This window comes from Miniopterus schreibersii (assembly GCF_964146895.1).
Source record: "Miniopterus schreibersii genome assembly, chromosome: 2".
Taxonomy (NCBI): Eukaryota; Metazoa; Chordata; class Mammalia; order Chiroptera; family Miniopteridae; genus Miniopterus; species Miniopterus schreibersii.
The window spans coordinates 184,164,578-184,299,544 of record NC_138102.1 but is presented as its reverse complement, the minus strand read 5'-3'; the positions used below and the strand labels follow the sequence as shown (position 1 = coordinate 184,299,544).

General features: G+C 55.8%; 1 protein-coding gene across 7 annotated transcripts; it reads left to right on the top strand.

The window, feature by feature from the left end:
• Nucleotides 1-34,581: 34,581 nt before the first annotated feature.
• Nucleotides 34,582-133,637, top strand: SCUBE1 (signal peptide, CUB domain and EGF like domain containing 1). Of its 7 annotated transcripts, XM_081130210.1 has the most exons (24): nucleotides 34,586-34,768; nucleotides 38,199-38,330; nucleotides 55,363-55,491; nucleotides 77,155-77,289; nucleotides 91,514-91,639; nucleotides 95,828-95,944; nucleotides 98,444-98,533; nucleotides 107,903-108,019; nucleotides 113,166-113,288; nucleotides 115,578-115,694; nucleotides 117,158-117,280; nucleotides 120,600-120,719; nucleotides 121,068-121,172; nucleotides 122,140-122,256; nucleotides 122,980-123,117; nucleotides 124,363-124,566; nucleotides 125,658-125,819; nucleotides 127,109-127,276; nucleotides 128,383-128,544; nucleotides 130,066-130,263; nucleotides 131,633-131,785; nucleotides 132,140-132,219; nucleotides 132,809-132,964; nucleotides 133,236-133,619. In XM_081130210.1, exons 1-23 carry the CDS (start codon nucleotides 34,681-34,683, stop codon nucleotides 132,959-132,961), a joined length of 3,057 nt encoding a protein of 1,018 aa, XP_080986336.1. In that variant the 5' UTR covers nucleotides 34,586-34,680; the 3' UTR covers nucleotides 132,962-132,964; nucleotides 133,236-133,619. The 7 variants fall into 7 exon arrangements, with proteins under 7 accessions (XP_080986342.1, XP_080986336.1, XP_080986337.1 ...); XM_081130216.1 differs by having other exon boundaries at nucleotides 34,582-34,768; nucleotides 132,809-133,637; XM_081130211.1 differs by having other exon boundaries at nucleotides 91,514-91,576; nucleotides 132,809-133,637.
• Nucleotides 133,638-134,967: the final 1,330 nt, after the last annotated feature.

Below are 134,967 nucleotides of genomic sequence, written 5' to 3'. Positions count from 1 at the left end.
GGCTCCCTGGAGGAGGTGGCTTGGGCTGGGGCTGGAAGGATGAAACCTGGCTTTGCATTCTTACCTCTGCTCCATCACAGCCTTCCAGGTCCCTGTTTCCCACCCCAGGTCCGGACCCCGACACAGCCCGAGGCAGGTCAGTTCCAATCCAGCTGTCTGGCATGGGCCTCTTCCCCGGCCTTTCCCGAAGCCCAGAGCCCAGGGGGAAAAGCCACACCAGGTCCTGCCCACCCCAGTCAGGCTCCGGTACCACCTACAGCAACAGCCTCAACGTTTGAATCATGTCCTGACCACTGGTTCCCATCTTGCCTCTGCCACTTAACAGCTTGTGACTCTGAACCTCCGTCTCTTCTTTATTATTGTCAAGCCGGTATCGTAATCTCCAGTGAGGGCGGTGCACACACAGGGCCCGCGCACAGTTGGCCCTCGGGAAGCAGTGGCTGTTAACACTGTCGCGGTCCTAGATACTGAGTCTGGGGAGCTGGATTCTACCAGTTCTGCCTCTAGCTTGCTTGGCATCTTGGGACAGTCTCTTGTTTCTCTGAGCCTCGGTTTTTCATCTTGAGGAGAAAAGTGATGTCACAGCTCCCTCCTGGCCATGCTCAAAGATGAAATGACAAGATGTGCGAAGATGCCAAGAGCTCCCCACTCCTGCCCCCAGCTGGGGTTCTGGCCAGGCTGTGTCCACATGAGCCCCCCACCCTGTTCCAGGGCACTAACCACACAGGACCCTCTGGCCGTCACCCAAAATGCCAGAGGCAGAGAAGGACCTTGTATAAAATGAGCTGATCATTCACAGGGCTCTGTCCGCCCCAGGCAGATCAGCCTGGAGGGTGAGGCATTTGTCACTGGACAGCTGGCTCAGGATAGTCCTCAGGAATGGTGTCCCCTGCCCCAGGTAATGCTGCTCCAGGGTTGGAGTCTGCAGGAGCTGGACAGAGGCTAAGCCCAGGCAGGGCCAGCCTCCCCCTGCAGCCCAGCTCTCCTGAGGGAGGGGCCACCAACAATGTGGTTGGCCTGGCCGCTTACATGCTGCCTGTGAGCCTTTATGGTTTTCTAAGAATTTTTCCAGATTCTGAGTAGCTGGTTTATTTCTCACAGCAGCCTGGGTGGGACCTCGGTGAGGGGCAACCTTCTCTGTGAAGCGGAACTGGAAGCCCAATTGACAAATGAAGAAACTGAAGCCCCAGGAGGTTCCAAGACCCTGTGCAGCCAGTAGGTGGCAAATATGCCAAGCTGGAACTCTGAGGCCAATCAGCACAGCTTCTCTCACCTCCACCCACCCTGCCCCCTGCCCAGGTCCCAGACCAGCTCCTTCCAGCCCAGCTAAAGGCCCCCGGTACATCTCGGTACCATCCCAGCACCACCAGAGTCTGAGGAGCTCTGCTGAGCTGTCCAGGGTCCTGGCCAGGCCCAGCCCTGCCCCACAGCCTTCTCCTCTCCTGCCACCTCCTCCAACCTCCTGGATATCAAAGAGGTGGGAACAGGTGGGGCGGACTCTCCCAGGCCCCATCTGGCTCTGCCTGCACTCCGTGTGGGCCCTTGGATAACACGCTTCAACTCTCAAAGCCTTGGTTTTCTTTTCTGAAAAATGGGTGCTACATGGGCAGGCCAGGAGGTGATTCATATTCCATAAATTTCCATAGATGTCACGGCCACCTCCACTGGGCCAGAGACTTAGAGGGACTAGGACCCAACTCTGCCCTTTAGCAACGGGTCCAGAGCATGTGGGGCCTGGAAACTGACAATGGCCAGAGAAAGGGAGGTGCTAGGCAAGTGCCTGGTGACAAGGCAAGGGGGGGGGGCATATTGGGGGGAGGGGAGCCATATAAGCAAAGGCCTGGAGGCAGGAGCCAAAGGGAAGCCTGGGGTGGAGGAGGGAGGGGCTCGGAGAGAGGCCAAGGGGACACCCACTGCCAGCCCCTCCAGTGGGCCTAGAGCAGAATACCCGGGAAGGGCAGGTGGGGCTGGTCAGACCCCTTGGGCAGTGGATGGTGTGAGTCAGGGACAGAGGGATGGAAAGAGGGAATCCTGGAGGTTGGATGCCCAGGGCTCTGTGACCTACAGGCAATAGTCACAACAATAGCTGGTCCTGGGCACTGTACATGAGTGAGTCTCCTCAATCCTTCCGACCCTCACACCCACTCAGCGTGGAGCGGTGAGCAGTGGTGGCAGGGACTGGATACAGTGGGGTCCGTGGCCCATGGCCCCATCCAGCCCAGCTCCTGATTCCCTTAATGTCCCTGAGCTCTGAACCCCAACCGGAAAATAGATGAAACTTCCACCTGCTTCCTAGGGCCCGGGTGAGGGCCAGGCGAAGCATCTACCTGGGACCACGGCCTCGAGCAAGAGCCCAGAGGGCAGCTACACAGGCCTGGGCTCCAGCAGCAGGGGAGGCTAGGGCCTCCTGCCTCCCAGATGCCTCCCCAGAGCCTCCGCCCGTCTCTCTCCTGCTGGAAGTCCCTCCTCTGAGCACCCCTCACCCGGGAGAGACAGTGCTGGAGGAGGGAGCGTGGTCTGGGCCCGCCGCCGGGTCCTGGGCAGGGTGCTGGACCTCGAACCTCACCTCCACAACCAGGGTCAAGACCTGTGCCTCGCCGGGTTGTGCCCATCATGTGGGCTATGAAATGCCTAGTGCTGGCTGTCACTTTCTGCAAGTACAAAGAGTGACAGTGCCCAGGGACCCAGCAGCCTCTGCCCCAGCCCCTCCTTGACCCCTGGTGTCCCCATACTCATCACTGCTGGACCCCAGCTCCGTTCCTACCGCCCAGCAGGGGCTCCACAGACAATGCACCACGTGTACTAGACACATGAACCTCAGGAAGCACCCCCATTCCTGCTGATGCTTGGAATCCCCCCACTGGGGAGCTGTTATCCTCGGTGAAAGGCAAAATCCCAGGAGGCTTTACAGTGGGGGGCTGTGCCAGCCTCTACATGCAGAGGCCCCCTCCTCTGGAAATGGAGCCCTTCCCCACATTCCTGCAAGGGCCCTCCTGCCTCTACTTGCCTGTCTCCCATGCCCATCACACCCGCTTCCCCAGGGGCCTGTTCTATCTTACCTGTCAGAGGTTCTTCCTTCTGCTAAGCTTAGAGCTTCTCCCTCCCGCCTCCCCCCTTGCTCTCCATGCCACCTCCAGGGCTGCATAGCACCCTTGGCTACCTCCCTGGGGCCATCAGCAGAACTCTGGGAGTCTGCTCCTCCCTAGATTCACCTCAGCTAACCCGGCCACACACCCTGCCCATCTCGGTCAGTCTTCTCCAGATGAGCCCCAAGTTCTCTCTCACCTCAAGGGGTGGCATTCAGACCAGTGCTGAGACCAAATGCAGCTCTTAGGAAGGCAAAAGGTGAGGGAAACCAGTGTTGTGCTGCTGCTGTGGCAATCATTCACACCCTAGTCTGAATGTCCGTAGCCCTTTCCCAGCAGCAAATTTGAGTCCGAATCACAAATGTTAGGTAGAGAGAGGTCTCAGTGCCCTTATTCCAAACTCACTTTATCCCACACAGTAAAAATAGGAAACTGACCCCCACTCCCGAAACCCACAGCAGCAGCCCTTCCAGAAGGCCCCTCAAAGGCTGCCCTCCAGCCTCTGCCTCAGGGGCCCCTGTAGCCAGTACCCCTCTTCTCCACGTCTTCAGGAACCCCCAGAAGAACAGCTCCTCTCCACCTGCATTTCTACCTGCTCATGTCTTCTGACCTAAGAAATAAGACTCTGCCCCTTATCACCCTCCAGCTCCTGCCCATCTCTCCCCCTTCCCAACCCACTTTCCTGAAAAAAGCCTCCACAGATTTGGTCTCCACCGCCCTGTGTCCCCAACCATCTCCTAAGGCCAGGACAGGGTCACCACAGCCTCTCGGTGCCCATGATGGTCATCTCCAGCCACTTGAGCCCCTCCCCCTGCAGTCAGGACGAGTCCAGCCTCCTGGCCGTGGCTTCCAATCTGCAAATCCTGGTCCCACCTCAGTTCATCCCACGCCCCACCCCACCCTATTCTCCTGACACACCTACCGGTTTCCTTCTCATTGGCCCTGAGACTCCGTGTTGGCTCAGTCCCCAGCGGTGAACAACAGCAGCAGTAGCAAAGTTACCACTTGTTTAGAATCGCCATGTGCCAGGCATCCTGCTAAGAAGCATTAGCCAGTCCCGTCCTCCGTCAACCCTATTTATTCATTGACTCTAAAAACATTTATTGAGCACCCACTATGTGCCACACCCATTTGTAAGCACCCACTATGTGCCACACCTGTTTGTAAGCTCCTACTATGTGCCACACCTGTTTGTAAGCACTAGGGTGCAGCAGTGAACTGTGATGTAGGTCTCATTGTTCCAATTGTACAGGTGTGGAAACCGAGGCTCAGAGAGGCTAAGTGACCCACCTGGACTCTCACAGCCATGAGGTGGACTCCACATCCTACACCCACACACACCTCCCCTCATGCCCTGGCCTCCCGGTGGGCCACCCACTCCAAATCAGCCCCCAGCCACCTTGGTCGCCCCCGGAGCCCGGCACCCTCAGCGCTTTGTTCTCTCCGGGAGCCCCCCCCACAATCCCCGCCTGCTGCCAGCCTGGCTGCTGCCTCCCTGGGAGGCCCTGCCAAGCCGTCAGCTCCTTTCATCGCCCGGAGGCAGCCAGAGGGAGCGCCAGCAGCTTCCCTGGCACACGTCCGCCTCGGCCGGCCACTCCCCGCGTGGTCTCAGGCATAGATGGGGGCCCGCAGAGCCGCAGAGCAGGCCCCCAGCCCTAGGCCCCAGGCTGTGGGAGTGGGGAAGGTCAGCACTGGAGGAACCCTGCCCTCCTGGTTACAAGTCAGGAAACTGAGGCTGGGGATCAGCCAGCCTCCTTTGGAATTGTCTAAATTAGTCAAGTCAACCCATCAGGGTGACAATCAGACATCTGTGGAAGGCAGTTCCCTCTGCGGGGCTGTTCCCCGCTCAACCCACCCTGGCCGCTCAGAGCTCAGCGAGGGTGGGCACCTTTCCAGTGCTCATAATACCCACCCCAGAAGCCTGGCTAGCCCTTCAGGACAGCTAGGCTTGGCTCCTGGAGGCCGGACCTCTGTCCCCACTCTGATTCTGTGTCCCCAGAGGCAGCTGAGGGCTAGGCAGGGGGACACCTGACTCCATAAAGACACCAGTGGCCACAGGAAGCCCTGTCCCCCGCCTTTGGCAGTGAGGTGAGGATAAGAGGGCCCAGGCCTGGCTCCAGGGCCGCTCTGACCAGCCCCTCCTGGCGCTCTGAGCCCCAGCTTCCTCCGCAGGCTTCCTGGCCAGGCTGGTGAGAAGTGGAAGAAGGTGATAGACGCAGGCCCCTGCCCTTCCCCCTGCTCCTGCTGCTCTTCTCTCAGAGTGAGAAAGCTGTGACCCTGCGGTCCCCTGGGAAGAGGCGCAGGCAGCTGGCCCACCCTGGGGGGCCTCTGTCGCTGGGGCGGTGCCAGGGCCCGCACGCCACAGGCTACCTGCTGGAGGCGGGGTCCAGGGGGCCACACTGGCCTGGCACAGGGGGAAGAGTCTGTAACAGGAACCACGTCTGAGGGGTGTGAGGAAGGATTTGGGCTGTTATCCGGGAGGGCAGAGAGTTCAAGGGAAGGTCGAGAAGCCCACGGGGCTCTGAGCACCCGGCACCTGCCGCCCTCGGCACCCAGCTGGCCGGCCCACTCCCGGGACCGGGCCTCCCATTCCCGACTCAGATTCTCAGGAGAGAGTCCCGCTGGGCCACGCTGGAGTCAGGGGTCAAGTCTGGACCAGCCAGCCACAGCGAGGACTGTCACCCAGCGCGGCACAAGCTGGCCAGTCCCGGGGAATCGGCGCCGGCAGCCGCTGCCAGGTGGCCTCTCGCTTCACAGGTGTGAGGTCCAAGGGCCCTGTGCACAAAATGTCCCTCGGTAGCGTGTCCAGCACCCGTGGGCCAACCCGAAGGCCCCGCGGTGGGAAGGAGCCAGCTGTGCTGCCCGTGAAGGGGAGGGAGGAGAGGGAGGGCGGGGCAAGGCCCCCCGGAGAGGACCCCGCGCGAAAGCGGGCGGACTTCAGGGCACGGAGCAGGACCGGAACCACGAGGTCCCTGTCAGAGCCACGGCTGCCCGGGAACAGCTCTGGTTAGCCTTCCTCTCCCTGGGCCGCACCCCGCCAGCGAGGGGCCTGAGCTGGCCTGCGCTGGTGGTGGCCACTCTCCAGCCCCACCTGGTGAGGCCGGGAAGGACCCCACCCTGCAGGGGCCCGGCTCGCGCGGAGAGGCCCCGGCTGAGAGCCAGCCCTCTGAGGCCGGGGGCGCCCGTTCTGCCGCCTTCAAAGCTCATGTTCAAAACCACAAGCCATCCCTGGGTCCAGGAAGCCTGAGGCAGCCCGGGGGACCCCCCTCCGCTCTCTCCTGGCACCGAGAGAGAGCGGGCAGGACCAGGCAGCCACGTGCAGGAAGCCGGGTATTTACATGGCAAACAGAGGCTGAGGGGAGATCCCGCCTGGGATTCGGCATCGGGGAGCTGCAGCCGCCCAGGTGCCCGGCCGCGTGTTTGCGCAGGTCCCCGGGGGTTCTCGCTGCCTCCCGCGGCCCAGGGCCTGATTAGCTCCATTTGTCTTCCCGCTGCAGCACGTGCTGTGTGTGGGTGGCGAGATGTGCTTTGTCTCCACATCACTGGGGACCAGCCTGTGCCTGTGGTCCCTCAGTGAGCCGGCACCCTCCGGCTGAGGGCCTGGTGGGCAGGTGGGCAGGTGGGCAGGTGGGCAGGTGGGCAGGTGGGCAGGATGCAGGCCGGCTCCCTGCTCCCAGCCCCTACTCCCTGCCTGCAGCCTCAGCCCCCTAATCCACTGTCCACACTCCAACCCCGAAAACTCCACTCCATCCCTCACCCCCTTAACAAGTGGCCCTGTGCTCCAGTTGGTGGGTGAAGGTAAAGGAGCTGGGCTCCTGCCCAGGGGGAGAAACAGACTGTGAGAAAATGCCAGGAGCCCATCAGTCCAGGGGCCAGACTCCCAGCCCCACCACTTGCCAGCTGGGTGACCTTGGGCAGGTCCTTCACCTGTAAAATGGGGTGATGCCAGTCCTAACCTCCACCTGGAAGGGCCGCCCTGAGGATCAAATAAGTTGGGCAGGTGAAATGTTTAGAAAGCAGCGTGCGAGTTCAGCGCCTGTCACTGTTGGTACCATTGCCGTCGTCACCGGTGCTGGGGACTGGATCAGAAGAAGGGGCAATGGTGCTTTACACCTGTTGCCTCCATCCCACGAAAGCTCGGCTGGATGGTCGTCTTCAGGCCCGTAGGATAGAAGAGGAAACGGAGGTCACGCCAAAGACCCCAGCTGGCCATGCGTGTGGAGCCCACCTGGCCTGGTGAAGCGCCTGGGCAGGAGGAGGGGAGAAAAAGGCCTCTCCACGAGAGAGGGGGCTCCCAGGGGCTCCCCAGGAACTGATCCCAGTGACCATGTGCCCCAGGAGGCCTGGCAGCCCTGTGGCCACATCTCAGTCGGGGTCTGAGCAGCCATCCCTCCCGTTGCTCCATGTGTATTGGCCAACTGTCCCCTCCTCCTTGGAGAGGCCACTGAGCTTCCCAAGGCTCCAACCTCAACGGACCTGCGCCCTCCCAGGCCTTCCTTCCAGGCGGTGAAATGCTGTCTGAGCCCAGTCGCCTCCCTCGTTCACACAGCACAGGTGAGTGGGGAGTGGCCAGGAGGAACCTGTGTCCTCTCTCAGAGCCCCTCCCAGGGTCTCCTGCCCAGGATTCCCTTAGGCCCATCTCACGTCCCCGTGGGTGTCTTGAGCCCCTGACCCTGCCAGAAGATGTACCCTCGAATGAGCGACACAGGGAGGCGGCCCTGGTAGGAGAAACATGCACCTGCGGCCAAGGCTGCCCCTCGGCCCAGGAGCAGCTGGGTCCCAGCCTTGTTTCTGGTCTGGTCTGGACACTGAGAGCCGCAGCACCCAGGGGAGGGCCAGGGTCTTGACAGAACCGCCAGAGCCTCAGTGTCCTCATCTGTACAAGGGGGCCCCTTCGCAGGACAGTGGGCCCGAGATTGGGACTGCGAAGTAGCAGGTCCACGGCAGGTGCTCAGCACAAATAAGCTGCTCTTATGGTCACAGCTCCCCTGAGCCTCCTGTGAAAGGCTTTGTGGGTTCTACAGTCATGTGACAGTAAATACAGGGCAACAGAGAAGGGTGGATGTGGGGGGACAGAGGCCTGGCAAAGCGGCCCCGGTGAGGGGCCAGGCAGACATGGGCTAGGGTGCTGACTCCACCATGGTAGAGCTGGGTGTCCTTGCTCATGTCATTTAACCTTCCCGAGCCTCTTTGCAGGAATTAAAAGGTACATGAAGAGGTCTAGGAGGTGCCTGCACACAGTAGGAGCCTCGTGAGTGTCCGTCTCACTAACAGGTCACTCCTTGAATGTGTGAATGGCTGGGGAAAGCTGAGCAGTCACCCGCCCATGGTCTTCGTCCGGCTGTCCTGTGCGTTTGTGGCTCCTGTCCGGCTGTCCTGTGTGTTTGTGGTTCCTGTCCGGCTGTCCTGTGCGTTTGTGGCTCCTGTCCGGCTGTCCTGTGCGTTTGTGGCTCCTGTCCGGCTGTCCTGTGTGTTTGTGGTTCCTGTCCGGCTGTCCTGTGCGTTTGTGGCTCCTGTCCGGCTGTCCTGTGTGTTTGTGGCTCCTGTCCGGCTGTCCTGTGTGTTTGTGGTTCCTGTCCGTCTCACCTGTAGCCTCGCTCCGTCAGAGCCGCCTCGCCTAGCCCAGTGCCTGGCACATAGTAGGTGCACAGGAATATCAGCAGCGTGAGTGAACAGCGAATGTCGGGAGCTACCTGCCTGGCCCTCCAGGCCCAGCTGGCCCATGCCCCCCCCCTCCCTCGAGGCAGACTCATTGCCGAGGCCCCCTTGCGGGCGGAGCCCCATTGTGGAACCTGTAACTGCAGCCTCCCGCCTCTCCCCCCACCCCACCCCGCCCGGATCTCCCTCTCAGGGAGAAAGGCAGACCCGGCCTATTGTGCTAACACAGGGATGAATGACCTCACGGGCCTCCAAAGATGGGGCCCAGGAAGGGGGAAGGGGTGGGGAACCGGGGGCGGGGGATGGCCAGGCCCAGGGTGGGAAACGCCTGCCTGGAGGCTGTGGCCTGGGACAAAGGGCCAGAGGGGAGCGCAGCCCTTCCAGAGAGAGGGTTTCCCGGGCAAGACAAGGGTGCTTTTCATGGAGGGGGTAGTGGGGGAGGGGGTTAATCCATAAGAAAGGATCCGACGGAAAGACGTGGCTAGGAGGCCATGTGCCGAGGCGGAACCTAGAGGCACAGAGAGCCAGGCAGACCGACTGGCCTGAAACCTGCCCGTTGTGCGGCCTTGGACCAGCAACTTCCTCTCGGACAAAGCAACAGTGCCTTCCACGTGGAGTTATTACGGGTCACAGCAGATAGCAGATGTCAGGTGCCATGCATACAGCAGGTGCCCAGTGAACAGTCACGTCTCCCACCCTCTTTCCTAGGCTCTCCTCACCCTCACCCTCCCGCCCCCCACGCTCAGCTGCCCACCCATGCCGACCCCAGGAGCCCAGCGTGTGGCAGGGCCCCCTCCTTCAGTGTCCCCGGAGCCCAGGACCATGTAGGCCCAGGACGACAGGAAGGGCTCAGGCTCCTGATTACCGCTGCGGTGGGCAGCTTCTCCCAAGGGCACCTGTGACTGGATCCTAACCCATGCACCATGCAAAGGTGACCCTTCTCTGATGAGGTTACCCAAGGTTATGGCTTTGTCTTGCTAGCAGACTCCCTCAATTGCTGGCTTTGATGAAGCCACTGCCACCTTGGAGAGGCCCACGTGGCACACAGCAGCCTCCAGACAACAGCCAGCAAGGCCCTGATGCCACCACCATCCACGTGTGCGTGGGTGTCAGTCCTTCCCCCGTTGAGCTTTCAGGTGAGATGGCAGACGCTGGACTGACACCTTGCTGGAGAGCCCCTGAGGCTGGGAGGACCCAGAAGCCATGAAATAATAAACGTGTGTTGTTTTAAGCCACTAAATACTGTGGTAACTTATTATGCAGAATTAGACAACTAATACACCAGGCAAACATCATAATGGTGGGAGAAGTAGTAGTAGTAGTGAGATACATTTATATTATTGAGCACCTACTGTGTGCCAGGCATTATTTCAAGCGCTTCACATGCACTGTCTCATTTACCCTCACACTCCCCATAACCATTTCAAGGTTACCCTTTACAGGTGAGAAACAGGCTTGGGAAGGTTAACAGGACAGAGCAAGGTCCAAATCCCAGAGCCCAACTGTGTGCCGAGCACCGGCTGGAGAAAGGGGGACAGCCGCCCTTCCGCCCCACATCCCTCCCCCTTCCTTCTTGGGTACACCCCCCCCCCCCCGTTTCTTGTCACAAGAGCAATCGTATGGACCCAATGTACCTGCAATATCATTCTGCAGACAGATTTCCCAGAAACATAATACCCCTTTTACCTGCACTTTTAATAAGCATTTAATTCCTTCAATTGTCTGGTGGTCCATTTGCAGGGGAAGCTGAACTACCTGATCACTTCTCACTTCACCTGCCGTACGGGAAATGGATTCAATTAGGAAAATCTATTGCTAATTTGAAAGCTCTGATTCTATAATTTCCTACAGGGAAGACATGTAAATTGCGTGTTATTTAACACCCTTTCAGAGCAGGTGAGATCCGCGGGGGGCCATTATCATCCGCTCTCTGCTCGTCTTACAGATCCTGATGGGGGGAAGTGGCAGGGCAGGAGGAGGGAGAACAGGGAAATATTTTGAAGGCTGGTCTCTCAGCGGCTTTAGCAACCACTGCATTGGAAGGGCCTGGGCATGGCCGGCTGACTCGGCGCCCACCTGCCCACCCATCACCGGGCAGCTGACTGTCACACAGCCAGAGCCCCCGCTCAGGACACCCAGCTCTACACCCCAGCTGCTCTGTCACCTGCCCTGTGGCATGGAGCTGTCCCTTTGCCTCTCTGGCCCTGGCCCCCATCTGCACATTAGGGAAACCAAAAGACTCTCCAACCCGAGCTGCTGGGAGCCTCACACCCAGTGCTGAGCGTAAAACAAAAACCGGGGCTTTGCATGCTGCAAAGCGCTGTCCCCTGCGAAAGGTGCCAACCCTGGGGGTCAGACCCTGAAAGCACCCACTCAGGTCTGGTTTCCACTCGCCTCCCCACCTCCACAAACAGCCGGGTAGGTCTTTCTCTAGCCAGGCCCAAATCTTTCTGGCTAAGGGGCTTTTCAAAATAAGACTCTGTCTTCCCAAGCAATTGTGGCAAAGAGTCTGTGCATCACACACACACACACAGTGTCTCTGGACGAATGTTCAGGAAGCCAGGACCACAGGGGGGCTCTAGGTTGGAGACCTGGGGGGGCAGCATAGAGACCTAGATCTCACTTGACGCCCTTCCACGCGGCTTGGATTTTGTCCCCCCTTTTCTTTCCCTTCCTTCCTCCCGTGTCATTACCTACTCAGAACGTGATTTTATATATTTATACACCTATTCATCGTTAACAAGTGACACAGGTGACCAAGGGCTCCCCGCTCCCAACCCAGGGCCCTCCTCTCTGGCCTCCCCACTTCATTCCATCATTCAGGGCACAACATTTGAGCCCACTGTCCCCAGACAGACCCCGGGCTGGGCACCGAGGAAGGGTCCCTTCCACCTGGAGCTGGCCCTGAGCTGGGCCTTGAGAGAGAAACAAGAGCCCGCTGCTCTCCGCAGGGAGCTGGGAGCTGACGCTGGACGGACGCGCCCGGACCCTGCGGCCGCCCGAGGGCAGGGCGGGCGCCACCTGCTGGCCGCAGGCGAGAAGTGCGCCTACCTCTTACTGCTCCCCTGGGGCCTCCCGGGGAGGCTGTGCTCGCGCCCTGGCAGCGGGGGCCAGGGGGCCGCAGCCATCTCCACCCCACGAGTTTCTTCACGCGCTTTTCAGACATGACGTTTTTACACGTCAGAGGTGTGTCAGACACTATAAATCATTAGCTCTCCAAACATATGCCGAGGGCCAGCCCTGTGCTGGGCTCTGGTGACAAGATGATCAGCGAGATAGTGGTTATCCCAGCGGGCTGCGAGGGCAGGTGGCCGGGACTAAACCACTCGTTCCAGGGGAACCATGTAGTTACAAACACAACCGTGCTTAAAGAGGAAGGAGAATGCAGCAGCGCTTCGACTATGCTCCCCACCTGCTCCGCAAGGGGGGAAGGATGTGATTGTTATTATTACAGGTGAGGATCAGAGAGGTGGAGTGGCTCCCCCAACGTCACACAGCAGGAGGGGATGGAGCTCAGATAGGAACCCAGGTGTGCTGGTTCCCCAGAGGCGGGAGGGTGCAGGGTCCCGGCCGACCCACAACCAGAGACAACCCCCAACTCCCTCCCTAACAGGACCCCAGGGTGCAGCTGTTTCTCCAAAAGCTGGTTTTGGTGAGTTTCCGCCATTGCTAAGAATTAGACCAGGTCCCTGCAAGAGCTGTGAATTTATCCCAACTAAAGGGACAAGTAGACAGAATGCCAGGTGATTGTCAGTGACCACCTTCCCCACCCTACCTCGCCCCCTTTTCATTAAATGAGCCCACCATCCTTCAGAAGAGAAGAGGGTCCTGCAGTCAATTGTGGAGGCCCCTGGGGCCACCTGGGGAATCTCTGCTCCCCAGCCTCAGTTTCCCTTCTGCCTAGTGGGAGATCAGACTGGACTCTGAAGACGTAGGTTGCCCTGAGGTGTTATAATCCTCTTTGCCAGCCTCCCTTCATCAGTGAATGCAGAGATGTGCTCAGGGGTGCTGGGTGTCCTTGGTTTCCCCAAGGTGACCTGTCCTTGGGAGATCAAAGCCAAAATGGCTTGGAGACTGAAGGAAAGCAGGACTCCCTGGCCCTCGGCAGCTCAGGGAGGCACCTGCCTCCCTTTGGGACAGTGACTCAACCCACTGGCCTCGGGAGGGCTCAGTGAGCCAGACCCCAGGCCAGTGCCTCCCTTTCAGAGTTTCAGGCTCTCATTATATCCGCAGTGCTCCTTGAATGGGTATCCGAAGCCCCCTTGTTGGCAGGTCACACACCCCGCTCTCACCGTGAAGAAAGAGGGAAGTTCGAGTTCAGCTTCCAACCCCAGTGCCGCTGTTTTAGACATTTGCAGAGCCAGGTCCTTGTAAAGGTTACCTACTTTGTCCATTGCTGTCCCATCTCATCGTGGGTCCAGACAGAGGAGGGTCGGATGAGATGGTCCCCTGCAGCCTGCAGAGCAGGGACATTGTTAGGGTCACCAGGAGTCAGCCCCGATGGTGAGTGGCACCCAGGATGGCCGGCGTCAGCCTTCCCAGGCATGCAGTGGAAAACGCTGACTGTGCGCACACCAGTCACCTTACTCAGCACGTGGCACTTTCATGCCCATTATCTCACCGCCCCTCACAAAACCTCCACTTCCATCCCTACCTTTTCAGTTGGGGAAACTGAGGCCCAGAGCAGGAGAGTGATGTTCCAGTGTCACACTGTGCTGGGGAAGCCCTGGGTTCAAACTGGTAGCTCTAGGATCAAACTCTGGTCCCTGGGAAATGTCAGCGGCAACTCATGAAGGGAGCAGCCTGGCCCTGGGCTGGGCCCGGGTCCTGGTGGAAACAGAGCCCCTGAGCCAAGTCACAGCCCGCATCGCCCCACTGCAGCCACGAGGGGGCAGCAGCGCCCCAGCCATGGCCCGCCTGGCTGTGGGGCCTCCGGCCTGCGCCCTGCCTGGGACCTGGTGGAGAGCCCACAGGGAGCCAGGCCCGGTGGCAGGGCCCCAACAGAGGGAGAAGTATACGGTCTTGTTCAGTCCACACACAGTTTTTCAAAAATAATAATTGGGTGCGGCTAGGCTTTCTTGAAAACAACAACAACAACAAAAACAGAAAAATCTGGCAACACTGGGTGCCCACCCGTCCCTTCTGGGCTGGACAGCTTCATGCCCGTCCGCAGCACTGTCCCCTCCCCACACACACTTACCCATGTGACCGTTGGGCTTCAGGAAGCATTTGCACTTGAGACCACGGGGACTCCCCAGCCGGGATGTTCTGGACGGCAGGGTCTCTAACCGCAGCACTGTTGACACTGAGCATCAGATAATTCTGTTGTCTGGGCCTGACCTCCACATTGGAGAGGGCCAGCAGCACCACTGAGTCACGATAACCAAAAATGTCCGCAGATATTGCCAAAGGTCCCCTGGGCCGCTGCTACCAGGCTTCAAATGCAGTAGAAGGCCTGGGTTGCTCCCCAACACACACACACATACATACACACACAACAAACACTCCCAGTGCCCCTCCGGGCAGGGCCCTGAGCTAGCAGGGCCATCCCGGGGACTGAGCTAGACCAGAGCCCTCACATCCCCCTCAATCTGGGGTCTGGAGGACTTGCAGCAGAGCATGGGATGGGGCACCCAGCAGACCCTTGACCTGGGCAACAGGACAGAGCCACAGGTGTTCCATGACCCAGCAGAGGGCCCAGCCTAGAGCACAGGACCGCAACAGCCAAGGAAGTGCCCATAGCTCAGTGTACCTCGGGGTGCCCATGGGCTAGAGTCACCCTAGTAGTCTTGTGGGCACCCTCTCCGACCAGAACACTCTCCTGCCAGTCACTCCCTCCCATCAACACTGCAGGTCCTCCCCTGGCTCTGGCTCACTGCAGGTCTGACACCTGCCCCCAGCCTCTCATGTACCCTGAGCTCCAGGCCTGCCAGGGTCCTGTCCCCCCACGAAGGGCACTAGAAGTCTAGTGGAGCAACTGGCCTCTTACGGCCCTAGCCCTTCCCTTGAGTCCTAGCTCCCACGGGAACTCTGTAAAGGTGAGGGATCTTGTAGCAACTGCCACCAACAAACCCCAAGTCCTACCCCTGGGGCCTAAGGCTGGCCTTCAGGAATTCAGCCGGGTCTTTCAGGCCACCAGGCACTACACACTCTAGGGAAAGGGAGAGAAAGGGCAAGGAGTCCTGGGAGGTCCCTTCACAAGTCCAGGACTGGGGAAACTCGAGATCAGTGACCTGGTGATCATGGCCAAGGCCAGCCAAGAGGTCTGAGACCTGGCCCTGATCAAGTGGATGGATGGATGGTCTGTTCACATGCTGCCCCTCAGCCCAGGCCTAGGAAGGGAGGTCCACTTAGCACCAAAGCAGTGAGACGCAGGCTATGGATGAGAACACCGAGGCTCAGAGAAGCCAAGCAATGCACACAAAGACACACAGCAGAGAGTATGTTGGTGCCCGACCAGCCTTCAAATGGGCCTGGCTTCCAGCCCAGCGATGAGCCCACCCTCCACCATGAGCCCGTTTTTCTATTGGGTTGTTTGCTTTCCCTTATTGGTTCTCGGGAATTCTTGGCATAGTATGGATAATAACCCTTTTTTAAATTGATTTTTACAGAGAGAGGAAAAGAGAGGGAGGGAGAGAGAAACAGTGATGTGAGAGTGAAACATCAGTTGGTTGCTTCCTGCACACCCCCTACCAGGGATCAAACGGGCAACCTTTTACTGCACCAGACGGTGCCCAACCAGCTGAGCCACACCAGCCAGGGCTGGATAACAACCCTCTGTTCGTTATGTGCGTTGCAAGCATATTTTACTCTGTGGCTTGTCTTTTCCATCTATTTAGGGTCTTATGATTTTCTAAGAATCTTAATTTTAATGTAGTCAAATTTATCAACTTTTCCTTAACCTTTCTATTCAAAACCCTAAAGATATTCTCATCTAATGAAATGGGCTTTTTTTTTTCCAGGTTAATTGGATGAATTATGTTAATTTCCTAACAATAAGCTAACCTTGCCTTCCTGAGAGAAACACAACTTAATCATGATGTACTATATTTCCCATTATTATTGATGACTGCATCTCACTGGTATTTTTAGAGCATTTGTGGATATTTTTAAAGCTTTTTTGGGTCTATGTTCATGAGTGAAATTTACTTGACATGTTTCTCTAGTGTTCTGTGCCCCAGTTGTCAAGCGCCTGCTAACCTAATAAAGCAAGTTGAAGACTTTCCCAGGTGAATTGAACTGTCACCCATCATTATCTGGTGACCATCTTATCTGCAATAACACTGTCCTCCCATAAAGTCTATTTATATTTTTTATGAATATAGCCATGGCAGCTTTCCTTCCGTTGGTATTTGCCTAGTCCATTTTTTTTCTATACTTGGACTTCTCACAGTTCTGGGTCCTTATGTGTGAGGTATGTGTCTTGTAAACAGAACATAATCTAGATATTTTAGAAATTCAGCCAGACAATCTTTTTTTAACTGGAGAGTTTTGTCCTTTTACATGTATTACCAATAGCTTATATATCTAGATTAATTTCTATAATCTTATAATGTATATTCTATTCATTCTAACTTTTCCTGCCCCCCTTAGCCCCCTTCTTGCCTGCCTTCCATTTAAGATTTTTTTCTTCTTTTTATTACCCTAATTTTTCTTTGTAATTGTTTAGAAATTATACCAGTTTTTCATGCTTGACCTAGCTATTTTAACACTGAGCACTTACCTAACAAAATCTAAACTTTGTCAATATATTTGCCCTCCTCCCAAGTAATGGAAGGAACTTGACCATCCCCTTCAAAATTATACAGTGTTGCCCAGTATTTTAGTACTAGCCTGGGTTTTTTAAAAAAATTTTCCTACCATAAATTAGATGTTATTATTGTGGAGTCATACAGTCCAGGTTTTTGTCATTTCCCTCCAAATATTTGCCAATATCTTTGCCCATTTTTCCTTATGTGTCTGGCCTTTTCTCTGGAATAATTTTCATTTAGCATTTTCTTCAGTGGGGATATTTTACTGGTAAAATCTAACAGTGTGATTCACATATGGCTTTATTTCACCCTCATTATTCTTCAAGGATACTATTGACCTCTAATGGACAGTGATTTGTTCTTGGCACATTGAAGCTATAATCCCACAGTCTTCTGGCTCCCATTGATGATAGTGAGAAGTCCGCTGTAAATCTAACCACCGATCCTTTAGAGGTTCATCTTTTTTTCTCTAATGCTTTTCCCATCTTCTCTTTGTCTTTGATGTTCCTCAACTTCACTACTGTGTGTCTACATATGAATTTTTTTTATTCACCTAGCTTGGGGTTCACTCCACTTCCTGAATCTGAGGTTTGGTACCTATCACAATTCTATAAAATTGCCTGCCATTATCTTTTCCTACAGTGCCTGTTTCCCATTCTACTATCTCCTTCTAGAACTCTGAATAGATGCACATCAGACCCTCTCTATTCTGGATAATTCCCTTGGCTCAACTGGTTTACAGATTCTCTCTTTGGTTGCATCTAATCTGCTAGTCTATCTGTCCATCGTGTTTCATATTTCAAATATTGTAGTTATCATTTCTGTAAGTTTTACTTGGGTCTTTTCCCAAACCTGGCTGTTCTTTACAGACTCGTATTCCCTGCCCGTAATTTCAATCTTCTCTTTTATTTCTTTAAGAATACACACCAAAAACACTTCTTTTCAATTTGTTTTGTAGTCTGCACGTGATCATTTCAAACCTGAAGGCATTAAGGATCTGTTTCTCCTGCCTCTTGTTTCACTGCTTCTCTTTCTCTCCTTGTGAAGTTTATTATTTTTCACTGTGAGTGCTCATTTTCTTTGGAACTTTATTTGTGGAACTTTCTTTGGCCAACGTGTAGTTGAATTCCTCTGGAGAGGTTCAGGGCTCACTTCTGCCAGTTGACTGGGGGTTCTACCAAGTAGGGGCCACTTTAAATGAAATTCTCCACTTGAGTTTCTTGGAACCACACAAGTAGCATGAATTCAAGCCAAATATCACGTGAGGACCAGCTTGTGATTACAGGTTCTCAAGGGAGATCATTTTTCTCTCAACTCAACCCAACGTCAAGGTCAGAACAGGCAGGTTTGTTTTCTGGCCTCTTCTGCAGGTTGAGGTTTCCTTTCCATTCCTTCCTACACTTAGGACATGGCCCTTTGGACTCCAGCTTTGCAGGGTCTCCCGGTATATGCTCACACCTCGAGCAGTGCCCAGTGTTTACCTCCGGTTCCTTGCATCTCACGCAGCCATGGAAGCAGAAGGACAAAGGCTCCTACCTCCATTTCATTTCGGAGACTTGTCATTTCCCTGTTTCCACACCCATGCAGCTGTGTGCAAAAATCAAATTTTAAAAAAATATTTTCTCTAGCATGTTCTTTATAACCAGGGGAGTTCTTCAAGGTGTCCAAGCTGGCAGCATGCTAGGAAGAGAAGCTCCCTCGCTCTCTCTCTGAGAACTTTCCAGAACTTGCTTTGGCCTTTGGCCTGTTCTGTTTTGACACACACTACAGCCTGCGATACGTATCTGTGGGGTCATTGTTGTGTTCATTCAAGGCCATGGGTAACTCCAGGGCAGAAGGAAGGGAAGGTCGGTGTCCTTGATCCCGATTTGGACATGGAACAGTGGCCACCTGAGAATCTGTGGAGAAGCTGAATAAATGACTGAATGAAAGAATGAATGAATCCTCGGTGTTGAACCTGAAGCATCTAACCTGCATCATCTGCACCACCTATGAATTTCAGGTGCAGCCGGTGCCCTGGACCTGTCCAATCAGGTACAGCCAGTGCCCTGGACCTGTCCAATCAGGTGCAGCCGGTGCCCTGAACCTGTCCAATCAGGTACAGCCGGTGCCCTGGACCTGTCCAATCAGGTGCAGCCGGTGCCCTGGGCCTGTCCAATCAGGTGCAGCCGGTGCCCTGAACCTGTCCAATCAGGTGCAGCCGGTTTCCTGGGCCTGTCCAATCAGGTGCAGCCGGTGCCCTGGGCCTGTCCAATCAGGTGCAGCCGGTGCCCTGGGCCTGTCCAATCAGGTGCAGCCGGTGCCCTGGGCCTGTCCAATCAGGTGCAGCCGGTGCCCTGGGCCTGTCCAATCAGGTGCAGCCGGTGCCCTGGGCCTGTCCGCCGGCCCCTCCTGGTGGGCTGGGGAGGAAGGGCCGTCTTCGTGCTGGACGTTTGCATGTCCCTCCCTGGCCGTCGCAGCGTCGCCTTGGGCCCGAGGACCACACTGGCCAGGATACGGCCGCGCGACGCTTCAAGAGTGGCCGGCAGAAAGCGCGTCCCGCCGCCACAGATGAGACCCCGTGGCCCCTGGCATCCCCCGCCGCGGGCGTGGGTCAGCCGCGCGCGCCAGGGGCCCGCCCGGGGCACCAAGGGACGGCTCAGGCCTCGTCCTTCCCAAAGGGACCCGGTCCTGGCGCAGCGCAGACGCGGCCTCCAGACCCGGCTCCTCGCACCCACGGCCACGCTCCTGGCGGGGGCTCGCCCTCCGGCGACTCATCTTCAAGGGCCGCCGGCGAGCGTGTGTTTTTTCACAGCGGAGTTATTTCTGATCTCGGTCCCGGCAGAAAAGAGCCCGGAGCAGCAGTGGCTGGGAGACCTCGGGACGCGGTGCCAAGCCAAACAGTGTCTCCGCGGCGCCCCTCGGCCCGCCCGCCAAGTGGGCGTTAACTTCACCTTGAAACGCCCGCGGTGTGAAACCAGTGCAGGGGGGGCTCAGAAAGGAGACCCTCACCGGTTACAATGCGAGGCCGTCACTCGGACCCTGAACAGGCGGCCTCGGGGGGCGTGGAGAATTGCAGGATGTTAGCGCTAGGCAGGCCCCGGGGGCCCCTGGTGACAGCGAAAATCGGGGGGTAAAACGGCCACCTTGGGAACGGGACAGAACTGGGTCTCAACCCTGTGACCCTGGGGAGGTCCCTTTGCCCCAGTCCCCATTTTTCTGAACATAAAACAGAGGCAATGCTGATGAACCTACCGCGTAAGGTTGTCCTAACAATCCAGTAAAATTATTTATGTGATTATGTCCAGTCACAGTGATGAGCGAGGCCCGAGCGCATGCTGGGTCCTCCTGCCGTGGCGGGCGCCCCATTAGTACTGTTGTGGGAACACACAGGACACGGTGAGGATGCTGGAGAGGAAACTGGACCTGGGAGGGAGACAGGTAAAAGCCATTTTAAAAAGCAATGGCTGGCTCAGCGGTTGAGCATCGACCTAGGATCCAGGCGATCGGAGTTCAATTCTCAGTCAGGGCACAGGCCCGGGTTGCGGGCTAAGCAGCCGATCAATTACTCTTTCATCATTGATGTTTCTCTCTCTCTCTCTCCCGCTCCTTTCCTCTCTCTGAAATCAATAAAGATATATTTTTTTTAAAGAAAAGCAATGGCAGAGCCCGGGCCAGTGTGTCTCAGTGGTCAGAGTATCGCCCAGGCACCAGAGGGTCTAGAGTTCGATTCCCAGTCAAGGGCATGTACCTGGATTGTAGGTTCCATCCCCGGCCCCAGTCAGGGCTCGTTCGGGAGGCAACCAATGGATGTGTCTCACATCGATGCTTCTCTCTCTCTCCCCCCCTCCTGCCCTCCCTTCCACGCTCTCTAAAAATCAATGGGAAAAATATCCTCGGGTAAGAATTAGCAAAAAAAAGGGTTACGGCCCAGCTCTCCTAACTCCCAATCCCGCATTCTCTCATCACTGCCCGTTTCTAATACATCACCATTTTTTCACTCTTGCTGTTAACTAAATCTCTAAACTGCTTTAAAGCCCACTCGGTGCTCCTACACAGAGCTTCTTGCTTCTGTTTTGTATCAACTGTGTAGGGTAACTCAGGTAGACCCATTCTGCAGATGAAGAAACTGAGGCACAGAGAAATAAAATGACTTGTCCAATTCCAGCAAATCAACAGCAGGACTCAGACTTAGATCTCCCGGTCCGAGCCATTCCCAGCAGGAAACCGCTGCTTTTCTTAACAAACCTTGTAGGACTACTTGTTGTTCTATGTTTGATCAAAATAAAAGCCAAAAATAAAGAGAAGAAATAAACAATGTCCCCCTCATCCTAAACAGAGTCAGCAAGCCTGGGCCACCAGGGCGGGGCCTAGGGCAGGGGGATCGTCCCTTTATTCCTTGTGTCCCCTGTGACTCTGCCTTTTACCTGGTAGGGGCCCGTCAGGCCCTCCAGCGTCATCAGGGCCCGGGGTTGAGTGTGAGATTCGGCCCGTGGTTGAAGATCCCCAGGGAACGGCCTGCAGAGACCCCATCTGCACCCCCTTCAGCTCATTCAGCAGCTGCTGCTATTGACTGTACATGTCAATTTGCAAATGAGGGACCCTCCCAGGAACGCTGGGCCTGGCCCTTCATCTCAGAACCACACTCCCTGAGAGCAGGGCTGTCACCACACCCCCTAATGACATGGCTCAGGCTGACATGTGGGGCCCTGAAGAGACACTTCCAGCACCTGAGGTCACAGAGACGAAGCGGAATCCATCCAGAGGGGCTGCCCCAGGCCACCCCATCCCATCACGTCCCCCCCCAGCCTAGATGGGCCCGCGCCCCTTTCTCCCGATGCCCCACACTGAGCCACGGTTGCCGGGGCAGCTTTGACTGAAGGTTCCCAGGTGGCGGCCCCTGATCATCAGGGGCTGAATAGTGGACGCTTGCTGTATACACTGTGTACACATCCCCCCTCCCTTCCTCTCCGAGTCAAACTCAACAACCAGAGCTGCTGCTGACCGGACAACTCCCTTCCCAAGGGGATTTTCAGACCTAAAGGAAGCTTATGTCCTCGGGGCATGACCACTGTATGTCATCTTGTTTGTCCCTTAGCCCCTCGGCCCCCAGCAGACACGCGGTGAGTGGAATGGGTGCTTCTTGCCCATCGCACGGGGAATCTCGTGAGGGCCAAGTGCCTCGCGCAGAATGGGTATTTTAGGAAGTAGGAGGGTGAGAAATCCAAAGAGTATTTTGAGAAACACAAGCCATCAGCCTTCTGGGATGTTAAAATAGATGGTTGAGCCCCGGATGAAACAGCAGCGAGGGCATGGATGGAGCAATGGAAGGAGCAGCTCATAAAAGATCAGTTTAGAGGCAGTCTTCACATCTTTCACACACACCCAAAATAGAAATGGTTTATAAAGCAAAGCAAATCCTAAGAAGACTGGCCAAAAATACAAGTGAATGTTGACCAGATCTCTGGAGGAATGAGAAATTTCCAAGCTTTCAAATCACTGAGATTTTTTTTTTTTTAAGGAAAAGGAGCACAGATTTGACTACATAAAAAACAAAAACAAAAACCTCTGTACCACAGAAAATAGAGCAAGGGAAGAAAACACTGACAACCAAGTGAATGGCAAAGGGTTAATACCGACAATCAATGAGGAAAAAAAAAACACCTTTAAACCGACAAGTTTTTATTTTCTTTTATTTTTTTGGAACTTGACAAAATGATACCAAATTTCATCTGGAAAAATAAACACGTGAGGCTAGCCAGGGAAATTCTCAGGAAAAACAAAAGTAAGAAAGGAAGACTAGCTTTACCAGATGTGAAAACGTACTATGAAAATACTATAATTTTTAAAGTTTAGTCCTGGAAAGGAACTCGACGCTCAGCCCAGTCCAGAGTCCAGAGATCTATAGAAACATATGTGGTAATTCAACTTGGGGGGGGGGGGGGTTCTTCTCAGAGCAAAGAGACGTGTTAGTCAGAGCGTGGCTCTGAGATACCTGGGCACTCAGCCACCTGGAAAAGATAAAGTGCATCCCTACCTCACCCCTTACACCCAAATAAATTCCAGATGGACCCGAGATTCAAACAAAAAATGGAACCATAAAAATTCTAAAAGAAAACATAGGTGAAGTTATTTATAGTCTTGGAAAGGAAAGATCGTTCTAAGCGGGAGACCCAGAAGCCATAATAAAATTCATTTGAGGAAATGAATGAGAGTAAAATCCAAAATTTTTTTTTTAAATGAGGAATAAGCCCTCCCCTATATTAAAATACATGATTAAGAGCAGAGAAACAGTCTTTTCCATGTAAAATAACTAAAACGATGAAAACAGTGTCTTCTCCAGCTAATGAACAGCGGGAGGAATGTTGAATAGATGAAGTTGGGAGGTCATGCTTGGAAAAATATAAGTTTAAAATCCACTTTCACAGGTACTAAAGAATAAATTATTGATAAAGCACATCAAATCCTAGAAAGACTGGCCAAAAATATAAGTGAATATTGACCAGTTCTCTGGAGGGATGAGGGCCTCCCAGGCTTTAAAATGATCGAGGAAATTTTAAAAAGGGTAGGGGGACTGATCCGACTATTTTAAAAAATATCTTCTGCACCAAAATATCAAAGTGAAAAAATATGTATGACTACATACAACTTTTCAATTTCTAGGTAGGAAAAAAAAAGCATAAACAAAGTCATGACGAAAGTTAAAGAGGGACTGGCATTTCATAAGATCGATCGCTTTGATTTAGAAAATGTCCATACACTGGGGAAGACTTAAAACCTAACCAAGAAATGGGCAAAAGCTGGATATGAAAAGGAAATTCCCAGAAAAAGAATAGAAAATGAACAATGACTGTATGAAAAAGTTCAACCTTACTCATAAAGAAATACAAGTAAAGCCAGTAAGATGCTCTTTTATTTTTACCAATCAAATTGACTAAGACTTTAAAAGTTTGAAAATACCCAAGTTTACGGAGAAATAGCATTCTCAAATACTGTTGGTGGGAGTGTAAATTGATCTACTCCATTCCTTTTAGTGGCTGTATAATACTCCACGAGTAGATATAGCAAAATGTATTTAACCAGTCCCCACCGATAGACATTTAGAGTCTCTGGTTCTTTTTTTTCCCTTCCAGTTTTAGGTATAAAAAGCAGTAGTCCTGAGATAAACATCCTTGTACATACACCTTTGCACATATATGTGAATATATTTGTAGGAACAATTCTTGGCAATCGATCTGCTTGGTAAACGGACCTTTGCATTAAAAGTTTTTGTCATTATTGCCACACTGCCTTCCCACAGGTTACAGCAATTTATCCTCTGACCAACTGTGTGTGAGCACACCTGTGTCCCTGTACCAAGAATTATAACATGGCTATTGTTTTGTTAAGTATGTTTTTTAAAAAACACAAGGAGCAGGGCAGGGATAGACAGGAATTACAAAATGTGGTACAGATGTAAGAAATCTGTCTTAGTTCTGCCTTTGCCGTTTACTTGCCATGAGATCATTTATTGGAGAACCTTGTTCATCTGCCAGGAGGCAGGCTGGACCCCAGGTGTCTTAGGTGTAGGCCATCTAGCATTGATCTGGTCACAGCCCTTGCTCAAAAACCATCAATGGCTCTCTACTGCCTGCAGGAGTAAGGCTACATCCCTTGATCGATTCTGGCCTTGAAAATCCAGGTTCCAGCCCCATCTCCCTCTGTGGTCTGGCCAGTCTTCACGTCCCACCAACTGAGCCTTGAGCATACACCTTCTCTGGGCGCTTTCCCTCCCCCTGTGCATGGTCCACCTGCAAAGCCCCCCCCACCACCACCACCATCTCTAACGACTTCCTTTGCACAGCTATCTGAGCCTTTGCACATAACCTGCCGTGTGTGATCTGGTGTGAAAATCAGAGGGCATAGGGCAACAGGGAACATCGACAAGCCACCATCAAGGCTTTCTGGCTTGGTGACTCTGAAAGAAAAGATAAAAGCATGCATATTCAGAATAGGGCATAGTGTATTGCAATCAAGGTTGGAAATATATGCCCCACCCGCGTGGCTCAGGGGTTGAGAGTTGACCTATAAACCAAGAGGTCGCGGATTCGATTCCCTATCAGGGCTCATGCCGGGGTTTTGGGCTCGATCCCCAGTAGGGGTCGTCAGGAGGCAGCCGACCAATGACTCTCATCATTGATGTTTCTATCTCTCCCTCTCCCTTCTGAAATCAATACAAACATTTAAAAGATTTTTTTTTTAAAGTCGGGTATATAGATATATGTGTGTGGGGAAAAGCCTGGAAGGAAACACGGTACACCAGAATGCCCTTACCTCTGAGTGCCGTCATAATGGAGACGTGGAGGATGGTGGGGATGGCGATAGTTGACATTTACAATTTACCTGCATGACTTTCCTAACAGAGAAACAACTGGTCTTTTTAGTGCATTAAGAGTTAATCGGTGATAGATGGAGAATGATTTTCATGCAGGTTCTGGGCACTGGGGGTTGAGGTCAGACCCCCTACCCCCCCACCTTCGGGTAGGTCTCTTCCTCTCCTGCCCATTACTCTCCCCAGCCCTGCAGCCTCCCCTGGAAACTGGGCCCAGCAGCTGCCTCTAAGTGCCCATGGTCAGAGGTATCAAGCCAGACGCCCACATCCCAGGAGTCCCTTTCCCCGGCCTGTCAAAGCTCCCACTGCCACCTGGCAGAGGGTGATGGGGAAGAGCCTGGACGCTGGAAATCAGACCAGCCCTGACCCTGTTGTGTGCTCCTGTGTGACCTTGGCCGAGTGACTCCTTCCTCTGTACCTCAGTTTCCCCATTTATAAAGTGACCCTCATAGTAGTTCCCACCTCCTTTGCGGACACGTGTGAGAATGAAACAAGACCAGTGAAGAAACGGGTTGAACCCGAGGTCTGGCACGTAGTAGGTGCTCAATAAATAGATGCAGCGGTCATAACAATAATTATTATTTGTCAGGGGATGTTCAAAGGAAGCAGACAGGCAGTCCCTCAAATAAGTACTTATTTAGAAGTCCTCTGGACGGAGGCCCAGAAACCCAGAATGTTAAATGGATAAATAAAGAGTCTCCAAGAGCTGGACAGAGTCTGGGCCGGGGGGAGGGGACTCCGCGCGGGGAAGGGCTTAAGCCTCGGACAATGGGCGCCGTCTGAACGAACTAGGGCCGCTTCTTTGAGTCGTGAGAAGAGCTCTTTTCTTGTTTAAAGCCTTAAAGAGCTATTAAGTCGGGCAAATCACTGGTAAAACAGCTGGAAACCTAAGTAGCAATTTAAACAGCCCACGGCCCTTGCGCGGCGGGGCGGAATGCGAGCCGCCGGCCGGCGCGTCTCGGCCGCATTGTCTGGGTAAGAGGATTGCGCCCCAGCTCTCCGCGCGCCCCGATGCAGCCCCGGCTTTACTGAGCAAACCCACCGTTTCTCCCCACCCCCTCCTCTTTTTTTTTTTTTAAGTGAGCCGACGGAACTCTAATTTTCCCCCTTTTCTTTCCGAGCCCCCTTGAATCGGCCCATTCTTCCATTCCCGGGCACTAATGAAGGCCTCGGCGGAGCGCCTGCCCGGGAAGGGGCCGTAAATAAAACGTGTTTCATTGATCAACTTCAAAAAGGCCTGGGCGGGGTGGGGGTGGGGGTGGGGGTGGGGTGCGGTGGGGGAGGGGAGGGTCCCCGGCCGCCTGCGGGGGGCGCGCGCAGCCCCCGCGCCCGGGCGCAGCGCAGGGGGAGGGCGCTGCGCACAAAGTCTGATTCTGTCCGCGCCGTCGGTCTGTTTGTTTTGTGGCCGGCGGTGGCCCGCGATTCTGCAGGCGCCGGGGCCGGCCTGCCCGAAGCCCCACCATTCACCCGCAGTGCGCGGAAAGGGAGAGCTGGGCTGCTCTCAATGTTTTATTTTATTTTTTTTCTTAATCGGCCCACAAATAAAAATTTGAGCCAACCAAGCAGAGCTCTCTGGCTTTCGAGCAGCCCCTCCAGGGAAATGTGGCCGCCAGCTCCCAGCGTCCATTAACATCCATCCCCAGCAACATCCGAGGCCGTGAGAGCCCCCCCCCCCCCCCCCCCGCCCCGGGAGGCATCGGAGGCACGGGGACCCACGCAGGGTCACGCGTGGCCAGCTCGTGGCCAGCTCACCTGGTGGGAATGCAAAGTCTGAGGGAGGAAGCACCGCAGCCCAAGGACAGTTGAGCCCCCTGCCTCCCACAGATATTTAGTGAGCACCTACTATGTGCCAGGAGCCGTTACTGATTAATTTTATTTTCAAGGATTTTTTTTTTAATTGCAAAAGCAGTGCCTGTCAGTTGCAAGAACAGTTCCGTGGCACACCGTGGGTACACAGAAAAAAACTCAAAGTTCCCACTGGGAGCCTCCAAATCCCACTCCCTGGAGGAAACCCCTGTTGACAGTGGGCTGTGCCACCTTTTGAGACTTTCTTTATACAAACAGGCACAGGAGCATAAGGCAGGCCTGCAGTCACTGCTCAGTACATTTCTCTCTAAATGGATTGAATACTCCTCCTCTCTGCTGAGCATCAGCACAACTGAATGGGTCTTTTTCTTTCTCTAACAGTTTTAACGGGACCAGCACAGCCTAGGGCTGGGGCTCCTGAACCTTCCCAGGACTCAGTTTTCCCATCTGAAAAACAGAGGATATGAGACACCTGATCTCAGCCTTGGACTCTGCGGTGTGAATGAGTCTGTAAACTGTAATGTTCTGCACAGACGCCCATTGTCACTATCATAGTGACCTGACCCATGAGAGTAGTTATCAAAGAGCATGGCTGACCTTGGGGGCAGAGCCCAGGGCCCAAGCGTGCCGGTCAAGCTCTTTTTCGGGCCAGTCTCCTTCACGCCCCCGACATTCCTGGCAGATACGGATGTCGGGCGAGAAGCTATAAGGGCTCATTGTGCCTGGGGAGCCGCGTCCTCGGCAGCCTGGCTCCAGCGGCTGTGGGGAGACCTTTATCACGGCCACGCAGCTCCTCCTCCTTTGTGTTGGGGACATTCTTGAAGTTGAACTACGCTAGGGCTGGGAACAGAGAAGGGCTGGCATCTTTCATGCCATTGGTCAACCAGGGCAAGGCCCCAGAGGATGGGAAAGCTGTGATCTCTGGGCCGAGAGCCCTTGATTTCCTTCTGGACCCTGAGACCCACCCTGGGATGTCGCTGACCAGCATCATCACCACCTGATTGCATATCATCGCTGCCACCAAAGAGCCGGGGAGAGAGTGTTTGAGGGGATTCCAGGCAAATGTCTCCACGGCCGTACCTATTCCCAGTGCCTACTCTGCTAGACCTCTTGCTGGGTACTGTGGCAGAAGGGAGGGAATAGGACTAGTGACCCCCTAATTCATTCGTGGGGACCCTGTTCTATACCTAGTGTCCAGGTTGTGCCCCGCCTGCAACCATGAAGCCCTCACCAGGCTTCCTGATGGTTCTGTGTTGGTCTTGGGTTTTGAGAGTTGTTTGCAGCTCAGGCAGGTGGCAGTGGGAAGAGTGGCAGGTAGTGACTCCAAAGGGCACAGAGACCGGAGAGACAGAGAGGGAGGGGTCCACAGGTTCAAGAGATACTTAAGAGGTGAAACTGGCCGGATGTGGTAACACCTCCCTGAGAAGCAATTTGGCACCAGGTATAAGGAGATGAAAAACTGCTGCTCCCTTCCCATGGTTATTCCACCTCCACAGATTTCTTTCTTTTTTTTAAATTGACTTCAGAAAGAGGAAGAGAGAGGGAGAGAGAGAGACAGAAACATCAATGATGAGAGAGAATCGTCAATTGGCCACCTCCTGCACAACCCCTGCTGGGGATCGAACCCACAACCAGAGCATGTGCCCTGACCGGGGATCGAACCGTGACCTCCTGGTTCATAGGTCGACGCTTAACCACTGAGCCACTCTGGCTGGGCCACAGATTTATTTCAAAGCAATGATCAGAGATGTGGGCAAAGATTTGGATACAAAAATGTTCCTCTCAGTGTTTTTTATAACAGCGAAAAATTAGAATCAGCTTAGACCGGCCAAATAAATTACGGTGAAATCTTGCGATGGAATACCACATAGCTAATTTTAAAACCACTTTTTTTTTTTAAGATTTTATGCTTATTAATTTGAATAAAATGGGAGAAAAAAGGTTATAAAGCTGTATGTGTTGAAGGAAACTTGAAAAGCATGCTGAGCACAAGAAGGTAGATGAAAGAGCCCATCGTTGCACATGATTACGTTTGTAGAGAGTTCTAGAACAGGCAGAACTAACCCGTGGTCAGAGACGTGAGACCAGCGATTGCCTGAGCTGGCAGGCTTGGGGCAGGTGCACATTTTGGGAGTGCCATAAATGCTCTTTGCCTTGATTGTCGTGGAAATTACACAGGTGAGTGCATGTGTGAGAACTCACTGACTAATGCAGCAACAGTGGGAAACAGTGTGGCCGTTTCTCAAAAATGAAACACAGAATTCCCACATGGCCCAGCAAGTCCACTTCTAGGTGTATAGCCAAAAGAATTAAAATCAGGGGCTCGAACCAATGTGGGTACGTCCCTGTGCACGCAACATTACTCACAGTAGTCAAAAGGAGGAAACAATCCAAATGTCCATCCACAGGTGAGTAGATAAACAAAATACTTTCTATACATGAAATGGAATATCAGTTAACCTGAAAAGGGAATGCAATTCTGATACATGTTACAGCTTTGCTGAGCCTGGTGAAATGAGCAGACACAAGGGATCAATGTTGTATGATCCCACTTATGGGAGATACTAAATTCATAGAGACAGAAAGTAGAACGGTGGTTGCCGGGGGCTGGGAGGAGGGAGAATGGGCAGTTATTGTTTAATGGACCATGGTGGTAGTGGCACAACAATGTGAATGTTAACGCCACTGAACTGTACACTTTAGATGGTTAAAATGGTAAATTTTTATGTTATGCATATTTTACCACAACTTTTTAAGAAACTCATTGAACTATGCACTTAAAATGGTGTATTTGATGGCATATAAATTATACCTCTAGAAAGATAATTTAAATAAAGTTGAAAAACAAACGCAGAGGTCAGAAAAAATATGCTATTGTGTGTAACACGATCTTAATTTTCATTTTAAAAAATGTATATGCTCACAGAAAAAAAGACTGGAAGGAAATATAACAGAAAGTTAGGCCTTTTCTATGTTGAACAGATATGACTTTTTATTGGGGGACAAGGTTAATTTTTGTGTACAAGGTGCTCTCGCGTTGGCAGGGCATGTGGTGAGAGCGCACTGGTGTCTGCATTCAAAGCACCCCCCACAGTGCTACGATGCCGCGTAAGTGTTGTGGGCAACGCAGGTCATCCTGGTGCAGGGGCCTTGGAACAGGCTCCATCGTAGCTTAAAAAGAGAAAAGATTCCAAGAGAATTCAAAGATCAAGTCCACTTTGATGTGCTCTGAGACAGACTTCCAACCACTCTCCCGTCCCACCCCATCTTGGCACAGTGGCTCCTTTTGACATTCAGGTCCTAACACAAGTATCGGCTCCTAGGAGGGACCTTGGCCAACCGTCCTCCACGTACAGTGCCCCCACCTACCGTCAGCTGTACCCTACCTCCCTTCTCCAGTTTTCTGCAGAGCCCTTACCACCCAGGGCTGGTAAAAGGATTATCCTTGATGGTCTAAAGAAGCGTGCGACACAGGTATTATTACAAAAGTTTATTTTTAATAAGAAAGGGTGACAAAAGTCTATAGAGTCATCGGATCAAGGCTTAACATCATGCTAATGACATTTTATGCTTGCAGAGAACTGTGTTTTCTCAAAGACCTTGCACAGCTGTCGTTAACCGAGAGAATCCTTCCCGGGGGAGAATTTTTTAAGTCACGTGTTCTTACGCTGAGCGCCGGGGTCAGCGGGCCGAGTCCCGCAGCAGAGGCTGCATGTGCTTGGAAGAGAGGACCTCACCTCTCCCTCTCCCTCTCCCCTGCGCTCCTCCTCAGACCTCTTCCAAGTGTCAGCAGGGGGAGCCAAAGGGGCCCAGAGGACAGCAGAGGACTGCGGTCCTGCCTCTGGCCTACCGGCCCAGCTTCCCCACGGGGCACAGAGTACGGTGGGGGCCAGAGAGAGTGGGCAGCTGGATTCCCTTCCCAGGGCCCCATCACATAGCCAAAGAATCTTTATCTACTCCCTGGAGCAATATGAATTCTCAGCTAAGTGATACCTGTCTTGTTTCTTTGTCTATTCATTCATTCATTCATTCAGTCATTCATTCACTCATTCGTTCATTTAACAATCATTTCTTAGGCCTCCTTTGGGAGCTGTGGCACCAGATGTGAATCAGCTGTGAGCCCCGCCTGCAGAAACCCCTAGTCTGGAAAGAGATAGATGTGAAACTCCGGGTGAGCTGGACTCTGATGGGGATGCCCCAGGGTCTGCGGGAACCCCAAGGAGGTCCTACCTACATCCTGCTTGGGGGTAGGAGTTGGGATGTGGGCAGAAGAGGAGCAGTGAGCCTTGTGCAAAAGAGAGGGAAGGGTGTTCCTGGCAGAGGGAGGCACTTGGGCAGAGGCTCAGCAGTGTGAAAGCGGATGTCTGTGGGATCCCCTTTGCCAGTGGTATGGTGAGGATGGGACAGACCACTGGGGAGGATGTTTGGAAGGTAATGGGGAGCCATGGAGTGTTGCCTCCCAAAGAGCATGTCCAGTTCACCCCTGGGCCTCCACTCTCCGAGCTCAGTCTCCAAAGGCTGCATGACGCCTGTTGCTGGAGTCCAGGCATGGGGTACCCCGCCAGCCCAGCCCACCAGCACCAACACCAGTCTCTGAGAGCAGCCCCCCATCGCGTCACCGTTACATGCGTGTGGTGCGTTCCAGTCTACGAGGTGCTTCACCTTCTCTCGTGGACCTTGGCACATTCTCATCCATCAGAAAAATCACCGCCTCCTACTTTGGGCCCAGCTCGAGGGGGGTCGTGTGCCCTGGGAGGCCTCCCTGACTGCCCCCAGGGCAGACGTGACCATCTCTTTCTCTGCCACCTCTTTTAGTGCATCTGCGGGGGGCTTACAAGTATGTCTCCTGTCCGCCTCCCTCCTCCCCTGCTCCCCAGCTCCTCTACGCTGACCTCACCTCCTTGAGGCAGGAACCACCTTTTCTCTGCCTACACACCTCAGAGGGGCGGTGGGGGCTGGAATCTGGTATGAGTGAGAGCTAGCCGCCCAGCTTCGGGGTTCACCTTCTCACAGGCCATCGCCCTGCCTCCTTCCCCTCCTTCGCTTGCAGGGACAGAGCCTGGAAGAATGTTTCCCTGCTGCCATCAAGCTTGGGGGGCGGGCACCTGGCTGGGGTGGAGGGGGGTCCCTGATGGACGGGCACATTAGAGGGCATTGCCCTCTGAAAGGGGCCCCCAAATTCACACTTCTTGCCCTGTTACCTAATGCACAAGACAACATGTGGTTCTAGGGGAGCTTTCTCCCCCAGAAACCCAAAGCCACGCAACCGGGGAAAGAACAAAATAAAGCCTGATAACAGGGTCCCCAAATTTAGCCACCAGCCGGGAGCAACTGCACAGAAAGAAAGGCCCAGAGTGAAGGGGGAGGGGGAGGCTCACTGGAGGCAAAAAGCAGCACTTCCTCCCCCTAATTCCTCCTCCAGCCAAGTGACCCGAGTCTCCCAAGCGGAACTGGTGGCCCTTTCTGATTGCCCCCCTATGTGGGGGGACCCCTTGCTTTAGCCACCAGGCCAGTGCCAGAGACTATTTGTGATGTGAAGTCAGATTGGGGAGCAGAGGTGGCTGGACACAGATTTAACTTTCCTGGGCTGTGGAGCTCGTCTATAGACGGTTTTGTAGGGGTGTGTGGGGGGGAATGTGTGTGTATTCGAGGGTGTGTGTGGGGGGGGCCTGTGAGAGGTTGCATGCTTGAGGCTCTATGAAGCACATGAATGCGTGTGAGTGTGTGTGAGCATAGGTCTGCATGTCTAAGGGGATGTGTGTGTGTGTGTGTGCCCCCGTGAGAGGTTGCACGCTTGAGGCTCTATGAAGTGCGTGATGTGTGTGTGTGAGAGCATAGGTCTGCGTGTCTGAGGGTGTGTGTGTGAGTGTGTGTGCATGTGAGTGTGTGAGAGCACAGGTCTGCGTGTCTGAGGGTGTGTGTGTGAGTGTGTGTGCATGTGAGTGTGTGAGAGCACAGGTCTGCGGGTGTCTGAGGGTGTGTGTGTGTGAGTGTGAGAGCACAGGTCTGCGTGGCTGGGTGTGTGTGTGTGTGTGTGTGAGAGCACAGGTTTGAGTGGGTGTGTGTGAGAGTGTGTGTGTGTGTGAGTGTGTGAGAGCCCAGGTCCGTGTGTCTGGGTGTGTGTGTGAGTGTGTGAGAGCCCAGGTCTGCGTGTCTGAGTGTGTGTGTGAGTGTGTGAGAGTGTGAGAGCCCAGGTCTGCGTGTCTGAGTGTGTGTGTGAGTGTGTGAGAGTGTGAGAGCCCAGGTCTGCGTGTCTGTGTGTGTGTGAGTGTGTGTGTGAGAGCTCAGGTCTGCGTGTCTGGGTGTGTGTGAGTGTGTGAGAGCCCAGGTCTGCGTGTCTGGGTGAGTGTGAGTGTGAGTGTGTGAGTGTGAGAGCCCAGGTCCGCGTGTCTGGGTGTGTGAGTGTGAGTGTGAGTGTGAGAGTGTGAGAGCCCAGGTCCACGTGTCTGGGTGTGTGAGTGTGAGTGTGAGTGTGAGAGCCCAGGTCCGCGTGTCTGGGTGTGTGAGTGTGAGTGTGAGTGTGAGAGCCCAGGTCCGCGTGTCTGGGTGTGTAAGTGTGAGTGTGAGTGTGAGAGCCCAGGTCCGCGTGTCTGGGTGTGTGAGTGTGAGTGTGAGAGCCCAGGTCCGCGTGTCTGGGTGTGTGAGTGTGAATGTGAGTGTGAGAGCCCAGGTCCGCGTGCCTGGGTGGGTGTGAGTGTGAGTGGGAGCGCCCAGGCCCGCGTGCCTGGGTGGGTGTGAGTGTGAGTGTGAGAGCCCAGGCCCGCGTGTCTGGGTGTGTGAGCGTGAGTGTGAGAGTGTGAGAGCCCAGGCCCGCGTGTCTGGGTGTGTGAGTGTGAATGTGAGTGTGAGAGCCCAGGCCCGCGTGTCTGGGTGTGTGAGCGTGAGTGTGAGTGTGCGAGCCCAGGCCCGCGTGCCTGGGTGGGTGTGAGTGGGAGCGCCCAGGCCCGCGCGTGTCGGGCGTTGGGGGCGGGGAAGGACGCTGCCCTGCAGCGGGAGCCGGGCCGGGACGCGGGCGGAGCGGACAAAAAGGAAAGTGGCGCTTTGAGCGGCGGGCGCGGAGGAAAAAGGCGCCCTTATTGGTGGTTGTCAAGGAGATGGGCCTCGGGTTTGCTGAACTTTCTTCCCTCGCAGCGGCCAGGCCCGGCCTGAGAGGGGCCATTTACTTCCAGCCGCCTGGGGGGGTCCTCGGCTCCGGCACCGAAGGCCAGCGGGCGTCAGGTGTGGACCCCAGGCCGCCCGCCCGCCGGCCGGGGCCTCGCGCTCCCGGGCATCACGCCGCGCCCGGGGGTCCGCCCGCCGCTGGCGGCGAGGCCGGGGCTCGCCGCGGGGAGCTGACCACGCGGGGCCTCCCCGGCCCCTTCCCGCGACGGGCGTGCCGCGGGCCGCTGCCCTTCGGGGTGTTTGGTAAGGGCCCGCCGGCCCCTCGCCGCGCGGGGCGCAGTGGGTGTCCCGTGGACTGACGGGTGAGCGCGGGGCTCTGTGTAGCCGTCGGCGTCTCTCCCCGCCAGCGGGTGCCGCCCGGCCGTCCTCGGCCCCCAGGACCGGCCGGCAGGCCCCCTCGTCACCCCGAGGGTGTGGGTGCCGGGGGTGGGGGTGCTGCCCCCTCCGGGGGGGCGGCCACCCTCTCTGACCCGGGTTTGGGGGGAGAAGCGGGCAGGGGGGAGGGAACAGTTTCCGTGGAAGCCGCAGCCCGGCCGCGACCACGCACCCCGCGAGCCGCCCGGGGCCCCTACCCCCCACCTGCCGCCCGCCGGGAGGGGCCGGGTGGTCCCGACCCCGCGCCCGCCCCTCCCCCCGCCGCCCGGCCGCCCGAGCCCATTGGCCGGCCGCTCGCGGCGCCCCGCCCCCCACGGCGCGGGCCAATGAGCGCGCGCTGTCAGCTCGTCAGCCGCGCCGGCCCGGCGGCCGCGAGCCCGAGCGGCGGGGAGCAGCCAGCGGCGGGCAGCGCCAGCCGAGCGCCCGGTCGGGGGAGTCCCCGCGCCCAGCTCGCCCGCACGCCCGGCGCGGCCCGGCCCGGCCCGCAGCGAGCATGGGCGCGGCGGCCGTGCGCTGGCACTTGTGCGTGCTGCTCGCCCTGGGCGCGCGCGGGAGGCTGGCGGGGGGCAGCGGGCTCCCAGGTAAGCCCGCACCCGGGTGGGGGGTGGGGGGCGGCGGGGTCCCGCGCGGTTCCCCCGCCCCGCGCAGTCGGGGGGGGGCCGCAGCCCACGCGGTGCCGAGCCCCGCCCTCACTCTTCTTTGCAAAGTAACTTCTGGGACCCGCGCGGGGCGCCCCCTCCCCGCAGCCAGGGCGGCCCGAGGCTCCCGCAGCCGGGCGGGCCCGCGGGGGGCGGGGGGGCTGGGGCCCCGGGGGAGGGGGCGCGCGAGGGCGGGAGCGAGAAAGAAAGCGGGGACCCCGGCGCCGGACGGGAGAGAGGAGCCTGGGGGGGGGTGACAAGGGTAAAAGGACGGGCGGGGAGAGAGAGGAGGGGTGGTAGGCGGAGGGACAGACGGACAGGAGGAGACACCGAGGGATCACACAAAAGGACGCAGGAGGAACCCAGAGAAAGACGGGCGTGGAAGGGCAGAGAAGATCCCCGAAGGCCCAGGACCGCGGGGAGGGAGAAGCCAGGGAGGGAGGAAAAAGATCAGAAGAGGGAGAGTGGGGGGCAGGACGGACCGAGGGACGGGACGGCAGAGGAAGGAGAGGTGGAGGCAGATGCCAGAGAGATGAGAGAGGGCCGGAGGTGCCGAGAGGGAGGGAGACGCTGGAAATCGATGAGCAGATGGACTGACAGTCAGGAGGGGCAGGACAGACAGACACCGAGGGAAGGAGGTGGGTGGAAACCAGAGGGAGAGGATACCAGACATGGGACATGCAGTAGAGGGAAGGAAGCAGGAGCCCCCTGGCAGGCGGTTACCGTTACGGGCACCCAGCCTGGGTCGGGGCAGGCAGCGGAGGCGAGGCGGGGGCTCCCCAGGATTTCACAGGGACCCTGGCGCTCCTGCCCCTTCCCCTCCTGCTCCCCTGGTTGTCTGGAAGGGGCTTTCCCACAAAGCTGAAGTCAGGGGCTCCCCTCCCACGAGCTTCTTCCCTTTCTCTCCCTGGTGTGGGGGAGCTTCTCTCTTTCTCTTCTCTCAGGGGAGGGTCCTGCCTGCCCCTGGGGCTCTCTTCAGCTTTCTTGGGGTACCCGCCCGCCCCCCCGGCTGCCACGCTGGGCTCCCTGAGGTCTGTGTTCGGCCATGGGAGTCGCGGGAGTCACGCCCTGAGTGAGGATGCCATGCCATTTCAACTCTTCCGCAGCTGGAGCTGAGCGGTTTTCACGAGACTCCCCCCCCCCCCACCCTGGGGAGCTCTGTCCTGCTCCCCACACCCCCACTTGTCCGTGGGTGTCTCTCGTGGGCGTCTCTCGTGGGCTTTGCGGTCCTAAAACCCCGTTTGACTGTTCCTGTGTGCGCCTCTCCCCACCTCCCCGTCTCTCCTCTGTGTCTGCGTCTGTCTCCACCCCCATCTCCACCCATGGAAGCCTGTGAAACAAACCAAAGTCAAAGCCTGCGATGGGAAGGCTGGACAGCCCTGTGGGGGGAGCCCCAGGCCAGGGAGCGTGGCCCGAGGACCAGTGGGAACAAATGGCCCCTGGCTCCTCTTCCTCTCTCCTGGAACTCACCTACCCTCTCCCCAGCCCCCACCTAAAGCTGTATGTAAAAGGTGTCTAGAGAGGTGGCTCCACCGCCCTTTAGCTAACAGTCATTCATTTCCATTCTCATAAGGACACCTACCTAGGTGGGAGATTGGGGGGGGTCGAGGTGCAAGGGGCTCCAGAAGCCGAGACGGCTTCCCTGCCCTCATCCCTGTGCACCGACCCTTAGGAAGTGGGAAGATCCGTGGCCCATTTCCCTGCAGGGCCGTTTCAGAGTGGCCCCAGCCCTCCCCCCTGGAAGGATACAGAGTGGCCCTCTCTGGCCTCTGGCTTCCTGCCTTTGAGGCTGGGCCACCCCTACACGGGGGTCCCTCTGTCATCACTTCCCTAGAAGGGGGTGTTCTGCTGGCCCAGTGTTCCTGCGGGCCCCTGGGCCCGATGGCTGGGTCGGGCCTCCGGGCCTCTGTTCCACCTTCCTTCGGGCAGCTGTAGAGAATAGGCCGTTGACCTGAGCAGATACAACCACCCTGAAAAGTGATGCCACCTGCTGTGTGTGCACGCTCACATGGGTGTGCGTGCGTGCGTGGGTGTGGGGGGAGGGTGCGGGGAAGCGATTCTGTTTCTTTTTGATGCTCCTTCCTTGGAGGGAGGGCAGGCTGGAGCCTTAGGACTAGGGCAAGGGAGGAGCCTGGTAGGGGCAGCAGTGATTTTCTTAGAGAGCCCCCCTATGAACCCTGGTGCCAGCCAGGGGGCAATTCTGCAGGACCAGACAATATCAGGGGAGGCCAGAGGCATGAAGAGAGGAGGACATCTCAGGACTTCCCCCGGCTTGCCCTGGGTGACTGACTGCAGAGAGTTCCTTGTGCTGTCCTTTTGGGTCCCTCTGTCTGTCTGTCTGTCTCACCCATCTGAATGTCGTTCGTAGCTAGCTGGAGGTAGCATGGCAGGTAAATGAGCTCTGGACCTGAGCTTCAGTCTCTGCCCCTGAGGAGCCACCGACCTCCAACAGACCTCTCTGGGCCTCAGTTTCCTCATTCGTAACCTACATTATAGCAGAGGTTCTGGCCCTGCTATCCTGGGCCCCAAAGGTCCTCTTCCTGTCTGAGGGGTGTGTGGGGGGGGGGGGGGGTAGATGCACAGATACACAGATCTATTTTGCATTATTTTGCCAGATAGCATGTGTGTGTTGAGGGTGGGAGATGGGGAGTGCGAGGAGCCCTCAAAAGCTAGATCAAACTTGACTTTGGAAGTTGGAATATGACAGCCAGGTTTGAATCTAGTTTCTGAGGCAGAGAGGAGAGGATGGGGAGACTGAAGTCATGGATGAGCCGGTGAGCTCACCTGAGGGCCCGGTTCACTGCCGGGCACTCCAGGCTGGGGATACGGAAGCCACATGAAGAGTCCTGTGTTTCCACAGCCAAAGTGCTGCGTGGGTCCCATGTTCAGATCACCTGCATGGGCTCCTAGCTTGGCTCTGCTCACGGCTCCATGCTAGCCCCAGTTTCCCCATGTGTAACCCAAAGGGAATGGACTTAAGTTCCCTCAAGGATTCTTCTGGCTCTGAATCCTATAATAGAGTGGGGTGCGGTTGGAAAGATGCTTGCAGAGAGAACAAGACCCAGAGAGGGGCTTTTCCTTGCTGTGCTCCTAAGCCTTAGTTTTCTCATCTTTTTAGTGGGAATAACAGATTGACTTAATGGGTTGTTGTGAAAATAAGTGAGAACCAGCATTTTGGTGGCCTGGCAGACATTAGCTGCTCCAAAGATGCTACCAGTGGCCACATGTCACACCAGATTATCATGCGACGGCTGTTACTGTTAATTACCCCAGTGATCAGTAAAGGGCTGGAGGCAGAAGGAGCTCCCTCTGGGCTCCAGCATCTCTGCCTGCTCCCGGGCCACAGCTCACCAGTGCTTCCCTCCTCTAACAGGGGCCGTCGACGTGGATGAGTGCTCAGAGGGCACGGATGACTGCCACATTGATGCTATCTGCCAGAACACGCCCAAGTCCTACAAATGCCTCTGCAAACCAGGCTACAAGGGGGAAGGCAGGCAGTGTGAAGGTGAGCCCAGCCCAGCCCTCCTGGCCAGAGCCTGCAGCCGCCAGCAGGGGCTGAGCCTCTACCTTCCCCACCGAAGTGCCTCAGCACAGGCCTGTCTCAGCCTTGGGAGGGAGGCTTTGGGCTTCCTGGGAACCTGGGGGGCTTCCCTGGGGGTGGAATTAGGAGTCATTGGGTGCCTAACTCTCCCTGGGTTTGAAACTTTTGGGGTTTTGTTTTCTTTTTAAGAAGTTGAGATGAAGCATTGAATGTATTTGTCCATCTGTCTCTGACTGGATGTGTGTGGGGTGAAGGCTTGGGGTGGTACCCCCAAGGTCCCTAACTTCAAATCCGAAGTCACCCTATGTGGCCTGTAGCTTCCAAGGGACCTGCCAGTAGCTGGCCACACTGTTTGTGGGGCTGGTTCAGAGATGAGAACCAGGACAGGGACTGGTAGATTTGTGCTGTCTGTCCGTCCAGCCTTACCTCCCTGTTCCCGGGGCACTGGTTTGACCATCTGGCACTAGAAACTGCCCCCAGGCAGGCTGAACATCAGAGAGAAAAGAGCAGCCTCAGCTGCCTTTGGAGCTAGGTCGCTCCAAGCTGGATGGAACTTGAGGGAATACTTATCTAGGATGGTCTGTGTGTCCTTCTGACTCCTCAGGTCTGGGGCAGGGCCAGCATTGGGGACCTGAAACAGCATGTGACTGATGTGCACCCCTGGATGAGAAGCCTTGATCTAAATCTTCCCCATTTGTCCCCACTTTATAGATGAGGAAAATCGAGGCTCAGGGAGGAGAAGCGTCTTCTGCAGGTCCCATGTTCTCAGTGGCATGGCCAGTACTCAAACCCGGGTCTCTTAATTCCCATTCCACGGCGCTCTAACGCCTCACTTTGTCCTCACTGAACCCTGCCCCCTACTTTTTTCCAAGTGTGAGATTTGTGTTAGGAAAGCGACACATGAGAATGAGATGGGGTCCTCTTCCCTCTGTGTACAGCTTCACAGGCGCTGGAGTTTTGCAGGAGAAGCAGCTATGCTTCCTAGGGACACTGACACTATTCTTTTCATTTGTTGGGCATCTGCTTAAGGCTGAGTGCCGGGCAGATGACATCGGCCTGGATCCTGCCTGGTTTGGCCACATCCTGGCCTTGCTTGGGGCCCCGGAGCCTGAGGGGGGGAGCTGGCGCCTGCCCGTAGACCTCTGGCAGGAGGCCAGGCTCGAGGCAGATAGAGCAGGATGTCAGCAAGGAGCCTGGTGGCACGTGCCAGCCTGGCTGTTGGCAAGACCTGGAGGTTAGTTACTCAGTGGTTCCAAGTGGCACATGTGTGGCTCTGTGTCACCGTTTTCTAACCCTCTGCTCCGCACTTCAGGCCCAGCACTCTGACAAGGGAAAGCCAAGGGTGACCCCCATCACTGCTGGTTTTAGCCACTGATCTAGATTGTCCTCCTCCAGCCTGGGTCCTTAGGTCCCCTCCTGCTGGCCCCTGCCCAGGAGGCCCACACTTTGTCGCCTACCTGTTTCCCTGACGTCCTTTCAGCTGTCCACTCTGCATGAACCCAGCTGGGAGTTACACTCGCTGGCTCAATGGGCCGACGTCACCTGCGTGAAGATGAGAAAGGAGGAGGCTGTGACTGCTTCACGAATTGACAGCCCCCCCCCCGCCATCTCCCTGGCCTGGCTCCAGCCTCTGGCCCTCACTTCCTCAAACACTGAATGATACTATGCCCTGGCCATACATACACACGCCAGGCCCTTCCATGTTTCCCAGCCCCAGCTCAGGTTTTCCCTCACCAGGAGCTCCTTTTCCACCTTTTCTGGTCTTGATAATTTCTAGTCATGCTTTCAATTTGCCTCCTCCAGGAGGCCTTCACTGATGCCTCCACTTACACACACACACACACACCCCTGCTATAAGTACCTACTCTGTTCCCAGAAGCCCCTGGGCTACCCTCCATCATAGCACTTCCGACTCTGGATTGTAATTACATGTCTTGCTCCCCCACTGAACTGTAAGCTCATTTTTTGAGGGTCTGCCATGGGCTCGGTGCTGGGGCCACCACACTGAAGTCAAACTTGGGCTCACAATGAACTCCTCAAATGCAGAGAGCCTTTTCTGTTTGTCCCTGTGTCCCTAGCTCCAGGGGCAGGCCTGGCACTGATGCGGGTGTGCAGAAAATGTTTAGTCTGGGTTGCTCTCTCTTGCACAGACTGGAGTTCACGTTGGATGAGCCGCCTATAAGATGCCCAGAGAGGTGCGAGGGCCTATGGGAAGTGTGGGTGCTGGAACCATGAGGGCTCATTCTTGCTATGGCATCATTTCAACTGTGTCTAATGAGAGAGAGCAGCAGGGATGGGCCTGGCCCTGGGCTGCCATCCACCTCTAATGTGAAAGTTTAAATAGTCATTTCCCTCCTGAGCCTCAGTTTCTCCTTTAGTTAGATGCGCCCAAAATACCCATACCTCTCACAGTGGTTTCAGGCTCAAATGCAATGAATGGTGAAGACCTTTGAAAACCACTTAGTGCTGCGGACCTCAGAGGGGGTAGTTAGGGTGCAGCCTTGCCCCTCACTCAAGGAGCATATGGTCCGGTTTGGGCTGCAGGAGCTGAAATTGTATCAGCGGAAATTCTTCCTGGACAAATGAGGATCGCATGGGTGGTAAAACAGCACCTGTAAGGTGCCATGTTAACAGTGTGGAAAATAACTGTCAGGAACTGGGAGGAGGATGCTCTTTGGCCGCTTGCTCCCAAAACCCTCTGTGAGTGAGTGTTGGCCTGGGTTCTGGGGACCTGAATGGACACTGTCCCACTTGCACTGAGGTTTTTCTCATCCCTGGGACCCTATAGTCCTCAGTCAGAATCCGTGGAGCCTGCTGGAGTGTTCATCCAAGGGCCATCAGACCCCCCACTGGCTCCCCCAGGAGGGCCACACAGAGCCTTTTGGAGGCTTTGAAAGCTGGAGCAGAGGCCTGAGGGAGCTTGGGCCTCATCACATGTTCACTTGGTTTGCAGAGGGGGAAGCGAGGCCTGAGAAGGCAGGGGTCCTCCGCGTGGGGACTGGAGCCCAGCTGGTAGGTCCGTTCCCCCCACTGCTCTTCTGCAGGTGGCTGTTGCTGTCCTGGCTCTGTTCTGAGAAGAGCGGAGGAACAGTGCGTGTTCAGTTGAGCATCATGATTGAGGCAGGGGCCTGGGAGCCAGGCCACCAGGGTTTAAACCCCGCCTGGGGGCTTGGACAGGCCACTTGTTTGTAAAACAGAGACGATGAAAGTGCCTGCTTCCTGGAGGCAGCGCGGGAATTGAGTGAGTTAGTGTGTATGACGCATTTGAGCAGAGCCTGGTACTTGGGACACACTGTACAGACATGGGCGGCTGTTACCCAGGGGTGATGGCGGTGCCCATGGCACAGATGGTGACGTCAGTAATGATGACACTGATGGTGATGGTGACGGTGACGGCGAGGATGCAGATATTGATGATGTAAGTGGGGAGGAGGAGGAAGAGGAGGAGAAGGGTGAAGCTGATGGTGATGAGGAAGATGATGAAGAGGAGGAAGAGGGTGAAGATGAGGAGGATGAAGATGATGGTGAGGAAGAGGATGAAGATGAAGAGGAGGATGAAGATGATGAAGAAGATGATGACAGTGATGAGGATGAAGATGAGGATGTTGATGAGGAGGAAGACGATGGCAGTGATGAGGATGAAGATGAGGAGGAGGAGGATGTTGATGACAGCGATGAGGATGAAGATGAAGAGGATGATGAGGAGGAGAAGGATGAAGATGAGGATGAAGAGGAGGAGGATGACTATGATGAGGATGTTGAGGAGGAGGATGAAGATGAAGAGGATGATGACTGATGAGGATGAAGAGGATGATGAGGAGGAGGAGGATGACTGGTGAGGATGAAGATGAGGAGGAGGATGACTCATGAGGATGAAGATGAGGATGTTGATGACGAAGACGATGGCAGTGATGAGGATGAAGATGAGGAGGAGGATGAAGATGATGAAGAGGATGAAGATGAGAAGGATGAAGAGGATGAGGAGGAGGATGTTGATGACTGATGAGGATGAGGATGAAGATGAAGAGGATGGTGATAATGGTGAGGAGGAGGAGGAAGATGAGGAGGATGATGACTATGATGAGGATGGAGATGAGGATGTTGATGACAATGGTGATGATGACGATGATGAAGATGAGGTGGATGTTGATGACTCTGATGAGGATGTTGATGACTCTGATGAGGATGAAGATGAGGATGTTGATGACTCTGATGAGGATGAAGATGAGGATGCTGAGGAGGAGGACGGTGCTGACCTTGGTCGTGAGAGCGATGCTGACTGTGGAGACGAGCACCCGTGATGGTGCCGGGGTGGTGCCGGGAGGATGTTGATGATGCCATGGCCATGCTGATGATCATAATGTTCAGAATATGAAAGTGGGTGTGGCTTTGTCTTTTTCCAGCGTCTCCCAGGATCTAAAATGGCTGGGAAATGCGGCGCTCTGGTTCCTTGACAATGCAGAAAAACCATGCGCATCTGTTCATATCCCCACAGAGACACACAGACGTATGCCGTTCACAGATGACTGTCTACCAAGAACGTAGGGTAAAAATCACAGGTGACAGAAGGCTTTCCTTTGTTCCACTAATCCTGCTGCAGGGGCGGCAAATATGCTGCCCTCTCCTCCAGCCGACATAGCTAACCCATCCCCGCACCCTCCGGACAGCCCCTTTCACTTTAGGTGAAACCTGCTTTCTCTCCCTGGGCTCTTTGTCTGCAGGTCCTGAGCTGGGGGGGGGGGGTTGTGCAGAGGCTGAGGTTGGAGTTTTGGGGAAAATGAGGACCTGTCCTCAGATCTGATAGACTTTGCTATTTATTGTGATAAGCACAGAGGATGAATTTTCAGCCAACATCCCCGGAGCACATGGCTCCCATGGTCTCCCCAGTTCACAGGAAATGGACCCAGCTGTGGGAAGCCCTGTGTGGGGCTGACTGAGCCTCTTAAACCCTTGACTGTGTCACCTTGAAATTCCTGCTGGTTGTGAACACCCCTTTAGCAGACCTGCCCCCCATTCCGGGGATGGGTTCTGAGCACCTTCAAGGCCATGTTGTGCGGGTGCGCGTGCAGTGATGACTGGGCCTCTACACTTGCAGCCACTTGCGTTCAGGGAGCAGCCTGGGGCCCGTGAGGCCAGCTTAACAGGAGGCTTGCTGTGTCCAGACCGAGGTGCCTCCGACTGTTGGGAGAGGCTGTGAGCAAAGCTGAGGATAAATCAGTGTCTTCCTGATGATTCCCATCTTGACAGAATTTGAAGTAACTCGAGGTAAACTTGTGGATATGCAGAGTTGGAGGGAACATTAAAGGGTGTCTTACGGATGACCACACCAGACCCATGCACACCTCCCCAGACCCGTATACACACCTCCATTTTGGCCCGTGTTCCCCTACATTTATGTTTCCCTGTGTGTCTTCCTGGAACATAGGCCCCTCAAGGGCAGGATCTGTGACCTATTCACCTTCAGTCACTACAACCTAGCACCAGGCTGGCACAGGGCTTGGAAGGCATCTGTTAAGTGAAAGGGTGGATGGCTGGGTCTCAATGGTTACCTCCTCCAGGAAGTCTTTCCTGCTGCCCCAGACAGGTGAGCTGTTTGTCACCTGTGAGCATCCCTCCTTCAGAGCTCCTGTCCCAATGGGCTGCAATGGCATATGTGACTCAACTTGGGCCTGGGCCCAGAGCTGGTGACAATGGGCAGTGATTGACTGTTATCAATCCTAGGGATATCAGGAACGACCTCCCACAGCCTCCCAACTCTGAAGGTTTCACAGATGAGGAAACTGAGGCCTGAGAGAAGAAAGGACTAGTCTAAGGATATCTCGTGTGGACCAGTGGCAGAGCCAGTTTGGGGAAATTGGACGCAAGGAGGCCAGTCTCTAGCCAGGTCACCCAGCTAAGAAGCAGCAGGACCTAGATCCGATCCCTGGTCAGCCATGGGATCCCAGCAGAGGACCAGGCCCCAGCAGCCTATCTGAATAAAGTAGGAGGAGTTCTTAGCTATGGCATCCTAGAGAGGGCTAGGGAAGGAAACCATTTCCTATGTTCACCAACCCCCCTGCTGCCACCAGCTCATGTGAGCCGGGCCTTGTGCATGCGATGGTCTCAAAGCGCATCACCCATCATGTAACTAGGGGGTGGCATCCCTCGGGCTTGCCCGGCACTCAGCTAACCACTTTGAGCTGCTGTCATTTCTTTCCTTCTCCCTAACCACACTCCAGCATCACTATCATTTTTTTTTTTAGTTCTTTAAACTTGCTGGCTTCTTCCTACCCCAGGGCCTTTGCATATCCTGTTTCCCCTGTCCCCTTCGTTTAGCTAAGCCTATGCATCCCCAGCTCACCAAACCCCTTAAACATGGGCCTTGAAAGACCTGCCAGGGCCAGCCCCTTACTGGTCTGAATTAGTTGGGCCTGTTTGTGCTCACTCTCCTGAGGGGGCAGCCTGGGGGTGAGAAGGGGCAGGCCAGGACGGAGGAGGGGGCATTTCATCCCCTTTAAATGCTCAACTCATTTAACCTTAATTGCTTTGTTTTCATAGACATTGGCTCAGGGAAAGAACCAAATTATAGCCTGAATTGAGTCTTACTAATCTTAATTAAAAGCTCTCGTTGATAATCAGGACCAGGCCCCAAAAGAGGAGCGAATGCCCTCCAACGGCTTGTTTAACTAACCGAGACCCTCTGGATAGCCGCGTTCCGCGCACAGCACCCCTTCCACGCAGCACCCCTTCTATGCGCACTTAATTTTTTGGACCATCTGCTCAAGTGGTGTATTCCCCTTGCAAGTCCCAACTGGGGGCTTTTCCAAAAGGCTGTAATTAAAACTCTTGGGGGAAATAAATTTTTGTCTTGGCCACAGTATATCAAATGTATTGTTATTTTCCCTTTTTGTGTGTGTGAGAAGGAAAAAAAAATGATAACCTTATGGGCATTGGAGATCACAAAATTAACATGTGTGTAATGAATATAAATAGTGACTTCCTGAATTTTATATCCCCGGGGCCTACTTGTCAGTCACTGGAGTTGGGTAGATTACAGGCCTTGCTATTAAGTGTTTCAACAAAACTCCTAATAACAAACCCAGTGATCCACTTAGTCTAACATCAGAAAAATAAATCTTAAAACCAATTGGCCTTCTTAGGGAGTAACGTCTGACCTTATTAAGTCGTTTTCGTCTCCTCATTACTGTGCACTTTGTTGAGACCCCAGATAAAATTCTGCTTTTTGGGAGGCCAGGAGAGGCCGTAGGAGGTAGGCTGGGGAGGGGGGATTCTCCTTCAAGTCTTAAAACGTGCAATTATGGGTGCTGCCATGTGCCTCCTGGATGGAGATGAAAGGGCTCGAGTCCTGCAGACCAGCGGGCAGGAAGAAATTGGATGTGACTTAAAATTCCAAGTTGCTGTCAGCTAGCAATTAGGTAGCGGTGATTGCAGCAGTCCCAGCTCTGCACAGTTTAGGTTTCTTGGAGCCTGCATCTGTTTTTAGAAGAAAAAAAAATGAGTAGCTCATACTATGGGCGTTTAAGCAGTGGAGGCTAGTTCACCTTCCTGAGCCTCAGTATGCCTATCTGTAAAATGTGTCCGCTGGCCCGGATTCGGTTTAGTGTCGAGACTATTCACCGATCACCTGCTCTGTGCCAAGCGTGGTGCCGGGGCCAAGACGTGTTTTCCTGACCTCACTAGTTGGTGGGAAAGACGTGATCATAACAGGGTGTGGAAAGTGCAGCAGTGTAGCCAGGCGTGGCTCAGCGGTTGACCATCGACCTAGGATCCAGGAGATCGAGGTTTGATTCCCGGTCAGGGCACATGCCCAGGTTGCGGGCTCGATCCCCAGTCGGGGGCGTGCAGGAGGCTGCCGATCAATGACTTTCTCATCATTGATGCTTCTCTCTCTCTCCCTCTCCCTCCCTTTCTGAAATCAATAAAGAGATATTTTTAAAAAAAGAAAGTGCAGCAGTGGGAATGCAGAGCAGACTCGGTGGGGGTGAAGAAGACAGTATCGGCGCTGGAGGAAGGAGGACATTAGGAGGACTCCCTGGAGAGGTGGCATCAGGCTAAGTTAATAAAGCAGAGCGGCAGCTGGTGTCGGAGGTTCCCTCCAGCTCCGATGGCCCAGGGGGGCGTCTGTAGCAAGGCTGCAGAGGCCTGTTTCGGTCCTTGCGGTCTCAGTATATAGAGCAGGCGACTTCGGCTTCCTGAGGCCTGGGTCCTGGCCCACCCGGTGGCTGCAGAGGCACCTGCCCCACTGAACACGTTGGAGCGGAGGGTGGAGGAGGGCAGGCCGCCTCGCTGGATGTGAGTGTGTTGAAGGCAGTGCCTGCATGTTAAGCTTTCTTTTTTTCTCTAAATCCCCATTTCTCTGAGGGTTGGAGGGTCTCTGCCCCCACCCCCACCCCCATATCGTCCATCTCCCCAGGCCGCAGGCCCCTTGCAGCCCCTTCCTCTGGGCCCTCCTGCCTCCTCTTGGCGGCTTCTTATTACAGTGGCTGTATTTGTTTTTTCATCTGAGGAATGCTAACCAGAAAAAAACCATTATTTCTAAGAAAATAAACTGTGGCTGCTGGCCTTTGAATGCTACTGAAATGGATGGCGGCCTTCCCCACAGGCCTTGAGACAGAGCGAGCTGGAGGGTTTGTGTGTGCGGGCAAGGTCAGGGGGTCTCGGAGGGTGCGCTGAGGGGCCCCTCCAGATGGGCCGGGGCTGCAGCCCTGGGAGGAGACGGTTAAAAACCCCAGCCGAGCAGCCTGGGCTTTTGGCCTGGTTAACAATGGCTGCTGGGCTCGATCACGCCCTGCTCTCCTCGAGGTCTCCAAGATGCTCTGCTCTGTCCAGGAGCCTCCAAGCCTTGCCTATGCCTCCCAGGCTCTTATGTCTGGGCGCAGAGAACTGATGTAGTTTGGTGGAGACCTGGGTGCCAGCCCTGTGAGACCTTGAGGAAGTCTGTGGACCTCTTGGGCCTTTGTGTGCTGACTGCAAAGTTCAGGGCTAGGGCCAGGAGATCCCAGGCCTCTTTGGCCCCTTGCGGTGGGCAACTCCTTCAGGGTGCTTCTTGCCACGGTGGCACCCAAGGCTGGCTCGGTCTCTGGAGATGGCAGTTGGGCTCCAGCTGGACTGTTAGCCACCTGTCCCTGCCACAGGCAGCCCCACAGGCAGACCTAGGTCTGGCCCATGCAATGGTAGGTGAGGCTGTCCTCACATGAGATGTACGTGTCTGTGTCGGGGTCATTCTCCCCCTCCAGGCTGGCAGCGCCTAGGGCAGGGTCTGGGCTAAGGGTGAGCAGCCAGCCTGGGGAAGGTGTTGGTACAGGAGGAAAGAAAGCAGGGAGGCAACGTGGTCCTCAGGGAGAACCACGGGCCTTGGCTCCCTGGATCCGTGAGATGTGGGAAACTCTCCCGGCAGCTGTGTCAGGGTTAGGAGGGTGGAATCTGGAACCAGGTGGCCCAAGTTCCACTTGCTGGCTGGGTGATCTGGGGCAAGTCACCTGAGCTCTCTGAGCCTCAGTTTCTTTTTGTGAGATGAGGGAAGCTAGGCCCTGCTGCCTGGCCTATAGTGAGGGGTAATCCCCCTGCCACTAGACGACGCCCTGTGGGGACTTGCAGTTGCTGCTGCTGTTAATACTGTTGGCGAGAAACTCCTGGGGACTTGGAGAAAGGATGAAGTCCAACCGCACCAGGACTCTGAGGTCAGGGGAAGCAGCCTGAGCTGGGGGTGGGGGACAAGTTGCTGTCAGCCCCTGACCTGTTGGTCATACTAGCTCCTCAGTTCCCAATTTGAGTTCCATTGCCCCTTTATAAAACCCAGAGCTGCATCGGGGGAGCTCTGGGATCCTGGCTCATCCATTCCACGTGGTGGCAACTACAAATTTCTGATTGTTCTGTTGAGTCCAGAGCTTGGGCCTGTGGAGCATCCCCTTAGAGTCTGCAGTTTGGGGGCCTGGGGCTTCTCCCCTGCCTTTCACCAAGGTGATGGGAGAATGACCATGCCTGTTATTGAAGAGGGGGCATGGGGGCCTTGACTCTGGATGGATAGGCCCCTGGGGCCCCTCCTTGCTTCCATCTCAAACATTCTAGCGGGTCAGCTCTCCCCTGACCAGGCTGCTTCGGTATCCAGTGGGGCTGATGCCGGAGCCTGGGAACAGCCCCCAGAGAAGGGTTAGGATGTTTCTGAGGGAGAAAGGGAGTCATTAACTGATCCTTCGTGGCTCCCGCCTGGTGCTTGGGAGCCACAAAGCCCACTGTGAGCTCACGCTGGGCAGGTGGCATCTGAGGTCAGTTCAGAGTGAGCACCTTGTCATTTCCCTGCACCCAGGCAGAGCCCCCAGAGCCCCAGCCAGCACAGTGGACAAGAAAGCTGACAGCATTAACTTTTTAAAAATTTAAACAACTTTACTGAGACAATCTACATGTCATACACTTCACCCATTTAAAGTGTACAATTCAGTGCCTTTTAGTAATTTAGAGAGTTGTGCATTCATCAATTTTGGAAACTTTTCATGACCCCCACAAAAGAAACCTGCACCCTAAGCCGTTACTCTCTAGCCCCCAAACCCCCAGCCCCAGAAAACCGCTAAGCTACTTTTTACCCGATAGATTTGCCTTTTTTGGAGATGTCACATAAACAGAATCCTACCATAGGTGGCCCTTGGTGACTGAAATGGCAGTCACTTTGAAGTCAGGTGGCCCAGCTCACTTCCGGGCTGCATTTGCATTAGCTATGTGATGTTGGGCGGGGCAGATAACATCTCTGAGCCTTGGTTTTCCCTGCTGTAAAATAGAGACGTTGGGCCTCTTCTCGGGGTGGTCAGACATGAAGGCCGCACGCTGCCTCCATGCTGTGGGGTCAGTCAGCAGAGGCCACCAACCAGATGACCGCTCATGCCGTCAGTGCTGAGCAGTCTGTTGCTGAGCTCGCTCTGCCGCTTCCGAGGCTCAGACTGAACAGGACAGGGTTTCTGCTTGTGGAACTCATAGCCTCTAGGACCCATACACAGCAAGGGAGAGTAATAACAGGGTCTTTTCAGGGGGCGGTGGGGCGCAGGGAGTGGGGCAAGGTCATGTCTGCCAGGGGATCAGCAAAAGCTGCAGGGAGGAGGTGATACTGGGGCTCTGTCTGCAAAAGTATGTAGGTATCTGTGAAGGGAAAGGAGCTCCGGGCAGAGGGAACAGCGTGAGCAAAAGTATGCCAGTGGCCTGAGCCCAGCAGGCCACTGGGAGAGGTCAGCAAACAGCTCTAGCCTCATGGTTATCTTGGATCATGGGTTGGATGGCGGGAAGGACCTTCCCACCCCCTGGCTGAACCATGGTCGCTGTGTGCAGTTAGGAATGAAAAAAAAGTATATAGGTTTGTGTTGGTTTTGCGTGACCTTTGACCTTTCCCATAATTAACTGCTGGGCCCACTTCTGGTATTGTCTCCGCAGAAGGGGGGCCTGATCGATGGATGCCAGGGGGCCACAGAGAGCAGGTCTCATTACTCAGTCATTACAAACCCGGAGCTTAACCCTGTGCCACCGGAGACGAAAGGGGGAGGCCCGGGGGCGGCTTAATCCTTCCTGCTCGGCGGCCCTGCCAAACTACCTTCCCTCGAGCATAATTAGCCAACAAACCGGATTAAGATTTATTCACCAATAAGGACTCAACTTCCTAAGCCATACATCTCTCCCAGAATGGGTGCCGGATCCAAGGAGCGCAGGGTTTTCCTAAAGCCCCAGACAAAGGAGAAGACCAACTACCTCCCAGCCAGCCTAGGGGTCTTTGTTAAAGCGGTCGGTCTCCACTGTCTGCAAGGAACATCGAGAAAAATGCTAATTTCAAGGGGAAGTGAGAGGACATTTGCGGTATGATCTAAGAGGGGGTGGTGGGGAGCTTTAAAAATCCTCATTTTACATTAGAAAGTATGTAAAGGTCAAATCACTGTACTGTACACCTGAAACTAATATAATATTGTATACCAACTAGACTTCTATTTTTAAAAAATTTCTATTTTGAGAATCTTACCAGTCAGGGAATTTTAGGAGAATGCCCTGAAATAGTATTAAAATAAAATGAGACGGAGCCCTGACTCATTCCAGCAGACTCTTTTAGAACCTAGGCACCACAGGATAAATATTTTTTTTTTATGGGGGCACCAAGAACCAATTTTGAATTAAATGAAAACAACCAAACTTGCCCCACTTGCGTTCCAAACCAGCGTTGCTGGCACGTGATCACAGCTGTGGGATCGTGCACGCTGCACTGTAATACAGGGAAAGCGCACTGTGTGACCTAAAAATCCCATAATGAGCCGCTCCCTGTACTCTCTTCCTCTGCTCCGTTGGATGTCAGGTGCTGTTTTCTGTTGGGAATTGAGTTTTCATTTTTTTAAAAATCCAAGCTGGAGAGAGGGCAGGGATGTCTGGGCGAGCTGTCGGACTCCTCGCCCTGGGCGCACAGTTTATTCTCCCTGCTTTCTCCACTTGTAGGGCCATCCCTGTCACCACCCCTCAACTTTGACGGTGGGCACAGATCTTGGAAATGGAAGTAATGACGCGTGACATCGCCCCTGAACCTTTCTCCTTAATAACTTTCTGGAGTCTGAAGCATTTTTAAGAAGTATTCATCCCGCCCGGCCGGGGTGGCTCAGTTGGTTGAGTGTCGACCCATGAACCAGGAGTTCACCGGTTCCATTCCCGGTCAGGGCACATGCCCCAGTTGCGGGCTCCATCCCCAGTGGGGGGGGTGGTGCAGGAGGCAGCTAATCAATGACTCATCACTGATGTTTCTCTCTCTCCCTTCCTCTCTCTGAAATCAATAAAGATATATTTAAAAAAACAAAACAAAAAAAAGGTCATCGAGCCTGAGGGGCATCTTGAAGGCCTGCAGGGCCTCCTCCAGGGCTGGTGGGTCTTGCAGATGTTTATTACCTTAATAAACCCACTCGCTTTGGCAGAGATTTTGTTAAGTTGATTTGTTTGTGTGTTTATCTCTCATGTATTAAAGGAGGAGACTCACATGATCTAAAAAAAAAAAAAAAAAAACACACAAAAATTCAAGGCACAGACACAGAAAACAAAAGGAAGGGCTCCTTTGTGAGCAAATGTTCTGTGTCCAGGATGCTGGGGTAAAGCAGTCTGGCCTCAGAAGCCAGCAGAAGCACTCAAGCCGGGAAATGGAAAGGAACTGATCATTCTAAGAGAGACTCGGATGTGGTGGGAACTCCTTGGGGATAGATTATGGGAAGAGATGTGAGCATCAAGCATTCCTGCACTCTTCAGCCCATCCATGTCTACCGTGGCCTATGCTATGGGGAGTCAAAGGAAGGAACAGACCAGAGTTGTTTTACTGACTTTCCAGCGATCTCTTTGTAGTGCCTTATGGGGATCGTGAGCAGAGTGGGGTGTATGATTATTGTAATCAGGGGAAGAAACATTTTTCTCAGACTTTACCACCATTAAAGTAGTTGGTCTTATTGTGCTCTATGGATGTGGTGACTCTGTAACTGATTGTGTTTCCCTCTTTGCTTTGGCCTCTAGGAAGCTCAGAGCTATATCTGTGGCCCACCTTTTGAAATGGTGCTAGAATTACTGAATGTATTTCTGCATACTTTCACCAGCTTTTTAAGCCATTCTTCAGCCCTCATTTCTTTTTTTTCATCCTAATATCTTACTCTTTTTGAAAACCTTATTGTATATATTTTACAAGCAGTTTAGATGGATGATGTTTGAAGGAACTGATGGGTACATGGATAGATGTTTGGATGGATGAGTGAATGTTTGACTGGATAGATGAGTGGCTAGGTGTGTGTGTGTGTGTGTGTGTGTGTGGATAGATGGGTAGGTGTTTGGATCAATGAGTATATGGATAGGTGGTTAGCTGTGTGGATGGATAGATGGGTGAATGAATGGGGGTTTGGATGGATGACTGTTTAGATGTTTAGATGAATAGGATAGGTGTGTGGCTGAATGTTTAGATGGTGGATGCATGTTTAGATATATGGGTGGATATTTGGCTGGGTAAATGAATGGGTGACTAATAGGTGATTGGATGAATAGAAGGATGGTCAGCTGACTGGATATTTAGATGGATAAATTTTGCATGAATGGAAGGATGGCTAGGTGGATATTCGAATGGATAGCTAATGCAGTGACTAGATGGATGGGTAATGGGTGGGGGTGGCTGGCTATTGGGGTAGATGGATAGATGCGTGTGTGTGTGTGTATCTAGAGCAAGTATAAGGATGAATGGATAAATGGGTATTTGGATGTTTGGGTAATACTTTCTTGGTACACAGTGTAAATGTGCCAAGGGTGAAATAACGTGTATAAAGTACTTTGCCAATGTCTGGCATGTCGTGGGCATTCTGACTTACTACAAAGGACATGGGCTTGTTGACTGAAATACCTTTGTTCTGATCCTTGCCCTACCACTGACTGCATGACCTTAAGCAATTACCTAACCTCTCTGCACTGTAGTTTGCTCAACCGTAAAATGAAGTTAAGGTGCTTACTCCAGAGGGTTGCTAAATGGGCTGGTGTATATTTCAGGGGTAGTAGATACTTGCATACTTCTTTCTGAGGTACAACGAGAGAGAGAGAAAGAGAGAGAAACCATTTTTCCTAAGCATGAAATAAAAATCCTTTCCCTCAGTCTGACTTATCCAACCTAAATCATGTACCCACCCAGGGACCACCAGCAGTTGCTAATGCCATGTACTGTTTGGGTCCACTCTCAAGAATTGAGACCAGGCCACCTTCTATAGAGAGTCACCTTCTTGAATGAAGGAAAGGAGAGAAGGAACAGTTTGAGGGCTGCTGGTTCAGATCAGATAGTAGTGGAAATGAGTGACCAGTGGGCAGACTGTAACCATATTAACAGCGTAGGAAAACCGTGCTTTGGTAGTTGATTAGATGTCAGTGGAGAGGTGGAAGGATAATGATATTCACCAGGTGGGGCATCCCAGAACAGTGCGGGTTGATGGGTTAAAGTTGGACCAGGCCGCCTTTGGAATGTATGTGGACGATCCACGGGGAGAAGTGGTTGGTGTACCCGGGGCTCTGGTGAAAGGTCAGGGTGGCAGAGATTGGGAGGTAATCAGTCTCCGTCTTTATAAACCCCTGTGCCTTCTCAAACATAAAATCTCATATTCTCCTTTGATGTTATTTAAAATGTCTAAGTGTGTTAAATATACGATTAAAAACAATTGAAATGACTTGCAGGATCGAGTCAGCGTCCCAGCTGATGCTGATGGCCACGGCAGGCAGGTTAGGAAGAAGTCTCTGTCTCTTGCACCTTTGGAGATCCAGGCTGGTTTGTGCTTCCCTCATCGTGGCTGTGCGGGCAGGCGCCAGGAGGAGGGTGCAGAGCCTAGACCCTGTACTCGGGAGCTTTCCTGCTGCTGTTTGCGCTGAAGTTATACCCTCTGCTGGCAGTGTTCCCGGCAGGCAGGTGTCCAGGCCGTGCTTGGTCACCTCCAGTGTCAGGGAGCTCACTACCTCCTGAGACAGCCTCTGTCCTCCAGATGAACGTGCCTACCGGCCAACGTTCACTGTCCCCCACGGCTTTTCCCCACTCTGTGCAGCTCTGCCCCCCAGGCCAGCGTGGTGAGCATGGAGCTGGGTGTCTCCCTGTGCCAGGTCCTCGGGCATCTGAAGGGGCAGCCAGACTTGCATTTAGTCCCCCCTCTTCCTCAGGCTGCCCCACCCCAGGTGGCACAGCTGGCACCCACCAGTAGGATTTTGAAGTCCTACTTGGACTGCGTAAGAGAGACGGACTGACTCTTCCCGGGTTTTACTGTCTTCGGAGGCACTTCCGGTTCTGCTTAGCTGAGGCACTTCCGGTTCCGCTGTGGCATTTCCGCTTCCGCTGTTAGGAGCCCTTCGCCTCCCGGTCGTGTGCTTCTCCGCGTTGCCTGTGGATGCTGGGGAGTGTGGGTTCAGACCCGTGAGCCCACAAAGCGTTCGCCTGACCGAGCAGGAGCCGGCGAGCGCCCCGGCGGTGCGGCGGGTCGTCCAGGCCTCCGGCTGCCGGCTGCCGGCTCCCGGCCCCCAGAGACGCGCGGGGCTCCGGCCCTCTCGCGCGCCCAGGCCAGGCCGCACTGGGTCAGGTCCCGCTTGGCTGCCTCGTAGGCGTGTGAGCTTTGGCAAGGTGTCGGCCTCCCTGTGCCTCGTTTCTCCAGCGCCCGTGCGGAAATTGGAGTAATGATGGCAGTGCTCACGTCACCGAGTTTGTGTGGGATGGAAAGAGATAATGACGTAGGGTATTGTCAGCGGGGCGTTAACTGGGCATGTTCCAGTTGTTCTCCGTGTGTCTGTCTGTCTGTCTCTCTCTCTCTTTCTCTCTCGTCTCTCTGGAACGCCAGAACTGATAGCCCTCTGGCCCGTGATGGGAAATGTTAAAAAAGACTTAAAACAGCAAAAAGGGTGACCTTTAGGAAGGCCATTGGCCATTGTTTATGAGACAGAGGACTTTGTTATAACAAGGAAACTAGCACAGTCGAAACTCAGACTTCAGATGCTGATGTGGAAGGAAACTATTTGGGGGGGGTGTATGGACTTTCAGTCCAGAGTTTACACTTTTTGGTGGTACGCAAAGTTCATTTTACGTGATATCCCGTGTTTCACGAGTAATGAGTTCTCCATTTCTGGGAGGCTTTCACATGAGCCTAAAAGATCTAGTTGGGGCGGGGGGGGGGGTTACACAGGGTCCCCACATGCTGTAATTGTTGAGAGGCTTTCAAGGGAGGCAGAGCTGGGTGTGACTCTTGCCTGCTTCGCTGTGGTGGGAGCTGGAAGGCACCCCGCACATGTCTGGCACATGGCCCAGCTCTGCAAGGTGGTGGCCAGTCTTGACGCAGAGCCAGGATCTTCATCTTTGTAATCTTTGGGTCCCCAGCCCCCAGCAAGGATGCTAGTGAATGCCTGTTGAGTCATCCCCTAGCTACTCACGTCTGAGTGGCTTCACCAGTGGGGGGAGAGGGGACCCCAGGCTCTTCCTCTGACACCTCTAATGCTCCTTGTTTTGCAGACATTGACGAATGTGAGAATGACTACTACAACGGGGGCTGTGTTCACGAGTGCATCAATATCCCGGGGAACTACAGGTGCACCTGCTTTGACGGCTTCATGCTGGCACACGATGGACACAACTGCCTGGGTGAGTGCTGCAGCCATGTCCTGCCTGCTGGGCATGCCTTGCCTGTTCCTCAGCTCCAGCTTGCAGTGTTGGGGGCAGTGGGAAGGCTTGCTCTCCTTTGGTTCTTTGTATTAGTTTGCTGGGGCTGCCATAATAAAACAGTACAGACTTGGGGGGGGAGCAAGAGGTTAAACAACAGGAATTTATTTTCTCACAGTTCTGGAGGCTAGAAGTCTGAGGTCAAGGTGTTGACTGTTTGGGGGTTTTCTGAGGCCTCTCAGCTTGGCTTGCAAATGGTCACCTTACTGCGTGTTCACAGGGTCATCTCTCTGTGCCTGCATGTATTTGGTGTCTTTCTCCATGTGTTCTAATCTCCTCTTATGAGGACTTCAGTCATTTTGGAGCAGGGCCCATCCTAACCAACCTTTAACTTAATTATCTCTGAAAAGGTCCTGTCTCAAATGCAGTCAGTCACATGCTGATATACTGGGGTTTAGGGCATCAACAAGAATTTTGGGGGAGCACAATTCGGCCCATAACAAGGATTCTTCTATACCTCCAGAGCCTCATGGTTCAATTATATATTTTAAGCCAGTTGTATAAAACTTACAAGAGTAATGCAAGCCTGCTGGATAAAATTGGAAAAATGTAGAATAGGAACAAAAAATTGGGAAGCATCTTAGAGTAATACTAATGTCTGTGTGTTGACTGTTAGTTTCCTTTCAGTCTTCTCTATGCTCCCAGGTGTGGTTTCACTCTACTAGTGATCAGGTGGTCAGCATGATTTTGTCCCTTGATTTTCCCTTTAACATCATGTGAACCTCAGGTATGTTTACCTGGCCCCTGTTATTGCCATTTTTCTAGTTGCCTCATAGTCTGACGAAGGACTAATAACATGAGGCTGCTGTAACAAAGTAATAAACTGAATGCCTTAAACAGAAGAAATTTATTCTCTCCCAGTCTGGGGGCTAGAAGTCTGAAGTCAGGGTGGCGGCAGGGTTGGTTCCTTCACAGGGCTTTGAGGGAGAATCTGTTCCAGGCCTCTCTCCTAGCTCCTAGTAGCCTCTTTTGCTCCTTTGCTTGTAGATCACGTTGTCCCTGTGTTTTCACATCGTCTTTGCTTGTGTGTTTCTGTCTCTGTGTCCAAATGTCCCCTTTTTATAAGGACACAGTTATTAGATTAGGGCTTAACCTAATGACCTCATTTTAAGTTGATCATCTGTAAATAACAATCTCCAGAAAAGGTTGCACTCATAGATGCTGGTGATTAGGATTTCAGCATCTTTTAGGGGACATGGTTCAGCCTATCACAAAGCTGGTTTGCAGTCTGTAGCAGGAGAAACATCTCTCGGCAGAAAGCACGTGGGTCTCAGAGCATGAGTGCTTGTCCCCTAAGCACTTGGCTGTTACTGGCGGCTGAGTGACCCAGGGCAGGAGGGCTTGAGCCCAGAGGGTAAGACCATGGACTTGGCAGGAGTATGGCTATGAATACGTTATTAATATCTCTGGGCCTCGGTCACTTGCTGGTAAAGGGAGGGTGTGGAGAGCAGCTGTGAGCAGTCGCTGAGATCATGTCCGGGCAGCTGAGAAGCGTGCCGGACACAGGCCTCTCCACACTAGCGGCTCTTACTGTCAGTATAGCCTGTGAGCTCAGGCTTCCCTGCTGTAAAACAGGGATGATCATGCTGCCTCCTTCACCAGGCTGAGTGTTAGGTGAAGCGAAGGGACTGGCACTTAGTAGGTGCAGATAGTTAACAAACAGGCATTAGCGTTACTCGAGGAGAGCTGGCCAACCTTTGGTGGTTGGACATTCAGGTTGTTTGCTTATTTTGTTTGTTGGTTTGTTTTTACCATCAGAATCTAGAGGTAATTCTGGCCTTAACCTTTTTTATCTCGTTTTCCCAGTTGCTTTAGCAGTTCTTCCCAGAAATGGAGCTACTGGGTCAAAGGATCATTTGGATTCTCTATGGCTTTCACTGCGGTGCTTCCTGAAAGCACTCAGCACCCCTCCTCTGTGCCAGCTGGTGTGCTGGTGGGTGGCATAGGGAGCGGGACGTCCCACGTGCTCTGGACTTTTCCTCTCCGTGGTGTATTAGCCGTAGCTTCCCTGCCTGTTTTTGTTTAATGCCTATTGCATCTCAGATGGGCTTGTTATGGGAAACAGATCTGTGAACATGTAATTACACCCACAGTAAGCTCTGAAACGGAGGTCTGGACAGCAGGCTGTGGAAGTCCAGAGGGGCCTGTGAGGAGCTACCCCTGTGTGGGTGACGGTGGGGGTGGAAGTAGGGCTGACTCCTTCTTGGGGGGAGGCTTTAGAGAGGAGATTGCATTGAGAGGTTGAGGAGCATCTTGCTAGGGCCAGGGCACAGCCTGTGTAGAGAGCTGTGGGTGGCTCCTGGAGGCCGGGCTCAGGGTGGGTGGCAGGAATGGTGGGAGGTGGGGCTGCGGAAACAGGCAGAGCCTTTGATTAGATTGTAAAGAACGGGCTGTACAATATTTATTGTGCCAGATGCAGAGTTAATTACCGCCCAAGTGTTATCTATTGAGTCCTCCCCAAAGCATAAGCACTTAGCTTTACTAGTTTGCCCCTTTTCAGATGATAGAAAGAGTACATTTCAGTCATTGATCAGTCCCTGTGAACAACAGGCAGTATCACCCAGCAGTCAAGGGGACAAGTCTCGGAAGCTGCCAGTTCTGGGCTCCAATCTGGCCCTGCCAGGTTCTTAGCTATGTGACCTTTGGCCAGTCACTTTCCCCTGTGCTTCAGTTTCCTCCCCTGTGAAAAGGAATTTGGAGTCCCTGTCTGTCAGGGTTCTGGGGAGGACTGAATGCAGTCATGGGGGTAGAGCATCCAGCAGAATGCATGGGCATCTGATCACCAACACGCAGGGAGGTGACTGAGGTGGACTATTTGATGCCTCCATGACCTGGCGGGGGCCAGAGCCTGCCGTCTGCAGCCCTGGGCTGTGTCTCAACTCGGATGCCCTTCTAGCCACAGCACTCTTACCTGTGTAGGAGCACGTGGCTGAGCACTTTCCTTCTTGGCCGTGGCAGGTACACCCAGAGCCTCCAGACTAATGGTGGAATCTGTGTGGGTCTTTGTTTCAACAACACTATTTTTACAACAGATTCTTTTTAGACTGATTAATTTAATTTAGAGAACCGGGTAAAACTCCCCCCGCCCCACCTCCAAACACAGATTGTGACTGCATACGGCTCTAACTTGCACATATGGCTGCTGAGAAAAGGCTCCCTCTGCTGCTCTGCTCTTAGCTGAGGGCATACCCTGCCCAACAGACTCTGTTTGGACTTTTTCCTTCTCAAGACACAACTCTGGCTCTGGAGAAGTCAGATCTTGGTACCAACCAACCTGAACCACACTGGCCACGTGACCTCTCAGAGCCTCAGCTCCCTCCTCCGTAAAATGCTGTAGGAGTTAAGTGCTGATGCCAGTGTCGGGATCACAGAGGCTCGATAAATAGTGGGCTCGATAAATAGCTAAAAACAAATAGCACTTTGAGAGGAAGCCAGGCTTGCAGTGTGAGGAGAGAGCCTCTCATTCCAGTACCGCCACTTGAGTTTATGGTTTGGGGCCAGTTACTCAAACCCTCCAAGCTTCAGTCCCCTGATTCTGAAATGGATCTAATAGCTGTGTCCAACGGTCACTGTGACAGTTAAATGTGGAGGTGGGTGTGGTCATCCGTGTGTGCAGATGGAGGGTCCCGCACATGTGCTGGACAGTGTCCTGTTGGTGCAGAGGGTGCAGGCTGGTAGCCCTCAGTCCTTAGCCAGCCCACATAGTTGCTCTATCCCCAGTGTTCGTCATCATCATCACCACAGAATGATTTGTCAACATTTAAAAAATCAAGGCCTGTCATGTAAAAATTGGTATTTCCAGCATTGCTCCTGCTTGGCCATGTCACCCAGCCCCTGATGTTTATGGGGCTTTGGCAGGAGTACAAATGGAGGCTCGTATCCCACATGGCTAATGTGTAAAAGTCCTTACAAAGCTTCAGAAATAGAATACCTTCTATCTATTTGACAAGTGTTCCTATCTCATGACCAGGGAGGCTAGACTGGGATTTAGAATTGTAGGACTCCTCAGAGTTTGTGCCAGAAAGTGGAGGTGTGCCCGTGCCTGCTCCTGCCCCCTTCTTTTCACCCTGGCTCCATCCCACACCCTGGGAGCCTGGGACATACCATCCGAACACTCAAGCTCTGGCTCTTTACCCCCAAACCACCTTCCCCTTTTGCTACTGCTTGGTCCTAAGTGTCATCTGTCCCTCAGAGAACAAATAGGCATGGGGCCATTTGGACAAGGAATTGTAGGGTCTCAGGTACCCAGAACGTGGTCTAGAAGGGTGGGTATGGGTTCCAGGTTCACATGACCCTCTGTGGACTTCTGACTCTGCAGGGAGGGCTGCAGCCACAGGAGGGGCAGGGGGGACCCCCAGAGCACGGGCCCCAGGACAGGGGCACACTCAGTCTCAGTGCGGTGCTGGTGGCTACAGGCAGGAACTGTGTCCATTTGGGTGGGGGTGTCCTCTCCTGTTTGCTACAATCCCCACCACTCCCTGTCGCTCACAGCCAGTCCGCATTGGTTTCTTAACTGCCTGCCTGATCTTGGTAGTCACTTTGTTCGTGCTGCCTGAGGAAGCTTCCAGGACAAAACCTGCCCCCGAGGGGTGTTGGGGGCTGCGAGAGGCTAAGAGTTGTTGGAAGGTCCTGGCTGCCTATGCAGTCCTGACCGTCTCTGGTGAATAGCCCCACCCACAACCCCTCACCTATCGGGGACAGTTGGGCCACTCTGCACCTTCTGTTGTTCTGTCTCCAGAAGGCTGGGTCAAGGGTCTTGTCCTTGTCCGGGCGTAACGTTCCTCCTTCCACCACCCCTGGATTCCTGAGGGATGAGAGCTGGATGATCACGAGGTCGAGGAGCACCCGTGTCAAGTAGGAGAAATGAGGCAGGCGGCTTAAGGGTTATTTTCTTGCCGGAATTTTCACAGTTGAACCTTTTCTTTTCTTTTGAGCAAAAGAGGTTATTTTCTCTTGGAGATGGCTTGCCCAGGACTGTGTCCTGGAGGGTGGCCAAATCTGTCCTCCGGGGAATAAAACCCTCTCTCTGTTTGACATCTTTATTGAGGAATTTCTCAAATATAACAGAAAATGACACCAGTGGGAATTCAATCCACGCTGAGATCCTTGCTCCACCCCAAATGGCTGCTTTTAGCATTGTAATTACTGAAATAGCAGTAGTTCTGTTTGAAAAATAGTATTTCAAACTCCGTGCAGTTGGACATAAGAGCAATATTGAGGCTAATAGACTTGGATTTTTTCATCCTAAATTAAAACCAGCAGTGGGTAATTTCTTCCCGCCCCATGAAGCAAGGCTCCCTCTTCTCTGCAGCCATCAGTTCACGTAGCCAGATGTTTTCTTCGGCTCCAGGCTTTACCTTGACTCACTGAAGAACATGTTCCTCAGGCTGCTCACAGTCTGAATTTGGAACTTGGCTTCTCAGCACTTTTTCCCTGATGAAGAGAAGCCAGGTTCAGCAGAAAACTTGTTTTATTAACCAGATCTACTTTCCCGTTAACACTGCCTGGCCCTGTATGGGGTAGGCCATTTCATGTGAGATGAGGAACTTTGGTTGAATCTCTGCTGTGTGCCCGGAGTGACACAGGGTGTTGTGCCCCTGTTCTCACAGGACTCACAGCATCCACAGGCAGGAGCCATTAGTATTCTTCCTTAGAGATGAGGAGAGCAAAGCTCAGAGAGGGGAAGGAAACTAGGTAAAGTCACACAGCCAGCAGTGGTGGAGCTGGGATCAGAGCCCAGGTCTGTGCATTTGCCAGGCCAAGGCTGTAAGCTACTGCCCATCCCCTGCCCCATGGTGCCTGGAGCAGCACCAGCTCTGGGAGCTGGCCAGGCTCAGGGAGGGACTTCCTTCTGTGGGGTGTTAGCTGTGTGTCCCCTGTGAGTTTGGGGGTCACTGAGGGCTTCCAGAAATCCCAGTATCTGTCAAGCCAGGCTGGTGAGAGGCATGCTAAGGGACAAGAGGGCACCCCTCATCCAGAGAGTTCACCCCAGGATGGGCACCTCCTCCCCAAAGCTATACTGCTCCCCCAGGCCAAAGCAGGAGCTTTCTGCCTGTGTAGGAGTCTTGTTCCATCCCTAAGCTTCCTTCAGGACATTGTCGTAACCCCAGTGGCCATGCAGAGAGCTTTGTTCTTCCAACCCTCTCTCATGGCTCCCATTACTTTCACAGTAGCACCCAGTTCATCTGAGCAAGGGTGTGCCCTCTGGCTCAGCCTTCCAGAAATCCGTAGAGCCCTTCTGCTCATCCCTGCTGTTTACAGCTGCTCTGCTGTGGCCCCTCCCCCAGCGGGGACCTGGTGCGCTCCTATTTACCTGTCCTTTGAGACACAGCCCACAGGGCCCTTTGCTCCAGCCTATGACTGTGTTGAGTGCACCTCTGCTGTGGCTCTGTGCTGGGGTCCTCTCTTCCCCTGGAAGCAGAAGTTGTCTTATTTATTTCTTCTTCCTCCTTGGGACCTGGCATGTTGTAGGCTTCTAGTAAATATTTGTGTAATGACTGAAGGAATAAATGGATTTGTAAAAGTGCCTTGTAACCTGGGTCTTAGACTCAGCAGACTTCCATGCTGGGCCCATGGCAAAGATGAAGGTGATTAGAGGGGTGTCTGTTGCAGGACGCCCAGGTTTGTGAAAAAGACGGAAATGTTCATGGCTCCAGTGACAGGCAGAGGGGGCTGTATTAGCAGTGACACCAAAGCCTCCACCTAGGATTCATCCATTCCTTTATCGCAGAAAACCACTCTGAGCACCTGCCATGTGCCTGACGCAGTTTCTCCTGCTGGATTCAGCAAGTGGTATACAAAGGCAGCCCCTCCCCATACAGGAGCTTCTGTAGTGGGGTGGGGAGACAGTAAAGTCAGCAGAACTCAGTGAAGTGAGTTCAAGTTCAGTCAGGTCAACTCCAGTGGAAAGTAAGAGAGCAGAACACTGTGATAGAAAGTGGTGGGAGAAGGGTGGTTGGACAGGGCAGTATCTAATACTATTGCTACATAAAACACCCACCCTGGGTGCCACAATCCATCTGCTGTGGATTCCATGGCTCAGCAGGGCCGGCTTGTCTCTGTCCCATGGTATCTGGGCCTCCGCCAAGAGGATGTGAACGCTGGAGGACCTGACGCGGGGCTGAAGTCATCTGAGGCTTCTCTGCTGATGTCTGGTGGCTGATGTTGGCTGTTGGCTGGAGCACTTGTGGCAGCCTCTCCTGTGGTCTTTCCACATGGTTTGGTGTGGGCTTCCTTGAGCATGGCAGCTGGGTTCCAAGAGAACAAGACAGTGCACAGAAGTTCTGCAGTCCAGCCTCAGAAGTCACTTCCCCACACTGCAATCTGGGCAGTTACAGAGGTCTGCCCCGTTCAAGGGAAGGGACCATGGTAAGGGGGCCTCTGTGAGGAGGGAGAAGCCACCATTTGAAAATCTAGGGAAGATCCTCGCTCCAGATGGAAGGGGGAGGACAGGTGCAGGATGGGGGCAAGCTAGATGAGCTTGGGAACAGGTCAGCATGCCTGGAGGGACGGGTGAGGGAGAGGGACTGGCAACGAGATGAGGAGTAGGCACTGTAGGGTTCTGCAGGTCCTTATATGCCCAGAAAGGTTGTTGGGCTTTATTCTGAATTAGCTGGGAAGCCATGGGACATTTTAACCAGGGACTGTCACAGGTTTGTTGACATTTTAATTAAAAGGGATTTGCTTTTTGATTGCTGGGTAGAGAATGTGTTACAGGGAGTGAGAGAGACTGTTGTGGTGGCCTGGTCAGAGATGTCAGTGGCTCAGGCGAGGGTGAGGGTGGAGACGAGAAGTGGTTGAGTTCAGAGTGATTTGAAAACAGCACTAGCAGGCACTCGTGAATTAGATGAGTAAGAGGTCAGGGAAGAGGACTCTTTTTGCCTGCAGTGCCTGCATGGCTGTGCTGTTGGGGCCGAGACAGGGATACTGGGTGAGGGCAGTTTAGAGTGAGAAGAGGGGTAGACTCAGGAGTCTGTTAGGCCAAGGCCAGTGTGAGATGATCTGTAGCCCTCCAGGTGGAAATGGTGCTCCAGGTCAGAAGTCTGTGGGGCAGTCAGGTCTGGTGAGGGTGGGGGTGGAATGTGAGAGTCTAGGGCTTCTAGGTGGCAATGAAAGCCAGAGATCCTGACACTCATTCATTTCAAAAGGATTGTATGAGCACCTGCCCCAGGCCAAGTCCTGGGCTGGGAGCCCGAGATTAGGAGATGGATGACATGTTCCCAGTCCTGAAGAAGTGCAGGAATTGGTGTGCCCAGTTTGCATCCTGAATCCATCACTTACTTACCGTGTGGCCTGGAGTAAGCAAATCCCCTTCTCTTGGCCCCAGGATCCTCATCTGGGCCTCAGGATCCTCGTGTCGTGTGGGGTAAATAGTAATGACAGGGATGAGGCAGAGACCAAATAAGGTAAGCTTCGTAAAGCACAGACCGCATTGCCTGGTGTGTCACCAGAGCTCAAGAGATGTGAATTACCTAATTATCACTTATTGCTAGTATGCAGAGTCGGAACACTTTTTAAAGAAAACGGATGAATTTCGTGAGCTGGCAAAGATGCAGGGGACAAGCCTGGGCCCTGGCTGTGTGTGAGGCACCTCGGGAGGCTCAGGTTCCACACGGAGCTCCTGCCACCAGTTACTGCTCACCCCCTCCCAGGTCAGAAAGCTCCCCATTCTATTGGTTTTCGTGCTCTTTCATTGACACTGGGGTCACCTTCCAATCCCAGGTCAACCACACACCCATTTGTGACCTTGGACGCACATTGCCTCTTTCTCAGTCTTTGTGTTCTGTAAAATGAGTGTGATTCCCATCATCTGTTAGGACCAGAGGAGGAAGCAGATGAGCAGGTGGCCCAGAGGCTGACTGGGAGGGAGAAGAAGAGGGGAGGATTGGGAGACTCCACCCGGCCCCAGGAGCCCAGCTGCACGTGTGGGAGGCAGTCACCACGAACGCTCCTGCTCACACGTTCCCTGGCATAGCAATCACAGCCCTCCCTGGGCCTGCGGGGCCGGGCCTGGCAGGATGAAAGGGCCCCGCCGTCCCGGCCCTTTTGAAGGCGTCCTCTCATCCTGGAGGACAGCTGGAGACAATGTGCTGCTCCTGAACCCGTGATGAAGGCTCAAGTTGCCTGTTTATTTGTCTTTATACTTCAACAGCTCAAATGCGTTTCTTGCTAGGAAAAAAAATACTGACCATTTTAATGTCAAACTAAACAACTTCGGACAGTCATATAGTTACTGCATAAACACCAATGTTTTTAAGGTAAACTAGAGCGGTTTCTTCCTGTCCTCTTTATTCCCGCCCCCTCCCTTTTCCTCCATCTTGGCGCACGTTCAGGTGATCTAAACACGGTTGATTTGCTGTCAGAGGACAAGTCGGATTCAGGCCGCTCGCCTCCGGCTTTTAACAGCTGTGATCTGATGGAAATTCTTTGGCCTGAGAAAAAGAAACACTGGGTGCTGTGTTCATCTTCATAAACATGCTTCCTTCTCTCCAAGGCACTGCAAAACTAGGGAGCGCATGGAGCAGGGTGTAAGGAGGCGGGTTGACAGAGGCTCGGGTGTGTCTCAGAGGTGGCAGGGTCTTCCACAGCCTCCTGCTTGCGGCCAGCTCAGGGTTGGGGGTGGGTAGGGCAGAGCAGCAGGGGACATCTTATGCAGGGGCCAGGTGGGTGCTTCGTGAAAGGGCAGTGGGCCAGGCGTTTAGACTTGCTCGGGACCTTGGAAAATTCCCTGCCTCTCTGTGCCTCAGTTTCCCTGTCATATGTGAAATAAAGGGATGGGGTTGGACCAGTGGTTTTGCGATTGCATGGAGTTTTGTTTACAACAGCAGAATCCTTTATTTCAAGGAGAATCATGGGAGGTTGTGCTGCTCTGGCTAAAATGGGAGGCAAGTCTGGCAGGGATAAGAGCCCTGCTCTCCATGGAACTGGCTCCCACCCCGTGAGGTCCCTGGGGTGCCAAGACCACTGTTTGGAATCCCCTTCCCCTCTAGCGTCTTGTGATTCGATGACTTGGCAGCAGGTCACATCCTCAGCGCCAGTGGCCCAGCTCTTGGTCATGTCCTCCTAGTCCCTGCCAGGTGCAGTCCCTTTCTGCCTCTCTTTGTCTCTCAGAACTGTAATCTCCAACGTGTTTCCCTAAACATACCACCCTTTCTTGCTCTGGAGTGTCCTTGCACCTGCTGTTCCTTCTGCCCGAATTGCCCTTCCCCATGCTCTTCAACAGCACTTTGTTTGGCTGGCCCTACTTGTCCCTCAGGACTGAGCTCAGGCCTCAGCCCCTTCAGAAAGCCTCCCTGAAGTACACACCTTTCCTCTGGGCACCCACAGCCCCTGGGCTGCCATCTAACTCAGCACTGAGCTCCCCTCCTTGTCACTGGCCATGTGGGGGTGGGTGTCCCCCAATACCTGGGGAACTCCTGGAGGGCCGAGCCCCAGAGTGACTTAGCTCTCTGTCTCCAGGCCCAGCATAGGCTCATTTGTGTGGTGGAGGGATGGATAATAGGCCAGGAAGGGGGCAGAATGATTCTGACCATCCAGAGGAGCGTGACTTGCTGGTGGTGAGTGCACAAGTCCTCCACGGGGGCCGGGGGCCAGGCGTCAACTCTGGGGAAGTGTCCTAGCTGCCTGCGTGACTGTCGCCCCTGTGGTGCAGTGAGGCTGGGGGCTCCCTGTCTTCATCTCCGTCCAGTCTCTTCTAGATGAAAGGAGAGTGAGGACTTAGGAGGCAGACACACGGAGCCTGGCTCCCAACTTCCTTCCTGGCAGTGGTTTGGGGCCAGCTCTCTGCTCTTACTTTTCTTCCCCAGAAGGGAGGCTCAGTGGTGTCCCTGGGAGGGGGCAGTTGAGAGTACAGTGAGGTGGTCTGTGTGACAGCACAGTCACCCACGGGCTTGGGTGTCAGGAGCACTCGCAGCTGGGGCCCTTCAGGCTCTCACCCTGGGCCACCCCCGGTGAGGCCTGCCTTCCCATTGGTAGGGCCAGGCTGAAATGTGTTGTCACTCCCCCTGGTGCCAACCCACCTTTGAATAGAGCAGGTCTTGATTTGGTGGTTGGGGAAGAGGGCCTCCTCTGTCCCAGGGCAGAGAATGCCATGTCCATAAACAGCAGAGACACACACTGGGTGCAGAGACCAGGCCAGGCCAGGCCAGCAGACACTCCTTCTTCTTTCTTGTTTGTAGTCCGTGTGCCAAGAGCTTGGTCAGAACGCTGAGAAGTAAACAAAAAATAAGTGTCTTGTGAAGGCTCTTTAAAAATATTCTACCACCAGAACATCTCCCTCAACCAGCACCAAGCTGTGTGCCTAAAAGGGGCCTTATGAACAAATAAGGGTGACCAGAGTCTCCAGTGCGGCACGCCCTCTGCCAACAAGCCGCTTATTTTGGAGTAGCCCAGGCCCTGGATGGCATTTGGGGTCACCCTGGACACTGGCTGGGCCTGGTTGTATCCGGACAAGTGCTGCAGTGACCCTTCTCCCAGCACCAGCAAGCCCAGCCCCAGCTGTTTATAGTGGCCATTAGCCAGCCCCATGCATTGCCTGCCCCCGGCACCCCTCCCTGTCACCCACTTCGTCCCCACCACATGCTGCTGGAAATAAACCAGCAGGCAGAGATGCTTGTGCCCAGCTGGCATGCCTTGTTTGTGGGAAGTGGGTAGCCATGACAGCTGCCCAGCTGCTTGGTCTGGGGACTTTAGCAACCTCCTAGGTGCCACCTTAATGGTGAGAGAGGACCCCACAGGCCAACTTGCCCTCCTCTGGCTCATCCCCTGGCTGCCTAGGAGTCAGATGCCAGTGGAGTCATTGGGATGAGCCTTGGCAGAGACCCCTCTGGGTGGGATCCTCCTGGGGCTCCTCAGCCTGGCAGCTGACCCCTGTGACCTGAGCTCTGCCTGTCACTCCAGCCTTGCCGCCTCTCTGTCTGAATATCAAGCCTGTCCTCTGGCACCATATACCTCTGTGCTTCCCCCTTGCCTGGGGAACCATCTGTCCCCCCTTGTCTGTCCCCAGGGCTCTAGTTTGTCCTTCTGCACCTTTTCCCTGGCCCTCCTGGGCAGGATAACTTGCTGCCCACCTAGCACTTGGACCAACCAGAGCCAGTGCTCATCACGCAGAGTTGAAAAGGTCTGTTTACTTACCTATCTTCCACATGTGATAATTACACAGAAACACTCAGGAAAATCAATAGAAAAGACAAAAATAGTTCCCTCTCAGCTCGCCAGCCCAGCAGCCAGAGTCTTGTGCCCAGCGTCTTCTGTGTGCAGACCCGACTTGACAGTGGTGACCAAGCGTTGGTGTTTGTGGGCTGCTGTCAGAGCCTTTCTCACTGCTGATGCATAACCGGGCAGCGGAGATGTGGGACCTGATCAAAGGCCAGGAAGCAGGAGCCAGGCAGTCTGTGGGTGCCGAGTGAGACCTGCTGCTGTGGCTGGCTGTCTGGAATAGCAGAGATGCCTCAGAGAAAGAATTTGAAACCTCTGGGTCAGCAAATGCCCCCTGGTGCCCAACGTCTGCCGAGTTCAAGGGGTCCTGAGATTATTTCGACATGACTCCCACCCTTAAGAAGCTCTAGGATTTGTGCAGAAATACTCCTCTCAACATGGCATACTTGATGTAATTAACACACACCGAGTATTCAGGGCAGGGGCTGCTTGCCCTGTCAGGAACGAGTGGAAGGTCACCAGGGGGGGTGGAGACGGGGTGAGGGGAAGAGGGAACGGCAGGTGCAAAGCCTAGAAGTGGGGAAGGCTCAGCCAGGTAGGAGAGTAGGCTCAGGAGTAGACAGTGGTCTCTGTCAGCAGAGCCAAGCATGCTAAATGCTCTCCAGATCTTAGACCTGGAGATTTAAACTTGCAAATGTAGGAATGTCAGGAGATCACCTTTGGCTGCATATTGGGCATGTCACAGACTCAAGCCTGACTCCCAACACCTCCTTCAACAAATTCTAGGGCCCCACCTGTTGTTCCAGCCTCACCACACGCACACGCACACACACACCCTCACGCATGCACGCACACCCCCACCACCAAATACCTTTCCCTGTGCTGATCCTCACATGGCTTAGAGAGAGGCTGCCCTGCTTCCCAGTGTGGCTCCAATCCCTGTCACAGGGCCCACTCTTCTTTTCCTGCAGACCTCTGACCCCAGGCAGCAGTCACCTCTATTGGTCTCACCACCTCTCTCCTGGACGGGTAGCTCCCTCAGAGCCAGCCCTGACCTTGTGCTCACTGCTTGTTCCCAGCACTGAGTGCAGGGCCCTGCATCCTTGTTGAGGGAGTGATGGGTGAATGAATGAATGAATGCATGCATGAATGAATGAATGAACAAATGGCTACTCATAGACTTTCTGGGGGGAGGTGTGGGCATTAGCAAGCTGCTTTCAGGTGAGGCCACTGCTCACACAAGCACATTCTTGGGGAGGGGGAGTCAGCAGATTGAGAGGGTCCGGGGGGAGTGATGTGAAGTGAAAAGCTCATAGCCTTTGACCCAGGAATCCATCTGAAGGAATAATTCCTAGAATGGAAAGGTTTGTGGCTGCCCTGTGTGCCTCCCAGGGAGAGTATTCGCAGAACAAAGTAGAGACAAGTGCAGGGGGGATAGGGTGGGGCTCACCAGCCGGCTGGACAAGCAGCAGGTGAGGAGGTGTGAAAGGGAGCCCCGCACAGACCAGGCACTACCTCAGCTTACAGAGAGGAAGGGTGGGCAGGCCAGCCGCAGAGTGGCTCGTTACCCAGGAGAACCAGCGCGTGGAAAGAGACAGAAACAAAGTAGAATCTCATGACTGGTTGTGGCTAGAGTGTCACACTACTGATCCTCTTTTTTTTGTTTTTTGGGGGTTTTTTACTGTTTTTCAAATTTTCTTGTAAATTCTGATTTTTAAATAATAAAAGAGTTGTATTGGACAAGTGATGGGGAGCCATGCTAGGTTCTTGAGAGGCATGTAGAGGCGTGGTGGTCTTTCCAGTGCTTCAGCCAAGCTGTGTCCCCCTTTCCACAAAGCTCCCTGCTGCCCACACTCGGCCTCCACCTCTGCCCTCTCACAGCCCCTCTGTCTGCTGCTTTTTTAAGTCTATAGACTCTGTTAGCACAAAATCATGAGCCACCCAGTGCCTGTTAAGGAGGGACCGCTGCGTGGGGGAAGGAACAAGCCAGCTCACAGCAGGCCCAGGTAAGGAGCCATCCCAGGACGGCAGGAAGCCACAGGCCCGGGGTGTGCTGGGGGCCCTCACGCCTACAGAGAACTCCCAGGTGGGATTGGTGACATGCTGACAGTGCTAGTGGAAGAGAAGGTCCCTACCAAGCACTCGCAGTAGCCTGGCAAGTGGAAAGGCCAGTTTTTACGCTCAGCAGTTTAGAAGGTGGAAGGAAATGCTGGATTTAATCGGGAAGAATAATGCCCAAAGGTTCCAAATCCCAGGCAGTGCTCCCCTCTGCAAGGCTGGGAGTGAGTCACTTGACCTGGCTGGAGTCAGGCGCAGGGGACTGGCTGGAGGACCCATGCCAGCTGGGCGGCATGGGGGGCTCTTGGGCCCTCGGGGCAGTGGTGGGGGGGGGGGCTCAGTGGAGTTTTTCCCAAGGCAGTGGGTTGCCCTGCCCGCCACACCCACAGGCCCCTGGAGGTAATCACATCCAGCTGGGCCTGTTTTATTTCTGAGGATGTCCATTAAGAATCCTGTCAGAGTACTTCCCTTTCTTTTCTTAGAGCTTCTCGCTTTGGTTCCATGATTTGTTTGTTTGGTTTTCCTCCCTCCCCTCTTTCCAGTCCTCCATTCTTATCCTCATCAAAAGAAATTTGTAAAAACTTCAGTGCCTCCCACAGACGTCCAACCAGGATCCCGTTCACAGCTGTGCTGTCAGAGGCCCGAGGGTGGGGGCATGAAAGCGGCCGGTTCCCATCCGGGCACTGTCACTCTCCCATTGGTGACCGAGGGCAGGCCGCTCCCACACAGAGCTCCCGGTGGTAGCACTACCCCCAGCCTCGCACTCCCCAGAGCAAGTGGTTGGGGAAGGAAAAGAGGCAGCACGTGCAGAGCCTGAGAGGGCAGGGCTTGCCCCTCCCGCGTGGCTCTGGCCAGTTCTGCGCCAACGTGAAGCACTGATGGGCTGGGGCCCCCCGAGAAGGGGTCACTGGTGGAGAACAGACCAGAACCAGCAGCAGGGAGGCGTTCCAGGAGCTGAAGCCACTGCGCTGGAGGCGGCAGGGCTGAGGCAAGAGTTTCCCTTCAGCTGCGGCTTGTAGTCACTTTTCCCCCAGGCATGCACACCTGGTTCCCCGCGCACTGCAGTGGCCATGTTGTCAGTTGCTTTTTTCAGTCGTATGTGTGCAGCCCTGTGCTAAGTACTTCGCCTCCACTACTTTTTCCACTTCTCAAAACAACGTTAGCTACTATTATCTCTGTTTTATAGAGAAGGAAACCAAGGCCCAGAATGGATGAGCAACCTGCCCAAGGTCACACAGCAAGTACTCAGTGACTCTTGGACCCTGGTTGCTGTGACTTGAGGGGTAGGTAGCAGTCACAGGGAAACCTCGTGCAGATTAGTGTAAGGAGGAGCAGTCAGCAGTTGGAGCCAGGCAGCCAACTCCGGTCCTCAGAGATGTTCTGTGCTGCTCAGCCATCGCTGAGGGACCAAATGGCAGCAGCTGAGATTGAAGGTGGGGCCTGGATGAGGGATGCGGTGACCAGACCCTGAAGGCCAGCAGGCTTCAACTGAGCACTCGCCTTCCGGGACTGGCTCCTTAGGTATGAATGTGAGCAGTGGGTTTGCCATTTCTGGAAAGCCAGCCCACCATTCATGTACTTCATCCTAGCCTTGAGCTTGGACTCAGCCCCAGCCCGGGAGGCTCAGTGTCAGATCAGGGCTACAGTGGGGGACCCTGTGTCTTCTGCACATAGCCAACGTGCTAGGGAATCAGGAGCCCCAGAGAAGGCCTAGCTGATTACCAGACCAGGAAGTAGACCAGTCCCAGGAGACCCCAGCCATACCTCCGGCCTGCCTGTGCCAGTACCTCTGACAGCTCAGGGAGTGTCCTGGCTTTGGCAGAACCCAAGCCCCAGAGCTTTAAGACCCATGTGTATTTTACCCGAAATCTAATCCATCTGGTTCTCATTTATTTACACTTAACTCATCAAATGCAATTTTGCAAGAGGCGCTCAATAGCCAAGAGGCTTTTCTGCCTAAGCCTCTCTCTGAAAGGAGCCGGGGGAGGGCTGGGCCTCAGCCCTCAGGGACCAGGAGGCAGCTCTCAGGGTTGGAGGTTGAGTTTGGTTCCTAGGATGGCCCAGTGCCTATGCCTCCGCTCCTGGGCCCTCGGTGGGAGCTGGGATTCCAGAGTCAGGCACAGAGCCTGACACACACAGTAGGCTCTTGGTGGCCAGGAAAACATGGGTGGGATCTGGGCAGAACACAGGGTCTCTGTTTCAAATCGTGAAAGGTCCGTGGGAAACACAAAGCAACTGAAGCTGGATCCAGAAGTAATTTTTAGTTATTATAAATAACTGCAAACCTGGATTCTGGGCCCAAACTAGGACCAATAGCCAGCTATTAATAAAAACAAACACCAGCACCTTGGGCCAGAAAGCAAACCTCATGGGCAAACCACAGCCCGGCCCTCAGGCCTTTCGGAAGCAGGTCAGCCTGCAGCCCATTGGTGTTGGCTCTGGAAACACTCCTTGCTGGAAAACAACCCTCCCTGACACAACCCTGCAGTGCCTGGCAGGGATGGAGATGGCGAGTGTCTTTGAGTGGTGGGCACACTGAGCAGAGATGGGCTGTTGCGGGGCCCTGCGAGGATGGTGGAGAACCCTGACCCCAGAACCCCTTTTGGACTTGATGTTTGGTGCCAAGGCACTGTGTCCTGTTCTGACCAGAGTCGTCACAGTGGCCACTGGGATTGGGAGGGGGAGAGGCTGGATGCTGGCATCCGGGAGAAGCATGTGGGCTATGGCTGTAGAGAGAGGCCTCAGCCCAGGCCAGGGCTGTGCCAAGGGAATGGAGGTGAGACAGGTGGTATGGCTGTGAGGAAAAGTCAGTAGCCTTGGTGACTGCTTGGGTGAGGGAGGGATGGAGGGAGGGCCTTCGCAGACAGGACTGTTCTCAGGCCTGGGTGAGAGTAGAGCAGAGCTGAAGTGAGGTCCCTCCCTTGCCCTCCCGCCTTTGCCCTAGTCTCCCTCCCGCCTCCCATCCTCCCTCCACTGTGGCTGAACGAATGAGTGCTCACCGTGCCCCAGGCCCTGGGCCTCGGGTAGGAGCCCACAAGGAGCACAGGCCATCTGTCTTTCATCACAGACCACACTGGAGTGATCTGTTTCTGAGGGTGTCTCCCAGTTACACCAGCCGAGGGCCCCCAGAGTCAGGAACCAGCCGCAGTTCAGCTTCCTCTTCCTTCCCAGCACCCTTGTCTGCCCCCCACCCTCACCATCAATTCTGGTGGCAGAGATGCATTTGTGGGTTAAAGGAGGGAGCACATTCACCCTGGGAGGCTGCAGGCAGGTTCCCTCCAGAGAGTGGCCTGGCTGGTCCAGGCAGCCCATTCAGAGCCCCCATGCAGGACCCATACAGAGGTGGGCCTTTGGGGGGCCTTTCTCCACACTGCATCCTTCAGTTCGTTTGTTGCCAATTAAATGGGTTTCCTGAGGGGAGCCTCCTAGAGTCTGCCCCAGAACCCATGGGGCCTCTTCTCCGCTTTGCAGCTAAGTCCCTGTTCCAGGAGCTCCCTGCCTTCTGGGAACACTCAGCTGTGGCCATAAATAAAGATAAAGGACCTTGAGCTCCTGGCAGGGTTCAGAGGCAGAGCACTTTCCTCACCCCACCCCAAGCCCACTCGGAGATCATGGCTCATGGATCGAAACAGGCTTACTCAGGGCCTTCCTTGCACACAGTGGGCAAGCTGCGGAGAGCTTTGAATGAGCCCCCCTGTGTCCCCAGAAGGAACCAGAACCCAAGACCGTGCTGTGCTCCAGTGACTGGTCTTGTGTGATAGTGAGCTTCCTGTCCCTGCTGTGTGCAGGCACATGTGTGCCGTTCAGTTTCTCCTACTGACCGCTGAGCACCCACTCAGCCTTACCCCCTCTGCTGGGTGCAGAATATAAAGGAGACTTAGCCCAGAGCAGAGATAGGGTTTCAAAGCCTGAGTTCCAGGGCAGTGGAAGGAAGTCTTGAACCAAGGTACATCTGGTCTGAGAGCCAGGGATGAGCGAATTCTGCTGGACACCAGGAAGACTTTAGAGAGGAGGGGGCATTTGCACTGGGTTTGGAGACGAGCATGTGTGGGGTTGGGAGGTTTGTAAGCACATGCACCCAGGGGACTTACTTTCACTGCCATGCGTCCTCATTCAGAGATGCTGTTTCATAACCTTGGGCAAGTATCTTCCTCTCTCTGGGCCTCAGTTTTCTCATCTGAGAATGGAAATGCTAAGAACAGTGCCCCCCAGCGTGTAGCTCTTGCAGATTTATTAAGGTAGCGCCTGAGCGTCCAAGCTGGGGCCTGGCTGGCATAAGGTGCGATGGCTGTGAGTGCTGTTATGAAAGGAGACTGCCAGCCCTCCAGCCAGCCTTGCGCTCGTCTCTGAAGGGCGAGGCTGTGGAGTGGGATTCCCACACAGGCCCGTCCACGCGTGGACAGTGTTCCATGGGAGAGAAGAAAGAGGGCGGTTTGGGGCTTCCTGAGGACAGCAGTTCCTCCTGGGGACAAGGCCAGGGACCGAATTCTGGTCACCTGACTCCCAGGTGTAGGCTCCCTCCTTGCCCTCGGGCACCTCTCATAACAGAATGTGCCAAGTCCTGGGGGGCCAAGGAACAGAGTGTGCTGGGCTTGCCCCTTCAGGATAGCAAGGAGCTAAGCATTTCCCACAGTGCTGTGCTGGGCCTGGGGAGGGCCTCCGAGTGAACTCAGGCTGTCCTAGGCCAGTGGGCAGCCACTTCATGGACCCAACTGCCCCAGCTGGTCACTCTGCAGACCTCACCCTGGGTCCCATTTGGAGGGCTGGGGACATGGCATGAGGTGTGTTCGGGCCCTCAATCCAGCCCCTAGAGAAGTTGGTAAGGACCGCAGGCCACCCAAAGGGATTCTGCAACTGATTTCCTGCTCACCTTGTGGGAGGAGACTGTGTTTGGACCAGAGTGGGAAAAGGGTACAGGGGGCACCCCCTCTTCCCTCATGCTAATCTTGGGCTTTATCATTTGGGCAAGAGACACGTTCACAGGCCTCGCATTTGTTTCACGTTCTTCATCGTGCGGGCGAGTCGTTGTCCCCTGCTCCTGTGAACAGCCCTGTTCCGAGACCCAGCCACCCTGCCCGCTCATTGAGGGCTTGTGGATGAGTTACATCAGCTGGCCTTTGGTGCCTAGCTTCAGGCCAGACAGATGGCAGCAAGGAAGCCACTTGTGGGGTTGAAGCAGCATTTCCACACCATGAGTCCCGCATTTGAGGGCCTGTGTCTGTTGCTTGTTTGATCAGTGGAACCTTTACTAGGGCTGGGGAACTGAGGTGCAGAGCAAGGCATCTGAGAGCCATGGGCAGGACAGCAAAGCATGTGATTGCCGGGAGATCTGGACTCAGCTACCTGTGTTCAGATCTGTTATGTGTGTGCCAGCACGTGGGCCGCAGTGCCTCTGTGGGGGGTTACTGAGCAGAGACAGATCTAAGGGTAGGCACACTGGCACACTGTTTATGCCACTTGGCAGGCGGCTCTGGCTTTGCATTGGCATCTGGGGTTCAGCATAGCAGAGGCCAGAGGGATGTGCCCAGAGGCAGGACAGTGGGTTTGAGCCCTGCCTCCGCTCTGAGCAGCTGGGTGACTTCAGCTCTCAGTGCCTCAGTGTCCTCATCTGTCCAGTGGGGTCGCTGATGCAGCCTGTCGCCCTGCGTTGCTGCACAGTCGGGTGAGTTGATGTTTGTGAGGCCCCATTCCTGACACACGCAAACCTCGAGAATGCCAGCTTTGTGCCGTTGTTCATGGGATGACCTGGACACAGCGCCTGGTTAAAGCTGTTCGTGGCGGGGACAGACCCCTAGAGGCAGACACCACTTGGGTGTGGGGGGAGGTGGCCCAGCAAAGGCCACACTGGCACTGGGCCTTTAGGGACCCTCGGTGAGACTTTGTTGAGTGGAGTAAGGTTTTCAGAATAATTTCTCCCCGGCCTTCCCTCAGCAAGAGCCCCTTTACCATTTCAGCGGTAGCTGTGGTGGCTTGTAGAGTTCCGAACTCTGCCTCCCTCCTGGCTGCCACACGGCTGACATTTGAGCTTGCTGGAGAGAAATGACCTGCCTTGCAGTCAGCCTCAAAGGTAGCTGCGGGGTCTCTCGGGTGGAGGAAGTGGTCGGTTTTCCCGGAGCCCAAGGAGGACCCAGCTGACACAGTTCAGTGCGCGAGCAGAGACCTCCCCCGTTCAGTGCAGGTCCATGTCCTTTTGATTCCAGGAGTAAAAAATGCCTGTGTTTAAAAGAACTGTGTGTAAAGTTCCATGCCAAAGTGAGTGTGCGTGTGTGAACATGAGCGCACATGTGCTTGTGTGTGCACGTGCGTGTGTGTGAGCCTGTGCACGTGTGTGTGGGTCTTTTGGGGGTTGGGGTATTGAAGCAGCCAGTAGCTCATGCTGCTGTGTGGTTTCGTATATTTGCCTATTAAAATGACAATACAGACATGGCACATTAAGGTTTAAGAAGCCCTTCTTTCATTAAACAAACTGACAGTGTAGGGGGTTATGACTTTGGTAATTGAAACATGCTGTTCTGTTCAGGACCAGAACTCTATAAAGACTCTTTCAGCCAATAGCACCCTTTGTGCCAGCAGCCTCTGGTCAAAAATGAGTGTCGCCCCAAGGTCTGTCTCCCCCGGAGAGTGGGAAAGACTGCTTGGCAGCCTTCCGCCCTGTCTAGGCAGCCAGAGGTCAGGGCCTTTCCAAAACCTCCCCATTCTCTGGGCTTTTGAAATCAATTTGCAAGGCCGAAAGCCTGGGCGGGTGTCTGTGTGTGTGTGTGTGTGTGTGTGTGTGTGTGTGGGTAGCTAGCGGCCCTGTTCTGCAGCCCCTTCCTCGCTGCAAGGTCTTGTGCTGCTGGTTGTAAATCTGAGGTGTGATTGAAACGAGGGCATGGTGGAATTTGGTTGGCGTGGCTCTGGGTGTTGGGGGTAGACAGGGTAGGCTGTACAGTCTTCCTGGGGGACGGGGGTGGGAACAGCGATACCAGCAAGAGCCTAGGTTTGGGAGTCAGACCACCAGGTTTGAATCCTGCCTCTGTGGAACCTTGGGCAGGTGGCTTTGCCTCTCCATATTTCAGCTTCCTTATCTATTAAATAGGTTAAAACCTGGATCTGACTGACAGGGTTGCTGCGAAGATTAGGGGAGTTAATATAGGTAAGATGCGGGGCACACATGGAAAGTCATGATAGCTTGCTCTCTGTGGAGTGACTTTGTGGGGTATTGTTGCGGAGTATGTCTGCGGAGTACTGCTGGGGGGGGGGGAGTGCCGCCATGGGTTAGCTCGGGGAGCCCCTCTGGGGAGCCCCTTTGTGCAGTTGGGGGGAACTGTTGCTCCTTCACTTCCAGCTCCAGGTGTGATCTCTTATCTCCCCTCTCTTTCTGTTCTGCAGATGTGGACGAGTGTCAGGACAACAATGGTGGCTGCCAGCAGATCTGTGTCAATGCCATGGGCAGCTACGAGTGTCAGTGCCACAGTGGCTTCTTCCTCAGTGACAACCAGCACACCTGCATCCACCGCTCCAACGGTAAGTCCACCATGCTGCCCAGCATGCCCTGCCCCACAGTGATAGGCAAGCAGGAAAACCCCTTCTCCACATCTCGATTGTGGGGCTTTGGGGTCAGGCGGGGCATTTTGGTGGTAGCCTGAGTGGCTGTTTTGTGTGGGACTCCTCCCAGCGCCTTCCCTCCACCTGCTTACCAGGGCTGTTGGTGTTTCTGGTGTTTTTATTTGGAGACAAGGTGGGGCCACACAGAGGCACATGTGACCAGAGAAGCTGTTTTCCTTTCTGGACTGGGGACTGGCTGTGACCAGAAAGAGTGGGGCCCTGTTCTCTATGGTCCCCTTCCCTAAGGGGAGCTTGAGGCCTGACCAGGCTGAGTGACCATTTCTCAGTCTCTGTGAGCCTGGCAACATTGAAGACTGTTGTGTGTTCATCCGGTCACCAGCCAGGGGGCCGTCTTCCTGGTCTGGAACCTGCTGCCCCCTAGAGGCCAGGTGGAGTGGCCAGCCAGCCTGAGTCCAGGCAGAGGGACCGAGGAAAACTGCTGGCCAAGCCGACGGCATAAGTAGCCTAGGGACTGCCCAGGCTCAGAAAGAGCCTGGCCCCCCGCCGTTCTCAGCAGGTGAAGGTCCTTGGTGTCTGGACAATGGTGGCCAGAGTTTGGGCCCAAAGCAGCAGGGCTGTGAGGTAGGACAGTGTGGATAGAAGCCAGAACCCAGGTGTTTAGAACAGAGGGACTTCCAGGCAAAGGGAGCGGCGTGGCAAAGGCAGAGGCCTGTGCTTAAGATGTTGGCAAGATCCGGAGCCTCCGAGCAGCTGTGTGCTGCACCGAGCGGGCTGAGGGCAGGGGCAGGGCCGGCGTTCCTGTGACCTGGCCATTCTGTGTGGTCAGGGGAGTAGATGTGCGAGCACAGGACAGCCCTGCAGCAGGGCCTGGAGGAGCCTGGTTGGCCTCCCGTGAGGATCCAGAACCTCAGCTTCCTCATCCACAAAACGGATGTGCTGTTGACCCTGCAGAGTCTTTAGAGGGTGGGACAGGATCCTGGGTGTAAAGTGCCCAGCAGAGCTGACAGAGGCTCTGAGGTGGCAATCAGGGGCCCTGGGCATGGTATTTATTTGAAAACAGTTCTTGAGAAAGAATAAAACAGTTAAAAAGAACAAAACCCAGGGTGATTAGTCAGAACTACTTTATTGGACTCCTTAGAGTTCTTAGTGTTTGTTTAGGCAGTTTCCTCACAGACAGGATGGACCCGCTAATCCCTAGCACTGCCGTGTCCCCGGGACAGAGAGGCCTAGCCTCGTGGTTCCTTGGCCAGTGTTCCCATCATGTTGTCCAGATTTCCCCGCAGCCCACGCGGGCGGCTCAGTTTGCCCCTTATAAAACCTCCCAGCTGTGGGGCTCTGGGGTCAAGCTGCCCCAGATGAGGACCCTGGCCCAAACCAAGTTTTATAAGAAACAGATTTATGGAGAAGAGAGTGAGTGTTGGAGGTGGGAGGAGAGTCCTGCTTTCATCAAGGAGGGGTTTATAGGGTGACTGCTTTGAGCAGGCTGTAAAGTCCCTGAGGCCAGGGCAGCCTGAGCCCCTTCTTCAGCAAGGTGGTGTGTGCTCTGTGCCTTTAAAGAACGGCTTTCCCACAGCAGGACTCCAGGTGAAGTGAAGGCAGGCACATGATGCGATGGTGGGTGTGTCCTGTCTACTGCACGTCCTGGTTTCGCCTGTAAGCACCATTGTACTAGGGCTGTTACAAAGCAACCTCAGCATCAGCCAGAGAGGTAGGGTGGGTGGGGTGTGATGAGGTGGCTGCTGTGGGGTCTTGCACTGACTCTGAACTGAGGCCTCACAGCAGCCTAGTGAGGCAGAGATATTATAATTCAGAGACAGGTAAGGAAGCCAAAGACTGGTCACATTAGGGAACTGCCCCAGGTCACACCGTAGGATTCCAGCCAGGCTATTAGCTGTGATGCAGTGGTAAGGAAAGAAACAGGGAACAGGGTGGAGAAATAGAAACAGGCAGACGAGAGGGCCTCTTTGAGGACGCCACCATGAACTGAAACCAAATGACTGACAAGAGTGGCCATGGGAGAAGTTGGGGGAGCCTGCCAGGTAGAATGTGTGTAAAGGCCCTGAGGTGGGAATGGCCCAGGCTGGTGTGACTAGCAGAATGAAGGGTGGGATGCTGGAGCACAAAGAGCCAAGGGGAGAGGAGCCCAGGATGAGGGGAACTAGGCAGAGACCAGGCCTTATGAGGCTCCTCGACCAAGGCAGGAGTTTGCATTCCATGCAGATAGCAGCTCTGGGCAGCTGGTTCAGCAAGGGTGGGAAACAATGCTGGAGAGGAGAGGAGAGGAGTCCTAGGGGAACTCGGACACCTCAGGAACTGGGCTGCAAATATATTGTGCAGTGGAGCTTTGAGCCCACATAGCTTACCCCACCCAAGGCCCATGGGTGGCCAGGCCAGATTTTCACTTGAAGCCAGGGTTCGAGATTTAACCAGAATACAGATTTGGGGGCCTCAACCACACTCTACATTAACCAGCATGTTGGTTAGTCTCTTCCTTCATTAGGATCTTTGTATGAATAGCCTAATTTTTAAATTTGGGCAATGAATCAATCTAAAAAACAGTAGACTTCCTGGATATCTCAGGAAGGACAAGTGGTGGTATCTCCAGGGTTCCCACAGGCCTCATGGAAGGTCTGAAGAGGATGGGTCGAGTACATGGGATGTGGGCTGACAGCTCATCAATGCCTGTGGTGGAGATGGGGTCAAACTGCCTCTCTCCTGAGCTTCTGTCAGCCGTGACAATTGCCCGAAGCTGTTGTGATTGTGTCTCAGCCATCGTAATGATTGTTAGTCTCAAAATCAGGGTGGGTCCAGGGTGCCAAGCCCCAGCTTGTTTTGCACCTAAGTGGCTCTGATCCCCATGGCTTCTGGGAGGGCTGATGAGTCTAGAGCTATTGGGCAATTTAGATTCTTTACGTCGCCTGACTCTTTCTAATGCCCGCACTTCGGAGCCTCCCCTGAGCAAGAGGAGAAGCACACAGGCTGGTTCTGATTAGAGGTGGCTGGATCCATGAAGGAGGTCAGCCAGGGTCAGTCCAGGCCCCTTGCTGAGCAACAAGGCCACGGGGCTCAGCCCTTCAGAGTGGCCCCGCTTCCCAGGCGCCAGCACAAACCCTGGCCTAAAGCATGTGGCTCTGGCCAGGCTGGGGTTGGGAGTTTTAGGTTCTCGGCCGCGCTCCATCTCTACTGCCACGTGGCCTCTGCAATCACTCTTGCCTCTCTGGGGCTCCTTGTCTGTAAATTGGGACCAGTGAGCAGGTATAGGATCCTTTTGGGCAACTGCCTGAAGCAGGCAGGTGCAGTGGCTGCCCAAGGGTAGTGACTCACATGGGCAGCTTTTCCAGAGCTCAAGCTTGATGTGGGGACACAGGCCCTTCCTCTGTCCCAGTGCTGGATGGGAGGAGACCCAGAGCTCCTGGCATCAGTGGCTCGTCTCCCTCTCCTCAGTGCTTCCAGGCGCTGGTTCTGGCCCCATCACAGCCTGTATTTGCCTCCTGCTCAGCCTCGGGCACAGCAAGCAATACAGTCCCTCCAGCTCACAGCCTGGGACGGCCAGTTCAGGCCAGTCCCAGACATCACTGCCCCTTGTGGTCCTGTGCCCAGGGGGACTCTCCAATCCCAGAGTGGACAGACCACTGAGGAGCCAGCACCTTCAAACTTTCTCCCTCTAACATGCTTGCTCTTTTCTCTTAAACTTATGTCGTGTCTTTGCACTCTGGTGTGGCGTGGCATGACATGGTGTGGCGTGGCACGGTGTGGCATGCTAGGTGGCCAGCATGGGCCCTGGACAGCAATGTTGAGGGGCTTAGCCAAGCAGCCTGTTCAGGTCAGAACTTGGTTCTGTCTGGGGGCTGGAAGCCTGGGGCCTATGGAGAGGGATCCAGGAAGCCCCTCAGAGCAGGTGGCCTCTGAGGTGGCCAGCTGGTGGAGCGTGGGCGGGCAGTCAGTGGGCAGAGGAGCCAGCGTGGCCTGGGGCTTTGGGGGATTGGGAGGCAGTGGGTGTTGTGTGGGAAGAAGAGTGAGATGCCAGCCAGTCTAGCTGGAACCAGACCTTGGTGAAAGTAATGGTTTGAAGGCAGCTGACCTTGGAAACCAACCTGGAGTAGGGCTCTGAGCAGAGCCAGAAACCTCAGGCAGAGGGGCCGTAACATATGTGGAGCCCACCTCCTCCTTCTGGCCTGAGTTCTGGGGTGGTATCCAGAGCAGGGACGGCCTCAGACACCACCACCCTGCAGCCCCATCTGTCTGAGGGTGATTCTGTGGCTGCCCCCGGGCCATGGACCCTGGTAGGTTGGGTGCCAGTGTTTGCCTGACATCAGGTCTTTTCCATGCACCATGCCACCGTGCTGCAAGGAAGGGTGCTGGGCTCCTCCAGCCCACTTGGTGGGCAGTGCTCAGAAGCCCCACCTTTGTGCCAAGGCACATCCTCCCAGAACTCACAGACTTCAGGGGAGGCAGACATGAAGACAAGCGCTGACCGCTGACTGGGCAGCGTGTGGAGGATCTGGAAGAGGGGCCATGGGCTGCAGGAGTCAGCAGAGGTGCCAGCATGCTGCTGAGTGCTGGACCTCAGAGTGGAGCGTCTTTCCCCCCTGCACCCAGACTCCCACACGGCACATCACTTGAGTCCGCCACAGCAAGCACCCTTGCCCTCAGGGCTGAGCCCATTGCTCAGTGCCCACCCCACCTCGGGACTGGCTGGGGGGCTCCTTGACACAGGTCACTGGGGAGTTTTTGGACACAAACCCCTGGGGTTGGACAAGAGCAGAGAGCAGTGGTCCCCGCTGCAGGATCTGCCTCCGGGGCCACTGCCCTCTCTGCCCTGTCCCAGCCCTTGTCCTGGGCCCTTCCCCCCACTCTCCTCCAGGCTGGTCCTTGACCTTCCTCCTGCTTTCACTTGCCCTTGACCTGCAGGCAGTGCGGCCCCTCCCCCATCTCAGCCCCCAGGTGCCCCTGATAGGCCCACCCCCACCCTTCTGCAGCTCACAGGGTTTTTACACCCCTTTTCACCTGGATGTTCACAACTGCCCTGGGAAATATTACAGGTGAGCTGTCATCCCCATCGAAGAAGTGAAAACCTGGCTGGGCCACCCCAAAGGGCAGTACTCAGCATGGGGGACAGGTTTCTGATGACAAAGCCAGTTCTGCTCCAGCCCATCTCCAGACTCAAGTGAACAAGCCCATGGACAGAGACCCACAGGCCTCCCAAGCTGCCTCAGCCCCATGTCGACGGGATTCTGCCAGTGTGCCTGGCAGGTGGGCTCCCCTTGGCTCCCAGAGTGTGATTCCCTCCTGGTGGATCTGGACCAGGCCTTGTCCTGGGGCCCAGCATGGCTCCTGCAGGGCCAGGGATGTCCCCTGCCCTGTTCCAGGGCTTTCCATCATCAGCTGTAGGTTCTGGGGCCCCCGTGAGTGGGTGTGGCTGGAGACTTTCTATTTTAAATGGGGTGAACCAGTGTGGCCACGGCCCAGCCTCAGTGCTGCCCCTCTAGTTGCTCCTCAGGGTGGACCTGCCGGGCTAGAGTATGGGGCAGGCTCATGGTGTGCAGGCTTCCCTCATCCTCTGCCTGCTGCAGACCAGGTGGGCGGGAAAATGAACAGCTCTCCCATTGAGCAGGAAGATTCATGTGCTGCGGGAAAAGGCCTGGCCTGCCCCTGTGCGGCCGGAACGGCCCTTGAGGAGGGGACAATAAATCCAGCCCATTATTTTTTACGAGTCTCCCACCCCATAAACAACTCCTTTGGCTGTTGGTGAGCCAGCTTCATGCCCTTCTCCTGGCCTGGCCTCCAGCCAGCATAGCCAGGCAGCCCTGTGGGACCCCAGTCCTTGCTTCAAGAGTTAGCAGTGGGGGTTCCCCGCAAGCTGCAGACCCCTGGGCCTCCCAGCATGGATAGTGCAGGGCAGACAGCGAGCACCAGGCCAAGAGTTAGCTCGCCATGGCCCTGGCTCCCTTCTTGGCCATGTCCTAGGGCTTCAGTTGTTTATCTATATAATGGGACAAACATTAGTGTTCAGTATAGAATTGTTTTTGAGAATCCAAATAAGATGATATGTACACACTATGTCCCCTGGTGACTGTCAGCTGTCAGTGGGCATCACCATGTGCCAAGTATTGTGCCCAGACTTTGACTCAAATAATCAGATCCTGAAACAACCTTGTGCCACATAGCTGCTATTATCCCCACTTTGCAGGTGAGAAGATGGAGGCTAAGAAGCAGAGAGATTTGTCCATTGTGAGTAAATAGCACATTCAACATCCAAACCTCATCTGTCCGGCTCCTAAAACCAAAGACACTGAATGAGCTAAGGATGGAAGAGCAAGAGCAGGGGTTGCCTCGCAGCCTGGTGCCCCTTGAGGCACAGGGCTCGGCCTCTCACCCTCAGCCTGGGGCCACACCTCACCACTACTGAGTTAGTGTGGCAGCTGCCTCCAGGTCTCCCTGTCCCACCCATCTTCAGACGATGGCCGGAGCCACTGTTCTGGCCCTGTCACTCCCCACTCAGGACTTTCCATGGCTCCTCCACACTGTGCACCTGGTGACACAGCCACAGCACACCCTTGTCTCCCTCGCCAAAAGCACTGCCTTCGGGGCCTTCCACAGGGCAGCTCCTCCCAGGCCCCCACTGCCTCTGTTCTCTTGTGACCAGGGAGCCATGTACCTGTGCCATTCCCCAGCCCCCCAATTCCCAAGAACTCATCACCTTTCAAACCCAGTGTGCCGCCACCTCTGTGAATCCCTCTCTGACTAGGCAGGCCTGCCTTCCTCCCTGGCACACCCACGTGGTTCTGAGGGACTCGGCCCTCTCTCGTGGACACTGCTGTACAAACTCCTGAGAAGGACATAGATGTATTTCTTACATCTAACACAGAGTAGGGAGCAGAGGAGGTGTGCCAAATGGAAGCCAGAAGGGCACTGGATTCATCTGAGGGAGATAATGTCTGAATTGTGTGCGGCTCGATTTCTCAGAGTACTCTCACATCCCTCATGCTGAGCTGTGTGCGCAGCATGGGAGGACAAGCCCAGGCCCTGTGGTCTGGCCAGGGTCAGGATGGGCACCCTGCCTGGGCTCGCTCTGCCGCCACCGCGTGCAGCCTGAGGTCAGCTGAGGCCTCTCCAGCAGTAGTGCCCACGTGTGTCTCAAGTTCAGAGGCTCTGCCCTGGCTCATGGCTCCCTGCTTCTGTGTACACTGCTTCCTCTTCCAGATACTTCTCCTCCCTGTGGACCCCCGTTCGCAGGCTCGTCCAGTGCTGACCCTGTGTATACCCGCACGTTTATTTACCTAGTCAGGGGACAGCTGGGCAGTCTGTCTCAGTGAGAAGAGATGGTTGGAGTCACTAAGTTCCCAGCCAAGGCTGTACTGCCCTTGATACGGGCTCTGGGAAAGGAAAGGGTTCTCAGCATTTATTGAGTTCCTGCTGTGCACAGCACCCTGATACACCTTCATCCTCGACGGCTCTGGGAAGTAACAGTGGCCACCCCTTTGTGCCTAGGAGGGAGTGAGGTGCAGGGTGGGCAGCAGGCACAGCTAGTTTAGGATGGAGCCAGGAGCTGCCTTGCTCTTTTCCACAGTACAGGGTGGGTGTCAGGGGAGAGGCACCGGCCTGGTGCCAGGGAGCTGCTCGTGTCCTTAGACTCTCCCTCAGGCGTGGCCCTGCAGTGCTTACTGGCTTCTCCTCCTGGTCCCCAGGGGCTTCTGTGGGAACATTCTCAAGGCTGCCATGTCAGCCCCTCCCACACCTGGGCATCCTCCATCTGGTCACCTGTTGGGAGGAGAAACAGACTTGTCCCTGGTCAAGGGCAGGCCATGGCCCCCAGGAGGCTTATGTGAGCTGACTATTCCCTCCTGGAAGGAGGGACAGGGTTGCCAGATAAAATATAGGACACCCATTTAAATTTTGGTTTCAGATAATGAATACTCTTTTAGTATAAGTATGACCCACGCAATATTTGGAACATATTTATACTTAGTAAGTACCTGTTGTTTATCTGAAACCCAGATTTACCCAGGCAGCCTATGTTGTTATTGCTAAATCTGGCAGCCCTGGAGAGGGAAGGACATCTCCAGCCTCCAGAGCCTGAGGAGGGAAAGCTCAGGAGGCCAGGAAGTATTGCAGGCCTCCATGGTCCCAGCCACCTGGGCCTCAGAGAGGCGTGGATGTGCTCATGGTGCCGCCTAGCGGCCAGCCAGGAAGTTCAGTGGGGGGAAGAGGAGAGGTTCCCACGGGAGGGGATGGAGGGGGTGTGGGTCCAGGGTGAGGTGACGCTTTGTCCTTTGTCCGGACAGGCACTGCAGAGTCAGCCAATGGGGCGTCCAGGGGACAGGCCAGCCTTTACTGGGCACCACCTGTGTCTTGTGGCTTTCAGGGGACCCTGAGCTGGAGCCATCACCTCTTTAATACCCTTTAATGATCTTCCTCCTCCCCTTCAGGGGGGGAAACTGAGCAAGTTCCAAGGCCACACACATTAAAAGGCCGGAATGGGGATGTGAAGCAGAGCTGGTGGCACCTTCCAGTGGCGTTTGTCCACGCACGCCTGCACAGACTGCGTGTGGTCCTCAGCTGTCAGACAGGCTCCCTCCCACCTCACGGAGGCAGATTCCCTGAAGCCAGCCACATCTCAGCTCTCCCTATGTCCGTCTGCCTTGTACACAGTGCCTGTCCACCCCGTGAGCAGTCGTGGCAGGTGGCGGTGGACCTGGTCTCAGCTGAAAATGTACCCACGTGGGGTGGGCACCCGGCTGGCTCCGCTCATGGCCTCAGCAGGCTCAGGCAGGGGCTCTGAGGAACATAGACTTGTCACTCCCTGACTCGGGGAGGGCCAGGTGAAGAATTAGGCATTTGGGAGAAGCTGGCATTTGAGATGGGCTTGGAGAGACAGGATGTGGAAATGTGGATGGAGCCAGGGAGGCCAGAGGGTTAGGTCATTCCAGGGCTCCCATCTCTGCGGGGAAAGTCCAGGAATGGAAAGGGGCAGCGGGCTTCCCGTCCCCTCCTCTGGACACAAATGCCCCATTGCCTCCAAAAGTCCCCTTGGGAGCACAGGCTCCCATCCTCCTGTCCCACTCCATGTCCCCTGGGCAGGTTGCCAAGCCTTTCCTCACCCTCCTCCCCTCACTTGCAAAGTGGGGGTAACAGCATCTGCTTTGAAACGTGATCCTGAGGCTTAAGGAGAGGATTCGTGTGAAGTGTTGGTGTGCCGAGGTGCTGTGGTGGCTGCAGTCATCCTCAGCCTGCAGTGAGTTTCTGGCTGGCCCGCTTACAGCCCAGGTCTGCCCCCTAGATCCAGCTCCCTACCTCACCTCACCTCAGCTTTAACCTCTCTGTGGCTCAGCGTTTTTCATCTGTTTTTAAAGCATGTGGAACAGCGTGGTGCATGGGCAGCCCTGGGCGAAGGTGTTGTCGTCGTCATCTCCCCCACCAGTTTGGTCCCTGTGTTGTGCCTTTCCCCTGAGGCAGGGCCTTTCTGTGGGTTTTGTCAGCTCTCCTTCAGAGCCGTGGGAGCTGTGTTTGTTTTTCCCTGCATAGCTTGGGAAGCTTGCTGAATCTGGCCTGTTCCTGCCACCACCGAGGCCCCAGCCTCTTTCTGGGCTGCATAACCTTCTATTGATGAGGAGGAAGGGGAGGGAAAGCTTTTCCTCCTAAGTGGGGGGGGGGAGGCACAGCAAGATAATTGTTCTTTCCTCCCTGCTCTGCTGTTCCCACTTGCCTTCCCTTCCCTGGTGTTTAAAGGACTCGCATGCGTGAAGTGATGTTATTGATGAAGTCACCATAGCAACAACCCTTGGGAGGCACGCATTCCAGCTTTGTTACCCTGGTAGGGGCAGTGAGAAAGACTAGCTCCGCGTGCAGACTGAGCTCGCCCCCCGCCCGTGGCCCTGCTTTAGCCATATCCATGAACTTTGCTCTGGTTTGGGGCAGGCAGATTCTGCCATCGAACTCTGCATACCCTCTGGTGGAATATCCGAAAATGATAGAGGCCTTTGGGGAAAAGAGGCCCTGGTGGGGAAGGGCTGCTGGACCTGTCACAGAACCCACCAGTAGGAAGCACTGGGCCTTCAGGAGAGGAAGGTGCTGCTCTGGGCCAGGGCTCTGCCTCTCACACATGTGGCCCTGGCAGGTCTTTCTCCCACCCTGATCCAGCCTCCTTGTGGGTGTTTGTGCCATGGGCAGGGCAGTACCCACTTCACAGGTTTATGATGAGGGTTAAACTAAATGAAAGTGTAGTCAAAGCCCAGTCCCTGTATCACATCTTCTGGAAAACCCAGACTGCCTCTGGCTGGCAGCCGTGCCCTTACTTCCCCGCAGCATCCCTGCCCAGTTTACCACTGTTCCTGGCTCCCCTGCCCAGGATGAGTCCCTCCATTTCTTACCTGTACCCTGAGTCAGCCTCACTGGCCCAGAGTAGGGGATGCACAGTGAGCGAGCGCCTGAGGGCAGGTCCTGTTACTGTCCACTTCATACAGGTGGAAACTAACACTCAGAGAGGTAATGTGATTGCCCAGGTCCTACAGCATGTGGCAGAGTCTGAATGGGACCTGGCGATGTTTTGGCAGAACATCTGTATCCTCATTGTTCCCCACCCGTCCTGGGCACCAGCGAGACACTTGGTCCAAGTTTGCAGGACATAATTGGATTTGGATGAGTTGGATCAAATTAGATTTGAGCTGGCAGACAGCCTGGCCTGGCTGGCACTGGGCCCCTGAAGACAGGGATTTCTGGGAAGGACTGAAATTGTATCTGGCCCAGGGGCAGCTCTCATGGCCATCTTCTCAGGGAGCAGGTGCCTCTGAAGCACTCGGGCTGATGGCAAGTCCATGGTGTGGGAGAAAGCTCAGCTATTCTAACGCTGAACACTCTGTCCATTGTCCACAGTTCAGGGCCCGCCAGCTCCCCAGTGACAGGTTTATGTTGATAAAGATTATTGAGCTGCTTGTAAGTTGTGATCCTTTGGCTGGGAATGGAAGTTCAGTCTCCCTTTCTGCACCACATAAGAGCTTGCGCTTAAAGAGGAGTCTCGCGCCCTCACCTTAGGAAGGAGGTACAGATCTGCTTGCTGGCATCAGTTTCCTGTGCCAGCCACAACACAGCCTGGCACACTAACCATGGGGAGGTGACAAGACTAGTGTAACCCTCGAGTCAGGAAGTTCTGTGGAATTGGCGGAGTTTAGATAGGCCCAGGACTTTGTTTATGGAAGGCAGGAGGAGCGAGGGGGTGGATGGGGCACTTTGGGGTTGGTCAGCTCACAGTGTGGGATTATAGGAGTACGTGTAGGAGGTGGTGGGTGACAAGGCTGGGGAGAAGCTAGAACACCAACTTCTTATACATTTTTGGGCACCCAGGAGCCACAAAAAACATGAGCAAGAAGTGAGGGGTGCCCCTGGACTCAGCCCACCATTGACGATGGCCACTGATGATGGTCAGGGAGGCTGCTCCCTGGCCACCACCCACTGTCAGAAACCTTACAAGGTATGAATGTATCTCAGTGGCCAAGAGCCCTTGTCCTGAAAGCCGCCTAGGAGGCGGGGCTGCCTGGCATGGCTGAGGCCCCTGAGAAGCTGTCCTTTCTCCAGCTCCACAGGAGAAGGACCAGCCTCGGAAGTCAGTGCCCCATAGTTATTGAGTGCCTACCCTACCTGGCACTTTCCCGTCTGTGAGGCAGAGCTTATCGTTCCCATTGTCCAGGTGAGGCTGCAAGAAGTGAAGCAGTTTTCTCCAAGACACACCAACAAGTGAGGAGGCCAGGCTGTGCTCACACCTACGTGAGTCTACCAGACTTCTTTTCTAGGAAAGCCATGCGCCAGCTCGCGAGAGCAACTTCCATCCCAGGGATATCTATCTCCCTGGAGCTTGGTTGGAGCATTTACACCACAGAAATGGGCAAATGTTGCCAGTCAGCCCCCTCCCAAGCCCCACCCACCCCGCCAGTTGCTCAGCATTTGTTAGCACACCACTCTGCAGGTCATGCTACCTGCTGTTTTGAAATTTAATGAGTTCCTTGTGGACTCAAACCTTCCTGTGAGGAGCCTGGCCTTGAAGCACTTTGCTGACTCAGCTATTGATTAGTTGGTCATACTCTGAGTCAGTCCAACAATTTGATTTGAATAAGAAAACCAAGGTGAAGGAATAATAAGAGTAGTGAAATCAGGTGAGATCAGAGGTCAGCATGCTGAGCAAAATGCAGGCTTCTTTCATTTCAATGTTTGGATTTTATTTAACTTCAGAATTTTTCAAATCTTTATTGTAGCTGCCAGGGTATTTGTGTTTTTAAATAAATGTTGATTCTCAGTCACCCCACACCCATGCTTCAGGTGGACAGGATCAGGATCCAGCTAGTCCTCACCTTGAACAGGAGACCAGTGAGCCACCTCTGAGGAGGCTACCTGTGTGTCCCCGCCTCCAGGGTCCTCCCTCTGTCCAAGGCCAGCCCCTCACAGTGGGAGTGGAAGTCAGGTCTCCGGGCAGTGCGTGGGCAGACAGCAGCACTTCCTTTCATCCGCCTCTAGCCTCTTGATGGACTTGTGATCTACAACCTCTCACTTGACCCCGACCTAATAAATTCTGGGAGCTCCTCACAAATCACCAGGAACATAAACATCAACTGGGGTCAACCGAAGGGGGTCCAGGCCGCTCCAGGCAGTCGGGGGGAAGGAGATCAAGTTTCCTGAGGTGGGGGAATGTCCCAGGAACTGTGGTGACTGAGGAGAGGGAACATTGTTCTCACCATCACATCAGTGCCCTCAAAGCTGACTGGGTGGGTGCAGAGGCTGGGCCTCCGGAGACATGAAGCCAGTAGTCCCTGCTCTCAAAGCCTGCGGGCAGCCCAACTGTACCCTCAGCGAGACCTCTCGGGTGGGAGGGTAACAGGGCTTTGTAGTCCGAGGCCTGTGTTCAGGCTTCGAGTTTCCTTTCAACACACTATGGGCTTTTAGGGCAGGCATCTTAATCATGGTTCCCCCATCTCTGAAGGGGGTGCTTGTCTTTATAGGAGACAAGGGCTTATGCAAGAACATGCATAGGACATTGTTCCTGCCTGGGGTTTGGAGCCCCAGTGGAGACTCTGAGAGCCTAGGAGCAGAGGAGACAGGGAGCTGGCTGGCCTTGTGCCGGACAGGGCTTCCGAGTGCAGCCGGAGGACACAGGGGCAGGGCCACCATGAGCAACACTCCAGCTATGAAGCCTTCTGCAGCTGGAGGGCCGGCACTGTAGCAGGCAGTGCGGTGGCCCAGTCCTGGTACCTGTGGCACCCTCCCCTTCTGAAGGCTCCCAGCCAGCAGGGAGGGCAATCGCTGACCTCCCTTTTAAGATGAGACCTTGGAGAAAAAGGTACCCGAGGTTTGAGTACATTTTTGCTTTAAAAGGTAGCATCTGACAATGAGCAGGAATCTTAGGCAAGAATAGGAACATGGTGAACTTGGAATGGACTCTGTGAGGGCTGAGGGTACAGGCACAGGGGTATATGCAGAGCTAGAGACCAGCGCCAGGTTGTGCCAGGCTTTGCACTTGGAGGTGAGGTTTCTGGGGCTCCTGGCTAGCACTACAGTGACCAGGTACATGTGATGACCCCTCTGGCAACTGTTGGGGGGGCGGGGTAGTTCAGCATATAGCTGTGGGGGTGGTGAGGATAAGGCTCGAAGGTCTGTGGAGTAGAGTTGTGCAGAAGCTCAGTGAGAGGTGGATGGTTAGGCGGGACTGACAGTGCCTGGAGGGTGACGTCTGGAGGCTGGCCCCCGGCACATGAACTCAGGGCTCTGCCTGCCTCGTAGGAACATGTGGCATTTCTGTGCAAACTGAAAAGTGCTGTACACCACCGTTTTAATGCCACTCACACCTGCTTTAGTGGGGACACTGTAAAGCCCTGACCTAAAAGCAGTTTCAGAGACCACACCCCATAATCCAATGAGGAGAGAGGCTCTCCTGTGGATTCCTCACTGCCAGTTACTGTGTGACTCTCGGAGCGAGGCCTGGCTCTAGACCCAGGTACTATCTCCTTGTTTGCCCCAGGGCCCCCCATCTAGATAGCGTGTTGCACACCCCATGCCTGTGTACAGTATGTGTGCTCACAGCAGCCCAGAAACACTCCATGTGATCGTGATGTTTCATTGACTGTCTCTTTTCAGCCTAAAATGTTCTCTTCCTCTCTCCCCATGGTCCCCAACCCCTGTCTTGTCTGTCTCTTCCCAGAGGGTATGAACTGCATGAACAAAGACCATGGCTGTGCCCACATCTGCCGGGAGACGCCCAAAGGTGGGGTAGCCTGCGACTGCAGGCCCGGCTTTGACCTTGCCCCAAACCAGAAGGACTGCACACGTAGGTAGATGGAGGCAAATGGGTCAGACATCCCCACGCGTCTCCTGTCATTGCTTTGTGGGAGGGTCTGTCCAGTCTGCTGGATGTGGCTCTGGGAGGGCTCTCAGCGCCTGGGGTGGAGAAAAAAGCAGGGCCCTTGAAGCTATCTGGGGAGGCATGGGGAATGGGGCTGTGAACCCCAGGCTTGGGGCTTTCCCACCTGGCATAACACCACACACACAGGCCCAGAGCTGGGCTAGGTCTTACGTTGGGCCCTGCATGCTGGCCCTGCCAGTGCTTCTTGTACCCCTACCCTCTCCCCCTGACCCCAGAGACCCACTGGCCCTGAGCTCTCGCTCTACAGCAAGAATGGAGGGGCTATTGCACAGGGCCTACAAGCTCGGACTTCCAGCGGGCCAGGGCAGCCCTCGCAGCAGGGTGATATAAAGAAGGGCCGGGCTTGGCTCTGGAAGGTCCAAGCCCAGGCTGAGCTGACCTTATTCCCATGACCTAAGATCAGAACGCACAGTCTACCCCAGCAAAGCCCACCGTAGATGGTGCTACCCTGGGAGACCTGGGTTGAATGAGGCCTCTGGCCAAAGGGGCCGTTTCTGGACCAGCTCCGAGGTTTCAGCCTTTTAATAGAGTCACCCAGCTCCCCAGCAGTAGGAGCCAGCAAACAAAGTAGGACAGTGGCCGAACACACAGCAGTCCTCAGAAGCTTCAGACCCAGCCCACCTCCATCCACTGTGTGGGGAGCAGTGAGATGAGGCCTCTGCTCCCTGGGCAGCTGATACCCAGACTACTCTGTTTGTCCCATGTCTGCAGAAAGCTGAGGAGCTGGTGTGAGTATGCCCAGTTCTGGCAAAGACAGGTGCTCCACACCAGGCCCCCTTCCTGATGCAGGACATGATATGGAGGAGCCTGGATCCAACTCCCAATAGAGAAAGCGGCCCATCCTGGCCACTGCAGTGGGAGGCTGGGGCTGACCAACTCTCACAAGAAAATGGCCTTGCTTTCCACCCTTCGTTCTGCAGAAAGGACACCACCATCCTCAGTCATGGTGATTCTCTCAGAGTCATCCACTCTCCCTTGGTCACCTGCCATACCTCTCCCAGCTCATGCTCTCCTCCAACAGTGACCAAGGTCTTGGGGACCCACATATATCAGGCACAGTCCCTGTCTTCAAGGAGCTCACACTCCAGCCCCCACTCATGATTCAGCCATCCCTCAAAGCGAAGATGCTTCCTTCTGCCACGGTGTGGGCCAAGATGTGGACCTTCCTCTTGTTTTGTGGTCTTTCCTATGGAGTCGCAGAGATAAACATGTGTGCTATCCTCAATGGCAGGACACTCAGGGACATGCCCAGCTCCAGCACCATGCTCCGGCCAGGCCCTCCTGTCCGCTATACCAGACACATTCCTTTAGCTGCACAGAGAGCTCCTGCCACCCGGCAACCTTCAGAACAGAATGTGAATAACTCCAGCTTTCCCGGCCCTCCTGCTGGTAATCCGAGCTTCCTCAGGACAGAGGCCAAGGGCAGGCACATGTGGAGTAGGCAGGCTTGTTGACAGGCTCGCAGGAAGGAGAGCACATTCCTTCAGGGAGCAAGACTGGCTGACACTCTCCCTGGCCAAGCCCTGAGCGAGGCGCTGGGGGGAGAGCTGCCAGCCCTGGGAGGTGGCTGGGGCTGACCGGCCAGCTGCCTCATTCTTTAATTCCATCTGGGATGAGTGCTACAAGGGGACACTTTACTCAGAGAGCACCTCCTGAGTGGCCAACCTGATCTGAGTGGTCAGGGACAAGCAGGGCCCTGTGAATGGCTAAGACTACCCCTACCTCACCCCAATGGAGAAGAGTCAAGCCCTTTCCCAGAGCATTTGCTAGTGAAAGAAACAGCAGTCCCTCCCTCCCTGTGCAGTGGCTGGTGTCACCAAGGTGTATGGAGGGTCTGATAGCGCCTGGGGCCAAGCAGTGGGTGCGTGCCCCCGCCCTCCTGTATAGGGGTGCACAGACGGCTGTCCACCTAGTCGACTCTGGATCCTTCCCAGTGGTTAATGTAGCAGGGCTACAGTCATTAGCAATGAGATTTTCCCCCTATCCCTTGAGGTCACTCAAGGTCCAGGAAATTCCATCTCTGGAGTTGGGTTGGGGCTGAGGCTGGGCCCAGCCAGCCTTGACTGACCAGCAGGACCAAACTCTCACCCCCCCAGGGCCCAGGACTCAGGACCCACGACCCACACCAGGGTCAGGGAGGTTTTCCCATTCTTCTCGGTCTTCCCAGAGCCCTAGGTGCTGGTATTTATTTCCACAGGAGCTGTGGGCCCTTCAAGTGCTCACAAGCTCAGCCTTTGGGGTCTGTGAGAGGCACAAACACCTGTGTGGAGGGAGCGAGGGACCCTCAGCATGGCCCTCCCTCCAGTTGCCTCGAACAGACCTGTGTCCTCACTTCTAGGGCATAGCTCATCTCCTGGACCCCGAACTTGGAAAGAACTAGCCGCAGTATTCTTGCTGCCTATTCTCCGGCTCCCCACCACCCACTCAGACAGGGCTTTTTCACTCTGGAAAGGGACGTGATGTCTTGCCTACAGTGGGGCTCTGCATAGGTCTCTCCCTCATCTGGGGTCTATGCTAAGTGGCCACCCGCTGGAACCCTGGGCTACCCTGGGCCTCGTCCTGGGCTAGAGATGAGCTATTTCAGCGATGGGAGAGCAACTCCAGGCTGCCAGGTTCCCTGGGACACCAAGAGGAGGGATGCTCCGGTGGAGAAGTGGCCCAAGGACGTTGTGCTCGAAGCCCCAGCTGAAGCAGTTCTGCAGGTCCTTGAAGTGTCACCCTGGAAGTCGGGCCCCACCTTCGGATGCTCTTCAGCTCCCTGTGGAAGAGGTGGCCTGCTGGGACCTCTGGTCACTAGAACAGCATCTGGGACACTGAGCAGGAGCCATTCTCTGTGCGTCTCTCTGCCAGGCACCGTCGCTCAGATTGGGGGCTCGTGGAGGCTCTATGCATGTTTGTGGGGAAAAAGCAGGACCTGGGAACATGGCTGCAGAACTCGGCTGAGATTCTTGGGCTCCTTCACGGAGCATTGCCACCAAACAACTCCCCTGGGACCGGCCCTGCTCTTGGGTCACCCTGATGGAAGGCATTCGCTCGGACTCTCCCAGTTCAGGGTTTTTAGCCCCTCTGCGGTTGGTCTATTGATTTTTGCATATTTGATCATCAGGGGTTCGCCAAGTGAATTAGGGGTGTAGGTTGAATTATGGACAGATGGCTAGGGCATCCAAGGAGAGGCCCTGTCCTCCAGGCCCTGTGTAGCAGGGGACAGGCACCCTGTGGTCTCACTGGCAAATTGAAGCAGGGCGGCAGGAACCCTTCCCGGAGATCTGCGCTTCCTTTAGTGAGAGTCCCCCACCTGGAAAGTGACAGCAGCATGTTTTCTTTTGAATAAACTCGAATTTATCGTTTTCCTTGCTTCAGACTGGCTCGTGTTTGTTCAGCCCCCTTTTTAGCCGCCGCATGTCTCTGATGCTATGGAATATTTTAAGGTTCTGGGCTGAAAAGTACCAGCTTCTCCACGCCCTTAGGCATTGAAAGCTATGTAATGTGCTTAAATAAAAGGTCATTTTCAAAACTGTGCCTGAGGCGACACTAACTTGCACACATTCTGTCCACTTGAACATGCCTTGGGGAGATTAGGGCTTTGAGGGGATAGAGTTTGAGACAGCTTCTGGGACTTGGAGAGCATAGACATCCATGGGGACACCTTTCCACAGGCCTAAGACTTAAGCAGAGGAAAGAAAGCTCTCAAGAACCAAGGAAAACAAGTGTCCCCTCCTCCCCCCCCGGAATATGCCTGCTGTTACAGACATTTGCCCCATCGAGTCTGGCTGAAGTGTCTGGCGGCCCAGGAAGGGTCAGATTGTCTAGCTCATCCCTTCCTTGACTCGCACCATCTGAGTGCATCAGCTGTGCGCCGTCTGTTGGAAGCCCAGGTCACCATAGTGCATTCTCTGTCCTACCCAGCGACTGTTGGGAAGTGAACCATGCCATCCAGGACCCTCGAGCGCTGAGGCCCAGGGAAGGTGGGCCCAGTCACTGACAGTCTCGTAGCCCCACTCTCCCCTTCCCTTAAAAGAAACTCACACCGATAAACTAATCGTTCTTGTCGTTCTGTTTATACGTACGTATGTACACTTCGGGCCTAACTAGTAACCTGTAACTATGGAAACGGAGGCTGCCAGCACAGCTGTGAGGACACAGACACCGGCCCCATGTGTGGCTGCCACCAGAAGTATGCTCTCCACTCGGACGGCCGGACATGCATTGGTAAGTAGACTCCTTTGCCGCGCTAGCACTCTTGCACCACCCTGCCCTCCACGGGGTGCGCTGGTGGCTCTGAAGTCAGCCAGCACCCCACCCTGCCCCCGTTTCCAAGAAGGAAGCTTAAGGGAAACAGGAAAATGTGTGCCTCACAGAGATGATGGGAATCCTCTGTGGAGGCACCAGGGCCATTCAGCCCGCAGGACCAGGTGCCCCTGCCTTGTGTCACGCTCCGTTTTCTGCAGGCCTCCCTCCTCCACACTGGAGCGGGCCCCGGGCAGGTGGTCTGTGGGCGGGGGAAGGTGTGTGTGCCTGAGGTGGGCAGCTTCTATTCCTGAAGCACAGGTTCCTCCCCTCCTGTGAAGACAGACACACAGCAGACTCACTTAACCTCCTCACGCCCCATGGGCGACGTGAGCTGCCCCGCAGTCTGGGAAACCAAGAGGTTTTCCAGAAGCTGCTTTAAGTCTTCATCCTAGAACCGGGGGAGGGCCTGGGTGTTTTTACTACTCTCCCTGCCCGAACTAGCGGGGCTCTGGCCGGACTTCCTGTCCCACTGAGAGTCCCTTCTCAGCGATGCCCTCCCGTCACCTCACCTGTCACACGGGGTCTCCATGTGAGTCTCGGTCACCTCCTTCCTCCTGGTCTTATTTCCAAGGGGAAGTGTGAATGTTAATGATTATCTGGTGCCATAATCACTAGTGGGTTCCTTTCCCACTCAAAAATAACAGCCACTTTTTAACTGAGAAAAAGGGATTTCAAGGTTGGTCCTCCTTGCTCTTCAGTGCTGGCGAACTCGGGGGACCCCCAAGTCAGTTTTCATGGTTATATTTCTGTTTTTTAAAAAAGCCCCGTTTCCTCTTATCAACGAGGAAGATAGTTCTCAAGACACTTTCAAGTGACAAGAAAGGGGTTGGCAAGCAGGAAAAGCCATAACACCCAGAGTTTGCTGTTGCATTCTGTCCCCTGTGACTCTGTGCCCCGGTGTCTGGGAGTCAGGCAGAGGGGTGGGGGCCGGGGTGGGGCGCCAGGGTCACATCCTAGTCCTGGCTGTCGTCCCAGGTGCTGCTGCCTGCGTGGTTCTCCCTTCCTCTGTGTGGTCCCTCCTCTCCGACAGCCGTTTTTGGTTTCATTTTATCTCATTCCTCCTGCTTTTCTGGTGATGGTCCCTGATTGCCTGTCTTGTCTGATAACTGATGTTCATTAGTTATTTTCAGAGCCAAAAGCCAAACCAAACCAAACAACCAAAAAAAATTCAAAGCAAAACCCGGTCTCAGACCAGTGTCTCTATTGCAGCCTGATCCCATCTAGAACCTCCTCTCCCACCCCTCTCCCTGTCTCTGCTGTCCCCCCGGGCCTCTCCGGGGCCCCCAGCCCCCTCCCTGTCTCGTCTGCTGGGATCTCCCTCAGTGTTTGCGTCTGCGGTGGAGCCGCCTCTCAGGCCACTGGGCCAGCGCAAACAGCTGCCGGTCAGATACCCACCCAGCCTCGTCTAACACACCTTGTCTTTGTCCACCCGACTCACCCTTATTTTTTATCTTGTAGTGTCTGCTGCATGTGACGGCCCCTGCTTGGATCTCCTTTCTAATGTAACTTCCCTTGCCCCCTCTTTCCCTCTCCTCCCCTCCTCTTAGAAACCTTTTCCCAGACCCAGCTCCTGAGCCATTGCTCCCTGCTGGCCAGGAGAACCTTCCATCTGCCTGCTCCCTGCTCCTTAGGTTCCCCGTGAGCAAGGTCTCTGCATACCTCCCTCTGAGCAAAGAAGCAGAACCGGCTAACCTCACGTGCTCCTCTGTGGGGAGCGTCTTGGCGGAGCTTCCTGCCCGGCGCCCCATGGGCTCTCTCTGCACGCTCCTAAAATGACTGACCCATCTTTGCAGCCCCTTGTGAGCACCTGACTGTATCTCTAGCCCTCTATAGACAAGCAGGCAACCAGCGCTGCCCAAGTCGATCCCCTGGTTTTCTTTCTGCTCAATTGGATCGTTGTGTGTGTGTGTGTTTGCTCCTCTATGTTTTGTTCTTAATTTTGCATGAGTGTTTGACACACTTTCACGCCCTTGAGATAGGGTGTCTGCCGTCCAGGCGCAGCCATCACCGGACCTCGCGCCCTGTCCCCTGTCCTGTGCTTGTCCTGTGCCTGCCTCTCCACCCCGAGCCATGGTGTCTGTGACTGCTGTGTCTGCGTGGGCTCCGCAGTGGTCTGCTCCTGTGGCCCCTGCAGATGCTGCCGCCTCTGTGTGCAGATGGGCCCTGTGTCCCGTCTGCGTCCCTTTGTGGTCACCCCCTTCTTTCACCCCCCACCCCACCCCACCCCTGCCGCCTCTTCGCTCTGCCCTGAACATGCCACCTTGGAGGTGCCTGGGTTTAGCGCCTTGGTGAGGACGCCGCCGGCCGCATGCTGTGTTGGCTTTGTGTGCGCCACACCAAAAGGCTGACTGTCTTGGGCGCGGGAAGTGGGCTCTCATTAACCAGTGGCTCCATGTTTGTCCCTTACTTGTGTTTTAGAGAAGGATGAGGCTGCAATTGAGCGCTCTCAGTTCAATGCCACGTCAGTAGCTGATGTGGACAAGCGGGTGAAACGGCGCCTACTCATGGGTAACACTTTTCTTCCACTTCCTTTGTTGTCCTTGCACTTTTGCGCGTGTGTGCGCGTGCGTGTGTGGTATGTGCAGGGGTCTGCGTGTGTGCTGGCATATCGGGCTGTGAGTGTGTGCAGGCGTGTGGGGTGTGTGCATGTGGGCTGTCCGACTGTGTGGTGTGCCCACATGTGTGGGGTCACGTGTGCCATGTGTGAGTGTGGGGGGCTCCACTCCAGATGTGAACTCACTTTTTCCTTTTTAAAGTTTTTGCCTTTCATCAAACACGTGTATTTCTTTGTGTGTTTGTAGCAGAGAAGCCAGAGCCCATGTCTTGTGGCCTCTGCGTGTGAGGACTCGTGTGCAGTAAACCCCTCTGCGTGCGGTAATACCACTTTGGCAGTTAGACCCTGGGATCAGCACAGCACACTGACCGCAGGAGCAGAGGAGGGCATTCACATTCGTGTAGAGCAGGCATGCAGGCGGCCTGGGTCTCATCCGTCTCCTCCTTAGGACAGAAGCCACGTTAAGAAAAAAGGCCATGTCTAGATTCAGGGCTGGGGATCTTAAGGGCATCCCGTCAACCCTGCTTGGTTTATGGTTGGGAAATTTGCTACCCAGGGAGGGGAGGACCGGTTAAGGCAGGGATGGGGAACGTATGCCCGCAAAATCATTTGGTCTGGCCCTGCCAAGGCAACTGCAGGCGGGAATCGAAAATCAATAAATCTAGGAGTTTTTTTCATAGCTAATTTTTAAGTTGATGATTTTGTATAGCCTGTGAATGATGTTATAAACATCCAAATGGCCCTTCACGGCAAAAGGGTTCCCCACCCCTTAAGGCCATCTAGCAGGCCTCACTCACCCCTCCTGGCCCCAAGGCTCCCAACTCCATGAATAACCCCAGCCCTAGGCTGCTGGACTAGCAGCCTTCACCCACTTTTCCATGGTAACCCCTCTGGTACCCACTTGCCTTGGGGGTCCACATGATGTCAGCTTCACCCTGAGTACTGCCCCTGGGCTGGACCCAGACTCCAGGGTGCCATGCCCAGAAGCACCTGGTGCCACTCGGTGGCTCAGAGGCTGCTGGCGTGGCTGACCCGGGCCAGGGCAGTGCGTGGGAAGGGAGGAGGGGAGAATTCGATTGCTCTTCCGCTGAGCTCAGTCTGCACAGCAGAAGAGCAAGTCGGCCTCATTCATTCATTCCTGTTTCCCACAGTTCATTCATTCATTCCTGGTGCCACAGTTTTGGGGCTGCTGGCCCCTCAGTGGTGCCAGCTGCCTCAGCCTCTGGAACACAGATGTAGGATTACCAAAGACGGTCACAGCCTTGTTTGTGCCACTGGGATAGGTCACACCAGCCTTGGGTGCTGTGGGGCCAGGTGGGGCATTCCCTGTGTCTCCGATGAGGAAACCAAGGGTCACTGGGGTGCCCTGGCTTGCCCCAGATCACACTACCTGAGCTTAGCCCAGAGCTCATGTCAGTGTGGGTCACCTTAATTGTCAGATCACAGGACCATGGAGGTCAGATCCTGAGGGTCCTGGAGAGGTCACGTAGTTTCTCTGTCCTCATGTGAACCTCAGAGGAACCCAGACATCTAGGGAGGAGAGAGATCTAAGTGGGGCCATGGGAGGGATGGGGCCTTGTGTGCTGGGAGTAGGCTTGAGGCTTATCCTCTCCCGTGGGGCTTTGAGAAGCAAAGGAGCTCATGGGCTGGCTGACAGTACTCTGTGAACCCTGAAGTCCACAGGGGGCAGAACACGCATAGCCTTGTTTCTAGGATGAGAACACATCCTGCTTGCTGAGGGCAAGCAAGTCTCGGGGATTCACCTCTAGTCACATAGGCAGGTGGCTCAGCTCAGACCAGAAGCCACTCTTTGCAGGTTCTCTGGACAGGGCTGTCTTGACCTGCGCTATCTGGGTTGGCCTGGGAAGCGCTGGAAATGGCCAAGAGGTAGGCTTTATGGCCCCACAAGCAGGCATGCCCACTGCCCTCCAGGAAGGTGTGAATTAGCACTGTGGACTTTCTGGAAAGGTGGCTAGAAGTGAACAATGGGAACCTAAGAGTTGCTAGTGCTCTGAGGCCCAAGAGGGTCCAGGCCTCTCAGCCTCACTTACTGGGAGAGGGGGGCACTGCTGCAGAGGCCAGAGCCCCAGAGCAGGAGGACCAGTGAGAGGTGGTAGCAGGAGAAAGCCGAGCTGAGTCGGCATCAGGCAGGTGAGTGGCAGAGTAGGTGTGTAGGTGGAGGGAAGGGCCTCTGCACTTGCTTTTTCTAATTAGAGTAGGTAGGTAATGGCCCAGAGCCTGATCCTGGAGGGGGTCAGGGAGATGTGGAAAGAGGCACCTAGAACACAGCCAGCCACCTTACCAGGGTTTCAGAAGTAGGCATGAGGAAGGGCCAAGGGAATGGATGCTGACTGGTCCCCGACATTCCCACCTCTCTAATATAGAAATCTCCCCCCATCCCCTTAGAGCCTGTCTTGTCCTCAGGCAGAAGAGGCCTCTCCCTCCTCCAGCCTTCCTACAACAGGACCCCTGGGGGAGAAGGACCACCAGCCCAGGTCCTTACCTAGGTGACCATCCTCAGAGGCTTCCTGAAGGGCGCCATGCACAGCTGAGCCCACCCTCAGGAGCTCATAATTCTTAGCATCTGGCTCCTCTGAGCATAGCTGTGTGGTACAGACTTAGGGTCCTGTTGGATATCAGGCCCTAGCTAGTAGTCCCCAGCAAGACATGGCTGCTCCTAGGCTATATTAATAGAGGCAAGGGATGGAGCATGAGGGAGGTGACCATCCCCATTCTGCCCAGTGCTGCTCAGAGCACACCTGGGTAATCTGCTAAGAGCCCAGCCCTGGCAGGGAAAGAGCAGCCAAGACAGTGAGGGGAATCAGAGTGTCACTGGCCTGTGGGATGGAGCACAGGCAGGGTAGCCCAGTGGATCCTCCAGCTAGTGGGCCACTTGAGCCCTCTTTGGGGTCCTGGGAGGGGACTGGGGATGAACAGGCAAAGGGGGAGGGAGCTTGTTCTGTGGCCCAGGAACAGATGAGGAAGGTGAGACACTGGGGAATTCCATGGCAAGGTCAGACCCTGGGCCATCCAGCTCCAGATGAGCAACTGTTGCAAGGAAGACTGGGGCCATGGTGCCTGTGAATGGTCTCATGTGAGCAGTGCCCATTGTAGTTGTGGTTCAGGGCTTTGCCAGAGCAGGCACGTGTGCCGAAGCCACCCCGTGGCTGAGGGGGCCTGGCAGGTGTCTTCCAGCCCTGAGATGCAAGTTATCTCCTGGGTAGATGGGGCTTGTTTTCAAGGTGGGTAGGGAAGCATTGTGAGAGAGGGCTTCCTTTCCCCTCTCCACATCTCAGTGTCTCCGAACAGACAAGTGCCTCCTCACTGCAGGCTCCGTGTTCCAGTTTGCCTTCCCCCAGATGGAGGGAGAATTTGGGTCTTATATGCTCTTATAGGCTGTTTGACTCAGTTATTTCGGAAATATTTGTGCCCAGACTGCAGAGCTCACAGGTACCTTAGATGTCTACTGCTCATTTAATTAGCTGCTTCATCTCTTAACATGACCAAGAGCCAGGACCTAAGCAAAAAATGGCACAAGATGTCTGAGCTAAAACCTGAGCCCTGGGCCCATATTTGAGCCTCTCTTCCTCTCTTAGAACCTGCCTGCTTACCTGGTCAGAGGTTAGCGTTTTGGTTACAAGGTTCTCAAGTATGGAAACATACCGAGCCAGCACTGAGACCCTGCAGTGTCACTGACACTCTGGCTGTACTACGCTGGCTACTATCCCGTGGCTCCCAGAGGCTCCATCCCTGGAGCACCAGCAGTAGAGAGGGCTGTCTCTCTGTCTCTGTTAGAAACCAGTGAAGACACAGCTCCAAGGGGAAGTGGCTTGCTCAGCCTGTGCAGCTAGGGCAGGCCTGACCCTGCTTCGGTGGGAGGAGAGGGCCCCGGAGGGAAGACTGCAGGCAGTAAAACATGGTAGTTGTCAGTCTTGAGGGTGAAACCTCCAGAGAGCTTGGGGAGGGGGGTGGTTCTGTAACATAGTGGCCTGGGGACATTTAGGGCCAAGGCCCTATCCCACCCTGGGGTCTCAGTTGCTGTTTGTAATTACCCCAGTCACTGAGTACAGGCTAAGAAAGGAGCAGTTGTGTCTACCTTAACTTGGCCTCAAAATATATAACTGGTTTTACAGTCCCCTCAGTGAAAATGTTTGGATGAGAGGGTCAGAGTGATTATTTCAATTATTTGGCCTACTTTCCCGTGTGAAACATCTGAGTGCTCAGCCAAGCTGACCACAGCTTACAGCAGGACTGATAAGATCTGGGAGCCACACTCGTCAACTCCGGGTCTCTAACGAGTTCCTTTCCCACAAGCATCCTTGGGCTAGATGCGTACGTTTCCTGTTGCTGCTGTTAACTAGTTACCACACTCCTAGTGCCTGAAAACAGCACAAGGTACTCTCTCCTGTGTCAGAAATGGGACTTGGTGCTCACTGGCTAAAGTCAGGGTGTCAGCAGGGCTGCATTCCTCCTGGAAGCTCTAGGGGCGAATCATTTCCTAGCCTTTCCAGCTTCTTGCCCCACATCCCTTGGCTCACAGCCCCTTCCTCCACCTTCAAAGCCTGCAGCACCATATCTGTCCAGCCCTGCGTCCAGCACCACGTCTTTCTCGGACCTCCCTCTTCCACTTCTAAAGCCCCATGTGCCCACATTGGGCCCACCCAGATAGTCCACAGTGATCTCCCAACTCAAGGACTGTAGTTTTTAATCACATCTACAGAGTCCCTTTTGCCACATAGCGCCACAGAGGATTAAGATATGGACATTTCAGGGGCTGGTATTCTTCCAACCACAGGTGGTTCACATGGGCTGAGAGCAGCCTCCCGGCAGTCTGACTGCTGTGCGCCCCCCAGGCAGAGCCCACGTCTGCCCTCTTCCCTGGCTTATCCCCAGGACCACTAGCCTCCTGCACAGGGCAGGGCTGGGAGTGTGGGATGTGCTGGCTGGTGCAGGAAGCCCACTGCCGCCCCCTTGGGAGAGCTTCCAGCCTTTGCAACCTCCCCCATAGTGAGTACCCACTGCTTCCTCCGGCCGTCTCCGAACGCTACAGCCCACTCAGCTCTCTCCAGTGAGTCTTGGGAGGCAGCTGTCCCCACTGCACAGATGGCAAAGTAAAGCCCTGAGAAAGGAAGAGGCACCCCAGGCCCAGCGAGCTGTGAGCAGCAGTCTTGGCCAAGGTTCAAGGCTGTGGACTCCCCAGTCCAGGGCCCTGGGTCAAGAGTAGAGGCAGGCTTGAGGCTTGGCAGCCATCCCAGGGGTCTCTAGGCCCAGGCCCAGTGGCCACAGGAATTGTTCATCTTTAGCCCCAGCTTTCTCTGGGCAGCACACTGTCCTCAGCCTTCACTTAGCTCACAGCCACTCTGAGAGTCGTGCTAAAGTGATTCCCATTTTACAGGTGAAACTGAGGCACAGGATGGTAGCTAAGAATTCCTTCCCCTGCACTCCCACAGCTGGCACCTGCCCTTCTCCCTGTACTTGTCCACCTCTGAGCCCAGGTTTCCTTCCATCAAGTAGACATGAGGCCATAATCCGTCCACCTTGCTGGGTTCAGACGAGGTACCCTAACCTGTGCATCTGGGGCCTGGCCCACAGAACAGCACTCGGTAAAGGAGATGCTGAGAGAGTCCCAGGGAGGGGGACAGAGGGGCTGGAGACCTGGAGGATGGGAAGACCAGGGGTAGTGGGGCAGTTATGGTCATAATGGCTGACATCTGGTGGGTACAGACTGAGCCCCACGCTGTCCCCAGCCTCATGTAACCTCATAGCCACCCTTAGAGGTCCAAGCGATGTCCCCTGAAGAGGGGTTTATTCCTAGGTCCATTCCTTACATCCCCAGCCCATGCCTACCCTCCCCACCTTGCCAGCCCAGCCCTGTGGGTAGGAGTTCTCCCCACTCGCTGAGTGAGGAGGCTGGCACCGCGGGGGCACCTTCACTTCCTCCGGCCACCTGCTCTGCTGCCTCACAGGGAGCCACCCTTAGGAGCCCTGTCGAGGGCCCAGCTTTCTGGCCTGGCCTGACTCACTCATTAGCCTGGGGCCTCGTGTTTGTGGGTCCAAATGCTGGCTCCTCCCAATAGTTGTGTGACCTGGGACAGGGCCTGCTTCAAGGGTTCATGACTCACAAACTCGCCCAGGGCCACCCCCCCGAAGGCCCACAGTTGGTTGATGCTCTGCTGTCTTAAAATTCTTAATTTTTGAAAAGGCCCTTATTTTTATCTTTATTTTTATTTTACACTGGGTCCCACAAATTATGCTCCTGCCCGTCACTTCAGCCCCCAACTCCCACTTTAGCCCAAAGGACTGGGTAGACTTCCCTGCCCCCCTTTCCGTATGTATCACTCAGTACAGTGGGCGTCTGTTTGCCTTGGAGCGATGCAGCCAAGGTGGGCACAGCAGAAATGATCCCCCTGTGCCGCAGGGGCACTGAGGGCCCAGGTAGACGCCGTAGCCTGCCCAAGGACCCCCACAAGGCGACATGGAGGACAGGCTGATTGCTGGATGCTGGCTCTGACTCCTGACTCCACTCCCTGTCTCCCCCCACCCCCTTCAGCACAGGGCCTGGCAGAGGAGGCCCCTGAATGTTGGTTCTCAGGGTTACTACACCATCCTGCAAGCACTGGCTGACCAGAGTGAGGCTGTGGTCTGGAGGGGCCACTGGGAGGCTGTGCAGGTCACCTAGGAGGACACTGGTGGCCTGGCCCAGAGGGCAGCAGTAAGAGCAGGTGCTGGACTCTGATGTCAAGGCAGTAGCAGGACCAGTCCCTGGGCCCCAGGGCCCCAGGGCCCCAGGTGAGGGTGGGTAGGGAGCCTCCTCAGATGTGGCCTGGGCCCAGAGGGCAGCGTTGATAAAGACTGGAGCCCTGGGGGAGGGACGGAGAGATCACTGGGGCTCTGGGGCTGGGGCCTGCTGAAGACAGAGATTTGAGGCTGCCAGGCAGGCTTGCATTAGTCCAGCCGGTCCCAACTATTCTGCCACTTCCTGGCTCCCCAGCCCTGGGTGGATTCCGAGCTCCCTGCACCCATTCCTCACCAGGGAGGTAGAGGGTACAGAAGCCTCTCACCAAGCTGCCATGAGCATGGGGTATGAAGGCCTGGGACGGGCCTGGTGCAGGTGACCCACCATGAGGAACTGTGGGAAGGGGTGGTCAGCACCCAGGGACCCCGAGCCCCTGGCTCAAAACATGAACTTTAGGCACAACCATTGTCTAGGGCAACTCGGGAAGAAACAAAGTCTGGGGGTCCAGAGAGAGGTGGCCACTCAGACTCAACCTCACCCCCATCTTGGCCTCTGTACAGAGACAGGAAGGGCCTACAAGACCCTTGGAGGCTGTCTGGCCAGATCCATGTCTCAGGATCCCATGGTCCATGCCCATGCCACCTCCACCCCTGCCACAGTGGAGAGGCCCAGTGCTGATCCTGCTGTCCCAGCGTAAGGCCACCAGCAGTGCCCCAGCCCGAGCTCAGCTCCTGCTCCCCCCCCCCGACCCTACAGTGTACCCCACCTCTCCAAGGCCTGAGCCTTAATTACCTGCACCGGGGAACGGACAGCCCGTTCCCCTACGGAGAGGGCTCTCCACACAAAAGGCTGAAAGGCACCGTGAGCCTGTGAGGGCCCTTTGACTTGAGGGTGGGGGTGGGATTTCCCTCTGGTTGTAACCCCAGGCAAGGAATCATGATTGTTGAGCAGCTACTACAGGCCGGGACCTGGGCCAGGCATGGCTAAGTCTAAAGTTTGTTAGATAGATCCTCACCTCAGCCCTGGAAGGGAAAGCTTGTCCTCATCTGCTGGGACAGCAGGTGCTGAGGCCCAGCCCCTCCTGGGCCACCCAGTAAGTGACAGCACTGCTGCCCCAGTGGACGGTCCAGTGGGGAGATGAGAGGCACGAGTGGGCCACGTGCTGGTCAGAACTTGGCCTGTGCTCACTCAGACTAGCCTGTGTGACTCTCAAGAAAGGGACTGGCCTTTCTGCCTCTGGAGAGGTGGTCTTTGAGCTGGACCTGGGAACACCAGCAGGCAGGAGGCCTCCCAACCCCTGGGCCTGGAGCTCCCAGAGCTGGCTACACCCAGCCGGAGGGCTAGGGTTTGTGGAGACACTCGCCTCTCTGTAGTGGTTACAGTTCCTCCTCTCGTGGTGGAGACATCAGCCTCGAGAAGGATGCTCAGTGGCCTCTGTGCAGGCAGCCCCTGAATTCAGAGTGACGCCCACACGGCCACCCTGCAGCGCACAGATGTGCACTCACGCACAAAGGGAAAGCTGGCCGCCTCTGCCTGCTCCGCCACCCCTCGGTGGAAGTTCAAAGGGAAGGCATCGGGAGTTTGGTCCAAGTAGTATCAGGGACTCCCGGCACTGGGGGAATGTATTCAGTTAGTCATCACTCCCACATGCATCCCCAGACTCCTCACAGAGACCCAGAGGCAGCTGGCAGGAATCGGATACCAGATGGACAGACAGAATAAACTGGGGAACCTCAGGGAAAAGGCCCCCAGGGGCCAGACTCCCAGGGGAAGCTGAGGCAGGCAGGCAGGCAGGGGAGCGTGGGCCGTAAAAGAGTGAGGAGCCCATTGGCTCTTCGCTTCCCAGCAGCCAAGACAAGAGGGAAGCCCGAGCAGGCACAGTTCCCACAAGATCAAAGCGCCAGATGCTCAGAGGGAACCCAGATTGAAAGGCTCCGAGGCCGGGAGCCAGGCTCCTCCGTGTGCGGGCCACCTGCGCTCCGGTGACCTGGCTCTGCCAGCCCCTCCTGCAGGCCTGGGGAGGATCACTCTCACCACACGACAGGCCCAGTGACCTCAGCTATGCCCCAGCCACTCCAGCCCCTTTAAGTTTGCAAAAGAGAAAAAAAAGCCCTAGACGAGCTTCAAGAGGACGAAAACCAGACGCCTTTGGCGTATCGTTCAGTGAGAACAGATGTTGGGCCGAGAGCCTCATCGAGGTGATGGATGGTGTGCGGCTCAGAAAACCTCCCCTGTGGCTCCAGGGCAGGGCCCAGGCAGTTCGTGCTGGGATGAGTTTGGGAGCCCTAGGGAGCGCCAGCCTGGGCTGGGAGTCTGAGCCAGGCAGGGCGGGGACTTAGGAGTCTGTCCTGGGCGTTAAATACCAGCCTCCCACTCAGCACTGGCCCCCTGCAGTGGCGGTGACCCTGTTGGCAGTTTGCAAACCTTTCCCCCCATCCATCATCATCATGGACCCTCACCAGCAACCCCACGGAAATGGTGCCATTCTCCCATTTTACAGAAGGGGAACGCGAGGTGAAGCTCAAAGAAGCCCTTCAGCTGGAGGGTACCAGAGCTGGACTCTGCATCTGTCTCTTTCCTTCCCCAGAGACGTGTGCTGTCAATAATGGAGGCTGTGACCGGACGTGCAAGGACACGGCCACGGGCGTGCGATGCAGCTGCCCAGTTGGATTCATGCTGCAGCCCGACGGGAAGACATGCAAAGGTCAGCACAGGGCCGTGAGAGCGCGCCTGCCTCCACTCCTCGGCCCTCCGCAGGGCAGGTGGGGCAGGCCTGTGCGGTGAGGTGGGCGTGGGGCCGGGACACTCAGCATTCGCCTGCTTGTCTGTGGGAGGGGACAAGAGGAGGGAGGCTCAGCACCAGCACCTACCTACCCCCCACCAGGTTCCAGAGAATACTGGTTCCACCACATATCTCTAGGTTCCTGGGGGAAAAAACGGGGTTCTCATGTTAAAGAACTGGGCTGCACATTGGGTGATGGGCCTTCTTGGCCTCATGACTCATGTGGCTCCTCAAGGGGATGGGATGTGACAGGTTTCCTCACCCCCACCTAGTGTGACGGCATGGTGCAGGGCGGCTCATGCGGGTATAGCATTGTCTACCGGCCCCGTTAGAAAAATAAGGACACTGTGTGTCCTTGTCACTGGAGGAGTCAAGTTTGAGGGGTTCTCAATGGAAGGACCAGGGGTGCAGAAGGACCTGTCTGCAGTTAGAACAGGAGGAACTGGAGGTTCTGAGGACCCTAGCACTTGAAGAAATGCGGCCACTGCTGTGAGTGACGGAAGGGGGAGCTTCCTCTCCCACCAGATCCGACTCACCCAGAGTTCCCAAGGGCGGGGCCGGGGGGTGCTTAGCAGAGTCAGGGTCCCTCAGGAAATAAGCGAGGGGGACTGGGAAGCAAGAGCTGGCTGAGCTCTAGAGGCTGAGGGGGCCACCCACAGTGTGGAGGACAGCTGTAGGGACAGCTGGGGTGAGGCCCACACACCAATGCCCCTCAAGGAGTGAGGTGCAGCCCCCAGCCCCCCCACGCCAGGCCCTTCGAGGTCTGCTGGCCACCCCCCTGCCACTAGCTTGCCAGGAAGCCAGGAAGGACTGGGAGGCAGCGGGGAGGGGAAGAGGAGCCTGAACTTCCCAATCCTGTGAGTGAAACATCACCATGGGGTTAGTGTGACCTAAGTAGTCTGAGGTGAGCTATTTTAAGCCGTAGAAATAGACCGAGTATGACCTCCCTCCTGGCCACTGTGTTGGGAAGAACCAGATTATTGACAGAAACAACCGTCCACCTGCCTGTTCATTTGAAAATGAAGCCCTTCTGCAGCGCCCACTGAGCCCCAGCTGCATTCCAGCGGGCAGGTGGGCAGGCGATGTGGCATCTGGAGCCTTGCCACATGGCTCATGCCAAGAGGACAGCCAGGGTCCACCACAGCCCCGGCCATGTCACAGTGGGCCTGGCCACTTGCCCTTGGAGCAAGAACAGAAGAGAGTAAAATTGGGCATCTCTGCCCCCTCCGAGGTGGCACCCGCCCAAGACTAGACGGGGGACACGGCTCCATTCCTGAGGCGAGGCCAGGGAGACGACCTGGCAGCCAGAAGGCAGCCTCAGCTGTCATGTGGCCAAGGGGTGGCTCTGACTACTGCCCCAGCCCCACCTCGTGTCTGAGAGGGGTGCTAAGGGGAGCTATCCACACAGCCCCTGGGCCCCAGCCCAAGGCCCCCCCTCCGTGTTTCCTGTGGCTCCTCTGGAAACATCAGCCCCTTACGCCGGGCAGCTCCTACTCGGCCCCACTGCCCTGGACAGGAAGTGCTCTGGCTCACTCAGGCTCCAGCTGGGCTTTCTGGGCCCCTCCTGGGTGCAGGTACAGGGGGGACGAATGAAATCGTCCCTGTTTCTGGGATCTTCTGTCCAGTGCAGCAGACATGTCCATTTTTCACAATCACCGAGATGAACGCGCACCAGCCCGCTTGGTGCTGGACAGAGAAGTGCAGCGCAGTGGGAACGAGGCCCTGCCTGGCGGGCGTGGGCGGGGGGGCTGCTCAGCACCTGCAGCAGCGTATGGCTGCTGTGCAGAGGCCTGGACCTCCCAGTCCCAGAGGCAGGCCGCGTGCCCAGGTCTGGGGATGTGCGGGGAGGCCTAGCCAGATGGTGCGGGGCCTCTGGGCCAGGGAAGAGGTTGGCCCTTCATCCTTTGGGCCTTGGCGAGGCCCCAAAGCTGTTGGGCAGGGGCAGCAGAAGCCCAGGTTTTCATTCTGTGACCAGTCCCGGCCACTGCTTGGTCCCTGGGCAGTGAGGTGGCTGCTGCCATCATCCAGGCTCTAGGACAGTGGCTTGGGCCAGGAGTGGCCATGAAGGTGGAGAAGAGCAGTCTGAATATTGTCACAGGAATTAGAATATAAGGATCATGGGACTAGTCTAGAACTGGGTGACAAGAACATCATAACTTCTTCACAGCCGGGAACCTTGGAAACCAAACACGGACCCCAGACCCCAGGGTTTGGTGTCAGAGCCTTGGCTCGCAGCCTGAGTTCCGGGTGGAGAGGTGCAGGTCAGGGCATGGGCTTAGCAGGACAAACGCGGTGGGGATTCCCGGCACCCCGAGTCCTGGCACTGGGTCTCAGCTCCTCGGGCAGCGTGCACATTGGTCTTATCAAGGGCCAAGAGGAGGATCTCTAAGGGGTGATTGCAAAAGTTCAGTGGTTTCCAGAAGCCAAAAGGTCATTGTGGAGCAAGACCGATGGCCAGAGGTTAGGTAGCAGAGGTCTGGGAAACCCAGGGGGTCACCAGGGCAGGTGGAGGGGGTGGGAAAGTGGGGGGTCTAGAGGACTCCCCCCATGCCCTCGCTTTGTTTCAAGAGTGTGGATGGCACTCGGTCTGTTCTCAGGGCTGCGCCCACTTGAGATTGGGAGAGGGTGTCTTGCTAACTGGCCCTTCATTGAGGAGGGAGGTCTGGGGTCTCAACTTCCTGAGCTGGAGCCTGGATCTCAGGGACGCCAGCCACTCCTCCCAGCACCTTCCAGAACAGTTGGAGAACCCCACCCACCACCTGTGTCCTCTCCTCCCTCACCTGCCTCTGCCCGGCCCAGCAGCTTGCCCTCCCCGAAGGGTGTTGCCAGCCCACTCCCTCTGCTCCCACCCAAAAGCCCCCACCCACATGGCCCTGGACCACCAGGCCACACCCTCCCCCTCCCCCACACTGGTACTGGCCCTGAAATATTGACTGAGTGCTCACAAGGTGTCTGAGTGTTCACAAGGTGGCCCAGGACCCCACCTTTCCCTTAGCACCCCAAACTCGTTCGTTCACTCACTTATTGATCCATTCATTGAGCACCCCTGGGTGGTCCCTCTCCTGTGCTGGGCCCTGGGCTCCAGACAGGGGCCTGACACCCACCCCCCTCTGTCCCTGAGGCCCTTTCATAGCCCTGAGGGTGGGTCCAGTGATGAGGGAGCAGCTAAGGAGAGAATGTCGGGGAAGGCTTCCAGAGGGACAGCTGTTCCCAGGAGCAGGCTGGGGTGGGGGCTGCACCCAGTGGGGCAGCCAGAGTTCGGGCTGCCCAGACAGGAGCTGGAGGTGCAGAAAGAGCAGGCAAGGGAGCCGACCCAGGCTGCAAACAGGGCTGGGCCTTTCGTCTAGGACAGTGGAGGCCACCGAGCAGGTAGGGAACTCTGGCCACCTGGTGAGGGCTGGGGAGGAGCACAGTGGAGAAGGAGGGGAGTCTTAGTTGAGCAGGAAGTGGAAGGAGGAGCTGCACCCCCTGGATGCACCCCATCAGAGTGAAGATGGAGGAGCTGGTGGATGCTTCCCCGTCTGTGACCCCAGGCAGCCTGGACCTTGAGCAAACATGCCTACGGCTGCCTGTCTGGTTGCTATGGCAGCTTAGCTGACAGGTCCAGATGGGGAAGGGATGGCAGGGGGTTCCAGAGGCCTGAGGCGTTCCCGAAGAGGCAGGCCCCAGTGATACCATGAGAGGTGCCTGTGAGCAGCGCAGCTCACAGATGGAACCTGAGGCTCAGAGAGGTGCCCCTCCCTGCACAGGACCACACAGCTGACTGGGTCGAGCTGAGATGGGCCTCCAGTCTTCCGCAAGAAGCTTCTGTTAGAAATCCCGTCTCCCTGTGATCCCGGGGGGGGGGGGGGGGCAGTGGAGATGCCTGGGCCTCTGCCCTGGACAGGCCCTCACTGGACTCCATGTCTGCTTCCTCTGGAGGCTGCAAGGCTGTTGGTTGGAGGGAAAAGAATAGGAGCAGCATGGTGAGAGGCTCCAAGACAGTCAGGATGCGACCGTCTCCTCTGTGGGACTCAGTCGCATGGGGCAGGGTGACCTTGCTCACAGGGAGGTGCCAGTGGCAGGGGACAGAGGCGTCCTGGCCCTGGAGTTCAGGTCAGGCTCAGTGGGCGCTGGAACCTTAGTGGGCAGCTCTGCCGAGATGGGGCCAGAGGCCAGTGCAGAGCAGTCCTTTCTGCTCTCCCTGCTTCCTCTCTCCCCTCCATATCCAGGTGAGAGCCCATCTGGGAGTCATCTCACTGCTGTTACTACCTGCTGGAGGGGGTGACTGGCATGGGGGCCCAGGGGGCCGGGCCCAAGGGGAACTTTGGAGCAAGAAGAGGCACCTCGAAGGCAGGGTCTGACAACACAGTCTGCCAGGCTGACCCCAGCCTAGAGCAGAGCCACATGGGCAGAGCTCAGGGACAGTAGGGGCTCGCAGGGTCAGGGAGCTCAGGATAGGGCAGCCAGCAGGCCTGTGGGAGGGAGAAAGCTGCCATCACCTTAGGGGTGCCAGCAGAGGCCGGCCCAGAATGCTGGGTGATGGCATAGGGTTGGACCTGTGGGGGGCAGCCACACACATCAGTGCTGAGTGAAAGGGGTTTAAACCAACAGGTGGGTGTCGGGTGGAGAAGCAGGAGAACCAGACTGAGTCAGGCCCAGGATCCCCCGCTGCCAGCTGCCGCCAGTTGGTCATTACAAGTCAGTCAGCCAAGCACTGACCATGCACCAGCGCCTTGGGGGTGTCCCTCCCCTTGTGCCTCGAGGTGCTTCCAATCATGGATCCTTGTCTCACAGACTGGAGTGGCCACAGCCGTGGGAAGGCAGTCTGCCAACCCCAGGCTCCGTCGTCCCTGTCGTCTTGCCCAACACAGCAGACATCCGTTTCTCTCCCTTGTCTGAACGCCAAGTCCCGGGGGAAGTGGTGTAACCATCCTGGCCCCACCGCTATGAGCCAGAACCCCATTCCTGTGCTCAGTTGGGGAAACAGGCCGCCCTGGGCAGTGGGCAGCAGCAAGTCAGGGAAGGGCGGGTGCCCGGCCGTCGCCCCAGCCTTGTAGCCCATTCTCCCCTCACTTGGCTCCTGCAGACATCAACGAGTGCCTGGTCAACAACGGGGGCTGCGACCACTTCTGCCGCAACACCGTGGGCAGCTTCGAGTGCGGCTGCCGGAAGGGCTACAAGCTGCTGACCGATGAGCGGACGTGCCAAGGTGAGCGAGCCCTCTGTGCCAGGACATCCCCAACCTCCCGGGCTCCTGCAGGCTCCGGGGAGAGGAAGTGAGTGCAGGGGTGGGATTGCCCACCCTGCTGGTTGCACCTGAAGGAACAGGTACAGTTTTGGGGCCCTCAGCATGTGCTCCTGCCCTCCCTCCCTTCCCTGTCCTTTGAGTCCAGGGGCTCTTAGAAGCCATCCAGTCCAGCCTGTCCCTTTTATGGATGGAAAACTGAAACCCTGGGAGAGAGCAGCATGGTCCCAGGTGACACAGCCAGTGGGTAGCGGAGCTCATCAGCTCTGTCCCTCCCTGCCCCTCCCAGAGGCCCGGCCGCCTTCATGGCCGCGGAGGTGGAATGCTGCCACCTGGTGGAAGCAGTGGCACATTGCAGGCCCTCTCCTGGGCACCTGCTAGGAGCAGAGGTAATGGGAGGAGAAATCTGGGCAGAAGTCAAGAATCAGAGTCCGGGACAAGTCTAGCAGGCATCCTGGATTCAGTAAAAGCCCGGGGGGTGAGCAGTGGAGAGAGTGGTCAGGGGAGGCTTCCTGGGGATGGGACATTGGAGAAATGCTAGAAGGGTGATAGGCATTTCCCAGGAGGAGCCAGGAGAGGTAAACCCACCCAGGACGTGGCACTATTAGACTGAGGCAGTTTGGGAGACCATGTGGAGCCCTGTGGGGCTGGATGAGGCCATTGAGAATAGAGGGGTGCCCTGTGGGGCTGGCTTTGAGAGGGAGTGCTGAGGGAGGGGCCAGCTCCATCATGATTGCTCTGTTTATGGTCTATTCATTTAGTTTCCATGGGGTTCTGGTAGCTGCAGGCTGCACCTGGCTGAGTCTGGCCATGGGACTTGCAGCTTCTGCATGTTGTTGCAGCTCAGAGCCTGGCTCTGGGGCAGCTTGAGGCCCTGAGGGGTAAGGGATGTGTTCCTAACAGGAAGGCAAGAGCAGACGGCTGGTGGGGGAGGGTCCAGGGCCAGCCTATCCTGGGTTCATCACGACTGGGGCCAGCATCCTTCTCTTAGCACAAGGGTCTGCTGGGAGCTCAGTATCTGTCCAGACCTTGAACAGGGCCCCTCTGCACTTGACTCTGTTTCTCCATCTGCCTGTGGGGGGCCAAGGGAAGGCCCTTGACTTTGCATCCCCAGCTGCTCTGTGAGAGAGATGGGCAGCTGCTGAGGAGGCGGCGCCGACATGTCTGCTTCTAGTCTCTGGCTGTGTCTTCTACATCCTTCTGGACTCATCTCTAAGGCTCTGGGGCTCTGGCCATGCCCCTCCCTTGCTCCAGCACCACCCTGGGCTCCCCAGCTCCAGCAGGGATGGGTACAAGCGCCTTTGCTTGGCTTTCTGGGCCCTGGAGATAGGGACCCTAGATACCTCCCCAGGCCCCCTGAGCTCCACACAACCTGCTGGGCGCCCTGTGTTGCCACTTCCCAGCTTTTGCCTACAGTACCCTCCCTCACCCTCGTTCCTTCATTCCAAACAAGCATCAGATCATCCCAGATTCCCATCCTAGAAGGGATCACAGCCTCCTTTGAGCAAGCACAGCACAAGTGTTGTAAACACACATATATTATGAATGCATGTAGTCAGATGAGTTAATGTGCTGAGAGAATGAATACAGTTCCCACAGAGAAGCAGGAGCCCCATCAACTGTCCCACAGGAGCGGTTTCCTCAGAATTGACAGCCAGGTCAGACTCGTCTGCTGTGAGCGTGTGGTTTATTTCATCCTTTCTGGTAACGAGCACTCTTTCCTTTTTCACCTTGGCTGCCAGGAAACTCAGAATGAAATTCCTCTTACTATCAGTGCTGTCTTATTACCCCTTAGGGGTAGCAGATTTCTCCCCCTCCCCCTTTCTATCTGTGCTGTTTTCCTTATTTTCTCAAGAGACACCTTGGGGTGATAAGAAAACATTTTGGTCAGCAACCAGGAGGCCTGGTTTCATGTCCCAGTTCAGCTGCTTCTGGTGAGCCCGTCAGTTTCCTGCAGCGGTGGGTTAAAAACCAATCCTAATCCCAGTTGACTGTGAGGTATGAAAATGGCAGAAATTTATAATAACCCTTCTATTCAAAATATTCCTACCCTGCCCACCTCCTGAAAAGACATGCGGTGGCTCCTGAACCAGAAATATAAGGTAGTGGAGACAAAAGGGAAAACAGGCGGTGGCAGGAAGCGGGGCCCAGGGCCAGGCCGTGCACGGGTGTCCACAGTGCGGCTGAGTGACAGGCCCCGCCCACCCGCCTCACCCTGACACTCCTCCCCTACCTTTGTCTCACTGGCCACAGACATCGACGAGTGCTCCTTCGAGCGGACTTGTGACCACATCTGCATCAACTCCCCGGGCAGCTTCCAGTGCCTGTGTCACCGCGGCTACACACTCTATGGGACAACTCACTGCGGAGGTCTGCAGCCTGCCCGCCTGGGCCACCTCCCCCCCGAGGCACGCGCCTGGCCGCACGGCCACCTGCCCCGCACCCTGACCCTGACCCTGACTCTGATGGGCGGGCCTGGAGGGACTAAGCAAGGCTGAGAATTGGTGGGCAGAGGGGCTAAGCCAGGGGAAAGGCGAGAGAATGGGGGTGGAGGGCAGCAAATACCACTGGGTGCTAAGCCCTAACCAGGTTGCGGGCATAGGCCTGAGAAACTGCAGCTATGGGGAACCTCCATCCAGAAGCAAGTGGAAGCCACACAGAGAATCCCGTAGGCAGTTCATTCCAGTGGGAGAGGGTGACGACAGAAGGGCCGAGTAGGGAGCCAGTGAGGAATCCTAAAGGAGTGTTTGGGTCAAGATGAGGGGCAGCATGCCTGAGGGGTCAGTATGTGCAAAGGCACTGAGGCAGAGGGACCTAAGGGGATCAACAGGCAGTTGGTGTGGCTCTAGCACGAGATGCAGACGGGGAGGGTACAGGGCTCTGTGAGCCCCGGAGGGGACTTGAGGTTTATTCCCAGTCAGAAGAGAAGCCACTGAGGCTTTAATCGGGCTGTGACATGGCCAAGTTCCTGTAATGAGATTGCTCTGGCCCATGTGTGTAGGGGAGTACGACCCCGGGCAGCAGTGGGGACACGGCTCCCGACGTGGGAGCTAGAGCTGCTGCAGCTCAGGCAGGGTGGAGAGGGACGTAGAGAAGGTGAAGGTTCTAGATGGATTTAGGAGCCACAGACTTGGGACTTGGAGATGTACAGGCATGGAAGAGAAGGCCCCGCTGTCCGGGGTGTCTTTCCTGTGACCTACGAGTAGCCACCCTGTGTGCTGGGCAACCGTGAAGGCCCGGTGGGTGAGGCAGGGGGTGGCACCTGGGGGGGGCTGCAGAATCTCCTGCAGGGACTCCCCCAAATCTGGCACCAGCTTCCCTGGGCCTGCCACTCCCCAAATACAGGCGGCCGGGGTGCTCACAGTCCTGCGCCCCAGTGTGAATGCCATCCAGCCCTTCCCTCCCACTCCAGTGTGCGCTCTTGGCCCTTGGCGGTCGGAGGAAGGAGGGCCTTGGAGGTGGCTTCCTTCAGCCTGGTGCCCATTGTATAGGAGGGAACATCTAGGAGGGGCCTGGCCCAAGTCCCACAGTAAGATGAGGCCTCACGGTTCCTGGGCCAATGCTCGCTCCTGCCCCACAGTCCTGATGGGAACTTTAACTTTGTACCTCGGCTCTACCCCTCCCCAGTCTAGGTGGGAGGGATGTGTGTTGGGGTGTGTGGGAGCCTTGTGAGCACACACATGTGCATGCTTGTGTGTGTGATGTGTGCGGCCACGTGTTTGCGTGCAGTGACAGCTTCAGGCTAGGGTCGAGATTCTCAGCCCTCCTGCCCGAGGGGTGGCCTGGGCCACCCAGCCATGCCACCCCTGCCCTTACCCGGCCTGTGCTTCCAGACGTGGACGAGTGCAGCATGAACAATGGGAGCTGCGACCAGGGCTGTGTCAACACCAAGGGCAGCTTTGAGTGCCTCTGCCCCCCGGGGAGGCGGCTCCACTGGAACCGGAAGGACTGTGTGGGTGAGTGTCCTGGAGCAGACATCAGCCATCGCTGGGACCCGCCCTTCCCCCTGGTGCCTGGTGGGAGGGGAGGGCAGTGACTTCTGCAGGTGGGTGAGCGAGGCAGGTGCTCTCTGCTGCTGGCATATGGCTGATGGGAATGAGGCTTACAGAAGCAGAGGGGACACGGGTGGCAGAGCACGCTGGGTGTCAGCCAGGACACAGACAGACCTGTGGAAGAAAGGGGAGATCTGGGGGTCAGCTTCTGCAGCCAGACAGAGCTCGCGGAGCTGAGTGCTTAGAGGGAGTGTGGGGGAGCCTCAGCTCCCCCATCTCCCCCTTGTCCTGCCAAGGAAGCTGGTGCGGGGAGGGGTTCCCGGAGTGCAGCAGCATCAGAGCCTGGATGGGGAGCACCTGGGAGCATCCAGGTCTCTGCACACCCACCCTGCCCAGGCTGCCAGCCCCTCAGTGTCAGGTAGGGCAGGGACGGGGCCTCTGGGAGTTCAGGGTCCTTCGTCCTCTGCTGGTGTGCTCTGGGTGAGTGGGCACCTCTGGGCTGAGTTCTGGACAGTCCCCCACATTCACATACACATACTGACCACCCACTGTGTGCCAGGCCTGTTCTGGGCTCTGGGACTGTCCCAGAGTGGCAGAGTGAGCCCTTTGGCTCTGAGTGGGAACCCACCCGTCTGCTCTGAGCTCTTTGAATGGCCAGAGGCTGCTGCACCCTGGCCTGATCCCCTCACCCTCCTTTGCCCCCCACCAGCCTCACTGAGCTCGTGGCCGTGGTCCCCCCACCTCAACACAGCAGGTATGTGTACTCCTCTTGACCTGGAGGGTCCAAAAGATCTGCTCTGGATATAAACACTCAGGAAGTGCAGACACACAAAGCTGAGTTTCTCCTTCAGGAAAGGGTAAGAGGAGAAGGGAACCAGACACCACAGCTGGTTCATTAACCAGCAGAAGAAATAGTGGGTACACAGTAGGCATTATACGGCATGTGGTCCCCCCAGATTTAAAGGCGGTGCTAGTACAGAACCTGAAGAGGCTTCAGCCACATCAGCCAAGGCTGTTGTTGCTCTGAGGCAACAGGGACGAGCCTTGGTCACGGGTGTTTGTCACATTGCTGAGTTTGTACCCTGAGAGCGTGGCCTAACCTTTGTGCATTCATCCCGGCAACAATAAAAAACGTGTACACGATCTGGAAAGTCACATTTGGGACTCTTCCTGGGTGTTCCCCTAATGTGGAAGCTTCGCCCAGGGTTCTGTGTTTGAATCACATGTGATACGGGTCTGTGGGGGCCTGTATCAGCTAGAATTTGAATCGTGCAGGAGAACTTTTCGAGACTTTTAAAAGTAGCGTCTTAGGGATATTTTAGCTGGCAGGTCCATTTGCAAAGTAGATCCCTCCCCACTGCACTCCGGACTTTGACCAGAGAAGGGAGGCTGTCTTCTGACAGTAGTCCCAGCCTGTAACTTGGGGAAAAGGGAAACTCATTAGACAGTCCCACCACTTGAGTGGCTACAGTATACCAAAGCAAGTCCAGTCGAGGCCCCTCGGCCTTCCACAACCCTCTCAAACGGGACTCTTTTTTTTTTTTTAAATATATCTTTATTAATTTCAGAGAGAGAGATGGAAACATCAATGAGAGAGTCATTAATCGGCTGCCTCCTGCATGCCCCTGACGGGATGGAGCCTGCAACCCGGGCCTGTGCCCTGACCGGGAATCGAACCACGATCTGGATCCTAGGTGGATGCTCAGTCCCTGAACCACACGCCCAGCTGGGCTGTCTCTATTCTTTCACGTCTCCAAGCAGACATTCTTATGTGAAGGCTAACATGCTTTTTCCCTCATTTTTACTACTGCCAGTCTACTTGCCTTTCCTCTTACTTTCTAGGCGATTTTAGATGTTTCTCTGAAGGCTGCGATAGTCTCTGGTGGTGAATTGTTGGTATTCGTGGTGGAGTCAGGTTTCACCTACATACAAGCCAAGCGAGCCAGCCTGCTAGTTTCACGGGTGCTGGCCAAGGTCCTGAGACTGCTGGGGCAGAGACAGGGACTTCACAGCCCGCAGCACTGCCAGCCAGCGGCGCTGCGCGGTCTGCGTGGTTCCCCTCACCTGCCCCCCAGGTCCCATCCACCTGCGCAGTGCTGCGCAGGCCGCGGGTTTGTATCCCACGGAGGAACACTCAGCTGGGAAACTCCCTGCTGTCACGGTGAACAGGAGCCAGCCTGCCCCTTGTCTCAGGGAGATGTCAGCTTCTCCCTAGAAGTTGCTCAGGAAAGAGCTTTGCATTCTCCCGTCGCCAGCAAGAGCATGAGGATGCTCCAGGCTCCGTGGTTTGCCTCTTCCTTCGGGAGAGTGGCCCCCCTGCTGTGGTGTTGTCTGTGGTTACTAACGGTTCCCTTTGGGAATTTGGAGAAAGTACTGGGAGCTCTTGGAAGCCACTCTCCCTGGAAGTTTGTGGGTGGCTGTCCTGGTTCTTCACCTGCGACAGCGCAGGCTCTTCCAGATCCCTCTTGGGTTGCATTATCTGCAGGTGTCTTTTTTGGTACTTTCTGGCTCTTTGGGAACAGAAGACTTTTGGTCTTGTGTTTATTTGGGGTTGCAGGTGTTTTATCCAGAGGGCCCTGAGTTTGCTTATGTTTCTGGACTATTTACTTTCTGAGGCTCCTTGAAAATGTTCAGGCACATGGTGAAGGTCCTCCAGGTTGGCAGTTTCCCGCTCTAATCTGTTTCTGACAGAGCCCCTCCTCCAACCTGCTCGCTGGAACAGCTCCACCGCTGAGTTGGGCTCAGATGCAGCGCTTCCAGAAGTCTATTCATTGAAGTCTGGTGTCTTTGACCCATTAGACACCTGTAAAATCAGTTCTGATGTGTCCCAAACTGTAGGACTCTCCATCCTTTCCTAGGAGCCTGGGGAACATTTTGATCCTCAGAAGATAAATGAGCACATAGGAGAATCTGCAGAGCTCAGTGTTGGACATTGCAGACCTGACGGACATGTCCAGGCTGCCCCAGAGAGGGTCCTGGTGGCCCTGCCATGCTGAGAGGCTGGTCACTGCCAAGAAGCCCTTGTCCATTTGCAGTTGTTCCTTCCCAGCTGGGGACAGGGTGTGACCCTCCTCATGGGCAGGGGACCACTGTTGAGAAAAGGGAGCAAGCCAGCTCTCTGAGCCCAGTGTCCCCACACATCCAAATGGATGTGGACACCACCATCTCCCAGCTCCTTCCCACCAAGACGGCCAGGCCCTGGGACAGATGTGGTGGGAGTCCCGCCCCAGAGAGCCTCCACCTTGGCACCTCCAACCCGCTCTCGTGTCTTCCTTCTCTGCAGACACAGGCAAGTGCCTCTCTCGGGCCAAGGCCTTGCCCCGGGCCCAGCTGTCCTGCAGCAAGGCGGGCGGCGTGGAGAGCTGCTCCCTCATCTGCCCAGCCCACACACACTTCACTCCAGGTAACCCAAGGCTGTCGCGGGCTGGGGGGTGGGGGGCTTCCTTCCCTGGAGTCTGGCCCCTGCTGTTCTCCAGGAAGGGGCCTGACCTAGGAACGAGGCCCAGCCCTGACCACTGAGTAGCTCTGGGCCACTGTCTGGTTCTCTGGGGGCCACAGTGTTCATTGCAACAAGTGCAGCGGGCTCATTCCTGCCCTGCTGTTTAACCTGTAGTCAAGTAGTGGAAATGAATTGACGTAGGGTCAGTCCTGACCTTCACCTCATTCAGTCCCCCCTCTGAGGCCCCTGGGACCTGGGGACACTGGAAAGAGAGGGGCGCCCAGACACACCTCACCACTGGCCTCTCCGCAGACTCGGAAAACAGCTACAGCCTGAGCTGCGGAGTCCCCGGTCTCCAGGGCAAGATGCTGCAGAAACGCAACGGCACCGGCTCCAGTGCCGGGCCCAGCTGCTCAGGTAGCTCCTGGCCTGTCCCTGTGCACTCACCTGGGTGACCCTTTGACCTTGTGTCCAGCTCCATGCTGGGGGGGACAGGGGCAGGGCCCAGAGAAGAGCTTCCTGAGTGCTAGGTAGCAAGCATGCTGCAGTCTGGGACACATCCCAGCCCAGGGGCAGTGGATCGCGGAAGGACCTCTCTGACTGGAGGCTCCGAGCCTCAGCACCGGACTGGTTCAAGGACATAGGTGCTGAGTTTCTGGGACTCTGTTTCAGTGGAGTGAGTCCCATCCACTGTGGCCATTAGGTTCTAAAAGTTCATGAGTCAGAGCCACCCTGGAAGGAAGGCCCTGCCCCAGAAGTGCAGCTGCAGGTCACTCCAGTGCCTCTGGGACCAATATGCCAGGGCCTGGGCAGCGCCTTGCAAGCAGCTACCACCAGCAGGAGCAGGGCCTGTGTGCCAGGCAGCTATCCCACCAGCCTGTGTCAGCACCTTTCCTGTTCAGGATGCTGGGTTCAATGACGGGCCTCTGTGTGTGTCTGACGCACTGTGAGGTGATTCTGAGCGTCTGTGATTGTTGGATTCCTTAGTCCACGGGACTCTGATTGCTTTTTGAAGGCAGTAGTGGTCTGGACATCTGTTATTTCTACTCTCCTTCCCTTCCTGGCCTCCCTCTCTCCTCCACCCCTTTCCTGAGAGCTCAAGCCTCGTGAGCTGGCTTTGGTGCTGGGGCTGGGGTGGGGACAGGCCTCCCTTTCCTCCTCCACAGAAGATTCTGGCTGGATGGCCCCTGGCTCGAGCCTGACCCCACCACCCACACTTTCGCCTTTCTTAGGCCTTGTAGGGAGAGAAATGAGGCAGCAGAGGGGCCCCCACCCAGCCCCTGGCAGCCCCCTCACACTCAGGCACTCCCTCTGCGGCCCTGGCCCCCACCACCCCCCTGCCCACAGAAGAGACCACTACCTGGGGGGCTTTGGCTTTCCCCAGGTGCCCCTACCACCCCCATCAGGCAGAAGACCCGCTTCAAGATCCGTGATGCCAAGTGCCAGCTCCGGCCCCGCAGCCATGAACCAGCAAAGGAGACCTCAAGGCAGCTGCTGCTGGGTGAGTGGGCCACCCTGGTACCAACCTACACGGGGCTGTGGAGGTCCCCTTGCCTGGGAGCTGAGAGCCAGGGTCCAGGAGGGCTGGGTCTGCAAGGGCAGAGCCTCATTGTCCTCACCACCATGGCCCCTCAGGCCCAGCAGCCATGCCTGGCGCACTGCAGACAGCGGCGGTGGCCCTTAGGAAGGCTGTCAGCAGGAAGTGCAAAACTTGGGTCCCCAGCATCCCTGCCTCACCCAGGGTTAAACAAGCTCCCCAGGGCAGAGCTTTCTGTCTGGCTGTGTCCAATGGCCGGAAGCTCAGGACTCACTAAGCACTTCGTTCTTCAGTAAGGGCGTCCAGGCAGGGAATGGCCAGGGAGACTTGGCGGGAGGGGGCAGGAAGGAAGCACCTTTGCTCTTTCCATGAAGACTCCTGAGCTCCCCAGGCCTGGCCGACCTCAGCATCACAGGCCCTGCCTGGCTGAGCCACCTGGGCTGCAGCTGCGCCCGGAGTATGTGGGAGGTGCCTCCCTGTGATGGGCTCCAAGGGCTGGGCAGGGCTCACTTAGCCGCCAGCCCCTCTGGGAAACTCGAGCCAGCCCTGGCCTTCTCCAGCCTCAGCCTTCCCTTGGACAATTAGGCCAGGCAGAGCCATTGCCCACAGCCATCTGTGTGCATGGCTAGGGAGGACCCTGCTCCCTGCGCTGCACCAGTTTGCCACAGCGGTCCCTTCCTTGTCCAGAAAACTGCCACGTCACCTTTGTGACCCTGAAGTGTGACTCCTCCAAGAAGAGACGCCGTGGCCGGAAGTCCCCATCCAAGGAGGTGACCCACATCACAGCTGAGTTTGAGGTTGAGATGAAGGCGGAAGAGGCCTCAGGTGGGTACTGGGTTCCTCATGGGCTGCTGAGGGCGTCGTGGAGGACAGTGTACCCAGAGAGTGGTGGAGGTCTATAGGCATGGTGCCGGGCTCCCACCCCAGCCACCTACTAGAGGTTGAGGCCAGCCTGGTAGGCGGGACTAGCAAAGTTGCTGCCTAGAGCCCAGGGTGGAAGAGGAGACCCAGGGTCATGAGAGGAGCAGGGTTCGGGGCCCACAGGGAGAGCCACACCCTTCTCCCACCCTCTCTGCCCTCACCAGGGCTTGGAGGGCTAATACCACAGCCTTTCCAGAACAGTTGAGCCAAAGACCTGTCTTCCCAGGTTTGAGAGAGGGCTTGTAATTCTGGGTTGTGTTTCATCCAACACCTTCCTCTTGGCTATAAATGGGCATTGAGTGGTGAGAGAGGAGTTGAGATCTGTCAGCACATGTGGGCTGTGTGTGCCTAGCCCCTGGACACTGTGGGACACAGGGAGCAGACCACGGACCCCCACTGGCGGCACTTCCTGCCACTGGGAGGCAGATGTGCTCACAGGCCTGCCAGTGCTGGGGAGACACTAGGTGGCAGGCGGGAGAACAAATGGGGCACAGAGCTGAAGCCTCTGCCCTAGGGAGGGGCCTGCGAAGTCTTCCCAAGAGAGAAGCTGTTTGATTCAGGACTTGAAATCGAAGTTCACCCAGTGGAATGGCATCTAGGCAAAGGGAATGGAATAGGCAAAGGCACAGAGGTTGGAGAGAGCAAGATGTGTCCAGGAAGCAGTGTGTAAGGCAGGCTGTCTAGAAAATGGAGTTCACAGCAAGTGTTGGCGTGCTGGGGGTTAGGGCTGGCCAGGCAGGCAGGGACCATGCCATGAGAGGCCTTGAATTCAAGGCCAGAGTGCTGGACATTCTCCTGGGAACAGTGGCAGCCTCAAAGGTGTGTGAGTGGCAGGGAGGAGCACCCGTCAGTGGAGTGTGCCCTGGGGAGGTGATGTGTTGCAGTGACAGAGGCCTGGTTTCACTCAGATCTGCTGCGTGGCCTTAGGCAGGTCATAGCTCTGGGACCCTGTCTCCCCATCTCTCAGATGGACACAGCGAGGCTGCCTCGCCCCAGGGCTGCTGCAACAATGTACTCCAAGCAGCAGCCTGGCCCAGAGCAATGCCCAGCGGGGGGGGGGGGGGGGGGGGGGGGGGGGGGGGGGGGGAAGCCTGGGGAAGAGGCAACTCCTGGGGGTACTGCGAGTGACAGTCTTTCCTGCCCCTGTAGATAGCTGCGAGGCAGACTGCATGAGGAAGCGGGCAGAGCAGAGCCTGCAGGGTGCCATCAGGACTCTGCGGAAGGCCATCAGCCGGCAGCTGTTCTCCGTCCAGGTCGCCGGCACTGAGTACGAGGTGGCCCAGCGGCCGGCCAAGGCCCCAGAGAGCCAGGGGGCATGTGGCACAGGCCAGGTGCTACAGGACAGCAAATGTGGTGAGTCCCTGCCCACAGCCACTTTCTCCTTCCTTCCTTCCCACAGCCCAGGAAACAGCACACGAGAGAGGGGACAGAGAAACACAAGGTCTGCCAGGGAGGAGCAGTGTGGCACTCATCACAGTGGACGGCTTGGGGCCAGTCTGTGTGGTCAGAGGCTTCCCAGAGGAGCAGGGTGGGCTGAGGGCAAAGAAGAAGCAGAGCCAAGATGCACAGGAGGCAGAGGGCCACCCAGGGATGCAGCGCAGCCAGCAGGTCCAGGTGAACGAGGCTGGTGACGTGACCAGGCCTGCTGAGAGGAGATGGGTCTACAGGCAGCCCCCGTGGCTGAGTGTGGGCTTAGTTTACGTGGGGAAAGAAGGCAGGCGGTGAGCAAGCGAGCACACCATGGGCAAGGTGCGGCATCAGGCCTTGCCGGCGGGGCTGCTCTGGGTGCCGTGGGATCCACCTAACCCACCCGCTGCTATGGGAAGGCTGAGTGGAGGGTGGACAGCGGAGGAGAGGCAAGGTGAGAGGGGAGAGCCCAGAACCAGGGGGCGGCAGGACGGGTACAGGAATGAGACACACCCAGAGTACACCTGCCGAGGGCTGCTAGGGAGAAGGGCTTCAAGGAAACACAAAGAGCTTGGGCTTCCGGGCCAGAGGTGGCATCACTTTCTGCTCTGGTGCCTACCACATGGGGGAGAGCAGGGGCGCCGGGTTTGGACAGAATGACTGTGGCCCATCCAGAAGGCAGTTGGAATGCAGGCTGAGGGCTCAGAGCTACAGACAGGGTATGGACAGAGAGAGAACAGAGGTCCCAGGGGAGCCTGGACCACAGCACTTATAAGAAGGCGGAGGCAGAGGGCTCTGCTAAGGACCCTGAGCAGGAGCAGCCTGGATGGGACATGAACCCAGGTCTGGCCTCCAGGGTCCTCACAGACGGCCCCCCTGGCTCTCACCCCGGCCCATCCGTGGTGGGTCTGTGCTGCTCTGTGCCCTTTGAGGCACAGGGACTAGGGCTGTGCCCTGTCTGGTGGAACAGAGCCCAGGCCTGAGGCCAGGAGACAGACCACCTGGCCACCTGCAGTCTCTCCCCTTTGCCTCTACAGTGGCCTGCGAGCCTGGCACCTACTTCAGCGGGGATTCTGGACAGTGTGTGCCGTGTGCGCCGGGGACCTACCAGGATGGGGACGGCCAGCTCAGCTGCATGCCGTGCCCCAGCAGCGACGGGCTCGGCCTGGCTGGTGCCCGCAACGTATCCGAATGTGGAGGCGAGTGTGGGCCCTGCCTGGAAGGAGAGACTGGGGCAGAGGCAGGGCACCTCCTGTCCCCACCGAGGCTCCCAGGGCAAAGGCCTGAAGCCTTATGACATTTTGTAAAGCTCTATGCCATTCGCAGAGCTGTCCTGACTGGTGCAGCTGCACTTACAGCATGCACTGCAGACCACAGCGTCCACGTGGCAAAGGGTATGCAGTTAGTGCACACTGGGCTGCACTCATGCACCCCACAGTTTGGAAAGGACTTTACAGTTTACAAACACATGGTCATTTACAGGTTACCTTGTGGTTAATGCTAGAGGCATGTGGTGCTTTATGGTTGGCCAAACGTGTACACTTTGTGGAGTGCACCATCGCTGTGGACATGCTTTATGGCGGGTGCCACATACTTGGGCAAGAACCACTTGACACAGAATTTTACAGTTTGCCCTGTAGCTGGTTTGGAAAGCCTGTGGTCAGTTTACTAAACACAGTTTGGTTTGCAAAGAGCTTTTCCATTTAGTACCCCACTTGAACCTCGTCTGAGAAATGGGCTCAGAGCCTTGCCTCCCTTCCTGGGGTTCACCCAAGGGAGTGGGTGGGGAAAGGCATGCCTGCGAGGGTAAGGGGGATCCTTTGGGTGGTGGAGACCTCCAGCCTTTTGTGAGGGCAGAAGATATCAGAGCCCAGGCCTGAGCTCTGCAAGCTGGCCACTGCCCTCCCCTCAGGAGCTCTGTCTCTGCTCCCAGTGGGGATGGCGACTGGTAGGGAGCTCAGAGTGGCTACTGCTGGGAGCAGAGAGTCCAGAGTCTGGGCTGAGAGGGCACCAGCTCATCCCTCAGTCAATGCCAGGTACATTCTCATCCTGCCTTTCTGCTAGATTGTGTTGTCCCGTCCCTTTGTCCCTACTGTGCCCTGGGGGACTCACTCCCTCATCCCTTGCTCTGGCCCAGCCCTGCAGAGGACAAGGTAGCATCCCCTGGAGCTTCAGAGACCAGTTCCTCCTGTGGAGCCCTGTGCGGCCTTCCCTTGGGGAGAGTCCCTCTGAAATAAGTGACCTCCCACCACCTCCCACCTCCACGCATGGGGCCCACACTCCCAGCTCAGCAGCCCAGCCGCTTGCTCTTCCTGCTGGTGGCCACAGGACCAGGCCATGGGCACCCAGGCTTTCTCCCCCAGTCTTTCCCCCCACCCCACCCTTGGTGCCCTGGTGCCCTTCCCAGGAGCAGAGGAGGGCCGAAAGCAGGGCTGGACTCAGGTCCCCCTCCTGCCAACCTGAGTGAGCCGGGACCTCTGTCTTCCAGGGCAGTGCTCTCCAGGCTCCTTCTCCACCGACGGCTTCCGGCCCTGTCAGGCCTGCCCTGTGGGCACGTACCAGCCCGAGCCCGGGCGCATGGGCTGCTTCCCCTGTGGGGGCGGGCTGCTCACCAAGCATGAGGGCACAGCCTCCTTCCAAGACTGCGAGGCCAAAGGTGAGGGCACCCCACTCGCCACAGGATGGCTCAGCTGCTCAGGGACCATTTCCTGCCCCGCAAACTTCCAGGGTCAGAGGAGGAGCCTGGATCCATCAGGCGGTGGACACTGATGGCCAGCACTGTGCCATACACAGGGACAGGACATCAGGGGTCCAACACAGCCTGTAGCTACAATCTGGAGCTCTGAGCCTCCCCCCGCCCCCAAAGCAATGAGCGGGTGCCGCCAGCTCCTCTGGATGCTGGGAGGGCTTCGATTGCATGTGGAAGGAAGGGGGAGGAAGGCGAAGGAGTACAGGGGCAGCAGAGACAGTGGGGCCAGGTCAGAGTCTCACCTTCGCTGCATACTCTCCCTCCCTCCGACCAGGGCTGCAGCCCAGCCACTCCTCTCCCTCTCCCCTCCTGCTCCCTCTCAGACATGCCTTTGAGACAGCCCTCCCCCGACGCCCATGGTGTGTTGGTGAACACAGGGACCCCTCTGAGCCCTTCGTTCTGAGGAAAGGAGCCCCAGCTCTCTAGCCCCTCACCCCACCCCCACTCTAGCTCCTGCCAGGTTTTCTCCCCTTGACCATTAGCCTTGTAGAATGAGTGTCTGAACCCCACTTCCTCTTCCCCCATTCTCTCCTGAACCCCCACCAGCCAGACTGTCACCCCCCACTGCTCCCTGAGAGTTGCTCCTGGCAGGATCCCTGCATTGCTGGAACCCAAGTTCCTTCTCTGTGGGCCCCTTGGAGAGCTCCACACCTGGCCTGACATTTCCTTCTCCATGTATCCCCCCAACACATACCACATCCTGGTGGTGAGAGGATGTTGGCCTCAAACTGACTCTGTCTGCTTCCCCCTCAGCTCAGACCCCGGAGGTCCCAGAGCTTCCCCCAGGCTCACACCCCGGAGGTCCCAGAGCATTCACTCTGCGAGGCTGTGGACAGGACCAGGGAACAGAGGGGTCAGCCTGCTCAGGGACTGGACTTGGGTGATAGGAGGTCCCCTGGTGGGAGGTCACAGGCAGTGGTAAAGGGCCTTGAACTCTGCAGAGACCTGGGGGCAAGGAGGCCAGGGGGAGAATTCCCCCAACCTTTCCCCACCAATGCACCCCCTCCCCACAGTGCACTGTTCTCCCGGCCACCACTACAACACCACCACCCACCGGTGCATCCGCTGCCCCATCGGCACCTACCAGCCCGAGTTTGGCCAGAACCACTGCATCACCTGCCCAGGCAACACCAGTACCGACTTCGACGGCTCCACCAACGTCACGCACTGCAAAAGTAGGTGCTGTTCTCCCAGGGCGGGGAGGGGGGGCTGGGGAGCTGGAGCGCTGGGAGGGGCCAGGGGCAGGGACGTCCACCCAGAGCCCCATGGTTTGGAGGCTGTGCCCAGCTTGGCCCACTCTGTGGACCACCGTGATTGCACTTGGCCTTCATCAGTTCCTTCGCTCCTGGGGCGGCTGCACCTCTGAGCCAGGCCAGTCCTGCTCAGGGCTCAGGTCTGTGGAAGGAAAGTCAGGCCAGGCAGGGAGGCTGTGGGCAGCTGTGAAGGCTCCCAAGTGGGGGAGAACCAAACCTCCTGAGCCCCAGGAAGCAGGGTGCTAGGTGTGCTCTGTGTGAACCTGCAGGAAAAAGACCAAGCGCTGCTTATGTCTGTAAGAGACTTAGTTTAACCAAAGAGCTGTGGGCAGCATCAGGCAGCTGGGGAATAGACGATGGATGTCCCAGGCCCGCACCTAGAAGGGGCTTTGGGCCTAACAAAGAAGATGCTGTCTCATTTTAGGGATTTTTAATTTATTTCTCAGTGCTATGGGATGCATGTTCTGGTATTTACCCTGTCCCCACTCAGTCCAGCCGGTTATTCCTTCCTGGGGCTGCTGGTCAGGTTTAGAACAGCCTAAAGGCCCTTAAAAAGGTGGGAGCTGGTTCCTTCAGTCCTGGAGGTGGGAGCTGCCCCTCTGCCTAGGGCTGTCCCAGCTGGGCCTGTGGCCCCGGGGCAGGAGCAGACACAGGGGTGAGTTCAGCAGACAGGGTTTTAAATGTCCTAGTGAGTAAAAGTGGGGGAACCAAGTGAGAGGGAAGCTTCTGAAATGAAAAGGTGAAAATGAAATGTTTCCCAGAAACTGGTGTGAAGAGAGGATTTTTAAATGAAAATGTGTGAGAAAATAACATACATATCCAATATCTGCGTTCAAGTCTCTTTGCTTAATGAAGGTGATTTCCTTCATAAGGTTGAGACTGAGAACCATTCAGTTCATAAAAATTCCACATTGGCCTCGAGGGTACACAGCTGAGCTGAAAAGAAAGCAGCTGTCTTCCTCACCCCTCAGCCTTCCTGCTTCGCGCAGGAAGGGCACCACGCCTGGCGCCTGGCAGGTGATACTGAGTAACGGCATGAACAGATTGGGGAATGGAGACAGGAGGGAAGTTGGGGTTCACGGGCTCTGACAGCTGCAGGGCCCTGAGGGCACCTGCCAGAGGGCCAGGCGGCTCCAGGCAGGAGGTCTGGACAAAGCCCAGCTGCAGGGACTCAGGTGAGGCAGCCGAGGGAGCCCAGCAAGAAGGAGAGGCTTGCTGGGCCTCAGAACCAACACAGACTGGGACCTGCCCTCCCGCTGATGCAGCCCCGGTGAGAGTCCCCAAGAGAAGACCAGCTTAGGCCTAGCTGGCTGGTGGGGAAGGCCAGGAGATAGGCTAAAGGGACACGGAGCACCTGCCAACCTCCAAGGCTGCTGAGGGCCTGGCTGGCCAGGGTACCATACCAGCAGGGCCTGACCAGGCCTTCGGCCACGGTGCCCACAGACCAGCACTGCGGCGGCGAGCTTGGTGACTACACGGGCTACATCGAGTCCCCCAACTACCCTGGCGACTACCCAGCCAATGCAGAGTGCGTGTGGTACATCTCGCCACCCCCCAAGCGTAGGATCCTCATTGTGGTCCCCGAGATCTTCCTGCCCATCGAGGACGAGTGTGGCGACGTCCTGGTCATGCGGAAGAGCGGTACGTGCAGTCCAGGCAGGGCCCCAGCCACACGCCCACACCTGTCACCCCTGGGCATGGCTCCTCGGGAAGGGAGGAGGTTACCCAGGGTTTAAACCCACTCTGTTTGACTCTGAGAGGTGGGCTTTATTGCTCCATGGAAAGGTCTGGAAAGCGTCGTGTGTGCCCTGAGCATGGGAACCGGGACCTGGTCCAGTCTGGTCTCAACACTGGCCACACACCAATCTCAGTTGTCCCTGTGCCCTGCCACCACCCAGAATGAGACCCTGGGAGTGACCACAGACCCCCTTCCTCTGAAGCTTGGGGCGGGGGGGCAAAGGGCCAGTCTGTGCCCACACAGAAGATGCCCAGGGTCACATAGCCGTCCCTCCCCTCCATGAGCCCAGCCTCCTGGCTCATCGCCCCACCAGGGGCGTGTTGTGAGACTTCAGGTGGACCCCGGCCACGGTGAGGACAGGTGTGTGCCCAGGTGGCCACAGAAGCCAGCAAGGCAGAGCTGCCCTTGAGTTCCCCCAGGGACCAGGCTAAATTCCTTACATGCTGCTGTTGTGGGGCAGCAGTGCCCATGGGCCCAGCTCCGGGTCAGGGGTCAGGGGTCAGGGAAGAGATGAGCACAGGCCGCTGTAGAAACGCACCTGCACCCCTGGGCCTGGTCTGTCTCTGATACACAGAAAGCATCTCAAGCAGTGAGGGGCTGTGCCCCTTGTACGCTCAGCCTTTGTTACCATACCCCACTCGGTGCAGCTGATGAGCCAAAATCCCTAGTGTTCAAATAGAAGGACTGAGGCCCCAAAGAGCCAGGAGCTGCCCAGGGTCCCACAGTAACTCGAACCCAGCCTGGGACCATGTCCCCTGCCCATACTTGTCACCAGCCCCCCACCCCCTCCACCCTCCCTCCACTGTTCATGTACAGGGTCAGCTCTAGGGGAGCCAGCCTCTCCTGCCTCGAGTGTACCTCAGGAAGGCTCCTCAGGGAGCAGTAAGGAGGTGGGCACCCTGGCCCTGGCTATGTGCTAGGTGCAGGCATGAGCCTTGTCCTTGAGGGGCAGGTGGCAGGAGACAGTGACAACCCTATAGAGAGAGGCTATAATAAAGGGTTCACCAGAGCAGAGCAAGAACATGGTAGGGGGGCTGGAGCAGTCAGGGAGGCTTCCTGGAGGAGGGGGCATGGAAATGGGCTCAGAAGGATGCAAGTAGGCACTAGGGTCCACGATGGGGAAGGGCGTCTGAGGCAGAGGGAACAAGTGCAGAGACTAGAGAGCTGGAGTCCTTGGGCCTGTGGGTGCTGGAGGCTGACTGGGGGGGAGGCGGGCAGCCTGAGGAGGAGGAAGACGGGCCAGGTGAGGAGCAATGGCGTCTTCACCCCCAGCCTTGCCCACATCTGTCACCACCTACGAGACCTGCCAGACCTACGAGAGGCCCATTGCCTTTACCTCCCGCTCCCGGAAGCTCTGGATCCAGTTCAAGTCCAATGAGGGCAACAGCGCCAAAGGCTTCCAGGTGCCCTACGTCACCTACGACGGTAAGGCGGCCACACTGTACGCCCAGCTCGGGCGGCCCTGGGCACACAGAGCCGAATCACCCACCTCAGCCTCAGGGAGCCCCAGCCTGGGGTGGGGGGAGGGGGGCAGGCCCATAATGGGTCCGAGGCACAGTTAGTGATGAGGGAGCAGTTAGTGGGGTCTGTGGGCTTCAGCACAAGGTACTGCCCAAGCAGGGCTTTGAGGATTAAATAGGGGTTTTCTAGCTCACCAGACCTTGAGGAGGACAAGGCAGGGCTGCCTGTGGCCCGCTCAGGGGAGGGCAGCGGCTGCAGGGGAGAGGGCCACAGGTGGGTCTGGCGCCCTCACCCCCCTTCCTTCCGGTGGGTTGGCAGAGGACTACCAGCAGCTCATAGAAGACATTGTTCGTGATGGGCGGCTCTACGCCTCGGAGAATCACCAGGAGATTTTGAAGGTGAGTGAGGATGTCTGGAGGACTTTGATAAGCCGGGATGATGCCTGCAGGGGTGGCCATGAAGCCCAGAGAGGAGTGATCCACCCCATCACACAGAGGAGAATTAACTTCAGAGCGGAGAGGCCTTCCCAGCTAGAGAGCTAGGGAGTAGGTTCTGGAGCCACAGTTTCTGACCCAGTTCTGCTGGCCCCCAAGCCTGTGCTCTCTGCTCCGTGTTCTGGTTGGCGACATGTGTTTTGTTTTGCAGCAGAACCCTTATTAAATAAAGTATTATCAGAACCCAAAAGTTAAACTTCTTATTTTTGTAAGTTTATTTGAGCCAAACTGACATATGTCAGAACCAGATCTCAGATGCACCCCCAAAGGCTATTAAAAAACCAATTAGACAGTTAAAACTAAAAAGTATTTATCGCAAAGAGGATCTGTGGGGTCCTGAAACCCACCAGCCAGCCCAACATCTCCCCCATCCCCACACCTTTACAGACACTCACCCCCCCTTCAGGCCCCTGGGCACTGAAGAGGCGGGTGACCAGGGCCACCAGCCCAGCACTGTGGGTACCCAACCTCCGCCCCCGGCCATGTCTTTCAGGACAAGAAGCTGATCAAGGCCCTCTTCGACGTGCTGGCACATCCCCAGAACTACTTCAAGTACACGGCCCAGGAGTCCAAGGAGATGTTCCCACGCTCCTTCATCAAACTGCTGCGCTCCAAAGTGTCCCGGTTCCTGCGGCCCTACAAATAGCAGGTGCAGCTGCCTGCTGGGAATGGCCAGTGTCCTGAGGGGGAGTGGGGGGGAAGAGAGGGCCTGCCCCCGCAGCAAAAGCTCAGAAGTGGCCCCACAGCCTCCACGTCACCCTTATGGCTGCCCTTCAGGAAACGCTGACCAGCCCATGGAGGGCACGACCGCGCCCACTCAGAGACCCCAGCCCAGCCGCACTGCTCCCATCGCTGCCCCGTGGGACAACACTGCTTAAGGCAGCCTTTCTCCTTCCCTCCCTCCGCCTGTTTGTTTCCAGGACAGCGAGAGTGCCCTCTCCTGGGCCAGGCCCTCTGTGCTGCCAAGCAGGAGGGCAGCCCTGGCAGAGCACGTGTGGGAAGATGGTTCGTGCCCCTCGAGTGACACCTCAGGAGAGAGGAGCGTGGCTGCCCGCCTCTGTGAGGCTCTGGGAAGTGTAATCAGAGGCAAGAAGCCAGGCCCTGGAGAGAAGGGCATGTGAGGGCTTCTGGAGGCTTTGATAAGCCGGGTGATGCCTGCAGGGGCGTCCACACCCACAGGCCTGGGACAAGCCCTGTGGTCAGGCTCTGGGGACTCTGAGGGGACAGAAAGAGCTGCTAGGGGAGGAAACTGTAGATTTGTGCTTTCCCTTGATAGAGCGTCTAATTAAGTATTATATATGTACAAATATAAATATAAATATATATATACTTCTATTTGTGGGTACTTCAGGGAAGTGCTCGTCAGTAACTAAATACTGCGCCCCCACCTCGTCAGTCAGCCAGTGCAGCCCAGCTGTCACCGCTCCCGTAGCTGGTGAAACTGCTTCTCCAGGCCCTGCCGCCTCTGTTTCTGTGAGGCCCAGATCCTTTGGGGCTGGGAACCAGGCAGGCTGACCCTGGACACACTTGGAAAACGAGTTCTTTGGGAACTGGGCTCTGTCCGATGCTTCACTGGAGTATTGCCCTCAGATAGAACGTGGCGGGAGGCAGGTTCCCCTCGAACCCCTTCCTGGGGGAGCAGGGGCGTAGTGGTCACCTTCAGAAGGGCCCATGTCTGACCCTGAGGCCGTGACCGTGGGGTCCCTGCCAAGCCCTCATGCCACCAGAAGCAAGGCCTTTCACACACGAGCACAGGCTGTGTGACCACGGGGGCCTCAGAGAGCAGCACCCACTCCTTCCTTTTCCTCCCAGGGAGACAGGTGGCCAGCCCAGGGTCCGAGGCCCAGCTCCCAGCGCAGCTTTCTCTGCTCTGCTACATGGCCTCCCTCTCCGAAACTGTTTAAAAAAGAAAAGTCTGGAACTGGACCCGGTTGCCTGGAGTCCCCTCAGCCTGGGGTAGAGTGGTGAGGACCTGACATGCTGGGGCTGCCTGCTGGAGCCCTCGGGCCCCAGCGCAGGGCGTGACAGAGAGTGGTCCATGCTTTTAGGGTTAGCAGGTATTCAGAATCCCAAGGAACATGGGAGGATCTTAAAATGAACCCCCCCCACCCCCAGGCTGTGTGCCCCACCCCCCACCCCGAGCCAGGCTGATGTGCTGGCCAGGAGCTCGGTGTGAGGGAGTCTGAGGCACTCGGGATGGTAAAGATCGAGGCAGGCGAGGGAGGTCCCTGGAGAATCCGGGCTCGGTGACAAGGCAGGTCAGGTGGGCTTTACAATCCAGAATGGGCTCGGGACTTGGGAACGATCACTGCCATGGCCCACCTTGGCAAAGATGAGTCCCCTGTGTGCTGCCAGTGCCTTCCCTGCCAGATCCAGCTCATGTGGGTGGCAGCACACGGGGGCGGGCCAGGGGCAGCGGAGAAGCCCCAGGGTCCTCACTGCCCTTGCCTGGTCCCAGGCCTGGAAATCCAGCCTGTTTCTGGAAAGAGGCCCATCTCCCTGTAAAGCCTTTGGTCATCCCTAGAAGTTAGACAGGTGTCCTCCAGAATGAGCCTCCAGCAGCAGCTCCAGGGGCGGGAACTGGGAGGGGTTTTTCCAGTTGTCCTATAAAACCCAGAGACGACCAGAAAGACCTCTCAGCTCTCCGACCTC

Coding starts and splice junctions, on each gene's coding strand:
- SCUBE1 (XM_081130216.1), top strand. CDS start 34,681: ATGGGCGCGGCGGCCGTGCGCTGGCACTTGTGCGTGCTGCTCGCCCTG. Junction 120,720..121,067: donor CCACACACACTTCACTCCAG/GTAACCCAAGGC, acceptor GCCTCTCCGCAG/ACTCGGAAAACAGCTACAGC. Junction 122,257..122,979: donor CTCAAGGCAGCTGCTGCTGG/GTGAGTGGGCCA, acceptor TTCCTTGTCCAG/AAAACTGCCACGTCACCTTT.